General features: G+C 36.5%; 1 long non-coding RNA gene across 1 annotated transcript; it reads right to left on the bottom strand.

Annotated features, from left to right (window-relative positions):
* Nucleotides 1-40437: 40437 nt before the first annotated feature.
* On the bottom strand, nucleotides 40438-129243 carry LOC139082201 (uncharacterized). Its single transcript, XR_011537954.1, has 4 exons — nucleotides 128972-129243; nucleotides 95895-95962; nucleotides 95700-95753; nucleotides 40438-45499 (listed from the first exon to the last, which is right to left on the bottom strand). It is a non-coding gene; the product is annotated as an uncharacterized lncRNA (long non-coding RNA).
* Nucleotides 129244-144179: the final 14936 nt, after the last annotated feature.

Here is a 144179-nt window from a genome sequence, read left to right as displayed (position 1 = left end):
CTCTCTTTTCAGTTCTCTCATATTTTGCTTCCTGTGCTTTGAAGCTCTGTTATGAGATGCATACATATTTAGGTTTGTCCTGATCTCTTGGTGAAAAAAACGTTTTCTTTGATCGTTATGAAATATACTTCCTTATTTATGATAATATTTCTTGTTCTGAAATCAACTTTGATATTAATATAGCCACTCTAGCTTTTTCTTTATTTCATATTTGTATGGTACAGCTTTTTCATCCTTTTATTTTAAACTTGTTATGTTCAAAGTGGATTAAAGTAGGTGTTTTTGTAGACATGATATGGTTTGGTCTTACTGTTTTATCAAATCTGATTCTTTCTGCCTTTTAAGTTGACCATTTATGCTTAATATCCTTACCAATTGATTTTAAATCTCTCATCTTGCTACTTATTTTTTTTCTTCTTTGTTCTTTCTCTTTTTTGATTCCTTTTTTGATTCCTTTTTTGACTCCTTTTTGATTTCTTTTTTTGACTCCTTCTCCTATTTGTCCCTTCTCGTCTTTGTTTCCAAAAGAAGGAAAATAAGAGACTATTTTCCTTCCTTCTTGTGAATTAACAGAATATTTATGTATTTATTTATTTATTTGCTGAGGAAGATTCACACTGAGCTAATATATGATGCCTAACATCCGCTGCCTATCTTCCTCTTTTTGGGGGGGGGGGGGGGGCCTTGAGGAAGATTAGCCCTGTGCTAACATCTGGGTCAATCTTCCTCTATTTTGTATGTGGGACAGGCTCATCCTCATAATCCAGGATAATCTCCTCATCTCAAATTCCTTAACTTAGTTACATCTAAAGAGACCCTACTTAGTCATATAAGGCAACATTCAGAGGTTCGAGAGATTAGGATATGGAATTCTTTTGGAGGACTCATTTTTCAGCCTAGCACAATTGTTTTGCTTTTAAGTTTTGTTTTGTTTGTTTGTTTTTGCCAACATTTCATCTTGCCTGCTGTCACCATTAAGTACAGAATAAAATATATTGTCCCTCTGAACAGACATAATGCTCAGTAGATAAATCTCTGGATATTTGCAAAAAACAATGTAACAGCTGAAAATATTAATATTTTCCCAATAGACTAGTTTAGGGGAGGAAGACATTTCCTCTTCCCAAATGTGGGTTCGTCTGGCCGGAGAACGAATTAAATTCACAGGAGACAGAATAGCAAGAGAAAATTAAACAAAGCTTTATGAGGAACCATGGCCCGGGGCCTTTCTTCCCGAAGGAAGAAAGGACATCGCAGAAGTGGGGTGCACAGAGTGGTTATATACTCCCAAACAGGGTGTTTCATATGTGATGAAATGTCCCTCCCACAATAGTCACAAGATTGCCCTGTCAGCACAGTGCTTGATGGACACAGCAGGTAGTGGTCTGCAATCTCAGTGGGCGTAGCAGGAGGCAAGTCTATTGTCTGGAGCTGGGCGGTCACAGGTGAGCGCAGCAATCAGTTCCCAGCCTAAGGAAACATGCTTAATCCTTAAAGAAATGTCAACGTTGGGAGGGGGAGGGAAGTCAGTTACAGGAGGTTACCAGGCAAGCACAATAAAATGCAGATTTAAGTCCTTGCCTTTGGTATTGATTAAGAGTTTCTAGAGAGAAGGTCTTCTCCTTTCTTCTTCCTGGTACAGAGAGGGAGGCACCTTTTACAGATAGAGATTTACCTTACAAATGTAAATGTGTCCTAACAAAGGGCAAGTTCCATTCCTCAGAGCCTCCTTCCCTGTCCCAGTTTATCAAAAGCAATCAGCCTCAAATAATCCTGATGCCAAAAAGACATATCTTGGGGTGGCCAATTTCAGGTCCCTACACTAGAAAGAAACAAAATTCAAATCTCTTTAGGATCAATTTCCCAGTTTTCTAAATTTCAAGTTTGCTGTTTCCTATCTTCGGCTTTCCACATTGTGTGAGGAGGAGCCGAGGCGATAAAGGAAGCTTTTCAATTTAATAACAATGACAATAAGAAAATTCAGAGTTTCTTCTTAAATATAGAAGAGACTATATGAAAGGTAAAAACCCTTGAGTAACAAGACTGTATGTAAAAACCCATGCTGACTTCATAAGTGTTCAGTAAAATGAGAGCCTAGTACAATGTAAACATTTAAAAAACACATGCTGAAGAGAAAAAGGAATGCATCAATGAATGAATGCATGAACAACCAAAGGGAGATATTGCTTTGCATAAAGTAAGAATATCATCTGCCATTCACAGACACATGTGAGTAATTATATAACAAACATCTCTCTAACACTGTGATTCTAGAATGTGATTACAAAATTTTCATGAGAAATTCATGATTTACTTGCAAAATTTTCAAAGTATCTGCAAACAGCCTTCTGATTTACTTTTAAAAAGTGAGCATTCTTGGAGCGAATGAAAATTCTTCCTAAGTAACATTCAGTTTTCTTTCCACAACATTTTAGCCACATACAAAAGTAGGAGCATTCAGAATAAATTTAACAATGCTCACCAAATTTCTAGCATAGTCATTAACGAATTATGCTTTTTGACATTCACAGAGTCTAGGAATCAGGAAAGATGAGCCCAAATATGACAGAACTAGTCAATTCATCCCTATAACTACTGGGTGATGGCAACACCTCCTTGCACTTAGTATGGTTTGGAAATAAGACTATGTGGTGGATTCTAGTACCTTATCTTTAGGTCCCACATAGCCACATGACCTTGAACCCATTGCTTAGCTTTTTTAACAATCTATATCATGATGAAAATCGAAGCTTTATGTATCTCATAGCGTTGTTTCTAAAACAAGTGGACATTAATGCATAATCTGACTTTGAAGAACTAAGGCTTGATATTTCTATATCCTGGGAATATTGCATAGTACCTGAAAAAAATAGTAGAAATGCAATATATGTTAAATAGGGATATGCCTAAATGATGATACAAATATAAGGTGTGGTTTTCACACATTCCAAAGCAGATCGGGGAAAAAACAAAACAAAAATCATTCATTCTCTGAATTTCTTCCACTGTAGGCAGATATGGGAGCTAGGCTTCAAGAAAAACAAAACAAAACAAAACAAAACACTGATAGATCCAATGGGTTCCCTAGTGTGGAAGTCCATTCAGTGATAAGTAGAGAGAGCAGCAAGAAGCTTCAGCCTCTGATGAGGAAACGTAAATGAGAACTTGGGTGGACTAGATACAGAGACTACAGGGAAAAGGCAGGAGCCCACACTATGAACGGGAGCAAAAGCCAGAAACTAGATGAAAGCTAGTAGAAACAGTAACAGGTCCAAACAATCAAGGATGGACATTGAAGATTGATATAGAATTTAGAGGTTGGCTGTGGCTACTCCATAAGGGCTAGTAGGTATGGTATTCTTGTAATTCTGCTGGGCTGGACTGAAAAATATGGCATCAAGAGGGCTGATATTGTAGGTTAACAATAACCGTGAAAATCTGTTTAGCTAGATTAGCCTTTGAAAGATTAGAGTGATTAGGATTTTGGAGAGAATTTGAAGTACTGTATTCCTTTCAAAGCTCAGATAACTACAAGATAAAATGCTTGACAAGGTAATATTACAATAGAAGGTAATACTCTTCCTTAGAGAAGTGTCCTTTTTCTTTTTTTCCCCTATGCAATCTCCTTTACAACTTGAAATAGATCACCCCTCATAGAGACATTTTGAGTGGCAGATTTTGTGGTGCTATTGTAGATATGGAAAGAAAAAACTACTGCCAGTTCCAGTAATGTTTGGTTAGCACATAATGGCCATGCAGGTGAGCAGCGAGTGGGAGATCAATAGGACACCCTGTCATTGCAAAAACTAGGATAAAGGATAAATTTATTTTCTTCACTACATGGATTTCAAGTTCATTTCTCTGTAGGATGTGTTAAAAAAATTTCTGGTGCAATAACTTGCATTGTATGTACGTCCTGAAAGGGAGAAACTTACCAAGAAAATGAACAGTTTCCAAATTTAACAAATGACTGGTTGTGAATGGGCTGCATTTCTAAAGATGAAAATGTCAAAAATTTTAATACTCAATTACTGAAGTACCAGACCATTTTTCATAATTAAAAAAAATGCTTCATTCCCTGGAAGCATCAAAAACTCATAGAAATATATGTGAAGATATATATTTGTGTGCATATAAGTATTGTGTGTATGTGTGTGTGGATAAACATATTTTATTTAGTCTTCTGTGGTAGATGACCTCAACTATGCTGAAGCTTGTTTATTTTCTCTTATAGATTATTAAGGGAAGGAGAAAAACATTATTGTGATGCTAATTAATGTACTAGGAAGAGGAATTATTATAACATCTAAAAACTTCTATTAAGGTTATTTATATTTTTTACTTGTTAAAAACCATCAACCTTTTGAAAGCCATATGAAGGACTGCAAAAGTGACCAAGATATATTTGAGAATTTTCCAGGACTTATTGTCTTGGTAGAGTACTCAGGTATGCATGCAAAGCATTTGTATGAAACAAAACACAAGTTAGAGAATTTCACAGCTTATCCAGGGTACGGTCCTTGTAGAATGAGCAAAACGAAATGGTTCCCAACACAGAGATCAAATAGAACTGTGTCTTCAAAATTTGGAAAGATTTTTTTTCTGACATGATTCGATGGGAATTATATGATACCACTTATATAATGTTTACCCTGAAATAATCATGAGGACAAAATTAGGCACATCCAGACTGTGGGACATGCTACAAGAAAACTGCCCCAGAATGTTTAAAGTTCTCAATGTTGTGTAAAAACAAACAAAAAATGATGAAGATGGGGTGTTTTTGCTTAAAAGACAAACAAATAGAATGTGTGATCTTTGATTGGATCCTGGATTGGGGAGAAAATAATTTTGGACCATTCAGGGAAATTTGGATATAAATTGAATATTAAATAATGATATTAAATCAATTTTAAATTGGTGTATTACATTCTTAGTTTTGATTCTCCCAAGATGAAAGTCTGAGACAAAAACTTGTGTGTGGATAGTTTATTTTAAAAGGTGATCCCAGGAACAGAAATGGAGTGGAGAGAGTGAGAGAGGGCAGCAGACATCTCATATAAATGTGCAGCTTTAATGTAACTGTTAACTGTAGGAATCTGGGTAATCATTCCTCTAGGAATTCTCTGACAAGCTGCAGAGAGTGCACTCCAGAAATGTAACCAAAAGACAAGGGCCTGGGAGATTTATGCACTGCTTCAGGACTCCTATTGGTTGAGAGTAGCTTCCTATGGGTGTTATGTCATCTACATTTACAAGAACATTTGCTAAGGTAAGTTCTGAAGGACAAAGTGTTAAGGTATATGACAAGGTGCATGAGATGGTAGGCTTTCAGTGTAAATAAGAGTATCTACCATAGTAGTGACTGAAATAAAAACTGGATTGACAGATGTAATAATATTATTGTAGTAATGTAAGATAAGGCCCTGTTTTTATGAAATAAATATTGAATTATTTAAGGGTGATGTCAAAATGTCTGTCACTCAATATCAAATGGATCTTGGGTGTGTGTGCATATGTGAACGAGTGTGTGTGTGTGTGCATGTGTATAGAGAGAGGTAAGGGCAAAGAAAGTTAAAGGCAATGCAGTAAAGTCCTTTGCACCATTCTATCAACTTCAATGTAAGTTTAGAATTTTTGAAGATCAAAAATCGGGAAAAGATAGGATTTTAATAGATGAATTTCAAGTCGGAAAGGGTATTCTTTATTCAAGAAAACCTAAGAATAAAAGAGTGAAAACATGGGAACCTGAAACTAGAAAAGCATAAAGTTGGATGGATGGAGTGTTTGGAGTTATCAGCTGACATTACAAGAGAATTTCAAAGTGATTTTGTAATTGATAGTAACTACTGGGAGTTATAAAGAAGGACGAGAGAAATGTGTGTAGGGCCCAGGCCCATGGCAGAGTGGTTAAAGTTCCACGCACTCCACTTTGGCAGCCCGGGTTCACAGGTTCGGATACCAGGCATGGACCTACTCCACTCACTAGCCGCGCTGGCCATGAAATAAGCCGTGTCTTATTCCAACAGAGGAAGATTGGCACAGATGTTAGCTCAGGACTAGTCTTCCCTAAACAAACAGAGAGGGGGATTGGTAATGAAAGTTAGCTCAGGATGAATCTTCCTCAGCCAAAAAAACAAAAAAAGAAAAGTAAAGAAAAAGAAATGTGTGTATATGATATAGGATGCCCTCTCTCTCTCTCTTTCTCTCTCTCTCTCTGTGCTGGTGAAAGTCAAAGGTTCATTTGCAGTACTGAAACAATGTGGAGGTTACTGGAATATTGAAGAAGTGAAGACTTAAAGATTTGAACTTGGATAGTATTTAAAAAGACACTGAGATGAATGTTAATAAGGAAATATTATATATAGAGAATCAATGTCTTTTATCTAATTGGATTCCGAGATGGTAAAGGAAAAGGAATCCATGGTAACTAAACTTAGCAAAATTTTAATGTTTATGTCCTCTAATCTCAATTTGGTCGTCAAAAATTGATAAATAAAGGGATAAGGTATACCTCGGATAATAAGGAAAAGTTTTACAGCTTCAACAAACGTAGTAAAGAAGAGGAAAAGAGGGATTTCTCCTGAGAGAAGAAAGTCAATGAGGTGCTGAATTTTATATTGTTTTCAAGGTGATGCCCATTCCTTCTAATTTATTTTAAGATAGGGATTTTTATAAAGCCGTTTGAAAGGGGAACTCTGTGCTAGAATATGAACATGGTATTTAAACTGTATTTCAAATTGACCAAAGGTTTTGGTAGTAACTCAGTCAGGAACTTATTGGATAGCTGGTCTAATGACATGGCAGACTTCAGAGATGTAAGATGCAGACGTTTATTAATACAGAGCAGAGGCTTCTGGGTTGAAGGGGTTTCTCTATAAGCAGAAACTGATCAAAAATGGGAAGCAAGCCAAGTACAGAAGCAAAAGTACTCATGTGGTTAGGGAGAAGGGAGGACAAGTTGGATGGGGTTACGACTTGAGTGGTAGATGTGAATCACAATTGTGTACCTAGGTTTGTGGCAGTTGCTACATGTCATACACACATTAATCACAGCATACCCTCAGGGCTTCTTATCCAGTCAACACATCTGGGGGTTGGGGAGCAGAGATTATCAGGGAGGGCTTGAGGGAAAGGCAAGTGGGAAGGATTTTGTGGAGCTAAAGGCACTTGTGTCAATGTTAATCCAAAAAAAATGGAGCTTATTTAAAACTAAAATGGAGTGTCTCTGATGTTATAGATAGATGGTTTATTCTCGTTACACACAGGAGCAAGCTTTTTATTATCTTGTGGGCAAAATATAGGAGCAAAAGGAGTAAAAATAAGGGATATTAGTATGAACACACAAGGATCCAACAGGAAAGAGATTGTCTAGCACTGAGGAAGATGACAAATAGGACATTTTCTTCACCACATCCCTTAATCTATGTCATGGGCAGACTTCAGAAGGGTTTATGCCATCAAGCCTGTTCTCTACTGTAGAAAGTTTCACCTAGTTTGACAGCTTTGAAGGTTTGACAGCTTCCTCTATGGAGTAGTGGTTAAGCAAGTAGCTCTTGGAGTCACTACATTTGTGTTTGAATCCTCGATCATCCACTTACCAGTGTTGCGGTATTCGGTAAGTCATTTACCCTCTATAAATCTGCATTTACTAATCTGTAAAGTGGGAATAATAATAGTATCAAAGTAGAGGGCAAACAATTTTATTTATTCCAAAAAACAACCTATGAGGTAGGTATGGTTGTAAAGATAGTTTACATATGAGAAACTCAGATATGAAGAGGTAAGTTACGTTGTCAAAGTTATCAACTTGTAGTTAGCAGAGCTGGAATGAGAAACTAGGTTTGTCTTATTTCAAAATTCACTTTTTAAACTAATATATGGTATCATGTCCTTTTTTTAAAATACACGCTATGTCAATCAGTGGGGGATTACTTAGGAAAGGGAAAAAAGATTAAAAAGGAGTCAAGCATATCAAGGCAGACAGTACCCATTCAACAACTACATTGGGAAGAGAGTGCCTTGGACAGTACAGGGAAAACATAATAGTCCCATTTCAAGGCAATTTCAATGCAGAAGCAGCTGAACTGGGTTTTCTTAGCCAGATGAGAAAAGAACACATAACCCATCCTCCCCTGCCCCTAATTTCTTGTCCACCAAACCCCTTTTTGATTATTATTTTGCTTCTTACAATAAGCTTGCCAATGGAGAACAATATTGAGTTTTTTAGGTAATTGCATGTCAGCCTAGATAAAACCATAGGTATTCAGTTCCACATATTCATCTCCTCTGAGAGTTCTTGTAAGTGAGAAACACTAAATCCATCCACTCCAAGACACTGCTAGGATAATGTTTCAAAGCCAGAAAGACTTCAGGTCAGGCTCTGGAAGGCAGCAAAACCCACAATTTCACTTCCTTTTGGGAGATTTCTAGGCAACCACACATTAGCTAGATGTACCTGTCCTCATTTACTCTTACAGAAGTTATTATCCCATTTTGCAGCTGAATAAATTACAGCTACAATGAGTAATGGAACTGGCTCAGTGTAAGACAATTATTCAGTTGCAAGAACTGTGCTTTGAGCACACCTCTTTGGACCCCAAAGTCCACCTTATTTCTACTGTGTCATAAAAACACTTCTATGAAGATCCAGGTTCTCAAGGTAACTTCGGAGAGGGCATTTGCTGCTTTCTCTTTTTCACAACAGCAATAATAGCAGATGGAAAGGGCTTAGACGTGGTCTGATTATTTTCTCATAATTAGAGAATATTCATATAAAATATAAATTCTAGCTATGTTGTCACTTTAGGTTATCAGCTCTCTGACTTGGACATGGGAGGGGACCAATACCATTCACTCTATGATGCTGTGTCTACATTGATGCTGACTGATCCAATTTAATATGCAGCTGTTTGTTGAGTGATGATTGTAGTAAAAGGTCAGGACTCACAGCTTTCATGCTAAGTACACTCACCTTCTCACTTTTCTTTCTTTGTCTCTTCCTTCCTCACACATTCATCTCTCTTGAGTCTGCCTTCCTCTACCACCTCCATCAACGCAGTTGTCTCTTGGAACAATGGTTCCTTTAGGTTCTCCATGTTTTGGATTCTTCTAAGTATATTGACATGCTCTGGGTGCAAATATAACACAGTAATGTAGAAAAGTGAACTTATTTACCAGTGTTAGACACTTTATAACTTCTAGTTTACGATCATGAAATTATGAGATGTATGGATTTCCAGGTTTTTTAAAAATTAATTAAGACTAATTTTAGTGAAAGGACTGCTTCCTGTATTTCTTAAACACTAAATTGTTTAGTTTTAAAATAAAATTAAACTTGTGACAGGCCACTCCTAACCATATCAAGCAGTTGATTCCTTCTTGGGCAAGACAACAATTTAGGATATGCTAGAAATTACCTCCTTGTAATTTTTAGCCATTGAGCCTAATTTATGATTAGGAGTATCAGGGCAATAAGCCTAATTTTTCTACTAAGGAATAGCTTTGAGATACAACTTGTTTGTGTAGAAAATTGGGAAACTTTTACCTTTCTTCATATGATTGTTCTTGAACTCAATCAAACCTCATGTCTTATTAGATCAAGTTCCTGTTAATCCACATATCCCTCAACCTATCACTAACCTTTTGGCTTTACTCCTCTCTCTCTCCTCTCACTTGTCTCCTTTTCTTCCTTCCTTCCTTCCTTCCTTCCTTCCTGTCTTCCTTCTTTCCTTCCTTCCTTTCTTCCTTCCCCTCTCCCTCCCTCCCTTCCTCCCTGCCTCCATTCTCTTTTATTCTTTCCTTCCTCCTTCCTATCGTCCTTTTATTTCCAACCCCAATACAGGAATATATAATCCCTTAAAATGAATATCAGTTTGTTGGATTGGGGCCATAATTTCTGCTTGCCATAGTGTACATAGTTTCTACTTAAAGATCCTTGTATATGCTTTTTCTTTTGTGTTATAGTCATAGCCGCCTGCTCCAGCTTAGTGGCATCTGCTTACATTGTGTCTTATCCTAATGTCCGCATGAGGAAGGAACTAGTGCTGGGCTGCTAACAATATAGTCAGATTCAGAACCCAGGACTGGGTAAGGCAGGAGAATTTGTATACCCTAATTGTTCTCACCAGTATCACCTGGATGGCTTGTTAAACACCAGATTGCTGTGCCCCACTTCCTAGAATTCCTGATTTAACAGGTATGGGGTGGGGCCATAGAATTTCCTTCCTACAAGTTCCCAAGAGAGTTGACTCACTGACATAGCCAGAAGGCTACCAGTTCTGTATAAATAGTTACATTCTAGGAGGTGAACCCGGGGTCTAAAATCAAGATTCAAGATCAGTTGCCATATTTTATGAAAAATTAAAAGTCAGAAACAAGAGATGAATGCAAGAGGTCAGAGGTGTTGTAAACCCCGGAGAGCTCAGAGTGGGGGTGGAGTGGGGAGTGGGCCAGAGAAGTAAATCTTCAGGACTTTCATTAGAGCCTACTCTTACTTTTAGATGATTGATTAGAAATAACCTACTTTATTCCACAAAGAAATGTATTTAAGTCAGTTAACAAATATACAATATAGCCAGGCAGAAGAATCAACTAAATAAATCAACGACAGGAGCAACAGCAGAAGCCCAGAGCAGGTGAATAAACTTTCTCTCATTGATGCTGACTATGTGTGGCAGGGAGGGTCACCTGGAGTTACAAGCCCAGCATGGGCAAGGATATCTCTCCTGTTTTGCTCCTACCTATGGGTACACCAAAGACACACGTTGCGTCTCCTCCCTGTGGAGTCTGGCAATTGCTGGAAAGTAGGTATTCATGAGCTTCTCTGCATCACAGTGGCAGAGGCAAGTGAGAACTCACACAGAGTGTGTTAGCCTCACTTTTATAACTCCTGCAGAAAAACCATCACAGACTGTTCTGTTCTGTGACAGAAACTATTATCTTTGTGTCTCTTTCTCAGTGCCTGCAGCAGCAAGGGTTCTCTGGGCCACCTCTCTTTCTTAGATTTCTTGGAGTTGCTGCAAAATGAGAGAAAAAGGCTCAAATGCTGCTTGCAGGATAGTTTAAAGAAGGATTGCCTTCCAATTTATTTCCGTGGGTCTGACTTCCAGAAAGATTGTCAAACCTCTTCATGGCCATTTGCAGTAGCTTATTCAGTGTGAGAAGCCCCAGAGTGTCCTAAATTCTCAGGAAATTGGTGATACTACTCAGAAAGATAGAGAATGTGGAGGGGCAGTGATCTTGAAAGCAATACAAAATTCACAATGTTCAAAGTTTACATAAAACAATTCTCAAGTAACCTCCAAACAGTTCATGTTTCCTTCTGATAAAAATTGGAAATGGAAGAAAAGCCTGGAGAGGAATTCACGGTGGCAGTAGAGATGAAAAACCTACCAAAATCAACGCTGCATGTTGGCATTCCAGTTATGCCTGGGGTGGGAGCAACTATTACAGGAAAATTTGATACCTGTATGGCTCTGGTGAATTTTAATGTTCACGATCTGATATACTGGACTTGTCTCTGCTCAGGAATGACATTTTCCTCTTTATTGTCAATCTCTCTTCATATACAAATAACAGCATCTCTTGGGTACAAATGAGATAGATAAACAGATAGGTTTGATCTTGCGAGGATGCCATTTTACAGGAAGGGTGAGATGCAAAATTTCTAGCCATGAAATCTCACCCTTTGTTCTACATCTTTGCATGGCATATGCGACCTAAATCATGCTTTGTTCTCAAGTCTTCCTACAGCTGTTTCACGTATAGATGTGAATATTAGAGTAACCACTTTTTTTCCTCTAAATTTACCCTGTAAAACTGGAAGATAAAGTCACTAGTCTAGGCATATGTTGAGGAATCATTAGTAATTCTAAAACACTGTGTTATCTTAGGAAAAAAGAAATTTCAACAGGATGGTAAAATATTTTAAGATGCTTTAAATTGAGAGTCAGCTGTCATACTTAATCTTGACGTAACATGATTATTAAAAACTTACTTGTTGATTTCCAACCCAAAGAATGTCATTACATAAAATTACTAACACCACCAAAACCAACAGCAAAAAAAACCAAAAAAACAAAAACCATACAATACAATCTTAGTAACAGCTTCAGGATTCCTATTTAATATTTTTCTTCTGAAGAAATTGCACCAAGAACCTGCTATAAAATCTTCAACAGCCTTCTATCTTCTTTGTGACAATGAGTTTGCTTTGCAGAGATTCTTCTGAACACTTTAGATAGGATTCAGTGAGTTCTGAGAAAAGGGTTTTGCTCCCATCTAGTAAGAATCTGTGAGGTAACATTTGCATACATTCCAACTAAGGCTTGCATTTCTTTGGTATGCATACTTGAAATTAATGAGCTTCTGAAGAAAGAAAGCACTCTGTCATCACAAAGATTTCAATGCCTGGTGAGTTTTTTGTCACCTAATGAAATGTTCTGTCTCTCAGCAATTGTATGGCTCAGTAAGTGTTGAGCATGAAGTTCTCTGCAGAAGAGATGTGATAAATACTCTTCAGCGGCTTTCACTCTTTGTAGGCTGGATTAGAATGTTGGCAAAGTGTGATACCCCTCGATGCTGAGAATATGAGTTGATCACCTGGTAATATCAAACACAATATTCTGAAAACTCTGGAAAACACCAGGGCAACAGAAATTCGAGTTTTACAACTAGAAAAGAAAAAACAAAGGGAAAAGAACCATTTGATAAGAATATAATAGGCACTAGGTACTGGCTGTACTTTGCATGTGTGGTTACAATCATTAAAGTTGGCTTCATTAGAATTTCAGGGCCTGTTTTGAATTCCAAACTTAAATGAATGAGGAGTGCAGTCAGTGTGATGAGGATTTTAGGCTGGTTAATTTTAAAACTGCAAATGAGAAGCAGGCTCCGAGGAGTGGAATTTGCTTGCCCTTTCTTGGGAAACATTTACATTTCTAAGGGAAACCTCTATCTGTAAGATGCCTCCTCTCTGTGCCAGGAAGAAGGAGGATGGCCTTATCTCTGGAAACTCTTAAGGGGGAAGGCAAGGACTTAAGTTGTTTACTGTCTGGCAACCTCATGTAACTGATCCCCCCCCCCCCAAATCCTCCTTTGTCTTTAGCTGAAGATAATATTTAAGCGGTGACATCAGCCATTTACTCAATCCGGTTTGATTCTTATTTAAAAGCTGTGGGACCAATGGCCAGACCCTACTGGCACTGGTACCATTTTAATGTTTTTTGTCTTATAAAGAGATAACTCACATACCTATGCCTTAAATTTAGCTCTACCATCAACTCATTTTTGCAGCAGAAGCTCTGACTGCCCATGGGTCCTGTCCCCATGCTATTCCACACTATTCTCGATATAAAAGAGCACTACTGCCAGATCTTAAGAGTCCAAGAAATCTTTCTTTGGACTCCTCGGCTCACTGACCCCGCATCAAGTGAGGCTCTGAAGTTAGTGTTATAGCCACACATCCAGCATGTTTTTAACTAGTAATTATTAATGTTTTCAAATAATTCATCCTTTCCCTTATTGATGTACATTAAGTATTTCTGCGAATTGGTTCATTTATTGATACTGGAACTTGATGAGTTATCCAGGATCTATGATATAGAGATTTTTCCCCCTCTCTTTAGTTAAGAATGGGCTGAATGCTTTAGGAAGGTGAGCTCCATCACCAATGCTTTGAGGACAACTAGGTGCCCTACAATTTAATTCAGTTCTGGCACTAACTACCATAATTAGCACTGACCCCAAGGTTAAGGGACTCAGCTTCACAACACTGCTCCCACTTTACTCACCAGTCTCAAGACTCAGGTGACACCCCAAGCCACCTGCAATGTTGCCCAGCTGGGCTACAAATTTAAGGGGCTCCTACAACCCCCCTCCAGGTTTGATAATTTATTATGATGACTCACAGAACTCAGGAAACTGCTATAATTAGGATTGCCCATAAAGAATACAAATGAATCACTAGATGAAGAGATATATAGAGTGGCAAGACCTGGAAGGGTCCTGCCCTCATGAGTGAGGGTGTGCCACCATGTCTTTTGCTGTACTTCAGCGTGTTCACAGCAACCAGGAAGCTCTCTGAGCCTCATTGCTCAGAGTTTTCATTACATAGACATGCTTGATTAAATCATTGGACTCCTGGTTGAACTCGATCTCCAATACCTCACCCTGAAAGTTCTAACTCTGATTATTTGCTTGTTTGTTCTGTCAACCAGCCCTCACCCTAAGCTATCTAGAGATGCTGGCAGCAGTCACCTCATTAATATAACAAAGACACTCCTTTTCCTCAGGAAATTCCAAAGGTTTTTGAAGCTCTGTGCCTGGGAACCTGACAAAGACCAAATATATATGGTAGATATGTTTATACCACAGAGGGTAAATAAATACTGTAGTAAGAATTCTTTTTTTTCTTATTCAGAAAGCCTATTTTTAAGAATCAAGTTTAGAGATGTCTATTCATATTTCTATGAAATCAAAAAGGAAAATTTGATCTATCAATTGATCTAGCTATCATCCCTCTCTCTCCCTCTCTCTCTCTCTTTGTCTCTCTCTCTATTCCCTTAGCAAATCCAGTCTTTCCTTTTTAGGAATTTATAACTTTAAATGGCCATAACTAGGGTAAAGGCTACCAGCACCACTATTAGACATTATTTTACAGATGAGGAGACAGGCTTACGAAGGTTAACTGTCTTTTCTAAACTTCTACAACTGGAGACTACATGGAAATTTAGGCTCTGAAACCACAAAGCACACAGTCTTTCTGATAATCATGCAGACTTTCAACAGTTAGCCAGGATTTATTCATTCATGAATGGTTTCAGTTTCTGGTAGACCAGCTGAGAGGAGAACAAAAGTTAACAGGTATTAGAATGATGGGTCCTCTTCAGAACTGCGTGTGATCCAACCTCAAAGAAATGCAAAAGGCCACGGACATTAACTAAGGGAAATAGGACATCTCCACTTAAATTATTTTTTTGATCAATAAATATCAAGTTGAAACAAACTTAACGCCTATCTCAAATTACATGTTTCATGTTTAAAACGGTCTGTAATCATTATATATTGTTGGCGTCTACTATGCGTTTTTATTTGTTTCCGAAGTATTTGTTGAAAAGGAGTAAATATGTAATCAGGAATTCGTGGGAGAAAATTGTATTTTTGTAAACATACATTATCTGGAGAAAGTTCTTAATATATTATTTCCCTGTTATTTAAATCCATACTTTTAAAATCCATATTGGAGTTCTATTAACCTGCAAATTAACATAATAATTAACTCATTACCTTAATGGTAATATAATTATCTGTTAGTTGTGATTATATTTTAATTTTTCCAAAGTCAAAGCATAATGGTTTTATCTATGCTCCCCACATGTAATTTTCTCTCTGTGCCCTTTTCTCCTGCAGGTTATAAGTAGGATATGGAGAATCCTTATGACAAGTTATCTAATCCTTACCACATCTGGGACAGTCATTTTCCCAGAGCTAGAGCATCTCTAAGGGAAAAAAAAGTGCAAGAAGATTTGAAAAAAGAAGGCCCAAAAGAGTTCTATATCTGATTCTCTCTCTTTCCCGACCCGGGATGGAACTGCACTTTCTTTGGGGAGGTCTCTGCTTCCTGGATAATGCTGTCCTGCATTCAATGAGCAGCATCTTGAAGAAGATGTGATGGGTTAATGAGTTACTTTCAGCATTCTGGATGCATCTTTTACCTGCTTTTCTGGTGTCTTCAGCATGCTTATTTGATGGGTTAGGAAATCCAGCGCTGGCTTTTGGACAAGAAAGAAAAAAAATAATGTCCAAGGTTGGTTCAGCAGAGTTTAACATAAGCAGAAGCATTACATAGATATTATGAGACAAGGCCAAATAGTCAGCAAAGGGTCAGCTATGGGGACATTTGTAAGGGAGGAAGACATTTCCTCGACACACTCTGGATCCTTCTGGCTGGAGAACAAATTAAAAAAACTCACCACTCTTGCTTCCACTAGACCCTGAGGGCAGGGAGATCTGGGAGACTGATGTGGTAAGAACTCTTACCTCTTGCCGGCTCTCCTCAGGGCTCCAGGATTTCTCAGCTACAGCAGTCCAGGAGTGAGCTGTGTCCAGCCAGTGAAATTTTATCCAAGTTGCCAAACTGTAAGGGAGGAAGATATTTCCTCTACCCACTCTGGGTCCTTCTGGCTGGAAAATGAATTAAATTCAAGAATTAAATGAGACAGAATAACAGGAGAAAATTAAACAAAGCTTTATAACATGTATACATGGGAGAGGCTCAGGCAACCTGAGCAACTCGCCAATGTGGCTGAAGCCACCACCTTAACTATCATCTTCAACTAAAGACAAAGGAGGATGTTGGGGGTGGGGTAAGTCAGTTATGGGAGGTTACCAGACAAGTACAGTAAACAAGAGTAAGATTATTATGCAGATTTAAGACCTTGCCTTCCACATTGATTAAAAGTTTCTAGAGATAAGGTCATCTCCCTTCCTTTCTGGTACAGAGAGGGAGACACCCTTACACTTGGAGGTTTCCTTTACAAATGTAAATAGCTCTTAACAAAGGGTAAGTAAATTCTACTTTTCGGAGTTTCTTTCATGTCTGCAGTTTTTTAAAAGTAACCAGCCCCAAATAATCCTCGTGCCAAAGAGACATATCTTGAGGTGGCCAATTCCAGTCCCCTACACATTCATAGTACCTATTTATCAAGTTGTTTAAATGCTAGGTGCTAAGGGATCTATTTGATTATCCCTCTGATCTCACAATAACTCTCTAAGGTATGACTATTATCTCAATATTACAAATGAGGCTTGGAAATGTGATATAATTTTCCCAAAATCATAGAGCTAGGTGGTGATAGACATCTAGGCAAGAATTCAGGTTTTTAGTCTTCTGTCTATATATCAGTGTCTACGTCCCATCAACTTCACAATGAGAACTCAGGTCCATCTAACTTCAAAGTCCACATTTTAAAAAAAATTCCAAAATCACCTTCCTTGCCTATCTCTTCCTCCAATGCACACATACCACAAGGTATTACTTAAAAGATCAATAATCACAGAGGAACCATTTTTCTCTTTAGTCAAGAGGAGGACAGTGCCATTAGAAAAATAGTTTTATTATTTGACAATTGAGTCATAAATACGTAGCTGGTCTGAGGGGCATGAGGCCTGTGAGGAACAACTAACCTAATTCCTTTATTTTATATTTCACAGACCTAGAGGCAAATTTCTACAGTGTTTGATCCTCAGCAGTAAATTCATGGATTTTTCAGCTTTGCCTTGATTGAAGCGTTGGTTGTAAAAGTAAGAGGATATTAACTAGTCCAGTTGGTTAAATACCAGTGAGTGTACTTACTTTCTATCTGGCCAGTGAAACAGGCTACATTGTTGAGAATCTAAGGCGGTTCACCTGAAGTTGAGATGATTCTTGGAGCAAACTAGCAGAGACGTGTTTACAGGATAAATCAAGAATGCCTTGATTTGTCTGAGCTCCCTCTTCTCCCAGATCCAACTTGGCTCCAGATTAATGTTTTGGTGAGAAACACTGCATGCAAATACAGCTACTTTGTCTGTTGCTCATATCTTCTTCGTTTAAGCTCTCACTCTCACTTTCTTACAAGAGGAAACTCAAATTCAAGAAGCAAATAGAAAGCATATTTTTAACCACTTTGAGCTGCAAAAGCAAACAAGGTCTCTGTTGGACATAGCTAGTGACTTCTTCCAGGAATTAAATGGTGACATTCCTACTAACACCAGTGCCTGTGACCCCTGTCATCAGCAGTTGTGACAACATTGATGGGTCTCAGCTGCAGTAGTGCCTTCAAACTGCATTGGAGGCAGAGCTTCTGTGTTTGGCATCGACAGTGACAAAAAAATGTCATTGCAAGTAATCACAACACAAATTAGAAACTAGTTAGGCAAAAGGAACATTCTGTGCACAGAGATAGAAAATGTAGAACTGAGACTTACACTTAGTGTATTTGATTTTAAACCTCATGCCATGTTAACTGGGAACTCTAGAAAAGTTACCAAATTACTCCCTCAGTTTTCTCAGCTCTGCATTGTCAAATGCATGGGATTTGAAATGTCAGCCTGTGTGCTGTGTGTTTTATATGCTAGTGCTCTAAACATAGTAACTGGCATTTTTAATATTAGAATAATATGTCTTATAGTCTCAGGATACACTAGAAAAAGGTTAAAATTCCCCCCAGCATGGAGGGAACCACAAAATACCAATCTGTGAATATAGTTGAGTGGACATTATTTAATCCAACTTAAATAAATTCAGACTCAGCTTTATAAAAATTGGTCTCTTTCTGCTGGAATAGGGGTTTAATCCTCTGGGCGTCCCCTAGATAGCACATCTTAAATGCATTTCCTTTCTGTTTAATCAGGTCTGTGTCCTGGGTCCTCTTATGTGAGTGAATATTTCCGGTGACTCAAACAAGATATCTCAGCGTCAGTTAGGAACAATTATGGCCTAATAGCAGTTAAGTGCAGATTTTTTAATGAAGTGAAATTGTTTCTCCTGTGCATTAACTGCCAAGTGCAATGGCTGTTGGCTAACCTCAAGTTAATGAAGCAGTTCCACATTATCACCTATGTGCTAACAAAACAAGCATGTCAGGGAAAAACAGAAAGATTGTGAAATAGTGTAGAATGCCATTGATGACTTAGGTTGAATGGATGCCTTCCTTGAAATTTAGTTCCACATAAAGTAGGTCCTAATGCTCACATGGCCCAATAGTTTGTAAAGATAAGTTTGAGATGGGAATTTGTATTAGAAAGTGCTTTTGGAAGCTTATCTTCCCCAAAACACAAGTTGACAGGACTTTTAGATCATTTATTACAGCATCATTTGGAAGAAAAAATAAGACATTGAGAAGCAGTTAAGTCAGCACAAGAGAAAATTTCTACAGTTGCCCTTGAATAAAAACATAGAGTGTTGTGCCAACTCTTCAAAGAATGGCTATATTCAGTATTTATCAGTGACCTCTGGGTATGTCCATGAGCTAACAGAGATTTCCTTCAGAACCCGCTTCACACTGCAAAGTCTAAATGATGTCAGAGAAGCAATACAGATATATCATAAAAGGCTATCATCCTATCAGGTGAAATTACCTCTTCAGGAGAGAAAAAGTACTTGAATGCAACAATTCATCTCTGAGCTCTCTCCCGTTCTATATTAAGCAATATGAGATCAAACATATAAAATGTCTACTTTTTAGCGGATTGACTGTGCATGCATGTGTATGTGTGTGCGTAAACAGAAGTTTCAGAATTTATCAAGTCTAAATTTAAGACCAAAATCAAATATCCCCTCTTCTGGGTAGCCTTTTATAACCCTACTCCCCTAAGCAGAGCACTAAAACACCTTCCTTTCTATGATGCACAAGCCAGATCTCCTGTCTGGAATTTAGAATTATTTTCCCAGCTTCTAGGAGTGCTAAGTGAAGATACCTGTCAGCTGTCAGCACTCACTGGGGGATTGACTTAATTTAAAAAGATTTCCTTGCCCAAATTCATGCCTCCTTTCAAAGGCAGGCCGCATAGAATGATTGATGAATATGGGGGTATAAAAACTGCCCCCTTTACCCCAACTCTGAAAGAACATTACACCTCTAGGGTTCCTTATGGGTTTGGTCTGCATTGCAGCTCAGTGAAGTCTGTGTCTGCTCCTTATCTTCCACAGATGCAAATCCTCAAAACACTCCCTTAGTAAATACTATGAGTACTAACCTCTATTTCGTAGGCTGCCTCTGGGGGAGCTCAATCTGCAACACTTTTTTTGTGCTCCCACAGAATTTTTATGTGTACTTGTGTTTCTATTACACGATCCACCACACTTTTATAATGGTTTATATTTTCTTATATGTTAGCTCATTTAATTTTCCTGATGGCCCTATGAGGTATGCATTATTCTCTTCATATGCCAAATGAAGCTTAGAAGAGGTTAACAGCTTATGCACTGGCAGAATTAAAACATAAGTAATATTATTCTCTGCACAATTAAATCACTCATTCCCGCAATATTTGACCTTATGCATGTCCATTTCTCCCATTAGGAAAAAGACCAGACCTTCTCCACACTTGTATATCCACTGCTGAGCCCAATGCCTGGGCCCAAAACTCCTTGTGACTTTTAAGAACTTGGGAAAATTAACAACTTTTTTTTTTTTTAAGATTTTATTTTTTCCTTTTTATCCCCAAAGTCCGCCGGTACATAGTTGTGTATTCTTCGTTGTGGGTTCTTCTAGTTGTGGCATGTGGGACGCTGCCTTGGCGTGGTCTGATGAGCAGTGCCATGTCCGTGCCCAGGATTCGAACTAACGAAACACTGGGCCTTCTGCAGCAGAGCACGCAAACTTAACCACTCGGCCATGGGGCCAGCCCCAATTAACAACTTTTTTAATCTGTAGTTTCTTCATCCTTAAAATGGATAAATAGGATAGGCATTAGGCTAAACCAAGATAAATTATCTAAAAGGTACAGCATTCACTTGGATTTTGGTCCCTAAGTTCTCAATTAGGCTAGCTAATATTATGGGAAGAACAAGGTAAGTGTAGTGTTAGGATTGACAATGTGAGTATTGGAGTCAGGCAAGTCAGGTTTCTAGTATAAAACTCTGAGACTTACTTCATCCCTGACTTTGGGTAGCTTTTATGATGTCTTTGAAACAAAAATTGATTAGTCATAAAGATTTTTGATTCTTGTAACAATCCTGTGAGATCATCCGTATAAAAATATTAGAAGGATGTCTGAAACATTACTAGCGCTCAATCAACAGAAGCTACCCTATGTAGACATACGCACACACACAGACACACGTGTTTGTATCAAATAAATGTGCTAGGACAAAAGAGGGGTCGGAGTGTGAAAGGATGGAAAGGGCAGCTCATTGGTTGGGGTGTGGAAGAGATACAAAGGGCAGCTAAAATGCGATAGTTGGTTTTGACAACTTATTAAATTCAGTTGAAAATCCTAACATTAGAAATAAGGAAACTAAGTTCCAAGAAGATTAAATAACTCCCTCAAGGTCACACATTGGTAATTGATGGACAGGTGTTCAAACCTCCTGGTCTGCTGACTACAGAGATTGAGGAGAGGAAGAAGGATAGAAAATATAGAGAAGTAAAAGGAGATAAATGAGGGAAGAAATAATATGATTACCTATAAAATATATATGCCTGAAAATATATCAAATGAATCCCTAAACTTTTGCACAAAAGAGAATCTTTAATCTTTAGCTGATCACAAGCTTCAGAGTCTTCTTCCCATTAATTCTTTACCTCTCTTCACTGAAAATGTCTATCAGTCTGGAGAATATGCTTCTTCCTGGATCTCAAGATACAAGTGTTGTGGTCTCCATTGATTGATTGAAGACACCAGAATCCAATTTGCAGGAGAGTTCTTACTTTCTTATTAAGCACGCATCACCATTAAATGCTCACTGTCAAGAATTCTCATCAGGCTTTTAGAGCTTTTCTGCACTGCCTGTGAGGTACTCACAATATTGGATGTTACCAATAAAGGCACTTTCCTGTCTACAGGCGCAGTTATGGCCAACAGTAGGAATGCACTTTCTGGCATAATTAAGATAATCATCTATGAGGTCAATTCTAGGTAATGTGAAGGTCATTCCCACTGCAGGTTATTCTCAATGAGATGGAAACCTCTACCACCTCCATCCTTTAAGAAAAAAGAAAAAAAAACTGATGAAAAATTCTGTATCAAATCTAAAGTATCTTTTACTGATGCAGACTTGCCAGAGATGATACAAGTTAGTCATTCAATAAAGAAATTTAGTTTGTAATTACTGCTAATCTCTCTGTAGTATTTCCCATCCTTATATTCTTATTCTGCACATAGCCTATAAGGCATGCTTACCTGTTCAAGATAATGACTAGGATGACAACTGGAATTTGGATTGTACTTACATTAATCTGAAAGCGGATTTGTTCCAATACTTTTACCACCAAAATTTCTTGGTGATCAAGACAAAGTATTGGTGCAAATATAGTTTACGTTCTAGTGAAGGTGAGTATAAATAGATTAAAAATAAATATATAAAATAAGGAAACCTTGCCCAAAGTGAATGATAGCAAATATTTTATTTTAATAGTAATATAATTGTAACTAATATGAACTAATTATAAGAAATATCATATCTGTGACAATTACAATGAATTATTATTAGAAATGTCGTGACACAGGAAACCAGGTCTCCTTGGGAGTATAGAAAAGGAAGCAAAGTGATTGTGACATTTAACCTAAGCTTTTAATCATGAGTTTTCCAAAGAAACAAACGTTTATTGCAGAGAGAGGAACAACAATTTTAAAGCCACCGAGTCCAGAAAAGATGGAGTGTGGTAGAATCACAACTAGTTCAATAAGAGCTGTCCTTGTAGTCACATCTTCACAAAGACTCCTGACTCCTTAGCCCCTCTCTCCTTCCACCATGCTCATCTGGTAAATATCCCCACCTAGGATAAACATAACTGCACTAAGCAGGTGAGCTTTGCTGCAAGCAAAGCACAAAATTGTGCTAAATAATCTTATTTTAAATTTTTGATCACAAATACCTAATGAACACAATATTGTCAAGTAACCCAGCGATACATTCCTATATTTTTGTCTTTCCACCCTTCACAACCACTTCTTCATACCTCCTTATCTCTTCTCAAAGCTCCCATACCAGTCTTATCATATCACTCAGTTAATAACTTAAATAATAATCTACTGAGAAAATAAAAGCAAACAGAAATTTCCTCCTATTGGCATCCTATAAATAACTAAAATGCCTTCACCCGGACCTGCGCTCGTGCCCTCTCCTTCTGTTTCTTTGAATGGAAGATCGTTATCAAAAGTTTTATCAAAAGCTAACACCTCCAATATGATCGGAATAGCTAGTGTCCACTAGAATGGACCCTAACTTATAGTCAAATTTGTATTAATATTGCATTCTTGTTTTTAAAGCAGATCCTACAAAGGTCTTAAACCTCAAGATCCACAAAGCCAGGCTCCACATGCTATGTGACCCATATGCTTCTGACTTTGATTGAAACAAGATTGCACTCTGGCCCAGACTGGCTCAGTCAGATACTCTCTCAAGGAGACCTGGGATAGAGACACTGATGGAATTAGCAAATGTTGGACACTGTAGTTTCTTAACCAAAATTTAATTTTTAGAACATTTTACATTTACAGAAAAGAATGAAAAGTAGTAGAAAGAGTTCCTGTAGCCCCTCCACCCTGTCTTCCCTATTATTAACATTTTATATTAATGTGGTATATTTGCTACAACTAATGAACCAATATTGCTACATTAGTATTAACTGAAATCCATACTTTTCAAATTTCCTTTGTTTTGACTTAATGTTTCTTTTCTGTCCCAGGATGCCATCCAGCACAGCATATTCTATTTAGTTACCATGTGTCTTTAGGCTTCTCTTGACAGTGACAGTTTCTCAAATTTTCATTGTTTATGATAATCTTGACACTTTTGAGGAGTACTGGTCAAGTATTTTGTAGAATGTTCCTCTGTTGGGATTTATCTGACCTCTTTATCATGATTAAACTGGAGTTATGTTTTTTTTAGGTGGGGAAGACCACAGAAATACATTCCTATTTTCATTGCATCATGTGAGTGGTACACACCCTCGATGTGACTTTTCACTACTGACATTGAACTTGACCATGTAGCTGAGATAGCGTTTATCAGATTTCTCCACTGAAAACACTCTCTCTTGCTCCCTTCCATACTGCACTCTTTGGACAAAGGTCACTACCTGCAGCTTACACCTATGGAGTGAGAGGTATGCTCCACCTCCTTAAGAATAATTGCATACATTATTTGCAATTTTTCTGCATGGGAGATTTGTCTGTTCTCTCCCATTTATTTATCTTTTTAATCATTTGTTTGTATCAGTATGGACTCATGTACTTAGTTTATACTTTGGGTTATAATCTACTACTTTATTTTCCCGTTCAAAAGGTTCCTGCTTTGACCACTTGGAGCTCTTTCACTTGACCCTTGTGTCCTTTGACATGGCTCTATCATTGTAGTTTTTTGTTTTTGTTTTTGCTTCTGAGCACTTCCTTACTTTCTGGTACCACGAGATGCTTCATCTCATATATTTCATGCCCCAGTCCTAGACTCAGTCATTTCTTCAAGGATCTCCAGCTCCTCTTCTTGAAGTATGGTGTTAGAAACCAAGATCTTGGCCCTAGGTGTGCCCATTGCTACTGGGGTGTTGTTGCTTCTAGGCCATGTCAGCTGAGAGAGATAGCAGATATTAACTAGTATATACAAATATCTATAAATATTTCTTATGTTTCCATCTGTTTCTATACTAAACTAAAAATGAGTTCATACTGATATCCCCATCTCTAATCCATACCGCACAGATCGTTGCAGTCTCCTTCCTTTGACAGCGAGAAATGAGGCTCCTACTATCTGCCACACATTTATTTAATTATTTCATTCCATAGACATGTACAGCAGTATCAGAATTATTAACCCTATCCTTATGGGAAAATATTTCACTAACTAGGTACAATGCTTAAGTACAGTTTCTTTTACTTTATTTTTACAGATTTCACACATTTCCAAAATTACTTAGGTCAGCACCTTTTTCTTCTACTCCATTCATTGAGGTTGTTTTATACATTTGAAATACAGTTAGATTGTTTTGTCACATTCTGCACTCCATCTTGGATTTCCTCCAATCCTCTAATTTTTAAAAATTTGCATGCATTAAGATTTACTCTTTGTATTGTAAATTTCAATAAGTTTTGATAGATGCCTAATATCATATATCTACAAATTCAGTATAATAAGAATAATTTAACTACCCTAAAAAATACACAGTGCTTCTCTTTTTCATCCCTTCTCTCTGTCCTACTAAATCCCTAGCAACCACTAATGTTTTACTCTTTTTTTTTGGTTTTGCCTTTTCCAGAATGTCACACAGTAGGAATTACATAGTATGTAGACTTTTCACACTGTCTTTTTTCACTTAGCCATAAGCATTTTAGAATCATCCATGTCTTTTATGGCTTGCTAGCTTACCTTTTTATCACTGAGTAATATTTCACTGTATGAATGTACCACAGGTGTTTTTTTTTATCCATTTCACCTATTAAAAAATATCTTGATTGCTTCCAACTTTTAGCAATAATGAACAAAGCTGCTATAAATATTTGTGTGCAGGTTTTTGTGGGAACATAAGCTTTTAATTCAGTTTGATAAATACCTAGGAGAGTGGTTCTTGGATTGTACGGTAAAACTATGTTTGGCTTTGTAAGAAATTGTCGACTGTATCCCAGCAGCAATGAATGAGAGCTTCTACTCCTCTGTGTCCTCACCAGCAGTTGGTGCAGTCATTTTTTATAAATTTTAAACATTTAATTGGTGTGTAATATTATCTAGTTGTTGTTTTGATTTGCAATTCCATAATGAAAAACCACATTGAACATCTTTTCACATGTATAAGCCATTTGTATATCATCTTTGGTGAGATGTCTGTTCAGATCATTTTTTGAATGGGTTATGTGTTTTCTCATTGTTGAGGTTTAAGAGTTCTTTGAATATTTTGGATACAAGTTCCTTATCAGATATACACTTCCCATATATGTTTATGTAGTGTGTGGCTTGTTTTTTCATTGTCTTAAAAATGCCTTTTATGAAGCAAGATTTTTAATAAAGTCCAACGTATATTTTTTCCTTCATGGATTATGCTTTTGGTGTTGCATTCAAAAACTCATCACCAAACTTGAAGTCATCTAGATTTTCTACTATGTTATCTTCTAGAAGTTTCATGCTTTTGTGTTTTACATTTAAGTCTATGATCCATTTTAAGTTAATTTTTGTGGAAAGTATAGTGTCTGTGTCTAGGTTAATTTTTTTTGCATTTGGACATCCAAATATTTCAATGCAAGTTGTTGAAAACATTATCTTTTTTACACTGAATTGTCTTTGCTTTTCTCTCAAAAACCAATTGCCTATACTTATGTGGGTTTATTTCTAATTTCTCTATTCTGTTCCATTGATCTATATGTCTACTATTTTACCAAAATCTTGAAAGTGAGCTGTGTGAGTCCACCAACTTTGCTCTTCTTCAGTATTGTGTGACTATTTTAGGTTTTTTTGCCTTTCTATATAAACTTTAGAATCACTTTATCAATATCTACAAGTTAGCTTCCTAGGATTTTTATTAAGATTGCACTGAATCTACAGATGAAGTTGGGAAGAATTGACACCTTAACATTACCTGGTCTTCTAATTCTAGAATACAGAATATCTCTTCCCTTTTTTCCATCTTATTTTATTTATTTCTTCAGAATTTTTAGTTTTCTAAATATTGTTCTTGTTTATATTTTCTTAGATTTATACCTAAATATTTCCATTTGAGGTGCTTTTTAAAATGGTAAAATAATTTTTATTTTAAATTTCCCATTCTAATCATTCATTTCTGGTATTCAGAAAAGCACTTGACTCATATTTATTTTATGTTTTGTGATCTTACCACTGTAACTTACTAGTTCAAGCATCTTTTTTTCATTCTTTTTGTAGATACGTTGGGATTTCTATGTAGATAATAATGCCATTTACAAAAGGGAGAGTTTTATTTCTTCTTTCTCGGTTTATATATCTTTTATTTCCTTTTCTCTTCTTAAGGCCCTAGCTAGGACTTGCTTGCCTCCTTTCCAATATTAGGCAAAATATATCCAGTTTATTATCATTGAATATTATGTTAGTTGTAGGCTTTCTTTTTTTCAGATGTTAAGTTGAGCAATTTCCCCCTCTTCTTAGTTTACTGAGAGATTTTTTTCTTTTTTTATCATTAATGGGTGCTGGATTTTATCAAATGTGTTCTCCATCTCAAGTGATATGATCATATGATTTTATCCCATACTTGTTAATGTGGCAGATTACATTAATTGATCTTTGAATGCCGAACCAGCCTTATATAGCTTGAATAAGTCCTATTTAATTGTGTTGTACTATTCATTTTATAAATAGTTGGACTTGATTTCATCATATTGAGGAGTTTTGCATCTATATTCATGAGTGACATTGGTCTATTTTCCTTTCTTGTAATGTCTTTATCTAGTTTTGATGTCAGGATAATTCTGACCTCATAGAATGAATTAAGTCTTCCCTCTGCTTCTATTTTCTGGAGATCATGGAGATTTGGCATCATTTCTTCCTTAAATATTTGGTAGAAGTCACTAATACAATCATCTTGGCCTGATGCTTTCTTTTTTGGAAGATTATTAATTATTGATGGGCAGTGGAATTTTAAATCTCTGAGAGTTAGACCAGAGCCAGCAACATATTACCAAGAAGCATTCTATAAGTTGTTATAGAGTAGAGAAAAGGACAAATCCCACATTGGAAGATGTTCTTCAAATAAGAGACTAGATCAGATATACAGAAAGAAGCAATAGCAATATATCATAAAAAGATATAAAGGAGGAAGGAAAGATAAAGACCAATGGAGAAAGTATAGCTACCTTATAACTTCACAATTCCTGTAAAATGGGATGATAAATTAAAGAAGTGGATGAACAATTGAGATGTAAACTCTTCTCTGCCACTATTAACCTGAATCTGTCTCCATTCCTTTCTCTGTAAAAATCAGGGTAAAAATAACCATTTCTTAGACTTTTTTATGAAAAATGAACACAATGTGTGATATATATACATATGTATATAGATATACACACATGAACACATATGTATACATATGTATTATTTATGTATATTATATATTTTATATACATATATATACAGCTGGACATAGCACTGAATATACTACAAATAAAAATATTCCATGTTTTAGAACTAAGTAAATGATGTCTTTTCTTGAGAAGACTTTTATTATATCCATTCTGAAGGCAGTGCATATAGCTTCCTAGACTATATTTCACATATTCTTAGCACATTTTGACCATATAATCCTGTCTTTGAAAAACTTTAGGTATAATAAGACCAATATTTCTAGGCAATTGTGTAAGTCCTCTTAAAGCTCCCCTGCATGGTTTTGTAAAAAGCTAATTTTGTATTCTTCCACAAACGGCAATCTGGATTACATATAATGCTTTCTAAACATATAGTTTGTCAGGGAATTTCTAATACATAATGGTATAGTTCATCAAAATCTATAGCTTAAAAACTCCTACTTGTTTTGTTTTTATATACTACATTTGGAATAATTTATTAGTTTCTCTATTTTTAGATTTACTTTAAATGAGATAATGAAGGGATGGTCTGTTAATCATGTCTCCCTCTCCGTATTAATCTCTAGTTACATTCTCTTTATATATTAACTCTGATTTGTGAATACCTTAAAAAAGAATTTGCAAAGAACTATCAATAGTGAATTTAATCGATTTTAAGAATTTTATGAAATGTTTAGTTTAGTTTGTTTAGAACTACTTTCCCACATTAGGCAGTGGTTTCTTACTTATATATTTTCATGTATGATTAGATTCCCTAGGTGATTAAGCAGTTTTCTATCAATGGGATGTATCTATTCATTCAGAAATAACTATGGTCCTATTACTAGTCATTGGGAGAAGTTTGGGGTAGAGCTTAGTAGTTTCTCCGCAGGTTGAAAACAGGATTCTTGGAGAAGGTTCACTTATTTATGTATCTCACTATTCAACAGACATATTTATGCAAACTAAAGCTTATTATAATAGATGCTCAAAATGCAGACATAGGCGATGCCCTCATTGAGCTTGTAGACTACCTGGGGGAAACACACATAAATAGACAGTGATGCAACAATATCAAATAAAATGGAAAAAAAATGTTAACAGTGAAGTTCAGTCAGAACCAGGGTAAATTAACCTAGCCAGATTAGGGGGAATTAATTATGGAAGTCTTCCTAGAAGACTTAACATTTGAATTCAATCGTGAAGGATGAGAGGTAGAATATGAAGAAGGAAAGACATGAATGGGAAAGAATTGATTATGACAGAAGCAAAAACTGCAGTTTGCTTAGTTGCAGAGTGAGATGTGTGAAGCATGAGATGTTCAAGACATGGATCTGTGGGGCAGCCAAAAGGAGAACAGTTAAGACTTGATGCATCATTTAGGAAAGGAGCACCAGTCAAGAGTTTTCAGGATTTGGTTGGTTTGGTCAGATTTTGTCTATGAACTTTCAGGGTTGGGGAAAACCATGAGAGAAGGATCTTTTAGGAGAACGTTAGAGAATGGAATAAACTTCCCCAACTTGATGACCAGACAGAGGCTGCTCAAACCTTTAAGGCTAGTTCTTTTCATTCTAAGATCTTCGCAACTGGGCAAATCCAGGTAATCTGGACCTGAAGTTCCTGGATGAAAAGAGTTGCATTAGAAAATATTATGTTAAGCCTGCAGTGCTTTCTCAGATTATTTTAGGACCTAGGACACGTTAAGTGATTCTCATTTCATCTATACAATGGCACCGCAATTTGGAATACATTCATATGCCTCCAAAGACTGCAGCCCAATGAGAGGAATTGAAAGTGTAAGAGATTCAACCTGCTCTTTTGTTTGGAATTGACTTGTCAGATGACTTGACTATTTTTCCTTCGACATAATTGGCTTGATTGTTTTAATCTTGTAGGAAACTTTACAAAAGAAAATATCCTGGAATTAGATCAATACAAAAAAGTGGCAGCAGTGATTTATTCAGAGAACAAAGCAAAGCACACTTAAATGTATATTTACTTCTTTCATTATAAGGTTTTCTTTAATTTTCAGCTACACACACACGGTTAAGGTAAGTTTATCACCTTGTTGAAGCCTTTCCTGAACCTTCATAGTGAGACTTCCACTGAAAATATTTGATTTTCCTGATTTTCTTCAGCAACATTTAGAATCTCTCTCTCCTTGTCCTTCTCTCTCTATTATTTCTGTGTTTATTGTCTGAACTCCCGCTAGACTATAACTAGAATATAAGCTGAACTACCCTAGAATATAAGGGCAGAAATTTGTGTTCAGTAATCTAGCCCCATTGTCTAGAATTATATCTGCCACATTGCAGTGCTCAATAAGTATTTATTGAATGAATTGAAAAATGAATGGATTGTTTTTATTCATGGATGTTTTATTTATATAGTCTATATGTATTTATTAATTGCCTACCCTGGAATAGGCATAAAGGTAGATATAAAATACTAGGTTAAAGAAATAATAATTAAAGTTATTGAGCACCTACTAAGTGCCAGGTGTTGTGCAAGCTGTGTTACTCATTCTTTTGTCATAACATCCCTATGGGGTTTGTCTATCATGACCCCAATTTTCATATGAAGATTCTGAGGAAGATGAGGGTTAAGAAACTTGCTTAGAATCATACAATTATCATAATGAGCAGAGGGAGTTTTCAAACTCAGGTTCTGTTCTGGGAACATATCCTTTACACTCTCCTAAAGGGATTTCGAAAAAAGGTGAGACAAACACGTATCCAATCACATTGAAATATGATAAATAAATAAAAGAAATGTATTTCAAAGATCTATGGAATCATAGACAATGAATTGTGGGTTATCTGTACTTTTTACAAGTTGGTGCCTTTATGGTTTTTCTACAGATCTAGACTCAGCTTATTTGAAGGGAACTTTCTGGAGATTTATAAATCCACATATTTGAAGACAAGTTGTTATCTGCTGGACACTGGAAATGCTGCTAAGAGAGAGCCAAACTTGCCATGTTACACGGGGAGAGTTTAGATAATGTGGTGTATAGATGATAGATCCAAAAGCAACAGTAAAGTCATGGATTCCAAATTCAATACTGTCCCATTTCATTGTAGGGGATCAGCATTTGCTACCTCAAAAAGTATCTCTTTGGCTTGATTAATTTTAAGAACAAAAGACTCAGGGAAAAACTTTGACCTTTCCCCAAACTACCTAAAAGAATTTAAGATAGAAGGCCTATTCCAGGAAGGAGCTTTCACCATAGAAAAATATAATAGGTAGACAGGGAAGAACCTAGCAAGGCCCATTTTTTAAAAAAGCCTTCCCTGTGTCTCATTGTCTTTGCAAGGCATGACAAACAGATATTTACCAAACATTTGCTTTTCCAACTCTGTGTAAATTGCTTTTCTCCCCTTTGAAGTCCCAAACCACTACCCTCAACATCCTCTTTTGTCTTTAGCTGAAGATGGGATTTAAGGTGGTGGCTTCAGCCATTTTAACAAGTTACTCAATTTTCCTGGATTTCTGCCATGTATACATGTTACTAAATTTGTTTGATTTTCTCCTGTTATTCTGTCTCATATCAATTTAATTTCTAAACCAGTCAGAAGAACCTAGAGGGTAGAGGCATATGCCTTCCTCCCCTACATCATCCATCCTGAATAATTGTTCACATTTGTTTCTGAATAACACCAATCACCAGGCATCTAAGTTCCACTGGTATTAGGCTTCTTTCCAATCCTACCCCTTACATTGATGACCATGGAAGTAGACTCTGGAATATCAGTTTAGACTTGCCTATATCCCTCCCCAACACCCCGTTGCCTATTTTCTGCACAGACAATACCGTGAAGAGTAGAAGGGTATTATCAAAATTTATTAACAAGGAAATATTTTATCATGCTGTTCTTTATATTCTAAAAATTGAGGAAAGTGGTATTAAAGAATGGCTAATCTCTCCTTATGCATCTAAGGATAGTTAATAATGTCAAATCACCAATTATAAGGGAATGCATTTGAGAACCCACATTTAATTGCATTCTTGTAAGTCACTTGAAATAAATACAAATAACAAATGGGTTTAGTCGCCACTTTTATACCAAACAAATTCCATTACTTATACCTACTAAAAGATTAATTATCAACTGAGAGCTACATGAATGATATTTATTTTAGTAATATGTCTGTATTACAAGCTTATCAAATTCTCCTTTACTCACTAATTTATTTGCATAAACTTCAGATTATCGTCAAAGAAAAAATATTCAGACTTCCAAGCATCTAAAAAACTATATGAATAAAAGGCTCTTTTTTTCGGTTTTTTCTCCTGAGTCGAGGTGAAGTAAAATGCAAATTTATTGAGCAAAATTAGCTCCTGGCACAGTTAGCATTGTCTGATTAGTAGTGTGAATGTGATTAATTTATAAATTGAAAATGTTATTATGTACTACTTCTCCAAAATTCTCTTTTTCAATGGCCATTCATCTTCATTTGACTATGGGACCACGTTATATTTATAATTTAAATATATGTATTGCATGTAAATTGAGAGTGCAGTTGTTCCAAGAGGACCAAGCTCTGCCTAAGGAAAATAGTGGTATTTGTTGCTGTTCAAAGATCAGGAAAGGTTGTTTGCAGCTGTCAATCTGAAATGTTTTTATATGAACCATAGTTGCAGGATTTTTTTTTTCACTTCTTGTTCCACCAATTTCACCTTTTGATATTCTTCTAAGCTACCCTAGCCATATCTTGGATTTACAGCACAGACTGAATTTCTTTTGTCATCCAGAAAACCATATGTGAATAAATTAAGAATTTGGTTCAACAAAATATTCCAGGAAATATATAATGTGGGAACACAGCCTGACTTAGAGCATGTCACTTTGAAAAGAATATAGCGGAAAAATGTTCAACTGTTTCCACTAAGCAGTTGAGTGATCTTTCTTTTTTCCTTCCTTTTCTGAGTATATATTTATGTCTGGACAGTTCTACTTGTTGAGTACTCTACTGAAGAGAAAATGCATTTGATCAAGACTATGCTGTATATGTACACAGATACCTGATGATATAGCTGGTCAATAGACACAGCCCATAGGAACACTTTTCTTAGGAGCATACGTGTTTCAGCTAAAGCAAGCGGATCCTGACCATCATTCAAAATTGGTTCTATGTGCACAGGTGTAGAGATTGACCTCCCATTAGTCAGAAATTTTACCTTGTCTTTGATTTAATGATTTAAACAGACATACACACACACGTACTCATACTCACACACATACAAACACACCACACACTCACGCATGCACACACATATCTTGCCCAATAAGACGCAGTGGACACAGTGAATGTTAACAGGTTTATACTTAGATGTGAGAATTATCCCATTTCATACACAAAGTTTCCCATTTACTCACCACCATACTGTTTTTTCTATTAAGATTGGCTAATTAATATACACGTTATCAAGGATTTAATTCTTAGTCACATTTGTTATTTATTGTTGCCTTTTGAGGCATTTCTCTTGGATAATACATTTATCTAATTGGCCCCTGGTTATATAACATTTTCTTCATACAGTTAAATATAAAATGATATAATGACATATAAACCCACCATCCAAGATTATCAAGTCTCAATATTATGCCTAGCCTAGTTTTTAAAGTATCTTTTTCAGGAGTCATTTTTATAGTCCTCTGGGCCATCTATCAACATCGATTAAATATGAGTTGATGATGAGATCTTGTCACTACTCTTTCATGAAAGATATGTCTACACCAATATGCAGAAGCATGAGTGAAACTCATTTGGTTTAGCACCATCCTATAATTACCAAATGCAGAGGGACAGACCATTGTTTTTCAAAGGTTATACATTCAAGGAAAGACTGATTTTTCATGAAACCAAACAAAATTTTGTTTAAAAAATGTTGCTAGTTTTCTAATTTTCCCATGCATGTTGCCAACATACAAGTTTTATGGCTCGATTTAAATGCTAAAAGCCTTTCTAATAAAAAGGACTCAGAGATACTTGAATATATATTAATTTAAAAATCTGAATTCAATCAATAGTTATTCTAGGCATCATCTTCTTAGGATTGCATTAATCCTTTATTTTAATCCACATCCAAATATCTACTATGCTAGTTACTTTGTAAAATAATTGGATTATAGTGTACTTTCTTAGCCCTGTAAAATAATATAATTGTCATAATGCCTATAGTTTCTCTGTGAAATCAAAGGTTTAATTTGCTTCTGTTGTTTCTTAATTTCTGCTTGACTTTTTAAGGTGCTGATAGTCAATGGAGAAAAGGCAGGCAACATGTTAAAATGTCGTCAAAGCAGCATTCTATTTTAAAACAAAGATATATATTCTAATTCCAATGACAACGATAAAGCACTCCAGGGTGTGCTTTAATGGGCCATTAGTTTTCTTCTTGCGTGGTTGAAATTCTTTGGCCTATAGCCTTCTGCTCCCATGAGTCTCTAGGCCTCTATTAGACCCATTAAAAACTCCCTAGAATGCGGTTTTTGTCTAACGTGATTATTATAAAAATGTCCAAGTTACACATTTATTCCTCCATTTGCAATGGCACTGGCATTTCACTTGCCTAAATGTTGACATGAGGGTCTTCAGAAAATATAGTGCAGATGATCAATTAGAAGGCAAAAAAGAGATTTTTCAGGGCTGTGTCAATGGAGGCAAAGGGAAGGAAGAGAAATGTCTGAATAATCTAAGTGACAGTAATTTTCACACATGCCAAATGCATGGTGGTTTAAACCATGCTGGCAAATCTCCACAAATCACAGCTTCATACATCATCCCCAGCTTAGTTTTTCAAATTATCTTCAACCACTTTTTCTTTGTGGTGGACAGACTCTTTTTTTTGTGCTTTACTCCTTCAATACAGAAATTTTATTTCATAACCCTAGTAAGAAAACAGATCCCTGTAATGAGAGAAAATTGACTAGTCTCAACATGTACAATCCATAGCCAATCTATAAATCAAAATTGGGGTGAGTTTAATGTGAGTCAACCCTGAGGACCATTTAGCCAGGGAGAATCCTTTTACAAAGGAAGGGAGCACACCAAGAAAATGGGGTGTTCAATTGATTATATACCATCAAAGAGCATGCATCACATATGATAGCAATGTCCTTTTTACAATGGTCATGAGATTGCTTTGCTGGCACATCAATTCGGTGAACACAGCAGGTTGATGGTCACAAGGTGGGTGGTCACAAGGTGAGTGCAGCAGGTCAACAATTAATCCTGACTTTAGGGACAGATGCTTGTCCTTAAAGAAACGCTGATGTCAAGGAAGTTACATCCCTATCTTTAAGAGCATCATTCTTGTCTTTGAGACACAGTAAATACTTAAAGCAGATATACAATGCATGCTCAAGAGGCCACGTCAGACCATTTTGTAAAAACAAGGTCAGTCTGAATTAGTTTTAACCCAAATGGCTTCCTCATATACTCCAGTATATTCTATTGCTTGTTATTTATTTATCACTGATCCCAGCATCAAAGACAGAAGAGCCCAGGAGTGGTATGTTGTATTTATTTTCCAGCAAACTTGCTTTAGAAGAAGCATCCTTCCATATTAAAAATAGTTGTGGTGGGGATATCATTATGGTCCCTTTTCCCCTTTCAACAACAGAGTTCAACCCATCATACTCTATGAGCTAATCAAGGTAACTGATCTACTTGCACACAACGATCAGTGTTAAGGTGATCCAAAATAGGACAGACACCCTTCCCTGCATTTGATACCTGGGACCTTGGGGAAATAAGTGATGTCTCTTCTTTTGCATTATAAACTGTGAAATATAGCCTTAGGGTTTTAAGGGGCCACTGTTCCTGCCTTTGTTCTATGGGTTGTCTTCAGTGGGGACATTGTTCTCAACATCCTTCTGTGTTAGATTAGATAGATAGATATAGATAGATAGATAGGTAGATAGGTGATAGATAGATAGATTGATAGATATCAATCTGAGAGGGAGAAGGAGAGAGAGAGGGAAGGAGAGGAAGACAAGCGGGGAGGGAGAGACACCTGATAAGTTTTTCAACCACTGGGCTCAGCTACACCTGAAGACAGACCTGCCTTAGGACACCTCAGTTGAAGGAACTGGTAAATTCCTTTTTTTGCTTAAATGAAGTAATTTTGTTTCTCCTGCTTTAATTGAACAAATAGTGACTATTGTATTAGATCGAGATCCACATCCACCCTAGAATCCTCTACTTTTTACTCTGGATACTCCAGAGAAACAGAAAAAATACACACACAGACACACACACACACATTTAGTCTTGTGCCACATAATGACGTTTTCATCAACGACACACCACATATACAATGGTGGTCCCACAAGATTAGTACCATATAGCCTAGGTGTATAGTAGGCTATACCATCTAAGTTTGTGTAAGTACACTCCATGATTGCACAATGACAAAATTGCCTAACAACACACTTCCCAGAATGGATCCTCATCATTAAGTGAAGCTTGACTGCATATATAAACATATATATACCATAAAGAATTGGCTCATGCGATAATTATGGAAGTTGAAAAGTCCAAGGTCTGTAACCAACAAGCTGGAGACTCAGTTGAGGCCAAGTTGTAGCTCTAACCTGAATCTGAAGGCCTGCAAACCAGGGGAGCCAGTGGTGTAAGGTCCAGTACAAGTCTTAGTTCGAGTCCAAAGGCAGGAGAAGACAAATATCCTAGCTCAGAGAGTCAGGCAAAGAGAAAGAACTCTTTCTTACTCAGTCTTTCATTCTATTCTGTCCTTGAAAGGAGGTAGTCCATCCACAGTGGAAAGGGCAATCTGCCTCACTGAGTATACCAATTCAAACCTTAATCTCATCTAGAAACTCCCTCACAGATACACCCAGAAGTAATGTTTAACTAATATTTAGCCAAATATCTTGGCACCCATGGCCCAGTCAAGTTGATATGTAAATTTGAACATCACAATTAACATGTGACCTTTTATCTTGGCTCACGGCTCTCCCATGAGATATAACACCCATATTTGTGACCATTATTCTGAACTCTCTACGAGGTTAATCACTTATCACTGTTTCTTTAAGATCAGTTTCTAGAGATTTATCTTGGTCTTTTGTTTGAAACATATTCCCTTTTACATTTTCTTTGACTCTGTGTTGGTTTCTGCACATTGGATAAAATAGCCACCTCTCCTAGTCTTGACAGAATGATCTCCTGTAGGAGATGAACCTCATCAATCAGCCCAGCCCAAGCTCCTGGTCGTCTCTGAAACCTTTGTTTTTGTCCAAGCCACCTTCTTTGTTCTTAGTGGCTCACAGCGGTTGAAGGTGTGCCAAGACCCATCAGTGTACCAGCCAGGAAGATCATAATTCAGCACCTACTTTGGAAGATGGATCATCAGGCAGCAGCTGCGAAAGTGTGAGTTAAGCCTTCTCCAGGGAGAAAATGAAAGATGGACATTTTTGCCTGCTCCCTCTGTGCTGGGCCTGGGTGTGCAGCCATGATGAGGTGCTCCTGCAGCCGTTAGGAACTGCTTGGTTTGATACAGTCCTGAGGGACTCATGAATGTAAGCTCCCTTGGCTGTCAGACCCAGGTCCTATCTCTCAGGCAGCAGCCACAATGATTGGGGCACCAGATGCGTGCATAAGCTCCTTCCAGGGAGAGACTGGCAACTTGGATCAGGCCAGAGGGTGAAGGCAGGGCAGGAGTCTGTGGCTTTCCAGGTCTCCTTAGAGGATCGTAACCAGCCCCCAGACGTGTGATAAATTAGAAGGCTCACCCTCAGGCAGCAGCTTTTAAAGTATGCAGTGTACCCCCTTCAGGGAAAGCATATGTGATGGCAATTTTGCCTGCTCACTCTTTGGTGATCCCAGGGGGTAGAGCAGTGATGAATGCTCACGTGCCTGTTAACAACTGCTTCTTTGTTTTCTTGTGGGTCTTGTGGATGCAAGCCTTGTTGGCTTTCAGGGCTAGGTGTTTTGGGTTCTCATCCCTCGCCAGGAGTCTTAAAGCTGTGGCATGGGACCAGCCAGGGGCATAGTGGTTAAGTTCTTGCTCAGCTTTAAAAGCCCGGGGTTTGTGGGTGGATCCTGGGTGCGAACATAAGCACTGCTCATTAAGCCATGCTGTGGCAGAGTCCCACATACAAAATAGAGCAGAGGAAAACTGGCACAGATGTTAGCCCAAGGCCAATCTTCCTCAACCAAAAAATAAAAATTGTGGCATCAAATATGAGATCCAAACCCTTCACTCCTTGGGGAGCAGCTGGGAGTTCAGAGTTCATCCCTGACTGTACGGCTCTGTTGTGGGTATATTTTCAGTCACCTATTGTGTAGGAGTTGTTCAGCCAGTTTCTGGGTTTCTTTCAGAGATAATTATTCCATGTTTAGCTGTACATTCAAAGTGTCTGTGCAAGGAGAGGAGTTCAGGAGCCTCCTATTCACCATCTTGACTGACCTCCACTCTTGTAAGCTCATTAAAAGTGTATTTCCCAAGACTGACCACCAAATTCTCATTTACTTACTTATCATTTTAATTATGGTAAAAACACATGGAATAAAATTTACCATCTTAACCATTTTGAAGTATACAGTTCAACTGTGTTAACTATATTCATGTTGTTGTGCAACAGATCTCAAGAAATTTTTTATCTTGTAAAACTGGAACTCTGTACTCATTGAACAACAATTCCCCATTTCCCCCTCCCCCCAGGCCCTGGCAACCACAATTCTACTTTTTTTTTTTTACTACAAGTTTGACTATTTTAAATACCTCATCTAAGTTGACCAACTTATTTTATTTAGCATAATGTCCTCAGTGCTCGTCCATTGACAGGATTTTCTCCTTTCATTTTAAGGATGAAAAATAGTCTTTATCAATTCATCCATGGATAGATATTTGGGTTGTTTCACCTCTTGGCTACTGGGATAATGTTGTAATGAACATGGATGTGTAAAAATCTCTTTGAAATCATACTTTCAATTCTTTTGGATATATATCCAGAATTGAGATTGCTTTATCATACAGTAATAGTATTTTTATTTTTTTCAGAAAACACCATGCTGTTTTTCATAATGGTGGCACTGTTCTAAATTCCCACCAACAGGAGACAGTGTTCTAATTTCTCTGCATCCTTGCCAAGATTTGCTATTTTTTGTTCTGTTCATAGTGGTCATTCTACTGAGTGTGAGGTGATATTTTATTGTAGTTTTGACTTGCATTTCTCTTATGATTAGTTATGTTGAGCATCTTTTCATATGCATGATTGTAATTTGTGTATCTTCTTGGGTGGATTCTATATTCAAGTCCTTTGCCCATTTTTTAATTGGGTTACTTGTTTTTTGTTGTTGAGTTGCAGAAGTTCTTTGTATATTCTGGATATTGACCCCTTCTTTGGCATTTGAGTCACAAAATTTTCTCCCATTCTGTTGGTTGCCTTTTTATTCTGTTGATTGTTTCCTTTCACATGCAGAAGTTTTAAAGTTTGATATAGTCCTATTTGACTATTTTTGCTTTTTGTTGCCTGTGCTTTGGGTGTCATATCTAAGAAATCATTACCAAATCCAATCTTCCAAAGCTATTCTTCTGTTTTCTTTTAGGAGTTTTAAAGTTTTAGATCTTACATTTAGGTCTTTAATCCATTTTGAGTTGATTTGTATGTATGGTGTAAGGTAGGGGGTCCAATTTCATTGTTTTTAATGTGGATATTCAGTTTTTCCAGCCCCATTTATGGGAGACTGTCTATTCCTCAATGTGTAGTTTTGGAACCCTTGTTGAAAATCATTTGGCCATATCCACAAGAGTTTCCTTCTGCATTCTCTATTCTCTTCCAAGAGAACAGAGTTTGTCAATTTTAATGATCTTTTCAAAACTCAACTCAAGGTTTGTTGGTTTTTCTTTGTTATTGATGTCATAAGTTACATCTCTTTATATTATGAATCCATTAACGTAGATTTATAGTTTTTATGCTTTTTTCTTTTCAGTTCTATACCATAATAAAAAGCAATTTATGTACCACCATTATAATATTACAGGATTCTATATTTGTCTATGTATTTTTCTCTACCAGAGAGCTTTTTATTTTTGTGTTGTTTTGTGTTACTGTCTAGCATACTTTTGTTTCAACTTAAAGAGCTCTCTTTATCATTTCTTGTAGGACTGGTCTATTGGTGAAGGACTCCCTTTGCTTTTGTTTATCTAGAAAAATCTTAACCTCTTATCATTTTTGAAGGACAGCTTTGTCAGATATAATATTTTTGCTTGGCAAGTTTTATTTTTAGTTTTTAGCTCTTTGAATACATCCTGCTACTTCTTTATAGTATACAAGGGTTCTGCTGAGAAATCCATTGATTTCTTGCTCTTAATCCCTTGCATGTGATAAATCACTTTTTTCTACCTCTTTCAAGATTCTCCTTGTGACTTTTGACTGTTTTATTATAATGTGTCTCAGTGTCAGTTTCTTTGGGGTTTTCCTAGTTGGAGTTTGCTGAGGTTCTTAAAAGTGTTTATCGACTTCCTTCTCAGCTTTGTGACATTTTTGGCCACTTTTCTTCAAATAGGCTCTCTACACTTTTCTCTCTTTTCTCCTCCTGAGACTCCTGTAATGCATATATTGGTCTGCTTGTTGGTATCTTATAAATTCTTTTGACTCTCTTCAGTTCTCTTCGTTCTTAATTCTTTTCCCTCATCTACCTCAATAATTTCAAATGACCTCTCTTTAAGTTTGCTAATTCTTTCTTCTGCTTGATCAAGTCTGATTTGAACACTGCTAGTGAATTTTTCAATTCGGGTATTGTATTCTTCAGCTCCAAAATTTCTTTTTGGTTTTTAAATATAGCTTCTATACTCCTATTGATATTCACATTTGTTCATACATAGTTTTTCTAATTTCATTTTGTTATCTGTGTTTTCTTTTAGTTCATTCATCTTTAAAACAGTCATTTTGAATTCATTGTCAGGTAATTCATAGATTTCTGCATCTTTTTCTGTTGGTTTCTGAAGGCTTATTTGATCCTTTAATTGGGCCATATTTCCCTGTTTCTTTGTATGCCTTGTTATTATTTATTGACACTTGGGTAGTTGAAAAATAGCCACCTCTTCCAGTCTTTACTGGCTTTGTACTAGGGAAGACCTTCACCAATCAGTTTATCTAGAGACTCTGGGGGCCTTTTGAAAGCTTTTCTAGAATATGTCTTCTCTGAGCTTATGTGTGTAATGTTCTGGTTAATTTCTTCTGCCATGTCTTTTTCAGGAGTCCATAATCTTTTGCTCCTCCTGGTATCTTTCTGCAGTTATGAGTTCTCACTGGTTCTTCAATAATCCACCATGCTTACTTGTGTTCTTATCAGCTCCCAGGCATTCAAACTACGCCATTTACCATCAGTGTTCTAAATCACGTAATATAGAAAACAGTCTTCAAAATGCCAGAATTGTATGCACTTTCTACTCTTCTCTTTCGCTCCTAAGGAAGTGAGTTGGGAGTTTTCTTGTGATCATGCTACACTGTATTGGCTAGAGGGAAGAGTGATAGCGAGTTGATGCAATGAACTTTTTACCTGCTTTGAAGCAGTTATTCTTGGCTTTGCATTTGCTTTGGGTGCCGCAACTCCTTAACCGGTTTCTAGAGTTCTCACAAAGGTAATTTGGTCCATTTTATTTTTTAAGTTGGTGTCTCCATGGAGGAAAAAGGGTTTAGGGCTTCCTATTTCATTATCTTAGTGACATCACTTCTGACCACCAGATTTTGATTCAGTCCATTGGTTTGGCACCAGCATCCTAGATGATGTTTATGCAGGAGGTATTTAGAGCGCATATTTGGAAATACTATTCTATACCAACATTTCTCAGAATGGATGGCATGTTAGAATCCTTGATGATGCACTGATGCATAGAACCCACTCCCAAACATCCTGATTTAAATAGTCTGGGATGGAGTTCAATGTCAGGAGTTTAAAATACTCCCCAGGTGATTATAATGTGCAGCCAGTGTTCAGAACCATTGTTCTCATGCTACATATAGATTAATTGATTAACTATGAGAGTCCCTTAGGGCAACTCATCTCTCCAACGAGTTAACTATTAACTTAGATATAGTTTAAGCATCAATGAAAACTCCGTTTAGTATCACAGTCTTCTTTAGCTCAGATCTCAATCCCTATGTTATTAACTAAGGTTAAAACATTTAAAGATAACATGTGTATTTGAAAAGGGCTATAAATCTAATTATACTAATAAAAGAAGCTGTGACTCCAACCCATTAAAAGGTGAACCAATTCAGTCTAAATTGTTGAATAGAAACAACCGATATTTCTTTCTGGATGAGTCTAGGGAAATGACAGGCAATTTCAACTTTTGGCACACACACTTAGGTTTATTAGATAACGTAATTAAGATAGAGAGTGTAGAGAGAAATGTTCTTTCTTTGGTGACTTTTCAGAGGATTTCCAAGTGATGTTTGAATGTAACTCTAGCTCTCACACTCTTAGCAAATCCAGAGTTTCTGTGAAGTTTTTATAAATCCTTCCAACTGAGACTTCTACCAAACTAATAGAGAAGGTGATATAGGTATTAATTTGGACATATTCTCTAACTTAGAAAAATTCAACAGTATTGAAAGGAAAGTAAAAGTAGGAAATTATTCATACCAGAATGTACTCTAAACAAACAAACAGTCTCTAGCTTTTCCTCTCTTACTATTATGATGAATAAATTATCCTGAATTGTCTGTCTCCCTAATTGATAATGGGAGAGTGGAAGAGAGAACAGGAGAACTTCCAAGATTTCCAAGCATAAGCTCTTTGAGGTGTTTTATGTTACTAGAAGTATCTAGAGCGCTGGGATAATCTGGCATGTAGAATATATTCAATAAACATTTCCCAAAGTAATGAACTATATATGGATATAGATATATTTGTAGAGCTGTTTACAAAAATCAACCAGGACACTTCCCTTTAATTCCAAACTCCTCTTAATCCATGCGTGGTCTTTAAAATTCCAGTTCTCCTCCTATACCTCACCCTCCCAACCACAACCAAACTTCATAACTTCAGATTACATCCTCTGGATCCATTTTTTCCAGGAAGTTTTTTGGGAAAAACATAGCATAAACTATATATGGTGCTGCTTTGAATTTAATAAGAATAAGTAGTCTTCTTTTTCTATTTAATTTTAAGATTAAATGAAAGGTTATATAAAGTTTTGTTGGTGCTAATATCTTAAAAACATTATTATTCAAGCATGTATTTCTGTACCTTTAATATAATGTTTCTTTCCTTGGAATTCATCCAAGATCATATAACAGCCTTAACCAATTCCTTAGTAAATCGTAAAAGACCTAATCTTGTTCTGTGCTTCGTTGTGTAACACCATTACCCTCACAATTTTTCTAGAATTTCTTCCAGGTTATTCAACTGAAAACGTTGTTTTATGACTGGTTTGGAAATTGTTTCTGCTCCCTGTCTCCTTCAAGGATTTTTTGAAAAACCAGATGAGGGATGAGATAGAGACTCTGAGCACTAAATTATTTTGAACACTTTTTATTTCTTCATTCTTCCAAATGTTGTCTTGCTTTTTCACTTCTACTTCTTTCTAACTAGGCTACAGTTTCTTTTTCACAAAAGCCCAGGACCCAGGCTGAGAGGTCTGGAATTATTCCAATATAAGTACACCCTGACTTCTGCAAAACAAAAAAGGAAACAAACCCAAACTCAACCCAAACCCAAGACAAACTGAAAACCTAAAACCGAGCAACCTTGCACTTCCTCTATCTCTCTGATGCTCTATCAATATTCCTTCTTTGATGATCAGGTTATCGTAATATGGGTATACCTCAGAGAAATTGCAGGTTCGGTTCCAGACCACTGCAATAAAGTGGCTATCACAATAAAGTGAGTCACACAAGTTTTTTGGTTTTCTAGTATATATAAAAGTTATATTTACTGCTGTAGTCTATTAAGTGTGTAATAGCATTATTTCTTAAAAAAAAAAAGGGGAGGGGACAATGTATATACCTTAACTGAAACACACTAATCATCATCTGAGCCTTCAGCCAGTTGTAATCTTTTTGCTGGTGGAGGGTGGTGCCTCTATGTTGATGGCTGCTCATTTATCAGTCTGGTGGTTGCTGAAGGTTGGGGTGGCTGTGGCAATTCCTTAAAATAATGATGACGTTTACTTCATCAATTGACTCTTCCTTTCACAAACGATTTTTCTGTAGCGTGTGATGTTCTTTGATAGCTTTTTACCCATAATAGAACTTCTTTCAAAAATGGAGTCAATCCTCTGAAATCCTGCCACTGCTTTAACAACTAAGTTCAAGCAATATTCTAAATGCTCTGTTGTCATTTCCACACTCTTCACAGCATCTTCACCAAGAGTAGATTCCCTCTCAAGAAACCACTTTCTTTGTTCATCCATAAGAAACAACTCCTTATCCATTAAAGTTTTATCTTGAGATTGCAGCAATTCAGTTGCATCTTCAGGCTCCCCTTCTGATTCTAGTTCTCTTGCTATTTCCACCACATCTGCAGTTCCTTCTTCTACTGAGGTCTTGAACTCCTCTAAGTCATCCATGAGGGCTGGAATCAACTTCTTCTAAGCTCCTTTTAACATCAATAATTTGACCTCTTCCCATGAATTACGAATGTTCCTGATGGCATCTAGAATAGTGAATCCTTTCCAGAAGGTTTTCAGTTTACTTTGCCCAGATCCATCAGAGGAATCACTATCTCTGGCATCTACAGCCTCATGAAATATATTTCTTAAAGAATGACTTCAAAGTCAAAATTACTTATTGATACTTGGGCTGCAGAATGGATGCTGTGTTAGCAGACATGAAAACAACATTAATCTCATTGCACATCTCCATCGGAGCTCTTGGGTGACCGGGTACATTGTCAATGAGCAATTATATTTTGAAAGGAAGCTTTTTTTTTTCTGAGCTGTAGGTCTCTATGGTGGGCTTAAATTTTTTAAGTAAGCCACGTAAAAAGATGCTGTCATCCAGGCTTTGTTGTTTCATTTATAGAGCACAGAGTAGATTTAGCATCATTCTTAATGGCCCCAGGATTTTCAAAATGGTAAATGAGCATTGGCTTCAGCTTATTGTAACCAGCTGCATTAGTGTCCTAACAAGAGAGTCAGCCTGTCCTTTGAAGCTTTGACGCCAGACATTGACTTCTCCTCTCTAGCTATGAAAGTCCTAGATGGCATCTTCTTCAAATATAAATCTATTGTTTAATGTAGCCCCCTACATTAATTATCACAGCTAAACCTTCTAGATAACTTGCTGCAGCTTCTATATCAGCACTTGCTGCTTCACCTTTATGTTATGGAGACAGCTTCTTTCCTTAAACCTCAATAACCAACCTCTACTAGCTTCAAAATTTTCTTCTCCAGCTTCCTCACCTCTCTCATCCTTCATAGAATTGAGGAGTTGGGCCTTTCTCTGGATTAGGCTTTGGCTTAAGGGAATGTTGCGGCTGCTTAGATCTTCTATCCAGACCACTTTCTTCATATCAGTGATAAGGCTGTTTTCCTATCATTCATGTGTTCACTGGAGTAGCACTTTTAACTTCCTTCAAGAACTTTTCCTTTGCATTCACAACTTGGCTAAGTGTTTGGCACAAGGGGCCTAGATTTTGGCCTATCTTGGCTTTGGACAGGCCTCCCTTACTAAGCTTTTGATTTCAAGTGAGAGATGTGAGACTCTTCCTTTGACTTGAGCACTTAGAGGCCATTGTAGGCTTATTAATTGGCATAATTTCAATATTGTTGTGTCTCAGGGAATCAGGAAGCCTGAAGAGAGGGAGAGAGACGGGGAACAGCTGGTCAGCGGAGCACTCAGAATACACAACATTTATCGATTAAGTTTACTGTCTTTTATGGGCATGGTTTGTGGTGCCCCAAAGCAATTAGAATAGTAACATCAAAGACCACTGATCACAGATCACTATAACCAATATAATAATAATGAAAATTTTGAAATATTGCGAGAATTATCAATATGCCACACAGAGACACAAAGTGTGCAAACATTGTTGGAAAATTGGTGCTGATGGACTTGCTTGACACTGTTTCCACAAAACTTCAATCTGGAAAAATCACAATATCTGTGAAGCACAATAAAGTGAAGCTCAATAAAATGGGATATGCCTGTATAATTTTTAAGTTTATGGACAGTTATTTTTCAGGATTAAAAACAGTATAAATTGCAACAGATTATACAGCTCCCTGCCTATTATTGAAACTTCAATTTATATCAAACTGACAATTGAAAGAAAGCAGTCTTTTATGTAAGCCTACAGAAACTCATATCAAATGACCTTTCTGAATAATTGATGAGGACTTTTTGTCTTTGTTGCAACTTTTAAGGTGTGCACACCACTCTGTAGCTGGATAACTCCAATGGACTCTTGAAAGCCTAATTTGCGACTATTCTTGTCAGCTTTTCTGTAAGTGGTGACATTTTTTAAGCAACTCCGCTAGAGCCAGAATAGATGAGGTAGTATTAGGACGTATGCTGTCTGTTTCACTTACTTTCAAATTAAGCCCATTGGTTGAACAATGTTGCTGCATAACTAATGACGAAAGTCAATATATGTTGTTCAATTTTCCTTTTCCCACAGTTTAGAAGAACACTAACCAAAGGCAAATGATGATTAAAGGTCACAATTTCCTTAATCCTTCATATTTGGAGATTGTGTGCATTTACAAGCCATTAGTGACAAAATTCTAAAGAATGAATATAGTTGTTAGTACACTCTATGACCTGTATTTATCATACTATATACAACAAAGCAGGAAATAGCAAAAGCTGTTATTTATGGTCACCTAAACTAATCTGAAAACTGTGCCCGCCAACACTAGCTAGTCATATGCTATTAACTTATTGTGTTCATGATATTTATGATAAAAATATAAAAATGAAGCAGAAAATAATAGGAATCACCCATAGTTATATCAGCCTGCCTTAATCGTAGCCCAGGGAGATCCTTCAGTAATTAATAGATATAAATGTAGCAGTAGATAATGGTAATCTGTGACTATGCCATTCCTTCCATAAACATATACATTATTAAATACGTTTTCACAAAATAAGGGTCATAATATAGCCATAGTTTTACATTCTTAGCTTATTTTGTGAAATATTTCAAACATACAAATATTCCATTTCTAACTACATTGAATCTTAACATAATGCTATATTTACTGTAGTTCCATTGATTTAGAAAAAATGAGATATTTGGGACACAGTTGAAGCCCCCTGGGAAAAAACCCTCTGATTCTATTACCCTCTACCAAGGTAATCACAAACATGAATTTAATGTTTATCATTCCCATGCATGTTTTAATATTTAATACATATTTACATATCTCTAAACATAATATAGTCTTGTGTTGGAGGATTTCAAGTTTAAATAAATTAAACCATATTTCATATGGCACTCTGCAACTTCCTTCTCCTCCCAACATTAAGTGTGGAAATTTATCTTTGCTGATAGATATAGCTCTAATTCAGTGGTTCTCAGAATTCAGTGGCTATTAGAATCACCGGGGAACTTGGAAAAAATACAAAGACCTAACTCTTATCCTACCTCAATAAGCCTGGATCTCTGTTCTCTTTATTATAGGTCCTCTATAGGTGAATTTGATATACACCAAAGTATGAGAACCATTATTCTAGTTTATTTTATTGCATTATGTTACAGTATATTGCATTTCATTGTATAAATATACCATGATTTATTCATTATTTTTTTGCTGAACAGTTGTTGTTACTACTATTTTTGTGGCATGCTAAGCACTGAAGTGTTGCCCTTCAGAGTTGTTATACCAACTCACAGTCCCTCTACTCAATAGCCCTACTACTGAGACCAACTAGTTCTGATTTGTCTGGAACTTCCCCAGTTTTAACACAGAAAATCCTGTTTTCCATCCAGGCAGAGTGGTATAGTTGATCACCCTCATGACAGTGGATATCTTTATAAACCCAAAAACTTTAATATTGCCACACTTTTTTAAAAGAATATTTTTTGGCCATACAGAAGGGTGTATAAGGAATGATAACTAGTATTTGTTTTCATTTACATTTTATTGGTTACAAGTGTGACATTACTTTTTTATATCAGTCTCTCAGATTTCCTCCTGTATAAATTACCTTTGTCCATTTTTCTAATAGATGTCTACTCTCCCATATAGATTTTTATGGGTTTTTATAGATTTTCAGCATTAAATAGTCATCAGTCACATGTGTTACAAGTGTGTTATGCCAGATTACAGATGACTTTTACTTGTCATTTATTTTCCACAAATTTCATTTTTGACATAATCAAAATTTTCAGTTATTTATTCTTTTTAGTGGCTAATCTAAGAATCCATTCTGTACACTAAGTAATGACTTATTTTACAGATATTTTTCTAACAGTTTAAAATTTTACTTTTGCATTAGATCTTTAGTCTACCTAGAATTATGTGTGAGGTTAAGAGCTAATTTTACTTATCTCCATACATATAAATAATAAATTATTCCAATACTATATATTAAATGGTCTGTCTTTTAACCATTTATTTATAGTATTGTTTATGTCCTCAGTCTAGTTTTTATATATCCTTTGCTTAGTTTATTGTTTCTGTGTTTAGTTCAGTTAGTCTATGTTTTGACCTCTATTTCCTCCCACTCAAACTAATTTCTCTTGATTATTGTGGTTTTAAATTAGGCATAATATGTGGTAGAAGAAATAATTTCACATTATTCTTTTTCATTAGTCTTCCTGCTGTTCGTGACCTTTTGTTCTTTCATTTAAATTTCATGGCACATTCATTCAGTTGCATTAAAATGTGATTTTGATTGAGATCACACGGACTGTATAGGATAATTTAGAAAGAATTGCTGTCTTAACGATTGTGTGTTTGCATCCATGAGCGCGGTATGTCTCTCCACTCATTCAATTCTTCTTTTACTCCTTCATTACTTTTTATTTCTCCTAGAAGCTTTACAAACATTTTTATATGCTGTTGCCTTATGAGTGAAAGTTTTTTCCTCTTGTATTTTCTAATTTCGTAATACTGATGTCTACAAACACTATTTTTTCATGCATGTTATATTTTTATTATAAAGCAAAATGTCTGAACGTATGTAGACAATCATGCATTCTAAAACTTGAAAGAGTTTTTAATCTCTTCTTTCCAATTCACATAGCTACGATTTCTTTTACTTATCTTATTATATTGCCCAGTACATTCAATAAATGTTAAATAAAAATACTAATGGAAACCAAACTTGCTGTATTTTTGAATTATTGAGACTGCTTCTAAAGTTTCTCCATTAAGTAGCAGATGGGCTAATGCATGCCTTTGATGGTTTAAGAAAGCTCCTTTCTACTTCATGTTTTCAGATTGTAAAAATGTTTGTTCTTTGTAAATTGTGAGTATAGCATTTTGAAGACTTTTGAACACTTGCATTGAAGTGATCACATCTACCTTTTACCTGCTGTGGGCAGCTTCTAAAACAGCCCCCAATGATTCTCACCTCCTGGTATCCTTGCACTTGTATAAGCTCTCCCTTTGCATCTGGGCTAGACCTAGTGATTGACTTCTACCAAATAGAATATGGCAAAAGTTATGAACTGGCTAGTACTTCCAGCACAATGATCAATCAAATGTATGAGAGTTGACATTCTTCCAATGTTCTCAATCTTAATAATATTCCAGGGATAAAAGGATGGTTCAACAACTGCAAATCAGCCAAAGGGGTACACCACATTAACAAAATGAAGGACAAAAATCATATGATCATGTCAATAGATGCAGAAAAAGCATTTGACAATATTCAACATCCATTTATGATAAAAATTCTCAACAGTCAATATTGTTAAAATGTCCATACTACCCAAAGCAATCTACAGATTCAATGCAACACTCGTCAAAATTCCAATGGTATTTTCTATGGAAATAGAACAAATAATTGTAAAATTTGCATGGAACCACTAAAGATCATGAAGGGCCAAAGCAATCTTGAGAAAGAGGAACAAAGCTGGAGGCATCACACTCCCTGATTTCAAACTTCATTACAAAGCTATAGTAATGAAAACAGTACGCTATTGGCATAACAACGGACACATAGATCAACAGAACAGAACAGAAAGCCCAGAAACAAACGCACACATATTTGGGCAATTAATTTATGACAAAGGAGCTAAGAATAAACAACGGGGAAAGGACAGTCTCTTCAATAAATGCTGTTGGGAAAACTGGACAGCCACATGCAAAAGAATGAAATTGGACAACTGTCTTATATCACGCAAAAATTAACTCAAAATGGATTAAAGACTTGAACATGAAAGACCTGAAAGCACAAAACTTGTAAGAGAAAACATAGGTGGTAAGCTCCTTGACACAGGTCTTGGCTATGATTTTTTGAATATGACACCAATAGTAAAAGCAACAGAAGCAAAAATAAAGAAATGGTATTATGTCAAACTAAAAAGCTTCTGCACAGCAAAGGAAACCATCAACCAATCAATAAATGAAAAGGCAACTTATCAAATGGGAGAAAATATTTGCAAATCATATATCTGTAAGGGGCTAATATCCAAAATATACAAAGAACTCACGCAACTCATCAAAAAAACAACCCAATTTAAAAATGTCAGAATGTCTGAATAGATATTTTTCCAAAGAGGACATACAGATGGCCAAAAGGGACATTAAAAGATGCTTAGCATCATTAATCATCAGAGAATGCAAATCAGAACTACACTGAGATGTCATCTCACACCTGTTAGATTGGCTGTTATCAAAAAGACAAGAAATAACAAGTATTGGTGAGGATATGGAGAAAAGGGAACCCTGTGCACTGTTGCTGGGAATGTAAATAGATGCGGTCACTATGGAAAACAGTATGGAAGTTTCTCAAAAAGTTAAAAATAGAACTACCATTTGATCCAGCAATTCCACTTCTGGATACTTATCCAAAGAAAATGAAAACACTAATTTGAAAAGATATATGCACCCCTATGTGCATTGAAGCATTATTTACAATCGTCACTCTATGGAAACAACCTAAGTGTCCATCCATGGATGAGTGGATAAAGAAATTGTAGTATATATACAATGAAATATTATTTAGCCATAAAAAAGATTGAAATCTTGCCGTTTGTGACAACATGATGGAACATGTGGGCATTATGCTAAGTGAAATAAGTCAGAGAAAGACAAATGCTATATGATCTCTCTTATACATGAACTAAACAAACAAAAAAAACCAAACAGAAAACCTAAAAAAAAAAAAATCCCAAAAAAGCACAGATAGATAAGAGAACAGATTGGTGGTTACCAGAGGCAGGAGGTGAGGGTGGAAATGGAAGAAATGAATGAAGGGCATCAAAAGGTAAAAGAAAAAGAAAAAAAAGAAAACATTTAGTCTTTCACCATTGAGTATGGTAACAGATGTGTTTATTGTAGACACCCTTTATAAATATTAAGGGAATTTCATTCTAGTCCTTTTGCTGAGAGTTTTTTCTTTTAAAATCGTCATTGAGTTTAACCAAATGCATTTCCTTCATATGTTGAGATGATATGGTTTGTCTCATATATTCTGTTAACATCATGTATTACTTTTGTTGATTTTTTTTAAATGTTAAACTGACCTGCATTCCTGCAAAAAATCCTACTTGATCATGATATGTTAAACTTTTTTTAATTGATTTTATAAATTTTATTACAGATATTGGGACATATGCTCACGAGGGAGATTGGTTTGTATTTGCTTTCCTGGTAAGCACCTGTCCTGTTTATGCGAGTATAATGTGGGTATCATAAAATGACCTGGGAAGTATTTCTATTTCTATGTTCTGAAGGAGTTTTGTGGCATGGTATCATTTACTACTTAAATGTATGGTATAATTCTCTATTAAAGACATCTGGGCTTCTTGCCTTTGTTTTTATCACAGTTATATATTGACTATAAGTAAGAGTTGATTAAATTTCTTTGCTCATCATTTCCGGCTTTCTCATTTCTTCAATTTGAGTTTACTTTTACTCATATTAAAATATATCCTTCATGGTTTTTTTTTTCCTTTTGAATTTCTGTGGGTAGAAAACCTTCTTTGTGTGTATACGCCTGAAAATATCTTTATTTTGCACTCTCTCACGAAGCCAGCTCCTGATCCTGAAGCTGTGTTGATAAATTCCATGAACATATGGGTTCCTTTATTTTGGCTTTATCTCTGGAGTCAGGAAACTCCCATCTCAGAGCATGACTTGAAGCAAATTGAGCAATTTTCTTTCTCCTTTACCCTGTAGGACCTAACCTAGCCAGTACTGCATGGCTGTTGACACAGGGAACAGAAAGAATACAGTTTTTTTTTTTTTCCTTGTTTATTTTCATTGTCTGGTAAAAACAGGATATGTTTTACTTGAATTTAAGTGCAGTTGTATCATTATCATTTTGGTTTCCTCGTTTCAAATGTCATGCAGGATTGCTAAGTGTTTGGATCAGAGAGGGTCATACAAACAGAGGTATGCACTGTGTTTACCATTTTGACCCAAAAGAGGGTTATACAATCTAACACCGCATTGCAAAAATTCTTTATCCATATGTCACTTCCACTAGTTGTATCTAGGTGTCACTACTAACTAGGTTGTGTCTTTTATTATAAGCCTATCCACAATTACTACTGGCATTTTTATATGCCAGGTACAAGATACTTCTTGAGTGCTTACTATACACTAACCACTCTTCTGAGTATTTTACATGGATTAACTCATTTAATTCTAACAAGGACCATATGAAATAACTACTATTATTACTCCTGTGTAAAAGCTGAAAAACTGAAGTACACAGAGATCAGGTAATTTTTCCAAGGGCAAGAAGGAGATAGGTTGCCTAGCTAGTGTTCAAACCTAAGTTGTCTGACTATGTCGTTTAGATGTTTGATGAATGAGGAACCGACAGATGAATGCTCCTGTTGACGTCTGTCCATCCTGGGCCATCTCTCCATCATGCCTCACTCTGTCCTGCTCCACTACTGTTCTGGGTTCTAGTGTTATTTATTTCATTTTTATTTTATTTTATTTTATTTTTTATCTTTTTCTCCCCAAAGCCCCCGGTACATAGTTGCATATTCTTCATTGTGGGTCCTTCTAGTTGTGGCATGTGGGACTCTGCCTCAGCGTGGTTCAGTGAGCAATGCCATGTCCGCGCCCAGGATTCGAACCAGCAAAATACTGGGCCGCCTGCAGCAGAGCTCGTGAACTTAACCATTCAGCCACGAGCCAGCCCCCATTTATCCTTAACACCTAGCACTGAACTTAGAACTCTCTCAGCTCACTGTAAATGGTTGTCATGGTTCAATCAGACGTGAGTGGGAGTCTTTTCTGAGAACTCACTCTACGGATTGGTTAAATAGAGACAATGCCTTTCACTATTTTCTCAAGAGGCCTATTCATACTTACGAAACGTTCTGTTAAAAATATATTTTAAAAAGACTGGCCTCTGGGGATTCTGTAAGGAGACGGTTGTTTTCTCTCAGCATTTTATGAAGTATTAGGGAAAGATACTTTTGGAGGACAAATGATTGAAAAACTTTCCTTTATATCAGAGAGTCTTCTTTTTTTCAACAAATGTGCAAGAAAATGAAGCATGTTGCTCTTTCTCCCCAGAGAGTTTGGCCAGTTCTCAGCATGAGTGACACAGAATTTTATACCTAAGACCCTCAGATAGGAAAAAAAAATCCAACATGGGCAGATTTGATAAAACCTTTGTCTTAAAATACAGTACCATTCTGGTTATTTAAAATAAATAAATAACATTTCATGCTCTCCACTGTCATCTAGAATGTGAAGACAAGTTCAAAATGAGCATCCCCCAGTTGGAAATAAAGTCTCTGGGAAATAACTGAGGGACAGCAAGGAAAATCTGTGGCAAGGGGATTTAGGATACACATCTGTGGGAAGCTCTGTCAACATCTATTAAAAACATTTTTTTTTATGGAAGGAAAAGATGCTTATTAGAACAGAGCAATTAGTGGCCACTTTTCCAGTTTCCCCGCTGAGAACGCAGCCTTGTCAATTGCCTTATTACTGAAGAAATACTCAGTCCCGATGGTCAGCACTTGTCTCCTTGGTCGCTTTTGTCTGCAAATTGATATGTTGTTCCCCTTAAATGATCCAGCCTTGGGAACACCTTAGGTTCTGAACTCTGATGCTGGCTGATCAGCCTGGGAACACACTATGAAAGAATCGCTGCTCCGAGAGGACTGTCCCCTTTATGAGTGAAGCTGCACGGGGGAGGCAAATTGTGTAAAAAAAGCTGGATATTTGGATGGTGAGCATAAAGTCACCATGCTGTCAGGCAGGCTGTGGGTGTGAATTAAAATTATGCTTCTCATTTTGACTGGTTCCAGCCTAGCCCAGGAAATTGAATAGTTCCATTCACTCAAGTATGTTCTGAAAGAGACTGGGACTCAAATCAGTTGGATGTTTGCCTGTCTCTAAGGAAGTAGAAGTGTTGATAAGAAGATCTATGCAGAATCAAATACATTTCTCTGCTCTGTAATTCTGGCAGACAATGGAACTACATGCAGAATCCTGTATACTGAACCCAGTGGGAAATCTTGCCTCTTCCATCACTAGAAAGGCTTGTATTCTCCATGATCAGCTAGTCCCCAATTAGATCAAGTTGCAACCTATAAAGAGGTTTACCCCTGAAGTATTTTAATAAATGGTAATTCTAAAGCCCCTAACATGACTTACAACATAATCGATAAAAATTGATAAGCTACCAAACGGAAAAAAAAGATCATAATTTATGAACCTTTGCCAATCAGACACAGTAAATGAATAACTAACATTCACAGAGCCTTTAGAGATGTTATATATTGAAATACTTACCCATCCCAAAAATCAAAAACTGGTTAGTGCAAAGATTTCACCTATGATATTTCGATAATCTTGGTAGCATGAACTTAATCAAAATGAATATATGGAAACTTTTTCTCATAAGATAACATCCTCCTGTAGATATGCTTCTCTACCCTACCTCCTTCATTTTTCTGTCATAAAGCTGATGCTAAAGTGGAACATGGTGTTCTGATGCATATGCATTACAGTTGGTATATTAAAATGGCAAAATTACCAATCTGGAGTATGTAGAATGAACATTATGATTCTCGTAACACTTCAGATACTGACACATGTCCATAAAAACCAGATCTAAGATGGGGTAGATGCAATCAGGGTCTGCTGCATCTCTGTTTTCTTGGCTGGCACTAAGTTAGGCAGGAGAAAAAAGAAGGAAAAAAGAGAGAGGGGCAAAGAAAGAAAGCTTATCATGATTAAAGAGCTAAGAACATAGGAGGCATTGAAAGGATGCACAGCAAATAAATGTAGTGCTTTACTCATGGAACGGTATTTCAAATAATCACTATTCACTAGATCCTCTTAACAGCAGTGTGACATACCTCCTGACAGGTGGCACTGCTGACATGTTACAGTATTTGTAAGGATACTGATGTTCACAGTAAGAGTAGTAGGGCCAAATCACATAGTAAGTGGTAGTTCCAGAAGGATAACCCAAGACATCTGAATCCTAGTTCAAGGATAACCATGTGATGTGTCACAAAACACACAGTTCATGAGGATCAAATTTATAATTTATAGGAAATTTATAATTAAAGAAAACAAACCCAATAATACGAGATTATTGGAGCAGTTCATTAATGTCGCTTTGTCTCTTACAATTGGAATGCATACCTCAAGAGAGGAGAGAGTTTTTTCTACTTTGCTTAACATAGGTAATGACTAGCATCAAGAAGTCACATGGTAAATAGTTTTTAACGAACATTTGAATGAGAAGCTTTAATGCTTTCTCTTCAGCAGATGTATTCAAGCAGCGATGACTACTTGGTGCATAGTATGGCATAACATTAAGATTTTAGAATAAAGAATGGAGAATTTGATAACCATATGGTCCTCCTAATTCATCTTGACCTTGGGTATAATCTTACAGTCTCTGGGCCTCAGTTTCCACTAAGTAAAATGGGAACAACAACAACAAAATATTTGACATGATTTCTGAAATGTCTTTAAGATAAAATGGAATTTTATTTGTAAAATTATCTTTACTATTTTCCCTATTTTAAAGTCCTTTAACTAAGGTTAAGCTTGTATTTGTATAAAGAATTATAAACATTTCATGTTCCAACCATGAGTGATGATGTGTTCAGAGATTTGCTCTAAACCAAAGTTCAACTTCTGAATCATATTGTATCCTCCGTTTTCCAAAGTACTGCAGAATTGGAAATGTATTCCCAAACAGACCAGGCAGTGAGTTTTTTAGAATTATTCAGTGTCTCATTCATTCTTACATCACCAGCACCTGAGATCCTTAGACTATGGCTCACTAAATTGTATTGATAATTATAGTGGTGGTGATGATACATTATCATACACACACACACGAACATGCACACACATATGAACACTCTCATGCTTTAGAAATGTTACTCTATGTTCTCTAACGTTGAATGATTCAGATTCTATTTATATGACAGCATCAAAACATTAACATTAGAATTCCTGAACATGCGGCCTCCATATTTTAATTATTCATAACTTAATGCAAACGAACATCTTGGATAATTTTTATTTTGCTTTATTTTGTCAAGTTTCTCCTATTTAGCTTGCGGCTCAGAACTAGCTTTAGGCACAAGTTGTTTTATTGTAAAGTGTTTTTTATTTTACCATTTGAAAGGAATATTTTACTTTCCTTTTATTTGGGAGGAAAATGTACATTTTCATGATGAGAAAAACGTGTCTGAAGCTTCTCGGATAATTTACTCATGGTCGAGAATAAGCAGGAGTGATTAGAGCTTCAAGTCAGAAAACTTCAGATAGCCAGAAGCTATCAAAATGTGCAGATTTAATGAACGGCTTCTCACTCATTGCTGTATAGCAATCACCAATGCTACAGTCTCTAGTTTTTTCCAAAGTATATATAATTGGGTAAATCATCTAAAACTCCACAAGCAGACAATTATTCAACTACATTGATGCAGAATCACTGGGTCCAACACTTCATTAGAATATACCATAATCCCTTGTTCTTGTCTTAACCTTCTCTGTGAAAAATCTTATTCATCCAAAACTGACACAGTGTCCTGTTGCTTATGCAAATAGTGGCAGTGAAGGAGATGGAGTTTCAAGCCACGCTTCTATCTTCAGTCCCATGTGTAGAGCTCTTATCCAAATCTTTAAATAGAGCCTATGAGTTCTAATAATTATTCAACTAACATATATAAGCTCCCTTTGTGCTCCTTTTGGAAAATGTGCTTATCTTTTTCTCTTGCAGAAAAGAGAGAAAGACATTGACGGATTGAATGGCACTGTAACACCAGAGGCATAGCTGGAGAAGGGAGCAGGAGGGCACTTTGGTGCAAGGGAGATGATAAGAAAAGTATAAAGCTGCCAGGAGAAGGATGTTGCAGCCACCCCTCTCCTCCTCTCTGTTTTTGTAGCCCGACTGTCCTTTCTCTTGACCCTGTCTTTGCATTATATTGGAAAGAGTGCAACTTTGGGTCATCCTCACCTGGCCTCAGATGCCAAATCTGTCAATGACTAGAGTACATTCTTTTTTTTTTTTTTTTTTAAAGATTTTATTTTTTCCTTTTTCTCCCCAAAGCCCCCCAGTACATAGTTGTGTATTCTTCGTTGTGGGTTCCTCTAGTTGTGGCATGTGGGATGCTGCCTCAGCGTGGTCTGACGAGCAGTGCCATGTCCGCGCCCAGGATTCGAACCAACGAAACACTGGGCTGCCTGCAGCAGAGCGCGCGAACTTAACCACTTGGCCACGGGGCCAGCCCCGACTAGAGTACATTCTTGACCATATTATTTAGTATCTCTGATCCCATGAAAGAGGAAAATAATGTGCCCTGAAAGTCTAGGACAACTAGTACAATGTCAGGCAGGTAGGTGCAACCACATAGATCATCTAATCTGATGAAGGGTATGCCCCCCTGAAAAGCAATGAATATTTTTTAAAACGCCTTCTGTTTCTAAGGGGATATGATTTGAGAGGCATGATAGAAGAAGATTTCATGGAAATTTGATTATTGCATATGGCCTGGGATAGTATCTTCCAGAAAAGAATATTTCTTTGATGCTGAATCATGATTTCAATTTGCTTTCTCCCAACATGCCAGCATGTGATTCAAAGTCAATTAAAGCTTTATAACAGTAATTAAAAATTGCTGCTTTACACATTTGCTCAGTGTCCATGTGACCTCAGAAGCAAATTAGAGGACTGAGTGATAAACTAGTTCTCCACTTGCTGAATAATAGCAATAAGACTAACGATGATTAGACATTTTAATGAGTGCATATTATATGGCCTATATTAACTGATGTATATTAAGTATTTCATTTAATCCTTACAACATACCTGTGACCTCATTGCTATTTTTATCCTCACTTTACAAAAAGGGGAACTGAAGCTTACAGACATTAAATAACTTGGCCAAGAGTACACAGTTATTAAATGACTGAGCAGAGAGTCAAACTCCAGCGCTCTAAATCTATCTTAACCAACCTCTGTCCCAGGTGGTCCACCAGCTACTTACCTCTCTCAGAAGGCCAGCTCTCTGTCTGATCATGCTCTTCGTTCCACTGAGCAAAACTGTTGCCATAAAGCAAATCAGTGTCTTTCAGAAAGCAGTAAAAGAGCTTTCAACTTGCTTCTAGCTATACCTAACATTCTCACTAGCTGTTGTAGAGCAACGATTCTAAGCCTTGGCCGCAGAGTGGAATTACGCAGGAAGATTTAATACTGGTGATTGGGCCCCACTCTCAGGGCTTGACTTAATTGGTCTTGCCTGGGCTTGAGAAGTTTTAAAATCTACTCAGGTAATTCTAATGTTAAACAGTGTCTGGGATCTACTAGTCTACAGGTCTGAGTCTCACGCATTCTCCTTTCCGACTCTGCAGCCAACTGGAATGCTACCAGCCAGGTCTTGGATTGGAGGTACATGGCATTTGAGTTGAACAAGAAATCTGGGTTTGGAAAGGATGAGGTGATGATGATGATAATGATGGCCAGTTACCATTTATTGAAAGTTGCTTAATGCTAATCATTTACGTATATTAGTAATTAGGTTGCATCGCCCTTTTTCTCTATTCAGAATCAAAGGCACAGGAATTGAAATTATTTGACCTAAATCCAAGCCAGATGTGCCACTTATTGTGGGTGAGTTGAAACTTCTGCTTTTAATTGCATGATTAAGGCACGAAGAAGGAAAGGGTGGGTAGGTTTGGAGGCTGATGATAATTGTGGCATGACTGAGGGACAATTTTATGCAGAGGCTTACTATACCTGTAGCCCGATGTGTTGGTGGCTGGCAGAGTGAAGTGGAATGGGAGGAATGGATTTTAGTTTCAGTTAACTCTCCTTTGAAGCAAAGCCGGTAACCAGCAAAGGAATCTGCTCCTGGGTGCTATAAGCCAAAAGTGTCGGAGCTGGCAGGAGTATTCCCAGGAGAAGAGCCAAGATATTAGCCACAGGACGGAGAGCAGAATGGGGAAGGACAGGTGATGGAGGAACGCTAGACAAGCTGAGAGTGAATTTTGACAAAATAGAACTTGTAGATAGCTGAAGGCCAAAGAGAAGAATTTATTTTAAAAATAAAAATGTGGCAGGACAGTCAATGAGCAGCCAAGCAATGAATAAGTTCAGGCAGTGTTTTTGAACATCCTCTGGTGTTTATGAATGTTTCTCTGTACTTGGATTTGCTCCTATATTAAAACCAAACAACAAGAGCAAAACACTAAAAGATAAGGAGAGAGAGAAAGTAGAGGCTTTGAAATTTAAGGAAGTGAAGGAGTCATTCATGAATTCCAGGATATGACAATGATATTTGAGGGAAAACACAAATCTAGTGTGAAGCCTTTGGTCTCCAGAATATTAAGAGCAGTCATTCCTGGAGAAGTAACAGTGGAATTGCAGCGAAGACAAAGTACGTTAGTGGGCTTCCAGAGGCGACTATTTCATCCCAGGTCACCAAATGATCACCTCTAGATGAGACTTTTAAAGAAAGATATTAAAGGTAGAAAATTTGAAAAATAATAGTCGTTATGAAAAAGGTTACTTTGTAAGTCCATATATTGCTCTTTTCAAACTATTTTTATATCTATTATTTAATTACAAACTTTCAACATACTCTGAAGTAGATTGCACAGATGTCCATTTTATAGATGAAAAAAAGCAAGTCAATAAACACAAGTGCCAACATACACTAGTGATTGACATGAGCATTGCTGGCCTTTTATAATGACTGTCTTTGGCAGTGTTTTGCCTTCCAACACAGAATTGTCTACATGATCCCTAGGAACATGAGACGGCATCCACAGCAGATGAATTCATTGCAGGCCCGGTACTACTGGTGCTTATCCAAAGGGCTTTTCCAGGTCCCTGCACATTTCTCAGTGTATTTTAGTGTGAAGTCTCTCAGAGTTAGAATGTAAAATATGAAGCCAGAAGCTAATGCATTTTTTTTGATAGATAAAAGTCAGTGTATAATGCCCACATTTAACATTTCTAAGGCCTCATATTTATAAGCAAATCTTGCAGAAAAATTGTTAGAGAAAAGACAGGATGGAGTAACAAATAAATGATCTGAGCAAAGTGCAAGTATATTAGTACTGATAGATTGACCTTAATCCAACCCTCATTACTTCTATTATCCCTTTGTGATTTTTGTTCCTGGCATGTGGGCTTTCTGGCTTGGGCTTACAGTATTACACCCTGTGTATTGGCAGAGTGCCAATTATGCCTCCACAAATTCTGTTGCTGTAAGTGAAGGAAAACCTGACATTAAGATTGTTGCGGAGAATTACAAAGCCTACCTAGGCCATCTCTACTTCTTTCTTTCTCCACTTCTTTCACCGGACTCAGCAGAAGAAATGGTGACCACACTCTTAATGAGTTTAGTCCAAATGGGTTCATATTCTGTTCAGATTTCCCCATTGTCTTCATGAAATTCTTACTCTCTGCCATCAAGAAATGGGAGTACAGGGCCCAGCCTGGTGGCACAGCAGTTAAGTGTACACGTTCCGCTTTGGTGGCCCGGGATTGGCCAGTTCGGATCCCGGGTGCAGACATGGCACAGCTTGGCAAACCATGCTGTGGTAGGCGTCCCATATACAAAGTAGAGGAAGATGGGCATGGATGTGAGCTCAGGGCCAGTCTTCCTCAGAAAAAAGAGGAGGATTGGCAGATGTTAGCTCAGGGCTAATCTTCCTCAAAAAAACACGAAAAAACAAAGGAATGGGAGTACAAAATGGCAGTAAAGACCTCTTTCAGATTTTGCATGATATCTCTTCAAAAATACAGAATTGACTACTAAATTTATTTCTATGCTTAATAGTGAAAATGCAGTTAGTAGATATAAAAGGTACACTAATGATTTCATGAATGAAGAGGATTTCATCTTTGAATTTGCAATAAATCATGAAAATTTACTAATAACCAAGAGAAGATATTCCACTGAAGCACTTGATCAAAGGACACCTTTAAAAGCACAATGAATGCTATTTATTACCAGTACAAGGTCATTAAATGTCATAGAAATTTATGTGCTTATAGTGCCCTGGAGGAAACAGTGACAAACTCTTCTCTGGGTTACAAACTAGGCACTAGAAAAGTTTAGTGACTTGCCCAAGGTAGCATAGCTAGTAAGAGGCATTTCGATAGCTGGAACCCATGTCTCCTGATTCACATTCTAGCGTAGAGGCACTCTCTGCGTGTTACATTATCAGATAATTACCATAACTCAGGGAGCCAGCGATTATTATTATCTCCACTTTGCAGATAGAAATGCACGGCTCAAAAATTTAAGTAAATTGTTCAAAGTGATAGGGATGGGAAACAGGGTCCTTTTTCACTCTAAATTACATCTGCTTATGCAAGACATATTTATGGAGTGTCTCCTGTCTTCTCTGAAAGATAGGAAATGAAAAATGAAGCTGTTCTCTGAAGATGCCCCATAATACCCCAACTGGATTTAATTCAGAAACACACAAACAGGCATGTATAAAATATTACCTTAATTTTTTTATTCTTGACAGATCAATTCCTTAAAGAGACATTAATTTAAATCTATTCACCCGGCAATTCCCTCAGTTCTATGTTTTGCTGGACTAGCATTCAAATATTTATTACTAACACACTGGCAAGCTGCTTCATTCTCTGCGCCTCAGTTTCCTCACCAGTAAAAAAGGCTGTTGGGTTAGGTGAGTGGCCTTCTAACTGTGACATACAGAGATTTGGCATTCCCAGAAGGTACTTCAGGAGCCAATGAGAGGTAAAAGAGTGGCCCAATAGTTTGAGATCTTGGTCCACCTTTATAGTTTTGAGCACGTTATCTGCTTTATGTAGTGAAGTTCAATGTCATATGTTATTTATATCATTTGCTTTTACAAAAACAGCTTGAAAGCCACATAAATTTATTCTTATGATCATCTTGGTCATATGTGACTTTTCAGTATCGTCCTTCAAGCCCTGCATTCTATCTGCCATACCAAATATTTGTAATCCTTTGAACTGGAAACACATTTCCTGAGCCATCCCTGTGCTCTTAGGGACCCACTACTTTTTATTTCTCTATAGGAAACTACTTCCTTTGTTAGGACAACATTAGCTTTTTTTTCAGCTTTATTGAGGTATACTTGACAAATAAAAATTGTATATATTTAAGGTATACAACTTGACGTTTTGATATATGTCTACATTGTGAAAAGATCATCAAAATCAAGATAATTAACATATCCATCACCTCACATAGGTACAATTTTCTTCCTTTTTTCTTTTTCTTTTCTTTGTGGTGAGAGTACTTAAGATGTATTGTCTTAGCAAATGTCAAGTATACAATGTAGTATTGTTAACTATCCTCCCCATATTGTACATTAGATCTCCAGAGCTTATTCATCTTGCATAACTGAAACTTTGTACCCTTTGATCAACATCTCTCTATTTCGCTACTACCTTGCCTCCAGCTAACCACCATTCTCTGCTTCAACGAGTCTGCCTATTTCAGATATCATATGAAGCTCTGTTTGAGCATACCCACAATCCACCTTGGATTACAGAATATTAGTGGAAAGAAAATTTATTTGGAATCAGCTTAGACCTGACATTGAATAATGATTCTACACTTTACTTGTTGAGAACATCTATACAAGTCACCTAAACTCTCAGAGCTGAAGTTTCCTCATTTGTAAGAACAGGAAAGTACAAATAGTTGCATATGTCATCATAGGAATTAAATAATGTATTTTAAAAACTCAGTGTAATGCCTGACTCATAGGGGATCAACAGGATCTTTTAACACTGTTTTTCTCAAAGGCAAACCATATGCTAATTATCAAAGAAAATATTCCTTGATAGGAAAGGCAAAATATGTCCAATAAAATATGAATGATTATTTGTTGGTGGATGCTTCACTCATTAAATTAGAAAAGCACACAGAGGGACAAACTATTGGGAGACACTTTTCCATGGGTCTCTTGTGTTTCTTAACATCTTGAGTTGCTGTGAGAATTATCATTAGCTGCCCTTTTGTTCTAGACTATCTTTTCAAGGATTTTTTATATCAAACATCCTATGAAGATACAGACAGCATCTACCTCCAGGGCAAAGGACAGATTTCTTTACTATCTAGTATAACAAAGATAATGTTTCCTTTCAGAGCAAAGCTTGGGCAGATTTCCTTACAGCTCATTATAAAAGATTTGCATTCCCTAAGCTTGAGGTTCTTTAGCTGTGATGCAAATCTACTCCATACACAGCTCCACTTAGGCCCCTTTTTGTTGCCTCCATGGGACTCAGATGGCAAGGAGAACTGCAAACTTGACACTCATGCTGATTGCTGTGCCATGAGTAATAAAGTCCTTTGTCTCTGATCCAGGGGTCTCATGTCTTCTGCAAGCACCCATAAATCTACGACAGGTTAAATTTTTAGCTGTGAAATAAGGTAAAATCTCAGATCATTCACTGTTCTTGGGATGCCCTGATATGATTATGTTATTAAAAGTGAGTTTGAGAAAACAACCTAAATATCCATCAACTGATGAATGGATAAACGAAAGGTGATATGTTCACACAATGGAATATTATTCAGCTCCAAAAAGAAATGAAGCAATGTAATATACTGCAACGTGGATGAACCTTGAAAGCATCATGTTAGGAGAAAGAAAACAGACACATATTTTATGACTCCATTTATATTAAATGTTCAGAATAAGCAAATTTATAGAGACAAAAGTAGATTAGTGGTTGTGAGTTCATTAGATGAGATGGGGTTATTGGGACCAATGGATAATAGGTGCTAGGTTTCTTTTAGGGCTCAAGGAAATGTCCTGGAATTAGACAGTCGTGGTGGTTGTACAACAAAGTGAATATATTCACTGAATAGTACACATTAAAATAGTGAATTTTATATTATGCAATCTTTATCTCAATAATAAAAATGTTTTAAAAAGGAGAGAAGAGGCAGAGAAAGGCTTTTGCATTGCTGAAAGAGCATAGATTGGGGTTTGCAGACATAGGTTTGAATCCCAGCTCTCTCTCTTACCTTTAGCACCAACTGTGTCACCTCTCTGCCTCATTCTCCATATTTTACGTGTTCAACATAACACCCACTCACAGGCCTATTGTGGAGATTAAATGACGTGGGAGAACGCCTTAATGGCTGACCCAGGGTTGATAGGCATTGATTGGTAACTACAAATATGACAATGATAATAATTTCTTCAGAAAAGAAGTAAATTCATGAAAAGAAAAAAATTACGCTACTCCTCTAAAATGTGCCACTGTATCCTTACAAATACTTAGCTGTGGCTACAATGAGTCTGCTATGGTTATTGTAGAAATATTTCTCCTACCAGCTTTTAAATAAATACATTAAAATATTATTATTGTTTATACTTCCACAAGTAATTGGAAGTGCCTTCCTCATACACAGTTCTGTAGTAAGAATAATACACTGTCAACAGAATTTACAGGCAAATAACTTTTTAGTGTGCTTTAGTGAGGAGATGTTGGATAATTAAATCATACTGAGAATACATTTCTAATAGCTTCTCTTGCTCTGGACCATGCTCATTTTAAGAAGTGGTATATCATTGTGTAATCAGGATGGCAATATCAGAAAGCCTTGTTTTTTAAAAACACTTTTCATTGTTTCCCTTGTAGGGGAGGAAGACATTTCCTCTACCTAATGTGGGTTCGTCTGGCCAGAGAACGAATTAAATTCACATGAGACAGAATAACAGGAGAAAATTAAACAAAGCTTTATAACATGTTTACGTGGGAGAGGTCAGGAAAGCTGAGCAACTCGCCAAAATGGACTGAAATCACCACTTAAATATCTAAAGACAAAGGAGGATTTTGGGGGTGGAGGGGGAGTCAATCATGGGAGATTACCACACAAGTACAGTAAACAAAATGCAGATTTAAGTCCTTGCCTTTGGCATTGATTAAGAGTTTCTAGAGAGAAGGTCATCCCCTTTCGTCTTCCTGGTACAGAGAGGGAGGCACTTTTACAGATAGAGATTTCCTTTACAATGTAAATGTCACCTAACAAAGGGCAAGCAAGTTTTACTTTTCAGTTGCTTTCCTGTCTACAAAGAAACCAGCCTCAAATAATCATGCCAAAGAGGCATATCTTGAGGTGGCCAAATCCAGGTCCCCACACCATAAAATGATGAAATTTTTTCACTGATAAGACTAAGATACACTGGTGAAATTTATTTCATGAAGGTTGAGTGTTAGTGGAAAGAAACAACAATAAAAAGTAGAGCGGTAAGTCTTAGATGATGGGGCATTTATTTTTTTCTGGAATATTGGCCCTGTGTTAACATCTGTTGCCAATCTTCCTCTTTTTATTCTTTCTTCCCCCAAAGCCCCAGTACATAGTTGTATATCACAGTTGTAGGTCATTCTAGTTCTTCTATGTGGGATGCCACCACAGCATGGCTTGATGAGCAATATGTAGGTCCACACCCAGGATCCAAACCGGCAAACCTTGGGCTGCCAAAGCGGAGCATGCAAACTTAACCACTTGGCCACAGGGCTGGCCCCAATGGGCATTTTAATAAAGAATACCTAAAGACATTAAGATGTTGACAATGCATATGCTCTCCTACTTATATGAAGTTAAGCCAATCTCACCCATCTTCATTCTAAAGGAAGCACATTTTTACAGAGTTGTGGAAATCCTAAATGGGCTTCAGCCAATCAATGCTTTAAAATATTTAGACGTTATTTGAGAGTATCACAAATGGTAGTTATTTGTCATGGCATTTGGAATGGGCGCATCAGAATCCACTCTTCTTTTTCTTCATGACACCAGAGAGAAGAGCAAGGCAAGGGTGAGGGAGAAAAAGAGATAAAAACATGCCTCATTAGCAAAGGCTGCCATAAGGGCATCAGCGGACTTTAAAAGGTGAAGAGGTGAAGAAAGATCAGCATGTAAAAGAGAAGTAGTGAGACAAAATCAAAAATTGTAAATGATGGAGAATACATTTCTATTTTTCTCTCTGGCTGCTCTCATTCAAATCCCATTTTTCAAGATCTCCCTTTCTATTCATCTTCTGTCCTTTACCTATTCAGTTTTCTCTCCTCTCAATGCCTCCCACATTACCAGCTGTTGTCCTTGTTTCTCTATGTATCATGTTTCACCATACAGTCTCTTCTTTCAGTTACGCAGTTATTGCCTCAAGCCGATTTCCCAAATTGGATCCAGGGGCCCAGTTTCTTATCCTCTCACTTGGGACTGTCCAGGCAGGGGCCCAAGCTGGAGGAAGTCAGGAGTGAGGGCGTGGGCAGAGACTCTATACCTGCTTCATCTCAATGCTTCTTGGATGCAGGCAGCCCTTGGGGCTGTGGGAAAGGTCCTTGGAGAGAGTTGTGCCGTGCCAGTTATAAATGATGTCTATGCCTTGGCATTTCAGTGCCTCATACAATGAATGCAGACCCTGACACAGGTCCAAATACACTGAGTTGAATGAACACAATGTAAAAGGAAGAAGCAGCTGCTTGGAGAAAGGCATCATGGCCTTGATGCGTGTCTCCAACTGTGTGTAAACACTTATTTCCTTAGATGATGTTCCAAAGTTCTATTACCCAGTATACACTATAAAAGTCTGAAAGGCAAAAATATTTTTTAAGTCCTTCAAGGTACTATTGTAACACTTTAGTAGATTTATATTTATCTTTAATAATTATTTTCTATATTGCAAGTAGAAATGATTTTGTAATTACAGTAGAGTACTAGTTTGCTAGTAGAGTACTAGTTTCCATAATAAAATGCCACAGACTTCGTGGCTTAAATAGCAAAATTTTACTTTCTCCCAGTTCTGGAGGCTACAAGTCCAGGATAAAGGTGTCAGCAGAGTTGGCTCCTGCTGAGGGCCACAAGGGAGGGATCTGTCCCAGGCCTTTCTCCTTAGCTTGTAGAAAACTGTGTTCTCCTTGTGTCTTCACATTGCTTCCCTCTGTACCTGTCTGTGTCCAGATTTCCTTTTCTTATAAAGACAAGAGTCATTGGATTAGGGCCACCATACTGATCACACTAGGTCGCATTCTAAGGGACTATGGATTAGGACTACAACATATAAATTTGATGGGGGGCACAATTCAGTCTATAACAGGGAGTGATATGAAATTTCATTTTAAATACATTAAAATAAAATTTTACTTTGAAATTAGTAAGTAAGGATTCAGTATATGTAAAGCATACTTATTCTTGTCTGTCAGAAAAGCACTAAAGAAGAATTAGCTCCTCCCTCTAATATTTCAAAAATCCCATCAGCAATGCAGTGGAACACAAGGAATGAAAGTTTTTGAGACGTGCTAATCTAGTGAAATAATATATTTAAAGTCAATTCAGTGCCTAAAACACTGCCTGGCACACAGTAGGCAATCAATAAATATTCATAGAATGAATAAAAAGATCTCTTGGGGTGGGGTGGGAAGGAAATAGTGAAGAGAAAGGTAAAAGTAGGAAAAAGTGTTCTAGAACAATCAGATAGAAAAAGTCAACTTCAGTCAAAGTCCCTCAAGTCAAGTTGTGGAGGAGACATATCATGTGTTCATAACATATGAATCCCCTTCACTAGGCTAGATGTTAGCAAAAAAGAGAGAAAAACATTAAAAAATTAAAAAGATGCATTTCCTGTCCTTGAAAACTTTCCAGTCTAAGGGAGGAGTAATAGGCTCTGATAGAAGTCAATGCAGGGCTACTTCGAGGGGACGTGCATGGAGTTCACTCTCTAAAATTAAGATTTTTATCCCATTAAACTGCAAGACCCCCATCTCCTAGAAACAGATCCATTTTATGTTATTATGTCCATTTTAACTGTTTGATTGATGGTGAGTGACACCAATGGGTATTTGTTCCCGGGGTCCCAGCGTTGCTTTATCTGCTTTGGTGAATACCTCCTCATCATGCCTCTGTTTCTTACTCTTCTTCCTGATATAATAGAGATGCCACCTCACAACTGCCTTTTTGCCCAGCCTCTCTGAGCCTGAACTCAAAAGTACATATTTCTTATTGTTTCTGTGTAACTAATGCTTAACTAATATTCTCTTTCATATACGTGATATAATATATAATGTTATCCTGCAGTATCATACAATATCATATATTATCATACAATATCATACATTATCAATCACAGGTAAGTTTAGGAAAAGTGTTTCTCATCCTTTTATGAGTATCTATATATTTGTAACAAATTTTTAATCTCTCATTTTCTATTTCCAAATAATATAAACAATCAACCATTTAATGAAGGAGAGAGTTTAATAACGCAGTGGGTGAATAAACACATTCTAAAGACAATGGTTCACAGACCTCACTTTCCTAGTCGTTTATGTGCAAACAATGGAATTTAATAGCTAAAGAGACAGGTCAGTTGAGTTTCCAGCATAAAATAGAAGTTAAAGAAAACTATGCAATTACAAGAAAAATGGTGAAGCAAATTAGATGTGCTATATTTTTAGGGTTTTCTGACCCAAATTACATGGCATTCTGTTAAACTACTTGTATTTTCCATGACATTGAACAGGAGCTCTTGTATTTTTCTGGTGAAAGTGTAGATTATGATCAATCTTTGGGATGGTATCTATGTAATATATATATGAGTCATTTAAAAATTGATGTATTTTACTTCATTGATCCCAGTTCCCATATATATGTCATCTATAAAGAAAGGATATGTGCTGGGGCGTATATACATAAAAATGTATGTTTCAGTTTTTGTATATCATACCAAAAATGATAATAACCTAAAAAGCCTAAAATAAATGAATAGTAAATAAATTCTGATGTTTACGTTAAATGGGAGATTATATAACATAAAAACTTAAATACTGTGCTTATGTCACCCAAGATAGAGGTCATAAAAGGTCAATAGAGTTTACTAAACAAAAACACAATTAACCATAATCAAAATTAAATAAAAATGATAGATCAAGAGCAACATTTATAGCATATGTGACTTTAAAGATTGCATCCATATTTATAAAAAATATATCTCGCTCAACATTTGAAAATCAATAAAATTTACCATGTGAATAGACTAAAGAAAAAAATTGGCAGAATTTAACATCCATTCATGATAAACAGAATAAAACTCTCAGTAATGTAGGGATAAAAAGAAACTCAACCCGATAAAGAGCACCTACAAAAAATCTATAACTAATATTATATTTAATGATAAAAGACTGAATGCTCTTCCCCTATGATTGAGAACAAGGCAAAGACATGTGATTTCATCACCCCTATCCATCATAGTACAGGATGAGCTAGCCAATACAATGATGCAAAAAATAAATAAATAAAAGACATCAAGAGTGGAAAAGTAGGAATAAAACTAACCGTCTGTACTCACAGACAAAATAATCATCTATTTAGAAAATTGCACGCAACCTACAGAAAAGCTACTAGAACTACTAAGTGAGTTTAACAAGGTTATAGGATAGAAGAAAAATATGCAAAAATCAATGTATTTTTATATATTAGCAATGGACAATTGAAATTTAAGTTATAAAGATGGCGCCCTTAACAATAGCAACAAACACATGAAAATAGTCTGACTTATGAGTAAGGAAATGCTACAATGATGTGTTATTACTAACTGATTAGAATAGATAACCAGCAACCACAACGACAACAAAGATAAACCTGAAAATGCCAAGTGCTGGTGAGGATGCCAAGCAACTTGAACTCTCATACACTGCTGGTGGGAACTCAAAATGGTACAGTCACTTTGGAAAACCATTTGGTAATTTCTTTTAAAGTTAAGATACACTTATATGACTGAGCAATTCTCTTCCTAATTGTTTCACCAAGTGAAATGAAAACATATGTTCAAATAAAAACCTGCATGTGAATGTTTCTACAGCTTTGTTCATAATTACTAGAAACTAGAAAAAAAAACAAATATCTGTCAACTGGTGAAAATATAAAAATAAAATCTGTAGACCATCAATACTACTGCATGATCATTCAGTCAATCAATAGGCAAAGAATTACTGATGCACATGATAATGTGAAGGAGTTTCAAGTGAATTACATTAAGGGAAAGAAGGCGACGCTAAAGACAGACTCCACTGTAAGACTCCATTTGTATGACCTTCTTGTAAGGGCAAAACTATATGAACAACAAACAAATTCGGGGTTGCGGTGTTAGGGATGGCAGGAGAGGTTGATTACAAGGGAGCATGAGGGATTTTTTTTGAAATGATGAAACTCTTCTTTATCTTGATTGCGGTAGTGTTTACAGAACTGTGTAAGTTTGTTAAAATTCACAGAACTTTAAACTAAATAGAGTGAATTTCACTGTGTGTAAATTATACCTCAAATAACCTGATGTGAAACAATTAAAGAACAAAAAGTATCTGGCAAATTAGAAAAAAAAACAGGAATAGTCCACATGTCAAAGGACGTAAACAGGCATTTCATAAAAGAACAAATTAAAAGATCAAATAAAAGTTGTTAAGCTTCATTAGTAACTAGATAAACTCAAAAATTAAAATGATACTCTAAATCAGCATGCCATGATATCTGGTTTATGTTATGGAAAATATATATTTTTATACTTCTATAATGATCATGAAATTTGTTAAAATGCTTAAATAGACAATACAGCAATATGCATCATAATTCTAAATTATTTAGATGTTTAAACATAGCAGATTCACTGAAGGAAAAAGAAGCTATAAATCTTAAAAAATGTATTGATAAACATATTCATTCAAATAAGAAAGACATTGAAACTCCAAAATTGGGGAACAGGCAAAATTAATTGAATGTGTTATAAAATGGAATAAAATATAGATGTCAAAATGAGAGTATACATATATAGTTTTGTTGATGTGGAAAGACTTTCCAGGACACATTGCAAGTAAAATTTCAGAAAACAAAATAAAACATGCAACATGATCATTTTTAAGGCATATATATAATTATACATAATCATTTATCCTTTTTTATACCACTATATCATCCCATATAATTCCAAGATATGTCATGAAAAGATGTCAAATGGTACACACTGTGTTGCTTTCTTAATTTTGACTTGCAATGTATTTCTGAACAATTTTTTGTATTATTGTTTTCCAAATACAGGATATAAAATTGGATCTCAAAATGTAATCCTAACTATCTAAATTAAGTAAATAAAATGTGCTGAAAAGGAAACTACAAGGAAGTTCCCAGTTACTTACTTCTGGGTGATAGGATAAAGAAAATATTGGTTATATATTTCATTGTTGACATGTAATATGTGAACACACACACACACTCCAACATGATCTATAGGAGAGGAAAAAATAACATGCCGATTAGATCTTTACCAACGTTTTGTTTTTGTATATATGTTGAACATGTTTACTGCAGGTTATTGGATTCCAGAACTAACTTCTTATAATTCTATTTAATAGCTTGTCATTTCAGACATACTACAGCTCATCCTCATTATTTGCAAATTCCATATTTACAAATTTGCCCACCCACTATTCACAGCACATTTATGGTCATTCACAGACATGCACAGAGCAGTGAATAGGTGTCAGCCAACTCAAAGTTTTCACAGACACACACGGAGCAGTGAAAACTTTGAGGTGGCTGACACATATTCCCAGCTGAGGCTGAATAAGGAAATGCTCTGCCTTTTTGTTTCAGCACTCACATTGCAAACAAGGGTCTTTTCATATTCTGTTTAGTGCCACGTTTTCTTGCACTTTTGCACCTTTTGTTGATTTTGCTATTTAAAATGGCCCCTAATTGTGGTGCTGAAGCACTGTCTAGTGTTCCTAAGTGCAGGAAAGCTGTGATGTACATTCTGGAGAAAGTATTGTAGTACATAAGCTTCATTTTGCCATGAGTTATAATGTTGCTGGCTGTGAGTCAATGTTAATGAATCAGCAATGTATATTAAATAAGTTGTCTTTAAACACAAACACTCATAAAATAAAGTTATTTATTGATTGGTTTACGAAATCATTGTTACTAGAGGCTCCCAGGAACCTAACTCCTATTTCCCCTAGGAACAATGGTTAATTTCTAATTCAGTGTTCACAGAGACTCTGTAGAACATAGGGAAAATAACATGAGTGTACTAACTTGTACTTCAAAGCCTCAGTTTCTCCACCCGAAGATAATAAAAATTTGCCTGTAAGAACTAGATGAGCTAATATAATGGAAGCATGGGTTTAATTGATAAATTATACTTCCGATGATGAAGAAGAAAGCGCTGCTGTTCAGTTGTGGTCGTAGTGGTCTCGTTAGTAACAGAGGATTACATTAAATCATATGAGGGAAGTGGGAGGAGGGGGAGAAGCCACAACTACTGTTTGTGGTTGCTTTGGTTTTTTTAGCAAGATTAGCCCTGAGCTAACATCTGCCACCAATCCTCCTCTTTTTGCTGAGGAAAACTGGCCCTGAGTTAACATCCATGCCCATCTTCCTCTACTTTAAATGTGGGACACCTGCCACAGCATGGCATGACAAGTGGTGCATAGATCCGCATCCAGGATCTGAACCAGTGAACGTCCGGCTGCTGAAGTAGAACATGCAAACTTAACCTCTGCGCCACCGGGCCAGCCCCACAAATACCGTTCTTTTGAACGGGGAGGGAGAGAGCAAAAGGGAATCCTGTGTGACCTGATTAGCTCATTAGTTTCTAGTTCAATGGTTGAGAAAATGACTAATTTGTTTGTTTGTTTGTTTTTAGTGTTGTAGCTGTAAAAAAAATATCTGGGCAGGGGCCCACTCTTTGGCTCAGCACTTACATTCGCACGTCCCGCTTCAGTGGCCCCAGGTTTGCTGGTTAGGATCCCAGGTGCAGACCTAGCACCGCTTGTCAAGCCATGCTGTGGCAGGCGTCCCACATTTAAAGTAGAGGAAGATGGGCGCGGATGTTAGCTCAGGGCCAGTCTTCCTCAGCAAACAGAGGAGGATTGGTGGCAGATGTTAGCTCAGGGCTAAATTTCCTCAAAAAAAAAACCCAAAAAACTGGGTGGTGCATTTATACAATTTTAAGTATATGCTTATGGTACATGAGGTTTCTCAGTCTGGTCTTAAATAGATGGCATTATGCTGCTATGGCAGAGTGGGGATAGTAGTTTGACTCTTAAGAAAAAAAGTTAGTACTATAAAACACAGAGGACCTTTAAAATATCATAGTCTTACAGAACCAGTTAATTTTGAGGAAAACTCTATCTCATGATCTGTAATAGGTTCTATAATTTATTCTACCAAATCAGAATCTAGACGTCTGAATATTTTTAGAAGCTCTCCAAGTTCTTTTTAAGGAACAAAGTTTGAAAATCATGGAAAAGATAAAGACAGAATGTGTAATTCAGTTATTTTAATGTGAGAATTGTGAGATGACAAGGTTTCAACATGTTTTGAATGAATGAATTGTTGTGATAGAGGTAGTTCAAAGTGGTCCTGGATTGCCTAGAAAAAAATGGCTATATGGTTCAGAATCAAAGAAACGAAAGGAATAGTGAGGAGGAAGAGAAATTACCAACCTGAGTTGACACTTGATGGATGAGTACCCGTTAGCTTGATGGAGAAATGTCAAGAGACCTTCAGGGAGACGGAACAGCTTTTGCAGAGGTATAGAAAGAAAAAGACAACTTGTCATATTGGTAGCAATGAAGCATTGACCAACTGGAACTTGGGGTTGGAATTGGGGATTTTTAAAAGATGACCCTAGAGAGAAATAGAGAGGCATTTTAATGGAGCTATGGGTTTGAGAATTCAACAAAAAATGAATTAAGGAATTTTCTCAATTCACTCAACACATGGGTACTGAGTACTTAGCATGTGTTCAACACTGTGATAAATCATGGCACAAAGGCAAGATATCACCCCATCCTCATGAAAAGACACTGTTGTTAAAGGAAATAAAATACAGATATTTATAATGCTATGAATGAAACAAAGAGAGTTAGTGATAGAAAATGTAAAGATTCACCCACCGGATCAAGAGTAAAATCCAGCCCAAAGGCCTATGAAATGACAAGGTCAAGGGTTGATATGTTCTAGGCCTAGAATGGAGGACACTAAGTATAGAGCAAGGAGGAGGGGCACCCAACGATGTCCAAGAGATGGGAGGAAATAGACCATGCAAGTCTTTGTTGTTCTAGGTTATATCCTGGTTAAATCTCTTTATGCAGCACAATAGAATAAAAGCACTTTATAAAATCAGAAAAGCAAGTGTATTAGCAAAAGCACCCTAGGGAATCATTTGTTCCTTTTCTACATGGTTTCCGGGTTGTTGGGAAAGATACTCTTGAGAGATGTCAAATTGTAGTCTTCCATATGGGAGAAAGCTTCATCAAAATAAATGGCTGTTTTGTTGCAAGAGACCCATCCCCATTTCTCTCTTCATATTTCTGACGTGCAATATGTAATGTGTCTTGCAGGGATACTAAGCTAAATACACATTTTTCACTGAATACAAGAATAAACTGATGCTTCTAGCGAGTGCTATGTTATTGGGATGAGGGAGAATTGTTTCATCATTTTTTTAAGGTTGATCTGACAGAGGCAGTTATTGCTGTCCCTAGACTTCTGATTTTTTTCCCCCTCTTTTCACCTGTATACATTAGCTTTTTGAGCAGGTTCTTTCTCTCTGTATTTGAAATGAGAAGCTCTTAAGATGATACCTTTGTAACCCAAGTGAATAATGTTGTAGAATAATCAGGATTTGATGGTTACATGAAATTTTAAGGGAAAAAGATGACTAAATCTAGAGAGAAAAATTTTGTTTTCTTTTCAGTAACAGGTATTCTAGCCAAAAAATATAAGTGGAAATTTTTGCAGGAGACACTCCATCTGTGCCCCTTGAGATCCTTGAAAAAGATCCTATTCTTGACTCCAGCCCCTCCTAGCCACAGTCCACAGGCAGTCCTGCAGGCCCAAGGATCCAGCAAGAGACACTCCTGTTTACATCTCAAGATATCCTGAAATGTCCCTGTACTCAGCTCTATACCCCTCCAGTTGCAGTCAGGGAGCAGTCTAGGTGGACCAGCGTCTTAGCAAGAGACATGCCCATCCATGTCTCTACAGCCAGGTCTGCGGAACTTAGTCTTGGCTGTGTACCCTGAAACAGCTCTGGAACTCGGTTCCAGCCCCTCTTAGACATGGTCCAGAACCATTCATGCCCACCCAGGACCCCATCCAGTGACCTGACAGCAATCCTCCAAGGGACCTGGAGGGAGCCACATTCATCTGTGCATCTGATAAATAGACCTGCTGTCTGAGGACCCAATTGTATACCCTGAAGTGGACCCTTGTCCCAGGCCGCACTTTGAATGAACTCTAAGACAAGTCATTTGAAAATAGCCAGTGAGAAGGACAAAAAGATAAAAGAATGAAGAAGAGTAAAAAAAGTCTGCATGAATATAGGACAATATCAAGTGAGCTAATATTCGCATCATGGGAGTCTCAGAAGGAAGAGAAAGAAAGGGGCAGAAAGCTAATTTAAAGAAATAAATAATAGCTAAAAACTTCCCAAATCATGGGAGAGAGATGATATCCAGCTACAGGAATCTCAAAAGACCCCAAGCAAGTTCAACCCAAACAAAATTACTCTGAGACACATTATAATCAAAATGTTAAAGTCAAAGACAAAGAGAGAATTTTGAAAGCAGCAAGAGAAAAATGCCTCATCATATACAGAAATCTTGCAGGCCAGAAGTAAGTGAAATGAAAAAAAGAGAGCAATACAATAACAGTAGGGAACTTCAGTACCCCATTTTCAACATTAGAGGAAGTATCCAGACAGAAAATCAATAAGGAAACAGTGGACCTGAACAACACTATTGACCAAAACGACCTAACAGACATAAAGAACATTCTATCCAACAGCACCAGAATACACATTCTTCTGAAGTGCATCTGGAACATTCTCCAGAATAGATCATATGTTTGACCACAAAGCAAGCCTAATAAACTTAAGGAGATGAAAATCCTATCAAGTATTTATCCCAATCACAATGCTATAAAACTAGAAATCAGTAACTGGAACAGTACTGAAAAATGCATGAATATGTGGACATTAAGTGACATAATCCTAAACAACCAACGGTCAAAGAAGAAATCAAAAGGGAAATCAGAAAGTATATTGAGACAAAGTAAAATGAAAATACAACAGACTAAAACTCATGGGATGCAGCAAAAAGGACTTGTAAGAGGGAAGTTTATAGAAGTAAATGCCAACATTAAGAAAAAAGAGAGATATAAAATAAGCAACCTAACTTTACACCTCATTGAACTAGAAAAAGAAGAACAAACTAAGCCCAAAGTTAGCAGAAGGAAGGAAATAATAAAGATTAGAACAGAAATAAATGATATAGATACTCGAAACACAATAGAAAAACATAAAACTGAGTTTTTTGAACAGAGAAATAAAATTGGCAAACCTTTAACTACAAAAGAAAAACCAAAATTAAAGCTGTAGGCATCATATTCCTTGATTTTAAATTATATTACCAAGCTATAGTGTTGAAAACAATATGGTAACAGCATAAAAAAAGACAAACTGACCAATGGAACAGAATTGAGAGCCCAAAATCATCCTATGCATATATGGTCAGCTAACCTGTAGGTGACTTTCACGTCAGCTGTTATGTACAAAAGAGCATCTACATTCACATTGCTGTGAGAGGTACTTTGGGTGATACGAGCATGAATTGTTTTCTACCCTCTCTTCCTCCCTCCTTCCCTCCCTCCCTCCCTTCCTCTCCTTTCTTCCTCCCTCTTCCTCCTCCTTCCCTTCCATCCTTCCTCACTTCTTTCTTTATCTTTCTTTTTTCTTTCTTCCTTTCTTCTTTTTCCTTTCCTTTTTTCCTTCTTTCCTTCCTCCTTTCCTCCTTCCTTCCTTCCTTCCTTTCTTTCTTTCAATAGGGGAAGAGACATGTGGTGGATAAAATCAAGACTGAAAGGGGCCAGCCCCATCGCATAGTGGTTAACTTTAACATTCTCTGTTTCAGAGGCCTGGATTTGCCGATTTGGATCCCAGGCATAGACCTACGCCACTCATCAGCCGTGCTGTAGTGGTGACGCACATATAAAATAAACGAAATCAGCTCAGGGCTGATCTTCCTCAAGCAAAAATGGAAGATTGGCAACAGATGTTAACTCAGGGCAAATCTTCCTTAGGTGAAAAAAATTAAGAATGAATAAAGACTCAGAATAACTTTACTTTTACACACACATACATGCATATATATATATATAAATATTTTTATATAATAAAGGAGATACAAACTATGAACAAGAGCTAGGAGCTTTCTAGAAGGGGGATCAGGCTATCTAATTTGGAAAACTTTGTCCTCAGGGAAAGTTTTGTTAATGATGCCACCTGAGATGAGCCTTTAGGGAAAATGAAGAAAAAGCTTTCCAGGTAGCAGGGAGCGTATGAGTATGGTATAGTGGTCAACATCACAGGCTTTGAAGTTATAGGACTACTACAAGACCCAGTTCCGCGACTATATTAGAAATTTTATATCTCTATTTTTTCAACTGAAAATTTAAGTAAAATTTTAAAAATTATAAGTATACATTGCCATAACCATAAGTCATGAGGATTCTATTATCTGATTCATACGTATTTGCCTTGAAAGCTCAGCTTAAATATCATTCACTCAAACAAATCTTTGACTTAGCAAAGCTTGGTTAGTGTATTCTGTTTTGTGTTCTCTATAAGTATCTCAATTGTGAAATTTCAAATGCTAGCAATTATATATTTATTACCTGTTCTTCTAATTAGACAGTGAAGCTCTATCAAAGAAGGTTCATGCCTGTCTTCATAAAAGACGCCAGCCCCAGTAGAGTGCCTGGCACTTGAATCACTTGTTGCTGACTGGCTATTGTCAGAGACCTATGGTAGGCATGTCATATTTTCAGAAGGGAAAAATCACTCCCTTTCAGGTGATGCTGGCCTGAAGTCCAGGATAAATCAGTCTGAAATATGAATCTATATCTGACTTTTTCAGTGAAAGAGGAATAAAGCATCATCTTATGGAAATTTCCATGTGACACCAAACAGTAGCAAAAGAAATTCAAGTGAGGGATTATTCAGGACCTGGAAAAAGATCCTCAACTACTTTCTCAAACAGCCTCAGAGGGTTAAAAATAACAAATTAATGTGCAAGACTATTGGACGAAAAACTTGTGTCCCCATAAAGATAAAGACATTGCAAATCACACTGTCTATAAACTGGATTGCAATCTATGAGGAACCTGTCTAACACGCCTCAAACTAGTAAGACAAAAAAACAAAGAAGAAATGTGATGTGTATCTTTTTCAGGTACGCCTTATGAGGTATGGCAGGGAGGCAGTCATATCTGTCTAAATATATCAGAGACTGGAGCTTGGTGACATTTTTCTGTTGGAAGCAATTCATTATTAGTTCCCTGCAATAGGAAAGCAGTGCACAATTGGCATTAGAAATGTTTTAAGGACTTGAGCAATTGATTTATGGTGAGATATTACAGCAATTAAATATGTGCTATGAAAAGAATATAAGGTATATAACTGTCTAATATTTGAGGCTTTTGAATATTAAGAAATAAAAGGAATTTTTGAGAAGATAAAAAGGATGTAATGAAGAGTAATGAAGTGAAATTGAGATTATAGGTGCTTTTGCCAGGGAACATATTCCAGAAGCTGTCTTTCTGGGTGAATTAGTTTCCTCTGGCTGCAGTAACAATGTACAACAAATTGGGTGGCTTAAAATGAAAGAAATTTATTATCTCACAGTTCTGGAGTGTAGAAGTCCAAAATCAAGGTGTCAGGAGGGCCACACACTCTAGGGCGAGGTTCTAGAATCTATCCCATGCCTTTCTCTTAGCTTCTGGTGTGGCCAACAATCCTTGGCTTCCCTTGGCTTGCCGGTGCACAATTCCAATCTTTGCATCTATCTTGACATGACAGACTCTCTGTCTGTGTCTTCACGTCATCTTCTTATAAGGAAGTTGGTCATATTGGATTCAGGGCCCACCCTACTCTAATATGACCTCATTTTAACTAATTACATCTGCGACGACCCTATTTCCAAATAAGTTCACATTCTGAGGTACTGGAAGTTAGAACTTCAACATATCTTTTGGGAGGATGCAAGTCAACCCGTAGCGTTGAGTACTGATGGTAAGAGGAAAGGAATTGATATTTATTGCGTACCTTCGTAGGAGCAGGTCAACCTGCCCCATACAATCCTTACAAAAAGTCCTGTGAGAATGTACTTATGGGAAAACTATAGCTTGTCATAACTAAGCCAAAGTCAGCCACTTTAAGAAGTGGAGGAATTGGAGTTCAAACCTTGACCCTTTTCTTGGCATTTTCTCATGCTATCTCTGACAGAGTGGCTTTCTTAAATCCCATGGTACACTGTGCATTTTTCCATTTAGGTTTCCTATTTTATTGATACAAATTAATAAGAAAATAGTTTTCATTTTTATTAGCCATTTAAAAACATATCTGAGAAGTAGTAATGCAGAAGTATGTTTTTACTATTTTCTTTGGAAATGGCTTGAAGGTCTTTTTACAAAGTTTGCTGGGGCTCAAGAGACCCATGTTGTGTGGGTGCTCACCTTAGCCTTGGTGTGAGCCCACAGCCAGAGTGAGAAGTACAGTGTCCACTTTCATGCTTCTCTAAACAGATGAATGTTGAATCTCTCGTAGGCATTGCTATCTCAAGCTACATTATTTTATCTATTCATTCATGTATTTGTTACATACACATTGAGTTATGTCTAGTACACTCCTAGGCATTGGTGGTAAAATCTCAGGAAAGTTACCAGCCCTTTGGAGTGTACGTTCTAGCTAGAGAGTCAAACAATAAATCATAATCAAGCAAATAAGCATAATTACTCAATGATGCCATGATACTAGGAAGAAAAAGTTGAGGTGATGTAATAAGAATGATAGAGCACTGCTATGAATAGAGTGGCCAAGGAAGCTCACTCTAAAGAAGTGACATTTAAGCTGACATCAGAATGATCAACAAGGAGTCAGCCACCAAGGGGAAATGTTTTCCAGGAAAAAGACAAACCAAATGCAAAAACTTGAAGCTCTCTATGTGCAAAAAGAGTTGTAAGATGAGTCAAAGATGACACTCCCTGTGATTCTTTAGGATATTTGTTTCTCTATTTGTATTTTAGACACTTGACCCTGGTGGAAGTAAAAGGAGAGACTCAATGAAACCAATCTTAATAAAAAGGGAGATTGCCGCAGTGATATTGCAATAGCAATACGAGCCTGGACTAGGACTTGTGGAATATAAACCTGGAGAAGGATGAAGTGTTTGAGCTGGGAGAAGTGAACCATCACAGCAGGAAAACTGGACTGGGAGACACTCAGGGTCTGAAGAGGAATCATGGTTATTGTGATTAATGTGTAGTTGGACCCGATTTACAGAAGACTGCCAATGCCAGATTAACGTTGCTTCCATTTTGAGACCCATTCCCTGGGTAAGTTTATCAGGCAAGAATTATGGGGAATTAGCCTAGGGCATGGGGAAAACAGAAGTGAGAAATCTAAAAGACCTCTCTAGTGATGGCTTAACTGACCAAGGAAAATCGGGACATGTCATGGTGGATGGCAGAGGTCAAATTTTTTACCTTTCCTCTCACTGATGATAATTATATGTCATAACGCATATTGTAATTGTGGAAGTGCCAAGACAGATGACCTAATAGATATTTTCAATTTGTAATTTCTTTGCTGCAAAATTAAAGTATTAATCAAACTAAAAGCCTGCTAGGCTGGTTAAAGGTTGACTCTGCACTGAATGGCCAGAGGTAACAGGGCTGCCTCTCTCTTCTATTTATTGATGTCCTCGCACAGGTCCTCAAAGAGGGTCTGTGAGACCTCTGTCAGCTCAGACAACCCATTTTCTATTCCCCTTCTTGTAGTGGGAGTGGGTTTTCACAGGGATGTTACGTTTACATGTAGTACAGTGAGAATCTGTATAAGAGGACAGTTGAAGGTAAGGGTTTTTGATGGAAACCATACTGTAGAGAGAGAGAAACAAAATAGTTATTGCCTCCCCAGAATTCAAAACTACCATATCTGGCAAACGTGTGGCTCAGTTTTTAAACATTTTGAAATGTAAAGAAAACAATATTGATTCTTGAAAGTGCCTGATGTAATAACTAGCCAAATTACTGCAAAATATCACAGTTGTCTATACATCTGTTCCTCATTTTGTATTTATTTTATTATTCTATACTGGAACATGGTACACCATTGCCATGTATGCAAAAATGGGATTTTTAAATACTTTTCAGTATTTTTAGCAAGTGTTTTCTGAATTAATATAGAAGTTGGTTTATTACAATACTTAGAATTTATCATGTGGTTTGTCACATTCAACAAGTTGAGACTGATATATTAGATCAATTGATTTTCTAAGTCCAGGAATAATTATGCAGTCAGGAAATAAGAAGTCAAATTAAAAGGAAAAAGGAAATCTGTTTATTCACAAAATCATCATTTCTTATTTATATGTGATTGGAGGTTACTAGCAAGGCTAAAAAGCTATCCAAGTAAAAATATTCCTTAAAATAACGAATTCCATCTCCAGAGCACTTTTGCATTATATTCTAGAGAATGTCTCAAGCACTTTATGTACAGGATCTCATTAAAATCTTGTTTTACTAATGAAGAAACTGAGGTTCAGAGATTAACAATTATTAGTTGTATTCTTATTAACAGCAACAAGTTTTGTTGCAATTAGTATATTATTGTTATAGATATTCTCAAAAGATGGTAGCTATCAATACTTTCCTTCCCTTTGTGTATGTTTGCTTCTCATTTCAAGATATAGAGTCTAATTCTCTTCTGTTTGAATATGGACTGGCTTGAATAACTTGCTTACCCAATAAAATTCAGCAAACATGATATTTTGGGAATTCCAAGGCTACATCTTTAAAATATTGTGCTTTCTGTCTGTGTCAACCTTGGGATATTCCCTCCTGGAACCCAGCTGCCATGCTGTAAGAAGTCTAAGCCACATAGGGAGGCCAGGCACGGACAGTCTGGTTGACAGCATGAGCTGACGTCCTAGCTAAGTGCTGCCATAGACTACCCAGCATGCAACGGAAGATGCCTCTGGGTGTGCAGCTGAATCAAGCCTTTAGATTTCCATCCAGAGATGCCATCCAGCTTCAATTGCAAGAGAAACCCAAATAGGTGTTCCCAGCTGAAAGCAAGGATGCTCAGAACTGTTAGAAATAACAATAAATTGTTTTATTAAGCCACTAAGTATTAGGATTGTTTATTATGAGCAATAGACAACCAAAACTATAAATAGAATTTATTGTGGCATAGGGCTAAAACAGTGATATGAAATATCTGATTTAATTCTTGTAATAGGGCTACAAATTACATACTATTATTGGCTTCATTAGACAGGTGAAAAAAAAAAGAGGCTCACAAAAATTAGTGCTTATCTAAAAGCCACATGGATAGTAAGTGAATCAAATCCCCACAATCTGACTCTAGGCAATGCTCTTGGCTGCCATGAAAAATAATCTCACTTACGTTATAGAGTTGAGATTCCCTCTACTTCCACCTATATTTTTCATCTGTTTAACCTAGTTCCAACGTGAATAACTATTATCCATTGTGGAGGAAATGTTCCAATTGCTCTTTTTTACTGAGTGGTCTGTGCCTATGATGAGGTTTTCCAGTGTGATGGAAGTGGTACCCAGGCAACAATGGAGACTGCATGGCTGAAAATTCAATGGGAAGCTGATCTCAATGGGAGAGACAATGGAGTAAGTCTTGTTTGGCTGAAATGAGAAGTGTCAAGATAAGACAGAACGAAAAAAAGAAGAAGAAAGATTGTCAGCTATAGACTTAGAAATCTTAAGGCCCAGGCACGAGAACATGAAACTGCAAAGTGAGTCAGTCACTGGGGGGGTGGATCTTGGTCAGCCTGCTGAAAATAAGACATTTGTTTTGTCCCAGACATGATGGGAAGCTGCATTTGAATGGTCAGGAAAGATAATATCAACCCTTTCCAGATTTTAGGAGAGTTTCATGCTCTCCTGCTCCAAGACACCCTCCTCCTCAATTTGAATCAACTCAGCTGACGCTCCTTAAGGTATTTGCCATCAGCTGCCATGCTTCTCCTGTATGTGCACATGCAATATAAAATCAAATCCTTTTTTGCACAAGGATGATCACTTTCCTTTGAGCCAGAAGGAACTTTGTGTTTCTGAATTTCTTGTAATCTCCCAGGATCAGCTTAGATAAACTTTTACTTCCTCCTGGTACATTTCATTCAGAATTCCCTATGGCCCTGTCAGACGGTTCCATAAACAGATTTCTAAGCACATCATCCACTAAAAGGCTCAGCAAGAACCCCCCACCTCCCCAAACTCACTATACCATGATAAGAGGAGAAAACATAATAAAACAAACAATGAACTGGCAAAAGCTAATTTGTTAAAGAACATAAAAAAGAAGAGGGGATGAAACTGGCCGCAGATTTCTTTCTCATCTTTGCCTTGGAGAAGATACATGTATACTTTGTATTTCATTCATTGGGTTAGGAGCATAATAGTTTATTGCTCAGTGCTCACAGTCATGAATACCAGTAATCAGTTCTCTTCAATCAACATTAATCTCTTTATCACTTCTGCATCTATTAATAAAGCTCTGCACAGAGTTATTCATCCCAAACCTACCTCCACCCTTGACCCCCAGAAAATGTCTATGGATGTTGCCAAGAAAAATATTTTAAGCCAAAGTCAGGGGTATTTGTGAATTCCCTGTGTGAGAAAAAATCTGCTTTTGTATAGTTTTTCTCTCCAAATGCTAAGAGCACAGTAAAAAACAGATCTCCCTTAGGAGGTATAAATTATGCCTATCCATAAGCAAACAAAAGGGGCACTGAGAAATGGCGGGTTCTCCACAGCCTCCAGAAACTTCTCATAGTTTTCCTTGCAGATAAATACAACTAACCTTTTTCATTGTGTTTTGGAATTTCTAATATAATTGTTTCCAAAACTGAATTCTCAAATTGTGGATTTATGAAATACAGTTTCTTGGATAAATGTGGTCCCTACTGTGAAGGCCTGTGAAGGGTTACTTTCTATTTCTTTTCATTAACGAGTGAAATGTTCGCAGTACTCTAGACTTTGTGCTAATGCAGATTCTTCAATAATAAAGATCCTGACAAAAAACGTGTTTTCTATTTCACTCCAGTGTTCAGCCCATAGTGACTATTGACAAATACCAACGGCTGAGCCGTCAGTGTGAACCCAGTATGTTCAAATTGGGATAGACAACAACCTCCCTTTAGGAAGGTTAAAATTCTATTATTTGTTTTGCATTCTTAAAACATGTGTATTCTTTCTTTATGGATTCATAAATGCCTCTGTCTGCCAGTACATATCTATGGTTATCTCTTTCCTCAACTCCTTAGTAAAGATACACAATTAATGTTTTCTTTGCTTCACAGTTATGAAGAAGCAGATGACCATCGTGAGTAAGTGGACATCTTTCTTTACAGAAGTAGCACTCTCTACCCAGGTATCTCTTTCATCAAAAAGTAGTAGAAACCAGAGTTAAAGAGTTACATTTATATACTATGTTATTATGCAAGTCAAATGAGGGGTTGGGGAAAGAGAGAGAGAGGAAGAGAGAGAGGATTAGTTCATTATTTCATGTACAATATTATATTTGAAATCACTTCCCATGCAAATCTGGATTTTCATTTTTCATAACCTAGAATCCATCTGGAAACAGAGCACTCATCTTCGTATAGAAGGAAAGAAGCCTTCTTATAGGTGGTTGTTGGATGAAATAATGTAGAAAAATGGTGAGACCCGTACCAGCAACCACACAATGACATTAGTATTCCAATATATTATCATAGTGTAGGTCAAATGCTGTTTAAACCTATGCCTTTCTAGCAAGGTCGCATTCTATCCAAACATCTGCAGACCCTGTCTGATGGATCCTTGGTTCTCAGAAACGCATAATATTTCAAAATTTCTTAACATGGCGGTAGCAAAGTCAGCCCTTTCCGGTATATGCTACTGAATTGAACCTAAAATGGTCTCCCAGATTAGTGTATATTTTGTGCCCTTTTGTTGCTGTTGCTTTGCCAATAACAGTTTTAGATATACAGAATCTTTTCAACACGTTAGATTTAAATGGACAAGAAAATCATTAGTGTAACTTTGTGGCAAAGGTCAGGAAGTGAATGAGAGAAGAAAAGAAAATAAGACATTTGACTACAAGTCACCAGTCTCTGTCAAACCAAGGCTCTATTAGAAAAGTAATTTGATTGTGATCCTGCATCTAAGATCCCCAAGTTTTTTCTACCATGTATGTTTCCAGTGTTGTTGTCCCTATTCTTACGTCTTTATATACTCTATAAAAATTTACAAGTCTATAATATGCTTCTGCCAGAAAGGTGACCCAGTTTTCAATAGATTTGTAAAGGGATCTTTTGCAAATAAGGCTAAGGATCCTGGCAAGAGGACACATGTCAGAATCCCTTGTAGGAAGGCTGTTTAGGTAGTGAAATGTGTGACCTACTCTGTCAGTCTTCATAGATTGATACCCGACTCGTGATGTCCATCAATCACGATCTCAGGCAAGCTACTTCACTGTTTTCCGACCTCCCACTCCTTATCCAAGGTGAGGTGACCCAGAATACCTACTTTTTAGAGTTATTTTGAAGAATAAATATGTTAAAATAGACAAAGCTGTTTGAGCCTTGGCTGGCATGTAGAAAGTGGCATGTCGATGTTAGCTCTCATTATTTTAACAAACATCATCTTTTTATCTAGGGTACCCTTCGAAGAACTCTGAATGTCTTTTTTATATCATTTCCAATCTCTTCTAAGAGAGAGGGAAAATTCAGCTTCCCCTTTCAAGAATTTGGAGGATGCACAAGTAACTAGTACAAAAATGTTCAAAAAATCTGTTTAGGAGGCTAAGTGACAGTTACAGAAATTAGGGGCATTTTGTTGCCAAAGACCTTAGCATGTCAAACAAGCTCTGATTTGAATTTTCAATTTCTTTCATAGTTATGTGCCTAAACTAGTTATTTACCTGAATGAGCTTCATTTTTCCCCATGAGAAGCAATGTTCTTATCATAGTAGCTACATGAAGTCACTGACAGTGGGTTGTCAATAAATATTTATTATTCAAAAATAATTGTTGAGCTTTTATTATGCAGCAAATGCTGATAGGTGCCATGCATGCAACCTTGAACAGGGCCTTCATGGTCCTTCTGCTGAGGAGCTTTTCTCCTAAATCCCTGTCTGTGTTAGTTTTCTATGCCTGCTATAGCAAATTATTAAAAACTTCGTGGCTTAAAACAAAACACATTTTCAATTTTATAGTTCTGAATATCAGAATGCCAACATGCGTCTCACTGAGTTAAAATCAAGGTATTAGCCAGACTACATTCCTCCTGGAGGCTCTAGGAGAGAATCTGTTTCCTTGCCTTGTCCATCTCCTAGACACCACCCCATTTCTGTCTCATGACTCCTTTTCTCCATCTTCAAAGCCAGCAACTTTGCACCTCTTTGACCATTCTTCTGTTATCACATCTCCCTCTGACCACAGCCTTTAAGGATTCTTGTGATTACCTTTGGCTCACCCGGACCATCCAAGATAATCTCCCCATCTTAAGGTCCTAAACCTTAATGGCGTCTGCAAAGTCCCTTTGGACATGTAAGGCTATATATTCATATGTTCCCGAGATCAGAGTGTGGACATCTTTGGGAGAAGTTTTGAGGAGGAAGACATTTCCTCTACCCACTCTAGGTCCTTCTGGCTGGGCTATGAATTAAATTGACATGAGACAGAATAACAGGAGAAAATCAAACAAAGTTTTATAACATGTATACATGGGAGAGACTCAGGAAAACTGAACAAATCACCAAAATGGCAGAGATTCTCTTCTTAAATACCATCTTCAGCTACAGACAAAGGAGTATGTTGGGGGTGGGGGAAGTCAGATATGGCAGATGACCAGAAAAGTACAGTAAGCAAGAGTAAGGTTATTGTTACAGATTTAAGTCCTTGCCTTCCACTTTGATAAGAGTTTCTAGAGATAAGGTCACCCCCCCACCTTCTTCCTGGTACAGAGAGGGACACACATTTTCAGATGGAGATTTCCCTTACAAATGTAAATGTCTCTTACAAAAGGTCACTTTTACTTTTCAGAGTTTTTCTCATGTATGCAGTTTTTAAAAGTAACCAGCCCAAAAGAATCCTCATGCCAAAGAGACATATTTTGGGGTGGCCAATTCTAATCCCCCACAAAGGTCATTATTCTGCTCCCCATATATCATTGCTCAAATTTAAAAATTTCAGTAAGTTCGTTTTGTCCTGAATTGAGGAGGCCAGGAAGGTACTTACTGTTTGGTCACCAATACGTAAGGCACCTTCATTAAGTCTGCTTAAATGCTTTATAGAGATGTCAGCCAGGCCAGGGCAAGGTATATTTTTTGTTCCAGTTTCTCCTAACCCCCACTGTGAAAAAATTATCTCCACTGTTGACGTGCTTAATTACCCACGTTAAAGGGCATTAGGCAATGATACTCTGTAATGCTTGCCATGAGGAGGGCCATCCTTTATCATTAGCAAACTGCTTAGTGGTGAGCTCACAATTGTACATCTTACCTAGCAGATATTAGTAGCCCACTTATCAGTTTTTCTAATGAGATGAGTCATGAGGTAGGGATGGCAATGGGAGGAGGGAGCTGTGTTAATGTTCCAAGGGGACTAATTAGAGTCAGGTGAGATGTGGAGCAAGCAACCCAGGTGATTTCAGTCAGAACCCACGTGAAAAGCTCTAATTAACAGCAGTGATAGATTTTGCGTTAAGACCGCTGGAGAATACATGATGCTCAATTTCACTTTCCTGACCTGTGGCCAGATGATGTCAAGTCTCAATGCATTATTTTTTAAATGAAGGTAGAAAAATGCCCCCTTTTTTGTGGTGCATTAAACATAACGCCATGTAAAAACCAAGAACATTAAAAGGATATACTAAGCAGAGTGGGAGGTCAATGCCAAGAAGGTAGTTAATTTCAAGGTATTAATTTCATTGCAATAGATAACTCCCAGTGAGCCTAACAAAGAAGGTGTTAGGGCCAGAGGACTCTGGGAGACAGAGGAAGATGGGGACATTGCTCATCTATTCTAACATCTGTGACTCTCAATACACAACCCAATTCAGGAATAATTTAGCTGAGGTGCCATCCTAAAACCACACAAGCTTTAAATTTATCACTTCAGCAAAGTTATTGTTCCTTCAAAAAAAGGTATACAGGGTATTTTAGCTGCAGGGTGCATAAGTAGAGAAAGTGTTTCCAGCAGCGATTCTCTGCCTTTCTACAAAATTAACTGCACAAGAACCGACCATGTAACTGTATGACATTTAGTTTTTCTAATCTGTTTAATGCCATGGTTTGCACATGATGTATTCTGATGTGCTTTTGTGTTTCAGATACTAAAAAAGCACATTAGAAGTGCAGTAGGGATTCTTTTACAGACAATATAACTTGTTACAAATTGCATTTTCAGAAAAATTATACCGAAAAATCCAATCTTATCTTATGATTTTCTCCGTCAAAGTTACATTTTACCTCCTCCATGTCTTCTGTCTCTTGTGTCTAAGCATCTTCTCTTTGGATCTTCCTGACTCATTCTCCTTTTCTCTGTGCCCTGTGCTAAATGAATTCAAATCTATTTTTAAGGTAAAACCGACAGCACTTGGCGATGCAGTCAGCATTTATGTGATGTTAAAGCTTGCGCGGATGCTGGGCAAGAACTTTTGAACACAATTTTGACTCAAGTATAGATTTCAATTCTGTAATCTCTTTTGGTTCCCAGTAAAAGTAGATTCTGTCCTTTAGCTCTCTGTACTCAGCATGAGTTTATAAAATGTCAAATTAGTAATAAAGTAGTTCATGTCCATTCTTCCGTATTTTCAACAGGCTTATTTATGAAATTATGACAAATTGAAATTCAACCTCCCAGAAAGCTTTATCATCCAAGCTGAAAGTCCCAATGATATGTATATATGTGTTGTGTGCTCTCCGTATACACACTTTACATTTTACAATATATACACACACGTAGAGAAATGTGGAGTACCTATACTTGTTTTTGTCCACTGGTTCTACTCCCTTCTGGAAATCATACCTAGATGAAGAGTCTTATATTTTAAGGGAGGTATAAGTTTTTGGATTTTAATAATCCCCGTTTCCCTTTTAATTCTGAGGAATTTCTCTTGTTAACTTTTATTTATTTATTCTTACTTTTTTACCCTGTCTTCTCATTCTCTTCTCCTACTTACAAGAGATAGGGGTAATGTTCAGCTACCATTGTCAATAATTTGGAGGGTATACAAATAAATAATACAGATTAAAGACCTATGTAAGTGGCTATTTCACAGTTTAAAATTCAAGGAAATTCAAGGACGTTAGCACAAGATACTAGTCTTTTTTTTTTCTGTAAACGAAAGCCTGTACATCACTGAAGCAGAGATACTTTGAATAGTTAGATATCTTTGGGGCCATTTTTCTTATCAAAGCCCTGCTTTCAGCTGGAATGATCTTAGGCTGGTATTGAGCTAGGCCCTCCCATCTGCGGTCTCAGGAAACTCTCAGGGCAGGCCCACATCTAGGTCTAGAGTGCAGACTCTCGTCAGCAGATCTATACAAAAATTTAGTTCATTTCTTAAAGTCATGAATTAAATAAATCACTTGAACAGCCATGCCTGATGAATTTCGTAACTTGAAAGAGTGCATCTGCCACATCAGTTCCGAGGAGGAGGATAGGAAGGGATGAATTGCATTGGGAGGACCAGGGGCTCCATCTTCTTCTTCTTCTTTTTCTTTTTGGTGAGGAGATTGGCCCTGGGGTAACATCTGTTGCCAATCTTCCTCTTTGTTTTTACTCCCCAAAGCCCCAGTACACAGTTTTATATCCTAGTTGCAGGTCATTCTAGTTCCTCTGTGTGGGATGCCACTACACCATGGCTTGATGAGCTGTGTCTAGGTCCATGCTCGTGATCTGAACCAGCAAACCTTGGGCTGCTGAAGCGGAGTGCACAAACTTAACCACTTGGCCACAGGGCCAGGCCCCTCTATCTTCTTTCAAGATTAAGAGAAATTAGGGTAACTCTCCAATTTCTGCTGGTGTTTAAATGTTTTTAGCCCTGTGTATGAATTGGAGAATGTACATTTTTAAAATATAAATGACAGTACACAAATGAAATACAAAAATTACCCAAGACCAACAGAAACTTTAAGAAATTTAAATGGTATAAAAGGACCCCAATAACAGAGCCGTCCTCGTAGTATAATCATTAAGAATTCAAGATCATTTCTTAGAAAATCACGAGCATTCCACATTTTATATCTGTGAAAATATTGGAAAGGACTGGTTTATGTCTTGACAAAGCTTTTCTCCATAACCAAACTCTACTCAGGCTCCTCCAAGCTCTTTTTCAACTAGGCCTGGACTTTTGGACTTCCGTGTTCATCTCTGCATCACCCACTTTTAGCACAAGTCATGCTAAGTCAGTTTAGCCAGAATCTCCCATCTTCGATATCGGATCATCTTTCATAACTGCTTGGATTCCTTATCCTCCACAATCCCCCGGGGGAGGTCTGGTCTCCCTGGCCTGCCTTCAGCAAGAATCTTGTTAGGTTAGCTTAGCCGGAATCCCCCGTTACCCATGATGTTTCTGTTAGGAATTTTCCATCTGCTGACTCCCACTCTTGCTCCTTGCCTATAAACTCTCACTTGTCCATGGTGTATTCACAGATGAGCCTACTCGCTCTCTACCATGGCAAGACAGCATTGCAGTGGTCCCTACTACTACCTACCACAGTGATCCTCCTTGTATCCTCCTTGTACAAATGTCATGAATAATGTTTTCCATAACAGTCTGCAGATGCCCAACCACATTTACCATGCTTGTCATAGTACCTGAGGACATGTGTGTAGACATGCCACATTCAGGTATACAGTGATGATTTTTGAACTTACAAAGTCTTCAGGTTCTCTGGATCAAGTTTCTTTCCAAGAGATTGGACTGATTGGAAATTAGCCAGAGAAAAGGATAATTAGAAACTATTATTGAAGTAAGAAGGATATATCAGTAAATAGATGTAATACAAACTTCCTCTGGAAGTGGATTTGGGGAAGAATCACCTCCTGTGCTTAGTTTTAGAGTAAAAATGGTTGACATGAGTATCCATTTATAGATTTCTGCAAGAGGAAGAAATGCTAGAACAAATTGTCTGAGGGTTCCGTGATGCCAGGGATGGTGTCTGTCTTGCTCACACTCCAACATCAAGAACTACACCAGTGCTTGTTTCATCAGACATAGTCTTTAGCAATAGCTTAGAGATACTACTGGAATTGTAAATATTCCAAAAAGCAAAGAAGAACCCTATACCTTATAATACAGACTGACTTTTTGTTTTTGTATGGATTTTGAGAGAGCTGATACATCCAAAGCTCTGCTTCTAGAAAGTGAAATTTCCCCACTCGGTGTTTAGAGGTGATGTGCATACTTATAACCATCACCATAAAAAGGGTTCTGTAGGTTATGAATTAATTTCAAATGTGATATTCAATTAGCCATATGGCAAGAACACTTCAGATTCATCATCAATGCCCATTGCTTTACTGTCAAACATTTTCATTAAGGTTAAGATTCAATAATTGACAGGGATACAATTTTTAATTGAAGATCAGTGTATAAGTCCTGGGGATGTAAATGCCAGAGGAATTGAATCACCTTTGATGACTTCCTCTAGCCAGATACTAAAGCTTTAGAATAATAACATTCTTCCTTTGTACTTCCAGTACAAATCTTGCAATGCTAATTTTCTTTGTGGTATTTCTTTTAAAGGCAAGAAAATATTGCTTGGTGATCAAAGTTCCCTAGTTCCCAGGTGTTGGGGTCAGTGAGAAGGGTCCCCTGCTTGGATAAATTATTTCCCAAAGTTGAAAACATTTTCAAGGAAAAGGCCTCATTTGCAACTTGTCATTTGGGGACAAAGCACTAATCACATAAGAGGTTTCTTTGAAAGAGAATGTAAACGCAGTAGAAAGTTCTTTTGGGAAGGCTTTGAAATTGTTAAGGTATTTGGAAACTGATGAATTAAACTTCCTTCTAGCCTAAACATCTTACTTACCACCCCTCCCTAGGAACAGGTTTCCATAGCATTAATTTCAGAGAGGAATAATTATTTCCTAACAACAACACAAAGAATTGTGATTCAGAATAATCAGTATTAGTGGAAAAAATGACCTCATGGGTCATTTCTTTCTCTGATGTGCTAGTAGCTGTGTTACTCAGGGAAGCCAACCCCTCTGAAATTTTGCTTCATTATAGATAATATTGATCATACATATTTCATAAGATTATTATGAATATGAAATGAAAGAATGTGTGGTGTAGTACGTAATTGCATAGGCTAAAGTGTGAGGCCACCTGGGTTTGATTCTTGTGTTTCTCCAAAGAGTAGTCCTTTGACTTGAGCAAGCTTATCATTGGCTATGGCATTTAGTCCTCCCCTCTGTAAAATGGCTATGATATGGTCACTTTTTGCATAGCGATGTTACGAAGATAACATCAGAAAATATATAAATAAACAGGACCTGGTCAGAATCAATAAAAGTTAGCTCATTTTACCATCTCATGCATTCTCTGTCCTCAATAAATTTTCATTATCATCTTCTTTACTCACATTTAATACTTCTAATTCAAAATAAATAGTATGCACTCAGGGTCAGAAACACTGCTTTGCTACTTTACTTCCAGACTTGCCAAGGGCATTTTAATTTGTAATTTTACTTGGTGTATTTGTCACATATTTTCTCATTTAAGGAGAAGTGGTTTATGCCTCTGGCTTCCCAGTGGGCATTTTCCTAGCCACTGTGCTGATTTCTTTTGAAGTGGCTAGGGCTGAGAACGTTGATAACAGAGAAGACAGCTAGTAGCTTTGTTTTGACAGTGAAGCTTTCTGCCTACCATGTCTACAAGGACAGACAGCTTTGCAAATGCACAATTAGTTGAATGGAAAGTGATCATTTGAGTCTAAGCAAGGTCAACAGAATATGGAAATGTCCACCAAATTGTGTTTGTTTTACTTTTTTCCTCCATCTACTTAGATCAGCTGTTGGAAACTATAAAGTACTCATATGACAAGTGGCATTTTACATTTCCATTTATCATATTGGCTGATATAGGGGAAGAAGAAATTTTCATGGAACTTTCTAGGTTCTTCTGGCTGGTCTAAGAATTAAATTGGCATGAGACTGAATAACATGGAGAAAATCAAAAAAGTTTAATAACATATATACATGGGAGAAAACCAGGAAAACTGAGTAAGTCACCAAAATGTCTGAAGCCAGAACCTTAAATACCATCTTCAGCTTTGAGACTGCAAAGGGGAGGAGGGCAATTCACATGGAGATGGAAAAGCAAAAGTTTGGTAAACAAATGTTTGCCATGCCTTGCAGAGACAATGGGACATGGAGAGGACCTTTGATCAAATGGGCCTTGCTAGGTTCCTCCCTGTCTACCTCGCCTAGTTCATACTATACTATAGTTCTCTATGGTGATAGCTCCTTCCTGGAACAGGCCTTCTATCTGAAATTTTTTTAGGCAGTTAGTGGAAAGTCATAGTTTCTTCCTGAGCCTTTGTTCTTAAAAGTAATCAAGCCAAAGGGACACATTTTGGGATGGCAAATTCTGCAGCCCTACACTCACAAATCATAGAGTATTTTCCTTAGATAGAGCATTTGATGCATAGGAAACAATCAATGTGATATATTTAAAAATATTGACTCAGCAAACTAGAGACTTGGTAATGTCAAAGTTTGTGTGACACCAAAGGCAACTCCTTTTTATCATTACATTATTCTGACTTTCTGATTGGAATAGGCAATTTAAGACAGTGGCCTTGCTTAACATCCTGAATTTGCCACTTTGGGGTAACATGAGCTCACTATGGTTCAATTTCCTCTTCTCTAAGATGGAAGAAATAATGGCACTTACCTTGGAGAATTTTGATAAGGACTGAGGTAATGTACAGTGACAGTAAGATGGCAGGAATTCATCTACCTCCATTAACAGAGGAAGCTGAGACATGTTGAATTTCAATATGTTATCCAGGGCACACACAAAAATGGAGCAGCATATTTGAAACCTTAAACTCAAATTGCTGATACCTATCCTTGAGTTGTTTACCATCTCATCTTCCTCCTCTCATTCCTAGAGACACTATCAAGATTATATCCTTTAAATAACAAAAGGAAAGGATGGAAGGAAGAAAGAAAGGAAGAGGGGATAAAAACCTGCAGATATTTAAGTAACTCTGATAATTTTCAGACTCCATATGGCTCAGGCTATTAACAAATTCATATTTAAAGAAATCAAATATGGGACTTCACATGTCCCATTGATTGAATTGATTGATAATCAATTGATTGGCAATCAATAGCAATATGAATTGTGATTTTTTTTTTTCTTTTTCCTTGAAAAGAAGTACGCAAGTTTTATATATATAGCCCTTGGAAGATCTCTAGACATTTTCTTTAGTCATTGTGTCCATTCTCCAAAACTTGCACACATACACAGCAGCTGATGAAAATTGTTGCCACTCTTTTAAACATATTTGTGTCACCACTACAACACACTTCCCCTTTCACACCCCACCTCCTTGGAGAGCCATACCCTGACTATAAATGATAGGCTGGTGAGGTTCATGATGTTTGAACTTACTTGGAGGGAAGTGTGCAGAATCTCCTGTAAAGCAAACTTTTTTATTGGTTTGTTTTTCTCACAAGGATGTCATTTATCAAACGAACGTTCCACTCCACTTCATTGTTCTTACTTCCAAGAGCAGCAGGAATAAGGATATAACCAAAGCCTTTGTGCACATCAAGGCTCCAGGCCAAAGTTAGTGATGGGATGGTTTTAAAATGTCCCCATCTTCCCCACAAACCCTAATCAGTTTTACATCCAGGTCAAATTGGATTGTTCTCTCTTCCTATACGCCCTACATTCACATTTATCTCTGTGCTCCACTCTTCATTTTTCCTCCACTTAGACTATTTCCTCTTGACAGCCCACAGAAAACCCAGTTTATCTGACAGAGCCTTTATTAATTCCACAATATAAACTCTTTCTTTGATCTCACCAGCATGGGACAATGTCTTAGATGAGGAAGGGGAGAAGGGAGAGAAGAAAGAGACAGAGAGAGCGAGAGTGAGGGAGGGAGGGAGAGAGTAAGGGAGGAGAACTTAAGGACAGAAGAAAAGAAAATATTTGCAAGATATTCTGGAATTAGAAACTTTGCTTGGAAATGCAGAGCAAGTCAACAGAGTCAGCATTTAAATCTTAGTTCTGCTACTTACTTGCTATGTGACCTTGAGTAAGTTTTGTATTACCCTGGACATTAGTTTCCACATCTGTAGAAATAAAAAAAAAAAACAGAATAAGAATATGCTATAATATAAACCTTTTACCACAATGGTGTTTATAGGTTTAGTGATCAATAAACTGCAGTTATTTTTATTGTTACTATTAATAATAAATAAAGGTAAAAATACCTTTTGCAGTGCTTGGAATTCTCCCTGTATGCTATGCTCTGTCTTGTACTTTCAGCACAGAAATACTTCTTAGCTCATGTGGAAATTGAAAAAAAAAGGAAAGAAACAAGTTTAATCATGTAATAAGAGAACCACAGGAACATTAGTGCTTACACACGTGCACTTTAAAAATATTCAGTAAATATTCCAGCTTCTCTAGGTGCTTCAGTTTTACTTCTGGGAATAAATTGTTGTGCACCTAAGTCTCTAACTGAATACTGAACGTGCACATGGTGCAAAGTTCAATCAATAAACATAAAATGAATAAACCAATAATGATTCAATAATTGTTGCATTATTATTTATGATTATCTTAGTGCCACATACATGTCAAAGCGCTGCAGAAGACAGTGATGATCATTTTTACCATGTGTCTTTTTAGAATTCCCTAGCTGCATTCAGAATTTAAGGGAGGAACTCTTTTTTTATGTGTGTGTGTGTGCACGTGCACACCATTGCATGTACACGCGTTCTTTCAATAATACTGTTTTTATAGTGATAGATTAAAAAAAGGCAAAGTGATAATTCCCACATTAAGGAGCTCAGAGAAAAGAAGAGGTAAGAAAAGTTAAACAAATGATACTTTTTAAGATCTGTTCTTATGAAAACATAAATTATAAAGTATCACAAACAGTACCAAACACTTTCTGGACCATCATTTGTGATGAAGATGTAGGTAATTATAATAACAACCATAAGAGGGATGTATAGTATTTATTGATTAGTTACTATGTGCCAGATACTGTGGAATTTTATGTTTTTAGTGAACTATATTACATCTGGGAAAAAGTGCTGCTATCCTCATACACAAGACTTTGTAAGGACATCCATTTTCATTTCTCTTTGGTAAATATGGGTTATATTGTGAATATATGCTCATATAAGTTTTTTAAAGAAATTTCCAAAGACTTTTAAAAAGTGATTTTACCATTTTGTATTTCTACCAATATTAATGAGAGCTCTTGTCAATATTTTTGTTAATATTTGGCACCATCAGCCCTTTTAATTTTAGTCCTTCTAATAGGTATGTAGTGGCATACTAGTGTGGTTTTAATTTGTATTTCTCTGATGCCTAATGATGTTGGACATCGTTTTTTGCCCTTACTGTGCAATAATTTATCTTCACTTGTGGAATGTCTGTATGGAAGGAAACTTACTTTTTTCCTCTACCCTTTTAAGTTCTTGGCTGGGGCCCCTGTAACACGTGACAGTTGAACAAAAGCAAAGGAAAGCATACAAATTTATTTTATATTCGTTTTACATGACACAGGAGACTTCCTAAGGAAATGAAGACCCAAAGAAGCAGTTAAACCTGAGTGTTTTAATGCTCAGTTCAATCAAAGGTGGAGAGGCATGGAAAAATGTGATGGGATGAAAAGGATATGAACTAAGTGTAGTCAACTGCGGAAAACAGCAAGGCCTACTGAGATTGCTCTAGGTGCGTTGGGAATAAGGAGATTCCTTCCCTCTAGGTATATGGAGGGTTTTATGAAGTGCTTCAGATGAAGGTCAGAAACTCTTCCCTGCACATATTGTTTCTCAAATTCCTTCAGCTTAAAATATTCACTATGACAAGATGCCGTATTTTGGCATAGCATATCCTAAACCCCATCATATTTATTTGAACCATTTGCCTATTTTTCAAAGTGGAGTTTTGGTCTACTATGGATAAAAGTCTTTTGTCAGAAATGTTTTACAAATGTGTTCTCTCATTTTGTGACTTGCCCTTTAATTTTTTCAGTGGTGTTTTTGAAGAGAAACATTTTTGATTTTGATTAATTTCAAACTGTACTTTTTAAAATGTGTCCTGTCTACAAAGCAATTGTCTGGTCTATGTTCACAAAGATTTTCTTCTAGAAGATTTATAATTTTAACTTTTATATTTAGGGCAATAATCAAGTTTTAGTTAATTGTTATGTATGATGTGAGGTAAAAGCCAAGATTTTTATTTTTTATTCCATATACATATCCAATTCTTCCATCTAGAATTTGTTGAAAAATCTTTCTTTAGAGAATTACCCTGAAAATTTTGTTGAAAACAAATTGTGTACACAGATAGACACACTGACACACAGACACACACATATTCTGTTACACAGATCCTTGTGTTTGACCTTATGCTGTCTTGTTTATTGTAACTTTATAACAAGATAGGAACTCTTAAATTCAGGAGATGTAATTCCTTCAGTTTTGCTCTCTTTTTAATATTCTTTGGATAATCCATATCAGTTATTCAGTTTATCCAAAATAAAGCCTCTCAGAATTATGCTTAAGATTCTGTTGACTTTACAGACAAATTTAGAACTGATAACTCAACAATATGGACTCCTTCAATTCGTTAATGTTATATCATTTGAAATAGCTAAATCCATTTAATGTTATTATTTTTTGGTGAGGAAGATTGGCCCTCAGCTAACATCTGTTGCCAATCTTCCTCCTTTTTTTTTCTCCTCAAAGCCCCAGTACATAGTTGTATGTCCCAGTTGTAAATCATTCTAGTACTCCTAAGTGGGATGCTGCCAGAGCATGGCTTGATGAGCAGTGAGTAGGTGCACGCCCAGGATCTGAACCAGTGAACCCCAGGCTGCCAAAGTGGAGTGTGCAAACTTAACCAGTTGGCCATGGGGCTGGCCTCTAAACCCACTTATTATTTCTAGTAGTTCTCATGTAGAGTCCTTAGGATTTTCTGTATAAACAGTCATGTCATCTACAAATAAAACTAGTTTCCTTTCCAATCTTTGTGATGTTTATTTCTTTTTCTTAACTTATTGGAAGGGCTTGGAATTCTGGGAAATTATTCAATAGACATGATGGCAGTAAACATTTTTGTCTTTTTTCTAATATTATTGGAAAAATTTAATGTAAAACCATTAATTTTGATGTTAGCTATAAGGTTTTTCTATGCATCCCTTTATCCAATGGAATAAGTTTCTTCTGTAACTAACTTTTTGAAGGTTTGTATTGTCAATGGATATTGGGTATTGATATGTATCAAATACTTTTTCTGCATCTGCTGTCATGATTCTCTGGTTATTCTTCTGCTAATATGGTGAATTATCATAACTGATTTTTCAAATATTATTCCAATTGTGTTTTTCTGGGACAAACTATTTGATCACAATATGCTATCATCTTAATGTATTGTTGGATTTAGTTTGCTAGTATTTTCTTAAGATTTTTGCACATGTGTTCTTGAAGATTGTCAGTTTGTAATTCTCTTTTATAAAAATGTTTTTGTCAAGCTTTGGCTATTAGTGTTATGTTTGCTTTATCAAATGAATTTGGAAGTTCCTTCTCCTCTATATTCTGAATGTTTATGTGTAAGATTGGGGTTATTTGTTCCTTGAATGCTGGATGGAATTCACCATCTGTCTTAAAAAAATCTAGGGCTGGCATTTTCTTGGTAACATTTTTTTAATAGCAAATTGAATTTCTTCACTACACATAAGGCTATCCAGATTTTCTGTTTCATCTTGTATCAATTTTGTATGTTGAGTTTCTAAAGGAATTTGTCCATTTCATCTAAGTTGTCAAACTTGTTGACATAAATTTGTTCAAAATATTGTCTGATTATCATGTTAACGTTTGAGTAATCTGGAAGGATAATTCCATCATTCTTGACAGGGCTAGGGGTATACTAATTTGGTTGACTTTTTCGAAGTATCAGCATGTGGTTCAGGAGACAAAGGGAGGCTTAGGCAGAGTTTAGCCACAGAACTTGGAGCGCTATTCCCTATCTTCTCCTCTCCTTTCTGGAATTCCCCCCTCACTCCCAAAGATAATACTTTTTCTAGCAGGGATTCAGCTGCCCTGCAGCACAGTGGGACAGTGGCCCTCACTTAATCCAAACCTGCAGTGACAGACTACTCTGCCTGTGTTGGACTCTTCTTTCAACTTTTGTTTCACTCAAAAATCTGCATACCTTTGTTCACTCTGCAGAGCCTGAGGGGCTTTCCTTCTTTTTTTTTCAATTCTGTCCAGAGTTACAGTTGTTATCTGTAGGAAGTTTTTTCCTCTGGGAACTCATTCTGCGATATAGGGAGTGAAGCTCCCAAGGGAGGTTTTTGAGATATGTGACCAAGTGAGGGCTTGAGTTAGTGTTTATTGAGCACCTATTATGCACGGATCTAGGATTTTTACAGTTATGCTGTGCAATTAGTGCAATGTTGCTGCTTTCAGCATGCTTGTTTTATTAATTAAGAAGATGAAGATCAGTGCTATGGAATAATACCCTAAGTTTGAGTGCCTGGCACTGTCACAGGATCATCAGACTATAAATACTATACACTCTTCAGTAGATCATGTGGCTTTTTTTAGTCAGTAACCCCAAGAATGGAGGTTCTTAGCAGGAGAGCTGAACCATATGTAAATAAAAGTAATAGTCAAAGTTTCTGAACTCCATACTATCAGTATAGTTAGTATTCCATATTATTTTGCAAAAATAAAATAACACCTCTATCTACAGACATTGAAGAAGGATTTCTGGCTTTTCCCTCCACACTAACAATGCTGGATATAGTATATCTCTATTCAATATATATCATGATCTTTAATTGATTATTTGCCAAATGGCTGATTGATTCAATGAAACAATTGTAATGTAGAAAAAAATAATTTTTAAAATCCATCCAAAATTATTTATTTAGCATTTACTCTGCGTCATGTACTATTGTAATTTCTGGGATTAAAAGGCAGAGAAGAAAACAGGCACAGTCATCATTTTTGTACAGTTTACTGTTTAATTAGTAGAACAGATACTTAAAAAATTTAAAGCATAAAAATACAAACAGAATTGCAAAGTACATTGCATTTCCTGAAAGAGCTATACAGAGTATTCTCAGATTATGTAAAGGTGAGTAATCTTGCTGGAAAGGGGAATCAAAAAAATACATATTGCCTCTTCAACAAGTCGACTCTATCAAGAAATTCAATGATGGCTTTGTACCCTCTTTCTCGTCATTTCCTATCTGGAGTTCATATCTGTCAACCTCTATAATAAATACGTGACTGAACACGTACTGTTTATTGATACAAGGAATGTTCTGATTCATAGAATTCTCCTTTCTGTCATTCTCTTCAAGAAGAAGCAATGTTGACAAAGGTGGGGCATCTTGGGACAGGTGGGAGCCTGAGAGGCTTTGAAAATTTTATGTGCTCAATAAAAAGTGGGTCCATTTAGCTCATCAAAAGATGGAATAGCATTGATGCGCGCATTTATCAGAGAAGGAACGTGGAAATTACATAATATATTGGTATATATGCTTCTTTTCTTCACAGATCATCAGATTACAGATTCTGTACACTTTCACAACAGGCCATAACATGCACATTGCTATTCAGAGATCATCACCATCATCACCGACGTCAATCTGTCTGATAGTAAAAGAATTTGTTTCTAGAACATACAATAAATATTTTGAGGTTTGGTTGATTGATAACTTGTTATTGCAGAATTCATCTAGAGAAATGACAAATTTTGTCAGCACGTTGGATCTTGAGAGAAGGTTGTTCCTTCTGTAGCAGGTTTGGATCCAAGTTCATAAACTCATATTTTTTTTGTTGTTGTTTCTCTGTGAGTTAAATCAACTTTATTTCACTTGTAAAAACAACTACGGTGGCAAAAACTTAATCTCAGTCTATTTGGGGCATTTGTTTTTGTTTTTGGCTGGAAGCTGGTTGTCTGAGTCTCATTTCTGAAGGACTGGACATAGCTTAAATTTAGGGTTGGGAAGGCAGGTGGCCCTTATTCTCCAGTTTGCGCACATAGATCCTCATTCAGATATACCAGAATTTACGATTCCGAATCTTTCAGTTCTGAATGCTTCTTCACTACATAAGTTTACCACTTGGAGGCGCTAGAATACTGTATTGAATCTGTGCCCTGCTGGGACACAAGCATTTCCACCTGGGTAACTTTGTTCCAATTTGCCTAGCCCAGCTGAGCAAGCTGTCCCTCTCTGATGTCTTACTGTATTTCAAGACTCTGCTCTGGGAGCAGGAAAGAGGACTTTTTTTTTGCATCTCCTTGCAGGACTTATTGATGACTCTACTCTCATCTGTTTCTCCAAACTGCCTTGATGGACAAATAGTGTTTTCCACAATCTAGGCCAGGGGTGGGATGGGGGATGGGGAGAAGAGATTTGCTCATTATCTGTTTGTTGGTCCATTTATTTGTTTTCTTCCAATCATTTTTTCTATGCCGTGATGTTCGTAGTTTTCTGAGAGCTGTGGCTTTAAAATTAAAAATCCAGAAACTTATTTTTTTCCTCTCTTTCCTGCCTTATTTTCTTACTACATTTTAACTTAAGACAGTGAGTAGAGAGAACAAAATGCTCAAAGGAGGGTAAAGAAAGAAAAGGGAAATTCTTATACCAGAAGCAAAGAGAATGGACACAGGTTACTTTTAAATTATAACTGTCTTGCCATATTTGAGAGATATTTGAATCACATATTGGACCAGGCATAGCCTAGAGGGACATTCAGCCACAATTCCTAAAAGAGTTAATTATAGTTATTGGTCTCTTTCACTACATTTTAAGAGTGTACATTTTTGGTTGCAGCCATTTGGAGAAAGTCACGGAAGTAAATTAATGTGCATGTGCTAACATGGATAAAATATAAGAAATCAAAAACATTCAATGGGACGTGGCTTAATTGTGTGAACATATGAGATGAAAAGTGAAAAATATAGCATTCAGTTCATCCACGTTCTAGACCATCTTTGCCATTAACAAAGGTGTGTGACCACGCATAACTCATTCTATCTTCCTTATCCTCATATTTTGCATGTATAAAAATGATGGCTTTGGGGGGCCAGCCCCATGGCTTAGTGGCTAAGCTTGGTGAGCTCCGCTTTGGCAGGCTGGGTTCATTGGTTCGGATTCCGGGTGTGGACCTACACCACTCGTCAGCCATGCTGTGACAGTGACGACATGTAAAGTAGAGGAAGACTGTCACAGATGTTTGCTCAGGGCTATTCTTCCTCAGTGTAAAAGAAAAGAAAAGAAAAGAAAATGATGGCTTTGTAAAATTGTACTTGATAAAGCTTTATTAACTCTACACTTTACGAAAACCTCCAAGGTCCTTGCCAACACTTAAGAAGTCTTTCAATTCCATGATCCAAAATGAGGACTGGAGGCAATCATCAAGACACATTAAGCATACATCATTTTTACTGTAGAAAAAGCTTATTTACAGGCTAAACTATCAGACTGACTGAAGGCTATAATTACTTGCTCAATTCTATAATTTCATCTCATATTGCCGGTGATATTTTTTCCAATATCACTCTTTCATTTTGAGTTTCCAGAAGGGAGAGACATGGTTACCTTTGTATGTAGCACACCAAAACACAATGTTGTATGTGGAAGTACTGAAAGAATGTTGTTTGATGCAAATTTTAGATAATGATAACTTTAATTTTAGTCTCCAGCATGAATTGCTCCTTTTCTCCTTCCTGCACCTGAGAGCAATAAACCAGAGGAAATTCCTCACCTATAGGCTTTTGGTTATAGGATTAACAAGGGAAATGATAGGGAGAGATGACCAGATGACCAAAATGTTTCCTCCTTTGCACAAGATAGATTTGCTTCTGCCGCTCCTCTAAGTCGTTTATGAACCTCCCCCTCTATCCTTATCCTGTAAGGAATACATTGATAACGAGGTTGGTCAGAAACAATTGGAATTTGGCCACAGTTAATAATGAGAAATTCTTCTTTCATCCTTTCATGAAGTTCTGCTTTTTTTTTCTTCCATTTGGTAAGCAATCATCTTAAGTCCTAGATCAACAGAGCACACTGACCAAATACTCTTTTCCGGAGTTCTAAATGACTGTGTATTTGAGATCAGGCTTATTCTGGGGTGAGCCAGTCTCTCCTCCTCCAGCTGTTCCTGTTTTGTATTCTCCTCCACCTTTATCTGAGCATATTACTCTCAATTATTTAGACTTAGGGGAGAAAAAAGGTTCTAATTAGGCCTTGTCTCTAATCAGGGTTTCTACGCAGCCTTTTCATTTGGGATCTGAACCAGAATGTTAGCCACTTAGACATCTATGGCTAAAATGAAGCTTTGATTTCCCTTCTGCTCCCGTTTGTTTCATGTTGTCCTTTTATATGGGAAAGAACTGAATTTCATGACTGGATTTGGGCATTCTAATTCTTGCGATGATAACATCATGATAGCAAAAAGAACTCATAAGCCATGACATTGTGAAGTTGCTGAAGTAATTTTAAAGCCATTCCTGTCTAGGTTCAACTCTTTCTTCTGACATTGTGTATGTGCACGCACATACACACATAAACACACATATGTTGCCTTTTTATAACCCACTAAGAGACCATCACTGTTTTAGTCACAGGTGGTACAGAGGTAAATCAAGCAGGAAAAACCTGAATTTATGGAGGTTATATTTTACTGAGAGATAAATATGTATTTGAAAATTAATTCCTTGGTGGTAATAAATTCTGGGAAGAAAATAAAGCACTGACTGCCTACATTAATTTAAATAAGTTATTTGACTTCTTTGAGCCTCAGTTTTCTCATTTATTAAAAAATAACAATTGAAAATGACATTCGGGTTGCCTGTTTTATAAGACAATATTGGGATAAACCTAGCTGCTAGATGTAAAAGGTTATTTGATAACTATAATGTAAAGTTCTGTTGGGGGAGAGAAAAAGTACCTTATGCTTTTTTTCCTTCACATAAATCCTGTAATTGTCCAGGAATGTCAGATTGCTTGTTTTTAACCATCTGGTCCATTTCTCCCAATATGGGCTCCCCTTTGTCTCCCCTTTGAATAGGTAGCTTGTGACAAATCTCAACAAATGTTCACACAGATTTTTAATAATTTTAGCAATTTATTTGGAAAATCTTTGTGTCGCAAGCCCAGACCTCAGGACTCCAAATTGGCAAGGCTGGAACAACGGAAAGGAAGAGCTGAAAATAGACACAGGATGGGCATATTGGTCAGAATGAAGCCCCAAGTCCAGGCTGTTGGACCAAGTTTAAACACGTGGCATGTTCTGGCAGATGCTTAGGTATTTAAAGGTCCAAGAGGCTTTGTGTTTTTTGGTCCTATATCAAGAGAGGTGTTTGGAAATCTCAAAGTTGATGATACTTTAAGTGCCTGCATTTCTTAAATGTGAAGTTCTTTTAAAACTTCTTGCATACTAAAAATTTAGAATTACTCTCAAGCAAATTTTCCCATAGGTTTCCACAGAGGTGGCTATGGATATTAACTAGTCTTGTTTCTCTAAAAGAACATTTGATCTAAGAATCTAAATGAAGCTCCTCAAGTTTTCTGATGAGACTGTCAATGTATTGTGTACTTGGACACACCTTTTGAGAAATTTCTTTCTCAGATCACGAGAACGCAAAGCAATGTAGAATCCTCCTGAAGTTATCTGTTTTTACTGTTATTAGTAATAATAACTACAAATATTAAGAGCCTCATATGTATCAAGAATTACACTTATCACTGTATGCATATAAGTTGTGAGCCCCAAGACACATCTTCAAGGTAAATTTTGTAACTTACAACTTAAAAATATTAAGTTAAACAAGACATGGATTTACTTTTCTCACACATCACTAAAAACACAGAGGTAGGCTTTCCAAACCTGACATTGTGGATCCTAAGTGTCACTGGGAGCTGTCCTAACTCTAGTATCCCTAAGACGTGAAACTTGTTCTCATGTTGAATAAGACTGCTAGAACACCAATCATCAGATTAATGTTTACGGCAGGAAAGAGGAGGAAGAGGGAAGGGCAAAAGAGCCCTACCAAGTGAGTTCCTTTTAAAGAGATTTTGTGAAATCCTACGTAATAACCTCCTATTACCTCTCATTGGCCATGTCAAGCGCTAGCAAGGCTCAACACTGAGATGATGTTATCTGGGCATATTACCACCCATAGCAACAAAAGGGTTCTTTTATTATTGAGTCAAAGAAGAAAGGACTTTAGCAGTCTCAGTTGTGGCACAATTATCCCCATTTTCCCCATAAAGAACTTTATATGTCATGTGTTAATTTAGTTATTTTTCTCACCATGAACATAGCATGTGTTTTCATATATCCAGAAATTTGATCTCACCATTTCTTCATACATTGCAGGAGTGTCCATGTCCTCATGCTCTATGTTGATGGTTCTTACTCATCCTTTAAGATGTCCTCAGATAGTCATTGTGTTAATTGTACACTAATTCTCCATGCCTTAATGAATTAATCATGCCTCAGTTATCACCAAATCATTTGAAACTATGTGCTAGTGCTTATCCTAGGTTTTATAACACTGGGTAGATATTTTTTCTCCTTCATCATAGTGAAGGTACTTAAATTCCAAGTGTTGTCTTATACATTGTTAGTATCATATCTCTTTCTCCATTTTAGTTTTGAATAATATTTATTTTCCTATTGCCATCTATCGTCAAACCAACATATATGGTAGGCAGATAAATCTAGTTTTCTAGACAGTAATGTATGATGCCAAGAAAATAAGAATATTGCCCAATGAGTAAATCTTCACGATTCTAATTATAAAGTGTTTTCAATGGTTTCCAATACCTAATCCACTTCTAAGAAGTAAATATTTGACTACAGTCAGTATAATTCCTAGGTAATAAGCACATGAGTTATGCTTACTTGTCTTTACTTTTAAAACATTATGTATCACACATCTGTAATATCTAAGAGTTCTGCTAGGTTCTAAGAAAACAGAGTTTATAATTTTATTTTCTTTGTTTGGATCTCCTGTATCAGGATTGGCAATCCTGATGGCCAGTTTAGCTGCTTTTCCCAGAAAGATTTTATTGGTCGTGGAGAAAATGGTGTGCCAATTTTGTATGGTAAGAAATGTTTCACATCAACCACATTCTTTGTTATTTATTGTTGATCCTAGCAACTGCTAGGAGTTGCTAGACGCATATTCTTTGTCATTGTGTTGCTTTCAAAATCAACATTGAAATTTAAAATCTGGCCCTTGATTTTTTTTTTTTGCCCCTGCATGTTATTATCAATGACTAATTTTGACATATGGCTTTTACTAATGTAAGATGTACTTTCTGTACTTTATATGATCTTAGATTTCAAAAGAAGCTTAAATCTAGCCATGTTTTCAGATGAGAGATCACTGCCACCTCCAAAGGTAGTACAAAGGAAGATAAACAAAGATTTTGAATGAATAAATGGATTAACTTGTTTATCACCATAATTATATGATGCAATATTTTAATATTATTTTCAAAAATTACATTCCACAGCAGCCTCATTGAGGTAAGCTTAGGATGCTCCCAAAGAGTCAACTGAAGATAATGAAGGTAATTCCCATAGATCTAGAGATTGTCCCATTTTGGGGCAATCAGCCTTCTGTGTTTTTTTTGGCCCTGTGTACAACTCAAGGATGTTTAAGACATAATGCCAATAAACAAATATGTATGAATTTTTGCTAGATACATATGAGAATCAATAACTATGAAAGCAGCATGCTTCTAATAGCATCTTGATAATATGCCCAAGGCATCTTTCCTAAAATTATTATGCTTCTTAAAAAAGTTGCTGTGCATACACTATGTTAGTACAGTCAGCAAGAGTCTGGTCTCCTTATAGCATTTAAGCGCTGAAGAGCCCCAGCAGTTAATGTAAACAAGAAAACCCAAGCAAGGGAAATTGCATGTAATTCTTGATTATAATATGTCCTAGGAGAAGATATTAACCGAGACCTGTCAAACTAGGATCTATTTACCACCAGTGCTGTTTGCAATTTTTTGCTTGATCTTCAGTTTATAAACTTAATTCCAAGACTTTGTATTTTCTTGGATACTTGAATAACTAATTTTCCTTGGCCAGACTACTACATTATTTGGCTCACTCACAAAAAAGAGTAAAAAAAAATAATAATTTCCCCTTGTAATGTCTGTTCTATTTGCAAACTAGTCTATGAGTATAGTTGCGTGGTTTTATTTTTTGGCTTTTTTTACTGAAAACTTATCTTTTTGCTGCCCGTAGAGACTGACCATGATTTGCTGCTATGTCTGTCATGGTAATGAGATTTTGAGATTTGCTCGAAACCACTTTACAATTGGAAAACTTCTTCTTTCCTAATTTCTCAAATGCTTCTTTTTGCCCTCTTTCATCCTTGGGTTTCTTTCATCTGTAAAATAGAGTTAATGATTCTATATTCCTTATGGGATATTGTACAGAATAGACATGATATTGCCTGTTAAGTGCTTAGAGCTATGTTGGTTACATCATGACCAGCTCTCCAGTAACATTAGTTTCTATCATTATGTATGTAGGCATATTTGTGTCTCTGGATGTGTTTGTATAAATGGACTTGTGTGTGTATGAGCAGGGATCCACAAGGGCAAGCTAAATAGTAATACAGATTTGGAGAAAACCTGGCTTCCCTTGGATAGCTCTGTATTTAGTTACATGATTTCATTCCTCATTTTAATAATTAATCACATTATCTATAAGCGAGTAAAATAGATCTTATTGGATTTTTTCTACATTAGCTAATAAATAATACAGTATGACATAAATTAGCTATAAATGGGAAAGGATAGAAGGAATGCCTTCCTTCAGCCATTAATTTCTTGGGGAAAGCTGAAGCATATTGTAAGGCAGAAATAAGCATAGTCACATATGACATTAATATGTGTTTCAAAACTCTAGATATTTCATCAAGTTCATTTTTCTCAGGTACATCTTATTTTAAAAATTTGATGGAAAAATATATTATTACCATTTATTCTTGTTAAAGAATCACCTTCATATTTTTCCAGGTTGATTCATATTTGATGTTTCATTTCATGTTATCATAGTTGAGTTTTTGAAAAAGAATTACACTAAAGGAAAATCAGAAAAGAATGAATTCTAGATCCAGTTCTCTCATTAACCATGAATACCTGGGTGATGACTCGAATGGTCAAATTGCATTGCATTCTACAGTGTGGCCAATGCAGAGAGCTTGCTGTGCTACATGTTAAAAAAAAAAAAAAAACATAGTGATATTCTGTCACTCCGTTTAGAATCCCATGGTCCTTCCCACCTGCCAGGTGACATTTACATACCTCTGCTATTTGCCTTCATTATTCCCTGTGCCTGAAATGTTGCATTTTCTCGTTTTTTTTTCTGACATTTTCTATGCTTTCTTCAGATTTCAGCTCAAGCCTCATTTCCTTGGCAGTTGTCGCGGCTGTTGCTGACTTACTTGACCATGTAAATCTATTCCAAAGCACACACCCAGCTGATTTTTTATATTTTCTCTCTATATTTTTATTAGTTTTTTTCTCTAATAAAGTATAAGCTCCATGAAGTCAAAGACTGTCTGTTTTTGCTCACCATTGGACCCCCAGAGTCACATAAGAAGAGGGCAGTAAAGAAAATTGAATAGATGGGTACTTTCATGGATCTTTTAGTTTCATGGTATTTTTTAGGTAACCAACCTGTTATTTGTGCTATTACTAAAACAATTAAAGAAGGGAAGCAAATATATTCATCAGAGTGCAAAGACCGGTCACCAGAAAAAGCCATCACACAGACACTGCTGTCGAAATGGGCGTGGTTTCTGAAGAGGCAGTCTAAAAGGCCAACAAGGATTCAAAACTTAAAGACTTGATAATAGCATGTAGAGTGAGCTCATACTGGTTCATAAAAGTCAATTGTTAAATTTGTAAGTTTTTGTGAAGTGATTGTTAAACCAATGTTAGCTTGCAATTGGTTATGTAGAGAGTATTTACACCACAGAAACTGGCAAATGCTATAAAGCAAGCCATCTTTCCAATCTCCCAGAGACTTGTTGGTTAACATTCCCTAGTGCACAGCTTCCTGTCACAAGAAACAGGAAGTAGCCACCTGAGCGAAGACTGCAGAGTCATGGGATTGGGAGAGATCCAGAGAGCTATCTGGGTTTAAAAATAAAATAAAATAAAAAGATGTATTTGCCAGAAGATACTACCAGACATAGCAGGATGATGTTCGTTGATTATTATTTCCTCTTTCTTTCTAGTAGTACGTTCTACTTTCCAGGAGAAAGATTTGTAACGGCCTCTAATATCACCATCATCATCATCATCATCACCATCATCATTGATAATCATCATAACAGATACAGATTTAAGGACAATTATGACCGTCATTTGAGAGATCAATAGTCTGAAACACAGGGGGATTAAATCACTTTCCCAGGGTCAGGAAGCTAGGAGATGGCACAATTTGAAATTGTACCTAAGAATTCTGCCTTCAAAAATAATCACATTATGGGGTCGGCCCTATGGCACAGTGGTTGAGTCTTGCATACTCTGCTTTGGCAGCCCTGTTTGTGGGTTCGGATCATGGGTGCAAACCAACACCACTCGTCAAGCCATGCTGTGGCAGTGAACCACATAGAAAGTAGAGGAAGATTGGCATGGACATTAATTCACGGCTAATCTTCCTCAAGCAGAAAAAGAGGAGGATTGGCAATAGATGTTAGCTCAGAGAAAATCTTCCTCACCAAAAAAAAGAGGAAAAAATCACACTATCAAGGTAAATAGACTTCTGTTGGTCCGATTAGCCCATGCTCAACTTTGAGGCTTTGCTTCTATAGCCAGAGTTAAAGTATTTATTTTTCCTTTATATTTGGTATATATTTTTCAAAGGCATTTGACTGTATTTTCTCTCCTCTCTCCCCCCCAAGCTATCCATACCTGAACTCATCACATTTTACTTTAGGTCATTTGGACTTTACCAGCCCTCAATATGAAGAAAGCTCCTTCTTGATATGAATAAACTACATTGTATCTTCTGGAAGTTTTAGTATTGTCAAAAAAGTAAAGCAGGGATACTACCCCAAGTAAGACTACTTAATACTTTAGTTATTTATTTTTATTTTTATTTTTATCTTTTCAGTGTGGAAGATTGGCCCTGAGCTTACATCTGTTGCCTATCTTCCCCTTATTTTTTTTTTTCTTTTTTCTCTTCTCCCTAAAGTCCCAGCATGTAGTTGTATATCCTCATTGTAGGTCATTCTAGTTCTTCTATGTGGGGTGCCACCACAGCATGGCTTGATGAGTGATGTGTAGGTCTGTGCTCAGGTTCTGAACCAGCAAACTCCAGGCTGCCAAAGTGGAGTGTGTGAACTTAACCACTTGGCGACCGGGCTGGCCCCAATACCTCAGTTATTTAAAAATATTTTTCGCTTAGGTGGAAAAGTGTTTTGTTTTGTTTTTTTAAAAAAAAAAAAAAAAAAAGCATGCCTAAATAAAACCCTTAAGCAAATAAAAGAAATAATGATAGCATCCATCAAGAAGTACACTGGAAACAAGCTATCATTACTTTTCCTGTCACTCCTCATGCCAGAGGTTTCTTAAAATTTGGATTGCAGTCCTAAGGAAACACACCAAATACTATCATCACAAATCAAATAAGTGGAAAGATCAATTCATTTACTGAAGAAAATTGTATAAACAAGTAATCTTAATAGCATTTTTCCTGCAACTCACTATCAATGTATTATGAGCTGAAATGAAAATGGATTACAGAGTCTCCAAAATTAAAAATGGATCTGTATACATATTTCCCAAGACAGGCTCCTGTCAGGGAGTATCTAATCGTTCCTCACCCATCTTTTATTGCTATTGATGCAAGAGAACGTTATTGCCAAACAGCAAATCAATATTATCATAATCTCCTAAAATTTTAATCTCTGACTATTGGCATTTGGAAACACATCTTTGGCCACCCGGTTACATAATTGCTTTTTCTTTTTCAGTCTATTCAGCCCCTGGAAGATTCATGATACATTTCAGGAAAAGATTTCATAAATATAACAGTTCCCTGAAAACCAATGCCATTTCATCTTAATATACAAAATAGGCCAAAAATTGAAATATTCTAGTATCCATTTTAAGTATCTCCACGTTTACCTGAATTCAGATCATCAATGCCACCGGTAACATTTGTTTTAACATATGCATTATATCTCTGGAGGTATATTTGCCAACACACCGTTATATGTCTATAAGTTTGTGAAGCAGATTTTTAAACCTATCCTGTTTATCTTATAAATACAAATTTGTATCTCTTGTGACAGGAGAAAGTATCATTTGAAAACACTTTAAGGATCAACAAAGGATGGTTACTGATATAAATGCAATATTTTCTGCAAAGAAGGCATAAGTCCATAAGTATATCATTTCAAAATACCTTTTCAAAGTCTATAAATTAGAATTCTTTAATCACAATCCTCTATACTGAATTGCTCTCATTAGAAGGCCAGAAATATAAATTTGTTATCCCATATATAGTACAATGGTACCTCTGTATATATAGTACAATGGTACCTCTGTATATAAGTATTAAAGGTATGTATAAGTACATACATACGTATAGGTATGTATAAATGTATAAACGCACTCCTATATATGTGTAAAGTATATATGTAACTATATACGTACACATATACATGTACACACACATAAGCTTTGTGTCTATAATATGAGAGAGACTCAAGAGAGTCAAGAAAAAAAGAATCAGAGAAAAAGTCTTAAAAGTAATAATAACAGGCATATATTGACCACCTTTCACATGCCGGGCACAGTGCTAATCATTTTCCAGGTGCTAGCTTCTTTAATATGTTCTAGAACCTTTGAAGTGTGTGTTTTTCCAAGTTGAGGGAGAGAGTTGCATCAGCTTCCCAGATGTCCATTTCATAGATTATCACCTTGAGAATGAAATTAGGTAACATACATAAAGAACTAGTCGTAATTCCTGTAAGCTACCAGATGAACCAAATATTAGCCTCTCACTCCTCTATGGTATTTGCAATTATAAAATGAATTTCTTGCAAATTATTCGAACGGTTAAATGAGATTTTGAATTGCATCTCATGTAAATAATTTTCTGCTTTCCGTTTGTTTATGACTGAAACTAGGTTAACTTGCTATAACATATGTTTCATTCCCTTTCACTTTGCATAAATATATTTTTATCTATTTCCCTCACTGATGTTCATTATAAAACCAAAGCTGCTATTTTTTTTTTTTTTTTGATGAGGAAGATTTACTGTGAGCTAGCATTTGTTGGCAGTCTTCCTCTTTTTGCTTGAGGAAGATCGTCCCTGAGCTAATATCTGTGCCAATCTTCCGCTATTTTGTACGTGGGACACTGCCACAGCATGATTTGATGAGCAGTGTGTAGGTCCGTGCCTGGGATCCGAACCCACAAACTCCAGGCTGCTGAAGCTGAGTGCACGAACTTAACCTCTATGCCACCGGGCTGGCCCCCAGAGCTGCATTTTCATGCTTGCCACAGGTATGTGTGTATATTGGGGCGGGGGAGGAGGGGTGGTGGTGGTGGTTGGACATTCCCTTTAAGTTGAAAACTTCTGTGAAAAGATACAATTAATATTATTTATTAGCAGAATTATATTTGCTCGGTTTTCAGAAGTGACATTACCAAAGAGTTAAAACTTTATTTTGGCAGTGGCAGTTCTCCTAAACCAGGTAAAAAAATGTTTTAAGGCCAATTTACACGCTATTCTTCCACACAGATAATACGTCATCTGCAATGACATTACTTTCTTATTATGACGGCTTCTTTTATTTGCTAAAATTCCAGAAACAATATGCTCATCATGTACTCTATTATTTGCTTGCCATTTTGCACCACTGGCCAGCTTTCACACGAGTGAAAGAGTCATTTGGGAAAACGAAAAATTAGACTGTCTTTCCTTGATTAGTTTTGTCAGCTACCAAATTTGTGAAATTTTTTCCCTCAAAATGTATATTATTTTCCATTAATTTGGTTTTGATTGTTGTTATTTTAAACACAACAGAAAAGATTGCTTTCAACAAAATGAAAGATTGCTCAACGTGTTTGCTTTGAAATACATAATTTTTAAAATCAGCTATTTAACTTTTATTAGCAGTAGTCTTCATTTGGATTTATTTTATTTTATTTTGTTTAAAATTTTCCAACAGACGCCATGCATCCTGCTGGTCAGTGACCCAGACAAAGTTTAATCTATGATGACAAGTAAGCTGATAGATACTGGATAGCTCTCTTTTTTTCTAGTCCCAAACAGTAGAGTGCCAAATCACACAATCATAACAAGACTCTAAGATTGGTAGCTGGATAGGAAGGATGAGTTGAAAGAAATTAAGTTTTTCCGGTTTTATGAGGAGTGGGCTCCTGAAATGGCCACCCTGGGCAGCCAGAAACTGCCCTCTGGAATCCAATTTGATCATAAATGCTTTGCTGCTAATAGAATTGAAAACAAACAAATATTTTCTCTTGGTAGTTTTTCATCTTATTTCATGAACTGGAAATGAATGGACAAACCAGGGAAAACGTTATTGATGCAATTCTACCGTCCAATTGTTTGAGAGGGTTCAAGATTTGTGGTCCTCAACTCAGCAGCAAAGGTCATTATCAGAGAACTTGTTAGAAATATAAATTATCAGGCCCCACTGTAGACCTAATGAATCAAAATTTCTGGAGGTTAGGGCCCTGGAATCTTTGTTTTAACTAAATCTCCAGGTGAATTCTCGTGCACGCTTAAGTTGGAAAAGCATCGCTGTGAAGCACTAGTTCTCAAACTGTTGTTGTTTGGCTAGTAGCATCAGTCTCCCCCAAGAATTTGTTAGAAATGCCAATTGCCAAACTCCACCCCCTATATGACAAATCAGAAACTCTGATGTGCGCCCTGTAATCTGTCTTTTAACAAGTCCTCCAAGTAATTCTGGTACGTGTTAAAGTTTGAGAACCACTGGGTAGGTGGACTCTTTTACATTCTTTAGTGTATAGCAGAATCACGAGGGAAGCTGGTTTAAACTGTAAATATCTGGGGCTTTACCCAGAAATTATGAAGTATTACTTTTCAGGGTGTGGCCAGGGAATCCACATTTTAATGAGTTTTTCAAGTGATTCTCATAGAGGTTGTCCTTGCACCACAATTGGTGACGTATTGATGTATATCTGTGGATAAGACTGAGACCGTGCTGTCAATCTTACAGAGCAAACTAAAATTCTCTAGGAGCAAAGGAAAAGTTTAGGTACATAGGCAGTGTTTATTTTTAAAAAGTTTTCAGGTGTCTGAATTAGATTAATTACCCACATTCTTCTCATTTTCCCAGATTCAATCCTTCCAGCCCAGAAGAGATAACCCCCTGCTAGTACATTAGTATTCTGGATGCTGGAAATAATGCTGTAGATATAGTTTTTAACCTCGTTCATGACACCAGGAATACAATCATGGCATTATTAGTATACTAGTTCCAGTGCCTCCAGGAGAAAATACAATTTCTGCCTCATCAAGTTTTATTGACAAAACACAGATGTAGTTATATTATTCATATGACTTTCTGAATTTGTTTTTTGTCTTTTCCAAGTTTTTTAAACATAATCTTTATGTTCCTATGGGATAAATAATCATTTGAGATACATTTAAATGAGCCAAGATTCAATTTTTAAAATTTATTTTCAGCATGTGTTGGAAAAATAGAAAATAATAACAACAACAAAATATTCTGTAGTTCTCTCTGAGACTTGCTAGAAGACTCGTTTGCCTTTCTCCACAGTGGCAGAAGGCGCATCATTCACAGTATGTCATTGACCCATCCCATGGTACCCATATAGGTAAGGCTTTTAAAGTACGAACCTTAGAAGATGAGTTCAATGTCAACCTTAGGAGTTCTGTTCATATCAACAGAACAGGAGTGTCTGCCATTAATTAAATAATGCTGAGCCACTAAAAATTTAACAAAACAGTATAGACACAGGTTGATTGTTAAAATACCAGAAATGAGTTCAATGCAGATATATACTTTATTTTCTTCAATGAGCACTTCTGTATAGAAACTGAGTTTTTTTGAAGAGGATTGACTTTGTAAACCTAAATTCAAAGAATATATTTAATATGAAAACTGATATACACCATATTAATTAACTGCATATTCATTAGCTATATGATGTTTTCAAGTTCATGGATACATTTCTTTGCATTGGTTCTCAAACTCTGTGTTGATCACAGTTATAGACAAGGAAAACTACATATCAGAAATATTAAAGCTGAAGCTCATATACTGAGTGATTAGCTTGTGTTAATTAATTAGTAATGGGATGTCTTTTTGTGGCAGGCATCTTGCTTGGTCACGGCAACACATGATCATAGAATTTCTATCCATAATTAGTTCATACACGAGCTTCATTATTAACCTCTAAGATCCCCTTCATCTGTTTTTTTAGATCCAATGTAATTCTCTGGTAGCAATCTATACACCCTTTTCATGCCTGTATAATATTCAAGAGGCCAATTTGGTTTGTTTTTTTTTTGAGGAAGATTAGCCCTGAGCTAACTGCTGCCAATCCTCCTCTTTTTGCTGAGGAAGACTGGCCCTGAGCTAACATCATGCCCGTCTTCCTCTCCTTTTTTTTTTATATGTGGGACACCTACCACAACCTGGCTTGCCAAGCAGCACCATGTCCACACCCAGGATCCGAACCAGCGAACCCCGGGCTGCCGAAGCGAATGTGCACACTTAACTGCTGCACCATCGGGCCAGCCCCTGCGGCCAGATTTTTGACAGCATCTAAATTCATTTTCTATGGAAACCTTTAAAGTCATATACTGCTTTAAGCTAGTAGTTTCCTTAGAGATCATCCAATCAATATCTGTTACTTAACATGAATAATCATTGTAAAGAATTCAAAAGAAATCAAGTCATTCATCTAAGTAGCTAACCATTGTCCACATTGTCCAAAATAGGACAAATCAGTCACACTTATTTCCAATCCTATCTATTTTAAATCTTTTTTTAAATAAAACTTTTACAGATATCTTTTTCTCAAATCACTTCACCATGAATCATGTCATCATATTTTTCCTATTGTGAGATATTTACTAAATTTACTTTGCTCTAAATCTTCTATAGGAACTAAAAGATTCATATTTGCAAGGAATTGTTATCAATATCAACCGTATTAGATATTTCAAAAGAGAAGTAGGTGTTCCAGTGAGGCCCAAATAGTTCAGCTGGGTGTTCATTGCATCCTAGACGTTATGTCAATGCTGTCCCATTGAAACTTTCTGGATGTCAACTGGAATTAATACATTTGACTTAGGTTAACCACAAGGAAATATGGATTTGGATATTTTGAACATTTATGCCACCTTAATTTATTTATATCTTGACATTCATTTACTTGCACAATCGAATGATAAATATTGATTAAGTACCTACTATGTGTCAGGTACTGATCCATCCTCTAAGAATATAGCAAGGAATACAGTCCACTACAAAAATATCACCCTGTTGTTGAGATGGTAGCGGAGCAAAGTCAAAAGCAGAGAGTCAATTAGGTGGCAAAAACAATAACCTATTCAGATAGAACATCATTTTTCAAGAGTATTGTTTTTAATTTACATTTTCTGGATGACTAATAATGGGCATTTTTTCAAATATTTCCATGTACAGAGAATATAACTCTTGGTTTTCCCAGGATAGTCCTGGCTTATACCTGTAATTTCGTGTGGCTTGGTATTTGCCCCAGATTTTCTAAAGAAGTAATATTATTTATAATTGAATTACACTAAACTTGGAAGGATTCAGAGACCTATATTTTGTACTTCCATTTTCTCCCATGTTACTGTTTAGTAGTGTATGAGATACATGTCTCAGAAACAGAGTTCTCTCAATTTAGTTAAATTGAAAGTCAACCAGTGACGAGCCAGTTCTCTTTTCCTGTATCTTTCCAGTTGCAGCTTAATCAACATCTCCCTTTCAAGAACATCACGGATAAAATGTGCTTGGGAAATAAAGGCTCCATATCATTGCCATAAAACTTATATATAACCATGAACATACTGACCATAGTGGGTTGGTGACTGTATTATCTGTTGCAAACCATATAAAATTGCCTTGTGTGGGAGTCAAAGTGGTTGATTACAACAGTTTTGTAAATTTTAAATCAAAAATATTTGTTTACACATCAATAAATCATTTTGAAAATGTTTTAAAATGAACTTCCTTGAAATTAATGACCTGGAAAATAAAATATATTTCTAATGAAAATATTAGTTACTGAATTTTCATTTCACAGGAAACATGACAAACATGTAAGATTCACAAAATTTTTGTCAACATTTACTTTTCAATGTTGAGGCTATGATGATATCATTGCCTACATGAAAACTGTAAAACCAAAATCTACTCAAAAGCTGCAGCATCTACTTTAAAAGTTAGTACTTATTTTAGAAGTCTGAGTGCAAAAAAATGACAATTTAACACATGTAGTGGCAGAAGGTGTGTATGTTCCCCTGCAAATCATGACTTTTTATTTAGATCAAATGACTATTTTTTAAAATCAATTTTGCTTTTTTCCAATTTCAAATTTTGTTGTATATGTACATAATTAACACGTCCCTTTTAAACACATGATGTATAGCATATATTTTGGAAAACAGGTGAGAAGTCCTGACAAATGTCTATCTTTAATTCTGAAACAATAGCTGTTAATGGCTCCATTAACCGGATTCATTGGAAACATTTTGGAAACATTTAAATGATGCTGCTTGGGCAGGACTTCCAGAACGATGGAGTGAGGTCCTCGATGCATTGGCCACCCAACAAAAGTAGTGAAATACTAGCAAAACTATCAAAATCTACCCTTTGAGAACTCTGGAAATGAACGAAAGGTGTGGAATAAACTGAATTTATTCAAGAAAAACTGGTTAATTCTAAGAATTGATAACAAATTCCTCAACAAATAGAAGAATCAACAAAGAGATATAAGTAATAATAATAATAATAATAGAACCAAATAGAAATCGTGGGTTTGAAAAGTGCAGAGATGGAAAGGAAAAAAATTCACCAGAGGGTGTCAACAACAGATTGGACCTGGCAGAAGAAACTATCAGTGAACTTGAAAATAAGTAAATAAATAACGCTGGTCTTATTAGTGATGCCACATGCTTCATTTAGAAAATCAATTAAGTTAATTATAATAAAGGTTCAATTTATTACCCAATTGAGGAATTGAAAATAAAATATTTGGAAGTACATTCTAACAAAGTAAATATACCTGACATTATCTTGAAGGTATTATAAATTTGCTAAAATGATTTGATATTAAGGATAATTTTTGTTAGTGAAAGTAAAAATAAAATTATAACTTTTGTGTCATATCATAGTAAAAACAATATTCCTACTAAATTAGGAAACTCTCAGAGAAGGAATGTACTTGGAATTGTTTTGATGCACAAATAACGCATAATTAAATTCAAACAAGCTGAACATTCTTCCTATTGAAATAGCAACTGAAGTTATCAAATTTTATAAATCCACAACACTTTGCCCTTCATTATTAAATGCCCATTCAAGGCTTTTGCTCGTTTTAATGAATTGTCTGTCCTGTTTATTGATTTGCATCTAAAATTTATATATTCTGGGCATTAGTCCATTAGCGTTTTTTTATGTCGCAAATATTTTTTCCACTCTGTGGCTTATTTTTTCAATATCTTAATGAGGATTTTAAATAAACATAAATCTCTGATTTTAATGCTGTATACCTTCTCAGTTTTTCTTTTCCTTTATAACTAGTACTTTCTGCATCTTGTTTGAGAAATCTTTGCCAACTCCAATCTACATTTGCCTGTGTTTTCTTTTAGAAGCTCTCTAGTTTTAACTTTCACATTTAGATCTGTAATCTACCTGGAGTTGTTTTTTTTATAAGGTGTAAACTAGCGAGTTTACAGTTCATAATTTTTTTTCTAAGCTGATCTCCGGTGGATTTAGCATCATTTATTGGAAATACTGCTCTGCCACATCGCCTTTGTCATAACTCAAGTTTCCATATGTCAGGCTCTGAGCTTGCATTTTCTATAGACTTTTTATGCATTTGCATGTCTATCTTTGTATCCAAACTATACTGACAATTATAATACTATAAATACTCCAAATACCACCCAGTCTATACACTGTTCTTAATATTCGGTATTTAATCCTCCGAATTTGCTCTATTTTTGGTCTTTACATTTCTATATAATTGTAGAATCACCGATCAAAAAAATCTGTTTATATTTGATGGAGATTGTAATTTTGAGACTACTGGAACTTTACAAGACCGAGAACTGCAAAGAAAGATGTTACTTAGTTTTTTTAAATTATGGTAAAATACACATAACACAAAATTTACCATTTTTACGTGTATGGTCTAGTGACATTAAGTGCATCCATGTTGTTGTGCAAACATCAGCACCATCCACCCATTCATTTAGCTTTTAAAAATATTTTCCTCCACAATGTCTTATTTTCTATGGAGAAGTCTTGCTTATTTTTGTCAGATATATGCTGAAGTTGTTGATGTTTTGAATACTATAGTAATTTTCAATTTTATTTTTAGTTTAATTTTTCATTTGTTTTTTATTGATTGACCTTTTTTCAATCAACCTTGTTAACTTCACTTATTAATTTTAATAATTTAAATGCAATTCTTTTGAATGTTTTTTGTATATAATCACGTTCATACCTGAAAATAATGTGTTTCATTATGTTATTTTTATTTTCTTAATTCTTTCAACTTTACTACCATTCAAAGAGATAAAAATGAAAAAAAAAGTGACAATACCACATGTCAGCATGAATGTGGAGCATCTGGAATACCTATACACTGATAGAATGTAAATAATATACACATATTGGAAAACTATTTGATAGTTTTTAATAAAGTGACACACGTGTACTCTATAACCATGCAATTACACTCCTAGCTATATTCTCAACAGAAAAACATATATATTATACCTAAAAGGAATATATAAGGATTTCATATATAGGAAAAAGGCATATATAACGTCGATCTATTAAAACCCCAAACCGGCAATAACTTAACTATCAGCAGTAGGATAAATAAATCTATTAAGGTATATTCATACAATTTTGTGAGTAAATGAACTTCAACAGTACACAATGAGGATGAATCTTAAAAATATAATGTTAAGCAAAATAAGCCATACAAACACATGCATATAGTGTGATTTCATTTATATTATGTTAGAAAAAAAAAAACCAGATGGAAATAGCCTATATTTTCTAGCTGTAATAGTAGTTACTCTTTGGAGGCTGTGACTATTAGAATGAACATTTAAATGAGGGAATTCTGTGGTTCTAGCAATGTTCTGTTTCCTGATTTGGTTGGTTACATGAATATATACGTTTTGTGAAAATATTTTGAGTGGTACACTTTTTATTCATGCTCCTGTCTGTATGTTTCATATATTTCAATAATATAATAGAAATGTAATAAGGAGAATAGGTACCAAATCAGTTGACTTTGTTTTATTTATACTACTAACAAGTAGACCCAACCGTATAGGCTAAACTTGGTAGCAACAGTAAGGACCACAAGTACAGTCTACATTGCAAGAACCTAGACAGCTTAGCCTTTAGGATAGTTACATGGGCAACCGGGCATGGGAGATGCCCTTTTCCCCAGTCACAGGATCTGTGGGGTTTGCTGCCAGAAGTTATGCCAATGAGTAGAGCAGATAGATGGAAAATTTCTGGAATTTCTTAAAGTAACTTGACAAGAGTCATCAAAAGAAGCGAGAAACTTGCAATGTACCAAAGCTCAGGTGAACCCTTTTATACTTACCACAAACTATCTTCCTTGAAAACTCAGCCCCTGGCTGCTGAAGCACCTTCCAAGATCCTTCTGAAATCTCCACTAAGAATGGGCAAAACTAGAATGCACTGGCCCTGCTCTTATGAGATTTACTTCCTTTGCAATTATTTTTCTCATTATAAAGGAGTCTTGTATGCTCTGTGACTGGGAGTTGCTTGAGCAGTTACGTTACCACCTATATTAAACCTAAGTACTGTTTGATGCACCTTCTTCTGTGTTCTTGGTCACCTTCCTTTTCTCTTTTTTTCTGAGGAAGATTGGCTCTGAGCTAACATCTCTTCCCAATCTTCCTCTTTTTGCTTGAGGAAGATTGTTGCTGAGCTAACACCTGTACCAATCTTCCTCTATTTTATGTGGGACACTGCCAAGGCATGGCTTGACAAGCAGATCCCAGGATCTGAACCTGCGAACCTGGGCCTCCGAAGCAGAGTGAGCAAACTTCACCACCATGCAACTGGCCAGCCCCGCCACCTTCCCTTTTGTGGGAAGCCTCTGCCTCCCACAAAAGCCACAGAAGCCTCTGCCTATTTTCTTCTTATTTTGTATCTCTCTCTTTCCCCTAAATCTCTGTCTCTTGTACAGAATTTCTCTTGTTTCTTTTTATCTAATTTAACTTCCTTTTCCCACTCTTTAACCATTGTGCGTTTTCTTCTCTCTACAGAAAATGGATCTTCCAAATTGCAACAGATTATTTTTAAATAAAACCTAAAATGTTTGCTAGTATAATTTTTAAAAGGAGAACAACAATATACCAATCTAAAGTTGGAGAGTTTGGGGAAGTAAACAAACATTTAAACAAATACTACAAATATTTGGTGTTAAATAAAGAGCTAAAGCAGGCCGATGATCTGAGGTTAAACCCCTAACCCAGAAGGAGACATTAAGAAAAGGTGTCTAAAATGATGACGCCTCTTTCAACCCAGCACCGATTCGCACCCTGTTGAAACAGATCTCCTCTCTCTCTTCTCTCCACCCCCTTTGGGGTGTAATTTGTAGTAACTCTCATGATTAGGAGTTGACATATTTGTTTGGGCATAGAGGAAGGAAGGCCACTAGCAATCATCTTTTTTACACTCATTAAAATCTTTGTTAGGAAATGATGTCAAAATTAGTGAAGTGAATTCATCTAAGTTAGACAGCTTAAAGTAGCAATTCCAAAACCAGACCTTACTTTCCTGGAAGTCAACAATCTTCCCATAACATTATCATCCATCTTCAGAGGAGGAAAAATTTATCTAGAGCAGTGCCTGGCACTGAAACAGTATTAAGCTATTCTAAATTATTACTATTGTTATCATTGCCATAATTTTTACTAGGAAAATCTGTTATAAGCATTTTACTTATATTGTCTCACAGACTATTGAGAGGTAGCCATTATTATGAACCCTATGTTGCAGATGAGGAAGCAGTGTTACAGATAGACTACACAACTTAACAAAATCAATAACACCATGCAAGCAGCTGAGTTGGAATTTGAACCCAAGCTGTATGGTAATGTTAAGTAAAATAAATTTGAATTTTATGTGCAAACATTATCCCAAGAATATAAAGCTGCACAGAACAAAGGAACAGAACAAATAACTTAAAAATATTAATAATTGAATTTGCATAGTAGGACTGAGTGTGTATTTTCAGTTATTCCTAGTTTTCTCTATTTTGACAATTGTATTTAAGAAGCCTATGCTAATTTTATTATGAAAACAAAACATGTATTTCTTTTTAAGTGGCGCATATAGCAAATGAAAATCTCATCTCCAACATGACCTAGGAAATAGAGTCCCAGTTATAGTCATCCTGGGGCTGTTTACTGTAGAAAACATGTTAAAATATGGGTCTGCCACATGCACATTATTGAAAGGAAAGCTGGTCAGTTTTTAGGGGAAAAAAAATTTATGGCAAGAAGGAAAAAATGTCAGAATCATTTATATATTTGTCTTGATCATAAGGGAAAAAGAGGGGAGCAAAGAAACAGGTAACAATGTTTTATAAACCCTGGAATCAGCAAATTATTCCCTCTACCAAATGGTGTCATTCACCTCCACCTCATTATAGACCTCGGATGCCTCCAGCTAGAAATATCCGTGATAATTCAGCACTGAAACTTCCAAAGGAGAACTAAATTGCAAACTTAAATTGAGTAAAATCTGCTAAGGACATCTGGTTTCTAAAAGCCGGGATTTTAATCAGAATATTCATGGGCAATGTCAGAGTCCAATGCAGGTACCTCTGCCAAGGAGGGCGTCACTGTGTACAGGAAGTGTACGGAAATCTGCACACGCAAGGCACACTTTTAGATGTTTCATTTGCATCACTGCTTTTTTCGTCTTCGGAATTAGAGTTTGCTTTATTGAATTTGAGTGCTGTACTTTTTCTGAGAGTAAATCTCCTGGGGTCAGTTTCCCTTGTTTTTTGCCTATTCTGCTTATTTCATTCCTTGATCATTTACTCAATAAATACGTATTGGGTATTTGTTGTGTATGAAGTAGAGAAAAAGAGAAACCAGTGGTTAATCACAAGAAACACTGTCAAACAGATAATTACAAGTGATTATAGTGGGGGTAGTGTTCTGATGAAATGGAGCACAGGATCTATAAGAACATACAGCAGACCATATAACCTAGACTTTGGACAGGCCTAGGAATATTCCTGAGGAGGGTGTCAAAGTCGCTGCCTTGAGATGTCACCTGAATTGAGCTTGTTGGAGGGGTAAGAGTCAGATAGGGCGAGATTGACCAGACAAAGGAAGCAGCATGTCTATTTCTAAACAATAGAGTTCCAAAGTGAAAAGGACAGGATTTCTAATGTTTGCTAAAGTGTTATAACCCATTGGAACACACTATTTTCCATCCCAGGAAAAGAAAAGCATCAGGGCAAGATTTACAATTGGAGATGTCAGTTTATCAGGCTGGAGCAGGTGTCAGGAGCAGCAAGAAATCAAGTCCAAAAGGAATAAAATCAGAAATAGAGAGACGAGTAAAATTGGTAAGTAATGGCCATGGCAAAAGGCCACCCGAGACTGTGCAACAAAACTCCGGCATGAGACCGAAATCTAGACCTTGTAGCAGAGGAAGGGTAGTAAAATACTCAAGAGCAATTAAAGATTCCTGCAGGGTAGGCACTGCTTCAGTATGGATATAAAAATAGCAATTGATTCCCAAAAACAAACAGTAATCTCTGGCACTGTAAAGTGCAAAATCTACAGATTCCAGTAAATAATCTTTAATATGGTGAAAGCAACCAAGACAACATATGATTTATCTTATACATGATCATGGCAAGGCTAACAGATCAAAGATCTTTTTAGAAATCTAGTTTGGGAAAAATAATCATGGGAGCTTTGTCAAATCATGTTCCATTTAGAGACAGTTTGAGCTCCCATCATTTGAATGATCACTATCTATAATAGAGAAGTTTGTCTATACTTTTCACCCTCTATATTCTCTAAAAGGTCTTTATGGAAAATTTATTTCAATGTGTTCAATATGAACCTAAACAGTCAGTGTTATTAAAAATGTTTATTTTTCATATTACAAAAGTAATATATGCTCATTGCAGAAAATTCAAAAAAGGCACACAAAAATTAATATCAATTATAATCCCATCAATTTAAAAATTATAATCACAGTTACCATTATAATATACGTCCTTTTAGTATTTTTCCTATACAATCAAAATCACATATACAGCATAACTGAAACTAAATAAAATATGTATCTTGCTTTTTTCACTTTAATATATCATAAAGGTTTTCTGAAGTCATTAACATAATATTCACAAACATAAATTTAAATGCATGCCTAATGCTTCACCTTGTGATCTCATTATAAATTACTTAACACATCTCAAAATATTGCATATGTATTTAAATGGGAGAAATAGATACAACCAAAATGCATTTACAAACGACATCTTAAAACACAAATCTGTGTATGCATCTCTGATATTTGTCTTAGGATCAATTCTTAGAATTATCGGGTTAAAGTATATAAATATGTTAAAGTGGAAAATAATCAGAATTTGGTTAAATAAACCACATGACCTACAGAATTTTCTGGTTATAACAAGCCGGAGAGATAAATTTTTCAAAAAGTTTGAAAGATAAAAGGAATGGCCTAAATAACCTTAATTAAATTAATTATTTGGAAAGAGATGATAGGAATTAATAAATTCCAGTTTTCTGTTTACCCTGAAATTTTCGTGGAGATCTGAAGCAGAAGTAATTTGAAATATCTCGCCTGTTTAATCATACATATTTTGATTTGCTATGTTTCAGATTCCTAAATTTCTTAAAATGGAACTAGAATATGACAGAGTTCACCTTCATGTATCCATTCCTTTTAGATCTTGTGAATTTTTGAAGGAATTGATGGATCTATCAGTGGCCAGGCCATTTGGGGCAGAGTTTTGTAGGCTTATATGAAAACTATAGGCTTATGTGCAAGATCAAAGTGCCCACATCATTAATGCTGAGTATTTTAGAAACACACACTTGGTTGATGAGTTTATTGTATAAGTGATAAGCTTTAATCATTAAGTAATATGGTTAAACGGTTAGAGCACATTTATACATTTAATAAATTCAGCGTATTGTCTTAAAATTTAGAGCTAAGAGAAAGCAGCAATTAATTGAGTTCCAGAAACCATATTTGAATTTTACATGCATTTTTTTTCATTGAGTCCTCACAACAATACCATGGAAATTTTTATCTTCTTATTTGTTTGTACATGAATATACTTGGGCTTAACGTATTATTGTTAGCAGAATATTTGTGAATAGGATATTTATGTTCAGTGAAGCAGACATTCATGGAATGGCCACAACGCACCAGACATTATGTTAAATGCTGTGGGTAAATAATGAGTCCATACAAGGCTCAAAGCCTTGTTTTGGAGACAGAAATACAAAGAGTTATTTTTAAGTGCAGACAGAAATGGCTCCACAGGAAGCCAAGAAATGCTTTCTGTGGAAGATGATGAAAGATTTAAATCTTTGTACATTAGTAGACTTTAGCCAGATGAAACTGACTTGAGTGGACGAAAGTCCTTGCTTAGGTGAAGCACTGTATGACTTCTGAGCAAGCTGTCCACTTATGTCTAAAAAGAGTGTATTTAGAACCCAATCTGTATTGAGCATTGTGCTAGATACTTCACATGCTGTGGTATATTTCTAACTCACAACGGCCCTGGTGGTAGAAATTATTTACCCCATTTTATAAATATAGAAATGGCATCTCAAAGAGATTCAGTAATTAACTTCACTTAGCTCTGCCTTTAATTGAAACTCACATTAGTCAATTCCTGATGCCTATGTACTTAACGCTGCAGGAAGCTGCCTGAACCACATAAAATATACGGCAATTGTATAGTTACTACCCGCTGTAGACTGAATGTTTGTTGCCCCTTAAAAAATTCATATGTTGAAACCTAGTCCCCAGTGTAACGGTATTTGGAAGTGGGGTCTGTGGGATATGATTAGGTTGTGAGGGTGGGGCTCTTTGAATGGAATTAGTACCCTTATAAAAGAGACGTCAAAGAGCTCCCTTGTCCCTTCCACCATGTGAGGACACAGGGAGAATATGGTCATCTATGAATCAAGAAGCAGGTCCTCACCAGACACCATATCTGTCGGCACATTGATCTTGTACTTTCTAGTCTTCAGAACTGTAGAAATAAATATGTGTTTTTTATAAGCCACACAGTTTTTGCTATGGCAGCCTGAGTTGACTAAGACACTAACTCGCTAAGAACCATTAGCAGGCTATTGGAGTAGTCTGTACAGGGTGCAAGCTGCAGGTTATTGAGCCTGTAGTCATCACAATGCCTGACCTATTGTTTGTGCCCACCAAGTAGTCAATGCAAGAATGAAAATTGATGGAGGTCCTGAAATAAAGTGCAAGTGCTTGTGTGTGTGTGTGTGTGTGTGTGAGGGAGACTTTTGGATGTGAGGGCTATGCCAGGGAAAGATTTCTTATAGGACTGTTACTTCACAGCTAGGTGGAATGGGATGGGGCAGAACTATCAGTCAGAATCTGTAAGGGACAGACTCATTGTTATCTTCTTCTAACTTACTTGGACTTTATTTTTTTCAAGACAGTAATGTTCCCTGATTAAATACCTTCTCTCCCCAGTGTAGCTGGGAATCATTTTTTTTTCCTTCTTCCCACCTTTAAAATGAACAGAAGGCCTGGAAGGATATCAATCAATCAGTAGACACTGGAAAGAAAGATATATGCTAGGGATATAGAACAAAATAGAAGGAATTTAGCCATCGTTAATATCATTGAATCACCATACAAGCCCTACACTTTTTACTCTAGGATTTATTGTGACATGCAATAAATCAATGCCTTACTTGTTTACATCATTGTAGTAGGGTTTTGTTTTCTTACTTGCTGCCCAATGGAATCCCAACTGATGTAGACTAAAATCAATGAAAGTAGAGGAGTCAGAAAAAGTAGAGTCAGAATTAATGGCAAGAGGAGTGAATGGGCTAAATTAGGCATTGAATAAATTATAAATGTGCCTCCAAAGGCTGTTTCAATAATGATCTTGGTCAAGTAGCTGTAAACCATATCAGAACAGGAGCAAGAAAGAGAACCATAATTCACGGGGACAAATATCTGTTTGAAGCTGAGAAACAGATGAAGAAACAAAACAAGGCTGAAGGAGAAGGCCAACCAAACTGACTAGTATTGAAGTAGCTTTAGGATGCAGGCACATGTGTAGTTTCAGGGAGGGTACAGCATCTAAAGGTTTTGAAGTAGGACATTGAAAATACCTCCCACCAAGATTAGATTCGATGCTGCAATTCTCCAAAGGGAGACTGGGGTAGTACTAGGAAGAATAAGTTAGATTCTGAAGGGCTAATAAAGCAGAAAATAGCCAAGCATTCCCCTGGCCCTGACTCTGTAAATTTGACCCCTTAATCGTTCATAAGCTCTCTTGTTTTAGATTGAAAAGTCTGAATTCTTGTCTGGGTTCCTCCAATGATACTGTGAGTGTCATGGGTCTGATAGAGGGGATGAAAAAGAAAGAATTAGTATTCTAGACTTATGACCGAGGAACTTGGCTCCTAGACTTAAATTCTGTTACAAGTAATCCCCATGCATCCATGCATGCTGACAGATATGGCACAACACTTTAATCGCCATTGGCTATGGGCCTAATAAAAGGGGGCAATAAAATCAAATTCTGCTGGGCTCCATTTTTACAGGCAATATCAAGCCCTGTGAACTTTAATGCCCACTGTCTATTTAGATAGTCATGGCTCAGAGCTGGTATTAAAAGTAGCTAGAAATGCTTGTTCTGAAGTGTTGAAATATATTGCAAATTACACTGGAGTATAGGCTTAGTCCAAACCAATCCCATATTGCACTGACCTTTGCAAAATCAGTTCTGTTTCCCTTGGCAGCTTCATTTCCACTCCTTCTCTTTGTCTTCTTCCCCTGAAGTTCCATCTTTATTTTATTTTGGTGTCAGGAAATGGTATGAGGTGGCTGCTAGGTTTTAGGTGTGTTTGTGTCAATGTGCACGATAGGTTTTGCTTCTGGGTGACCAAAACAAACCTATTTTTCATTCCGTTTCCTTTGCAGCCTCATTTTCATTCCAGTCCTCTGTATTCCTCAGACACCATCAAATACTTTTCCTTTGTAAAACAATGAATGCATTATTCTGGGCTGTGCTTTTTCTAGGGCTCAAAAGAGAGCTTGGCGTTTTCTTGTTTCCCGACACATTAAAGAGAAAATACTATATTCTAGACACCCAAACTTTTGTGTCAAGTAGCGTAAAAAAAACAACAGCAAAATTAATCATAGGAGGGAGATAAAAGCTACATCTGGCACACGTTCACAGGGGTGTTGTTTCCAAATTCTTAAGTGGAAAGGATGATTTCTGAGTGAAATGATAATGTGAAACAAAAACATCATCTGAAAGAAGATGGAGGATTTCTGAAGAGAATTGCATTCACTTAAACAGGGAAGTAGTTTTTGACCTTTAGAATTTAGCCAAAAGCTTGAATAACCTCACTTCTGAGTCTTTGTGTGCAGAGAAGGCACTAATCTCAGCTCTACTTTAATAAAATTTTATCAAATATTTTGTGTGGAGTTATACTGGAGCATCATTCAGACTGAAGACACCCAGCTGTGGCCTGTGGCATGGTCAAATACCAACTCAGCTTCAGATTTTTATGTGCAAATTCAAAAGAGATTATATTTTCCAACCAGCAGAGAATTATATGTTCACTAAAACTCAAACTTAACCCACTATTAATGGATGACCAAGTATAGTATTTGGCCACGTTCATACTTTCCTAGAGGGTCTTGCTCTATTTAGACTTTCAAATATGATTTTCTATCTACAGTTGTGGTTCTTATACTTTTGTGTGGTTATTAATCATCCTAGAAACTTGAAAATATATATTCCCAGAAGATATTTCATACTTTCTGAAGCAGAGTATTTTTGTGACAGTGCCAGAATCTGTATTTTTTACACAGCACTCAGAATGACTTTTTTGAAAAACTACTGATTGTTTAGATTATATTTGTATCACTAATCATAAAAACTATACTATCTCATGACTTCTTGTTTGTACATATTCCAATGACTTCACAATCTATACAGGTTTGCAGACTTGTATTTTTTCAATGATTTTTTAACCATCCAGTTGCTCCATTTCTTTTTTGACCTTATGTTTTTATCTTTTTAAAACTTTAACCGTTAAATGAAATCGTTGTTCTTGTGTGCCGAGGATTTTGATGGAGGAGAGTCCCTTTACTTGTGGCTGTCACCATGAGGATAACCTGGACACTCAAGGGTTAGTCCTGCTGATTGACACGCTAGGTAGCCAGGACTTTGTGTTTCATGCAATGTAAGGGCCTCTGGAATAATTGGTTGTCCTATCTCATCAGCATCAATGGAGAAAGGAGGGAAACATAACACCTATGCTGTGAGGTTTTTTTTCCTCCTGTCTGTTCTCCTCTTAATGATAAGGACACAGAGATAGTTACAGGAGGGAGACAATCGGGGGGGTTAAAAGAATATGACTAGAAAGGATGTCTCTCTGTAGGTGTTGTCATTCTATATGGCAAAATCAGATAGATTTGATCTCAAATCCCAATCTCAGTAGCCTTGAGCAAGTAGCTTTATCTCTTTGACACTAAATATTACTATTATTAAAACTGACACAGAGTATGTATTGATGCAGTATTTTACAGGGGATAAACGTATGGGAAAGGTCCAAATATGTTTGTGTTCACCAGAATGACTTTAGGATATTTTCACATTGACTAATTAATGTTAACATTGGACAGCACATTGGTTAGCAATTTTTTTCCTAAGTGTTAATGACTTTAACTTTGCTAGTTACGTTTGATTTTCAAATGATAACCTAACCTCATGTGTTGAACACTGGTAGCAATATATACTTCCAATTACAGGAGAAAGGTAGTTTGATAATTAAACTCTTCTTCGGTTTTCAGCTTAATTGGGTGGCCCAAAATAGTGTGAAGAAACATTTAGGGTGAACTCTCTTGCTACAGGCTGGCTGAGTTTCTCTGCCTCTTCTGTTATATCAATGAGATTAATTAAAAGATCTATATTTAATGATATTCTAGGTGCATAAGATAAATGAGAATTATTTACTTTCTCTACAACACTGCTCTTCACATAAATTCATCTTTGGCCATACACATAAATTTAGTTAAAGTCAACATTCTAAAGGATAACCTTTATCCTCTTTCACTTTGTGCCATGTTGTCAATTCCTAAGAAATATATAACCCTTAGTAAGAAAGAAAAAGCCAGAAGTTCATAGCTGAGAATCTGCATTGTGGAGCCTCAAACCCTGTCTACTTTAGACTCAGCTTGAGTATTATTATCTTTGGAAGGCTTCTCTGATGTTCTTTCCTTTCCGCCATCCCTGCCAAGCCACCAAGTAGAGTCAATACCTTCTATTTTTGAGTGCTCATGGAAATCTTCCCAAATACCTGTCAGATCATTTATCCTTGTAGTTGAACACCAAGTACTATAAAAGATGCTCTGGATCCAAAGGTGATTAAGAAAAAGACCACGCCCTCCATGAGCTCATCTAGTAGAGGAACTGATGATTAATTATACCACATGTAAGAGAGAGTCAGAGGGAATGAATGAATGAATAAATGAATAAATGAAGTAACTTGATGAAAGTTCTAAAATCAAATAATTCCCACTGCATTTGTCAATAATGGAAAGCTAGTATGAATTTTCTGCTTCCTACTTAACAAATAGAGTATTTAGCACTTCATAGGACATTATCTCACTTAGTCATATCAACAAATGCAAAATGAGAAAAATAATAGTTCATTCTTCAATCTTTGGGGAAAAATCGAGACTCAAAGAGGTAATCAGCTCCCAAGACATGAACTCAAATGCAATTTACCGTAGGGTCTATTTGGATTTGCACAATGGCAGTTTTTGTCGGGATACATAAGAAAATGGGAAAGAGTGTATATTAATATCATTTGTCGTCAGTATGGAAATGAGATATGTAGTCTTTAAGGAGTTCATTCCCTGTAGATTAATCTCATTGTTCTCCCTTTTAAAACAAACCACATGGCATAGGTTAAATAGAAAAGAGAAGAAATACATGGCAATGTACGTTTTTGCTATCTACACATTGTCCGTACAAAATGGTTTATCAATAAATCAACTGAAAAAATAGAAGAAAGATAAATCCCCCCAAATTACTTCTTTGTAGATTGTAACACATTATACACATAGGATGACCAGAAAACTACGTACTGTAACAAAGACATTTTTTTAAGTAGGAGTTATCAATTTGTATATAATAGATACCTCCTTTAATAACCTATTTTCTTACAATTTTCTAGATCTGAACAAATCAGCATCTATCCCTTGCTGTGTACGCTTCTTTGCAATGGAAATCATATAAGATTTAGAAAGCAGTTTATCTTTTGTTCTTAATGAGATCTCCTGTGTCAGTCAACATCATCTTGGGCCTGGCCACTGCATTTTTACAGTAGTCAGCATATCAAGATGCCCTCTTATTTTAAAATTCCATGTGGTTCAGGGAAAAAACAGAAAATTCTATTTTGAGGAATTTGAGAACCATTATTTGTCTACATGGCAGAAGTGAAAGAAGGAAGGATGAAATTGAATAAGGCAGTAAGAAAGAAAAACTGTAGAGAAGAAAAAATTAATGTTCGTTTCTTTTACAGATGACCAAAAGCCAAAATTCAGGTTTGGAATTGTATTTAGAATAGTGTAAGTTATCTATTGCTGTGTAATAAATCACCCCCAAACTCAGTAGCCTAAGGCGACAAATATTTATCTCATTTAGTTTCTGAAGTTCTAGAATCTTCTGGGAATGGTTTAGCTGGGTGGTCCTAGCTAAGGGTCTCTCATGAGGTTATCGTCAAAATGTCAGCTAGGGCTGTAATAGCAGCTTAAATTGACAGTCTCTGTTCTCACTTTACCTGGGTTCAAATAACAGATCAATATTTCACTAATTGTGTGAGCCTGACATATTTATTTTCTTAGGATCTTAGAAAATAATAGATGTTGTCACTTAGATTGGGAAATTAACTCAAAGAAATATTGCGAGTACTAAGTGAGATAATGCAATCAAAAGCAGATTATAAAAACAGATAGATCAACACCTGGAAAATAGCAAGCACTTAGCAAATATTAGCTTTTACTATTGATATAATGACATATTCAAGGGCAGATAGCAAAACAGTTATAGAAGTAAGGAATTTTCTATTCATTTCAACAAATGTATACAGGATATCTATCTCACAGTATGACAGCAGTGGTACTGGGCACTGTGGATAGAGTCATAAATGAGATATGTGTCCTCTTTTACTTTAATGTTCATCTTACCTGAAATATAAACTCCAGAAAAAGAGCAGCAGTGAGGGTTATTATAAAGAACAGAAGGACATCATGCTCTACAGATAAACACAAGAGAATCTAATCTAGTCTGGGGGCCTTTTTTAAAAAAAAAAGAAAAACCTCCCAGAAGAAGAAATGTTTAAATTGAATGTTAAATGATGCTAAGACAGATTGCTATGGGTGAAACCTGAAAGGCAATGACATCATGGGGTTCAAAGGTCCGGAAGAATATAATATGTCATGATAGAGCTGCTGAAAAAGTCTAGAAATTGTGGGGTTAGGGAAATACCCGGTGGTCAAGGAGAATGAACAGGAACTCCAAGTGAAAACAGGTGGCTGTGTGGATATGTGTGTGCACATGCATGGCTGTGGGAGTGTGTGTGTATGTATTAAAGGAGATTTCTGAATGCAGTCATACATTCACGATGACTAAGAATAAAGAATATAGCATAAATATGGAGAGAATGTCGTAGGAGACTTCACTGGAGAGACGGTCAGAGGCCGAATCACAGAGGGACAACATTGCCATGAGACAAAAATCTTTCCCTAGAAAACATCAAAACTTTTTCAAAATATCTAAAAACACAGCTTCGTCAGTGACAGTTACTATGCTTTGGCCAGGCAGGACCACAGGGATACACTATGTTCCTACCCTGTACTGGGTGTCATCATTGTCAACAGGAAGCAAGATCACCAACTGGAAGACAATGGGAAGCCCTTACTTCACTTTAGCATCCGGAAAAAACACTGGGCAGCCTGAGAAATAGATCAAGTCTTTCTTTTAAGACTTACCCCACATTTCCTATCTCCTATTTGGCCTTGCTTCCTATTAAAACACCCTGTTCCTTCTCATGCAGACGAACTCCTAAAATTACAGAAGCATAGCAGTGGCAGTTGGGAATATTATCTACAGAAAGCAGCTCACTTTATACACTGACAGTCCTAACCACTATTCTTAGTACCTCCTATCAAGTGAGAATATTAGCTGAATTAAATGCTCCCTCTTGGGAGAAATAAGCCAAAAAATATATATATACACACATATACATATATATGTGTGTATATGTATATATATATATATAAATACACATATATATAAAAATACACACATATACATATATATGCACATATATATATATACAAAAAGATGTATATAAATTTTGGATCCAGAAAACAATTATATATATATATATATATATATATATACATATATCCCCAAACTTACAATTGAAGAAATAGGACAACAAAGTTTAAGAATATCATCCGGAGTCATATAATTGCAAAGTGGTGCAACATAGTTCCATCGAGGTCATTATGGCTCTAAAGCTTGTTATCTTTTGCTATCCTCTGCTACTTCTTCTAGGCCAAACTCCTTGTCCTGAAAAATCAACATTACACTACCTATCTATTCTGCCACTGTCCTCCTAGGATTATATTTCCAGCTGTAAAGGACTGAGTAGAATAAAGGCTTTAAAAGAAGACTAATATATTAATATGCAATCCCTCTGGGAAATGGTTATATCTTTCTTTTGGGGTGGAATTTGTCTGACCTAACTCCATGAAGATGCATCTTTCTGGTATGTGTGACTGGAACACTGGATCCTTGTCATTGTGGACTTACTCACACTTTCTTCTGGGATTTATGGACTGGTCAAACCAAATCATCAAATCAAGTTTTCAGTAGTCATCAACTCTCCCAAGATTCTATCTAGTATAAATATCATACAGCAAATATTGCAGTTTAGATTTTTTCTTTTTTTTTTTTTGGTGTGTGTGTGAGGAAGATTGGCCCTGAGCTAGCATCTGTGCCAATCTTCCTCTATTTTATGTGAGATACTACCACAGCGTGTCTTGACGAGCAGTGCTAAGTCTGCGCCTAAGATCCAAACCCATGAAGCCTGGGCTGCCAAAGGGGGGCATGCAAACCTAACCACTACACCACTGGGCCAGCCTCATAAATACTGTGGTTTAGATGGTTGGATCTGAGCTTAATTTTTTAAAAAGCAAAACTTGAAGAGAAACAACTTTGACGCACAATGAGGATAAAATGATCCAAACAGGGTGAATGCCTAGAATATGTTTAATTTGTGCTATCTTATTGTATATCCTTCATATTCCAGATAATATGACCCATTGTTTTCTCCATTTAAAGATGTGGAAACTGAGACATAGATAATAGTTTAGTAGATGACACATCCAGAATTCATATCCACAGCATGACGTCTCCAAATTCCATGCGATTTCCCCAATCCAAAACATATAGACCATTCATTTAATAACGGTATCAGAATAAATAAAATTGCATTTTAAGGTCTTACATATATGAGATATTGTATTGTTTTACTTCATCATCACAGCAATGTTACTAGATACATAGAATTTTCATGTCAATTTCATAGATGAAGAAACATAGAATAGTTTCGCTGACTTGTTCAAATGCCCAAAGCCAGAAAATGGCACCAGGACATAAATTCCCTTATGCCTGCCTGCAAAGCCTTAGACTACAACTTTTCTGCTTCTCCAAATTGTGAACTGAACATCTGACACTCTTTCAAGATTAAGATACATATTCATAACTGCCTTATGATCTTGAAGTCTGAAGTGTCTTCTTTGCTAGTAATTCAGGTCTAGCCTCAGAACTGCCTGTGCATCCACCTATGTTTTACATGGAAGTGTGTATTTAGTCAACCTAGTAAGGGATTTAACTTTCTTTTATAGCGATCAGCTGAGCTTCCATTCTAATATAATTATTCTCAAGTTACATCCATCTGGACTCTGATACATAAGACCAATACTCCAGCAAAACCACCGCCACTGTTCAGGCTCACATGGCTTTGGTTGGCTGCTTAGACAAGAAGTGTAGCCTACTCACTTGCTCTGACGTGCATGGGCTCTGTCTCAAGGCTATCTTCAGGCCTCTACCTTTCTTTTCTTTCAGCTGAGAACCAGGCAGAAAAGCAAAATTTTTCAATGGCCAGAGCCCATTGCCTGCCAAGGACTATCCATTTTAGCAAAGTATTCTTTCTGGTAAGCCACTGGAGGTTTTCCAAATAATTAAGGATTGTCCTTGGATTGTGCTACATTTGCTAAACATGTTGCCAGACCACCAGAAGGTAGAGGGCAAGTTTAAGCTGAGAATAGTTATGGCTGGTTTTCAAGGCCAAATTGAGACTTTTGCTGGGAAAGATAGAACCACGCAGCAGTGTTTGACAGAAGTATGTGGTCCACACCGTGTGGTTATCAGGCAGATGGTGGACAGGGGAATGTTTCCAATACAAGGATGATAGCATATTTGTATTTAAATGCCCATATCTATGACGATGTCCGACTCACAGTAGGTCCTCAGTAGAAGATGACTGACCAAGCACTATACTTGGTAATCTAAAGGGAATACTGCATAGTCAGTTCCTAGGAGTAGGGCTCTAGTTATTTTCAATCCCTTGTTACCTATACCTTTTGAACATGGTGAATCACACCAAATGCTTATCCATACTAGAGGTAAATGGATGCTTCAAAAAGAAGAATGATCTTCTTTGATAACTGCCCTTGGGAGGCCTCTTGAATACTGTGACATTGTGCTGCATTGTGATTTGTCAAATAACCACAACGACTCGGGTTTTGTGCTCCAGAAAATATCCATCTATATTAGCTGATTAAATATATATAATAATAAATATATATATTTAAGTAAATAAATAATAAATATATATATATTTAAGTAAATATATATATTTAATGTCCAAAAGTACACATGTTCATGGATATATTAAAAGGAACCAAACATTCAGAGTTCCACTTCTTGGCAGGCATGATTCACACCAATAAACCAATCTCCCTCATGATTATTTGAGGCCATAGAATCCTCCTGAGAGTCCCTTTGTCATGAAAAGGCTTTGTTCACTTTCAAAATGTTTAAAGTCCTTGAAGCCAAGCGCTGATTTGAGGCAGCTGCCTATAGCCCAGGCTTTCCCATAATAGACAGCATGAAAGCTATCACTTTAGGTATGTTTCTTTCAATTTGGTTTCATCCATATATTCACTCATTTACTCATTATTTTAACACATACTATTGGGTATCTACCATATGCTGGATTCTCATCATTCTTCATTGATGAAAAGGCAAGGTCTAACAAGAAAGGAGCAGCCAAGATTGAAGAAAATTCTTTAATATCTTGAAAGCTATAGGCAGCATGGAATGTGTTGTTTGCCTCCATGGTCTTCACTGGAAGAAGAGGCAATGTGGTTTTATTGATGCATGTACTTGTGTGCATGGACCCCAAAATCATGTTATCTAGCCTTCTTACATTATAACTAAGTTTAGGACTCAGAACAAATATCCTCTACATCTCAGATCACGTTTAGTTCTTTTTTCACCTCCCTACATGTAAAACACCAGCTCTTCACCAGAGTAGACCTGCCTCTTAGTCTGTTAGTCCTATAAAGAATCACTTGCCTAGGTTGGCTCACAGAATAGGCATCATTTTAAGCAAAAGCCCCTGGTGAAATACGTATGTTTTACAACACTCATGACAGAATAGACAGTCATTTCCATCAACATCTGCCTAATCATGCATGCACCTGGATTGTTTTAAAAGAAAGTATTTTTGACCTTCCGTGGTAGCATACCCTGGCTGTGTGATATGCTGCACTGTGAGTGGATAATCAATGGTGTCAAACTGCAAAGGAGCCAAGAACACACAATGGAGAAAGGAAAATCTCTTCAATAAATGATATTGGGGAAACTGGACTGCCACATGCAAAAGAATGAAAGTAGACCATTATCTTGTACCATGCACAAAAATTAACTCAAAATGGATCAGAGATTTGAATGTAAGACCTGAAACCATAAAAGTCCTAGAAGAAAATATAGACAGTACACTCTTTGACATTGATCTCAGCAACATCTTTTCATGTTGTCTACTCAGGCAAGGAAAATAAAAGAAAAAGTTAACAAATGGGGCTACATCAAACTAAAAAACTTCTGCAAAGCAAAGGAAATCATGAACAAACCAGAAAGACAACCCACCAACTGGGAGAAAATATTTGTGAATCATTTATCAGACAAAGGGTTGATCTCAAAAATATATAAAGAACTCATACAACTCAACAACAGCCAAAAACCAAACAACCTAATCAAAAAATGGGCAGAGGCAATGAACATTTTTCCAAGGAGGATATACAGATGGCCAACAGATGCATGAAACGATGTCAACATCACTAATTACTAGGGAAATGCAAATCAAAACTACAATGAAATATCACCTTATACTGGTCAGAATGGCTATAATTACCAAGACAAAAAACAACAAATGTTGGAGAAGATGTGGAGAAAAGGGATAGCTCATACACTGCTGGTGGGAATGCAAACTGGAACCGCTGCCATGGAAAAATATATGGAGATTTCTCAAAAATTAAAAATAGAAATACCATTTTATCCAGCTATCCCACTACTTGGTATTTATCTAAAGAACTTGAAATCAATGATCAAAAGAGATTTATGCACCCCTATGTTCATTGCAGCATTATTCACAATAGCCAAGATGTGGAAGGAACCCAAGTGTCCTTCTGTAGATGAATGGATAAAGATGTGTTTTATATATATATATATATATATATATATATACAATGGAATACTACTCAGCCAAAAAAAGACAAAATTGTCCCATTTGCAACAATATGGATGGACCTTGAAGATATGATATTAAGTGAAGCAGGCCAGAGAGAGAAAGACAAATACTGCATGATTTCACTCATATGTGGAAGATAATATATACAAGGATAAAGAGAACAGATTAGTGGTTACTAAGAGGAAGGAGTTTGGATGGTGGGAGAAAGGGATAAAGGGACATATTTGTATGGCAGTGCATAAAAATTAGACTACTGGGGTTAAGCATGATGAAGTGTATTCAGGAATTGATAAACAGTAGCGTACAACTGCAATTACACAATGTTATAAAGCATTATAATCCCAAAAAAGAAAAGAAAAAATGGTGTCACACTGGTCTGTTCCACACTTAAAAGCAGGGTAGTACAGATTATCCTTGAGGCAGACATGCCCTTTAAGAAATCAGTGTTGATTATGAAAATTTAATTGATTTCAGGGGAAAAGTAACTTGCTTTAGTGACACTCCAGTTCAACTGGAGAGACAAATTTGTGAAAGGAATGATATAAGAAGAAGAAGAAATGAAATAAACAATGCTTATTAAAAGAACAGGATCACAATTCTGCCCTTCAGGTTCTCAGATATTGTTTTCACAAATATTGATAGGTGATTTCCCACAAGCCTCTCTAGATTTACAAATATTTCTCAATCTATATTAAAAAATGCATTACAATTGCTCCTTGATGTATTTTTTATAATTTAGGGAAATGTTTCTGAATGATAAATTCTTGGTGTAACTATGATGACTAAAGTGTATGTGTGATATTTAATATTTACGGTTTATATAATGGTAAATGTATATATTTTCTCCTCTTTAGGTAAGCCCATTTTTTAATTTTATGAAAATATACATACAGAAAAGTACACATATTATAAGTGCATAACACCATAAATTTTAACTAACTAAACACACTCATGCAATCGGCATTAAGATCAAGAATAAATATTACCTGCACCCCAGAATCTGCCCCTCTTGTGCTTGCTTCCCATCTCTAAACCCTCCAAAAGGCTACCACCATCCTAACTTCTGTATATTCTATAAAAATAGAATCATACAATATATAATCTTGTTTTAGTACGTAATTGTTTGTTTCCAGCTTCACTAAACGTTATGTTTTTGAGATTCATCTATATTTCTCTGTCTGGTTGTATATTGTTGATTGTCACTGCCATAGTGTTTATCATGACATTTGATACAGCCCTAAGTCAATTATTTTAAAATCTTATTCAAAATAATGTGGCAAATTCATTTATTTCCTGTAAATTATAACCCATACGTTAGAAACTAAAATGATCATGGTACTCTTAAAGAGTTAATATACCTAAATTTTAGAAAGACAGTTAACCTAGCATCAGGTAAGCACCTTCTGCTAAAATACAGCTTTATGTATGTGTGTTAATTTCCCTACTTCCCTTGCAGAATTATTAGGTAAAAACAAACAAACAAAACTTATCATGATCATGAAACACCTTGACAATCAAAACATGTTTCACTCTTATTTTCAGATAAGTGAATGAAATGAAGGGGAGTATAAGTTGTTTGTGCAAGGGCATCATTCGGTGAAAATAGGGCAAAAATCCAAGTCTATTTTTCCTAGAAACATTCATCACTTGCTCTCATATTTCACATGGAAGCTGTGTGATAGAATAGATTAAATTCAATGAGTTTAAATTAAATTCACTGAAGGCAAACACATTTCCTTCTCTCTATCCCTCATTCATTCTAGCACAGTGGTAGGCACACCATTGACCTCACTCACTGTGAGTGACTAAACTGAATCCAGGCATTTTTGGTTGATAAGTATGGTAGGATGAATACTGTGACCTAATCCCCAAGGCTGTGAAAATGCTGTGTTACACGGCATGGGGAAACGAAGATTGCAGACGGAATTAAGGTTGCTAATCAGCTGACCTTGAAATGGGAAGATTATCCCAGTGGAGTTACAATGGCCCTGATAAATGGAAGAAAGAGGTAGAAGAGGAGGTCAGAATCAGAGAGAGATTTGAAGATGCTTTACATGCTTCTGGCTTTGAAGATGGAGAAAGGGAAGAAAATGGATATTTCCCCAGGGCCACTAGAAGGAACACATCCCTACTGACACCTTAATTTTAGCCCAGTGTGACCCATTTTAGATTTTTGACTTCCATAGCCATGAGACAATAAATTTGTGTTACTAATTTTACGGTAATTTGTTACAAGAATAGGAAGCTAATACAAAAGTTGTGAGTGATGGATTAACAAAATTTTTTCCTGCAGCCAGCAGAAAATAAGTGGAGGGAGTGAACAATGGATAAATCTTGTCCTTTCTTTCTCAGAATCTGATGACTATTTTACCTTCTTCCACAAAACAAGTAGCAGATGATTCTTTAGCAAATTCTTTGCTTTAATTCCTAAGTAAGATGGCATTTTGTAAATGAATGCAAATCTACTTCTGTCTCAGCTGGGAAAATGCACACATTGCTTCAAAGTCAAATGTGGACATGGGCAAATAAAGGTCCTTGTTTCTTTGTCTTTGTCCCAAATAAGCATTTTTTGTTATACTTACTAAAGATATAAGCTCAAACTGATGCGGAATGGGAGAGGTACCTCTCTGACTCTGGGACCTCCAGGTGCCTGCTAATATACGATTTCCCTTCAAAACCGCTTCAGAATATATCCCAGAGAGTGTGTTAAATATAGTTTCTCTACTTAAGTTTAATTATAACTGTTTTCTCGTGTTCCCATAAGAAACATTTCAGAATGTGAAAGTCTGGTGCATATGGAAATAGGAAATTCATAGGGGCTTCTGGGTACCTTGCTTCACAGTAATATAAGGAGCTTGTTTCATTTTGAATGCCGAAATTGTTCCAACAAATCTGGAGTTTTGTCACTGACTGAGAAATTAGAGTGAAATACTCAGAGCAGGGAATGACATTGAAATATATAGGTGGAAGTAACCAAAGAGAAAAGGTGGCACTACTCATTATTCTTAAATTATAATAAACTGAAAAGCCTTAGACTTTTAAAACCCATCTACAAAAATGACGTGGAATTTTGGGACCGCTCCTCTCAAGGGCTGGTTGAGATTTGCAAAATGACTTAGTACCATTTTGTAATTCTGGTAGCCAAAGGAATGGAGACTTGTGGCAGAGCCTGGTTACTAAAACCAGGAAGAGAAGCAAGCAAAGGGCTCATTAGTGTTCCTGTGCACACGGGTCATCACATTCTCCTTAACTTATCATCGTCACTCATTAACAGCATCACGCGCTATTGTGTTCCTCTTCCATCCACTTCAACCTTTGCAAGTGACGTTCTAAGTAGTTGGCATGCCAGACGCCAAATGAATGTCACACGAAGGGAAGTGTTATGGGGAGGGATATAAAATCCCTCGTAGAAATAACAAATTCTCAATTTTGAAAATGACATGAGAGTCAGTTTCCTTTTTCCTACCTGCAAGGGAAAAACTGTCTCTCTAAAAATTTAAGAAAGTTAATCAAGCAAAATGAGTATTAGTAGGTGAGTCCCTACTATGTGTCAGTTTTGATGCTTGGTGAATTTACGCTTAATCTTTTTATACAACTCTCTGAGTTAGGATTATTACTCATTTTCCCGATGAGGATACAGGTACAGAAGAGTTTACCTGCTTGCTCAGCGACTGCACTAGTAAATTTTAGAGTTTGACAGGGAACCAAAGAATACTCAATGCCAAAGCATGAACTGCTCCTCAGGTTGTCATACTGAATTGAATCTGTCCTATGACCTTATTACACAACCTATAACTTCCATCCACTTTTGTTTTTTCCAGTTTTTGGTGATTTCCTGAATAATCTTTTCCATGTATTTATATATCATGTATCTATTTAAGTACATGTTGAATCTCATATAGCAGCAAGAACAACGCCCACCATAAAGTATTTGGTAGCATTAACTGGCCAGAACAAAAAGAATCTCATTTATAAATATGACCTCTTTGATGCCTTAAGCTATAGCTACACGACTATACTTACAGGATTTACTGGCTCTATTCAGTCTATGCCCAAACATGAAGAGCACTGGGCCTGGAATTGCACAGGTTGGGTTAGATTCGTCTTTCTGTCACTTACCAGTAGGGTGATCGAGAGCAAGATTCATAACCCCTCTATGCCTCAGTTCCTTCCTACACAAAATAGAGTTAATAATAGTACTTGTCTAATAAGATTGTTGTGAAGAATAAATTAGTAAACATGCGCAATGTGCATAGTAGGATGCCTGGCACATGAGAAATACCCGGTTAAGCTAGAGGAAACATAAACACCATGAAATGAACACACCTTTTCTTTTTCTTTTGACATAATTTAAAACTTACAGAATGATTGCCAGAATATACATTTTTTTTTCCTGAACAACCTAATTGCAAGCAGAAATCCACTACCCTCAATCCTGCAATTTCTGCCTCTCACAAACAAGGATTCCCTAACACACGTAATCACATCACAAATGCCAAGTCAGCACATTAATATTCATCTAGTACTACCATCCAATCCACTTCTCATTCAAGTCGCACCAATTATCTCACCAAGTTCCTTGTGACAAAAGGATCCAATGTAGCATCACACGTTACACCTAGTTTTCATGTCTTCCCAGTCTCCTTCAATCTGGAATAGTTCCAAAAGAAGACATTATAAGTTTAGCGCCACACACGTAGTGAATCTAACTTAATATTCTATGCTCTACTTCCTGCTTTTTTTTTTCCTTTGAAAAATAGCAAATCCCAGGGGGGCTTCATGTTCCTCAGTGGGGTAGAGCAGATCATGCTGCAGGGAAGTGTAGGCATGGGCCTGAGTGTAGCCTCAAGGAGACCCCACATTTCCTAGATGCAGGATGAACAGGCAAGTATTTTTCTGGTGAGACCAAGAATGACTCAAATGCTACCCTGATCATTGGAGACTTAAGTCTGATGACTTTAATCAAGTTATCTGCGTATAATTCTCAAAAGCCCTTGAAAAATAAACATTTCTTTGATTAATGCTGCGTAGTACCCTTTAATCCCTACACAGGTTTGCCTGAGATTCCAAAA

The sequence above is a fragment of the Equus przewalskii genome, chromosome 3 (genome assembly GCF_037783145.1).
Source record: "Equus przewalskii isolate Varuska chromosome 3, EquPr2, whole genome shotgun sequence".
Taxonomy (NCBI): domain Eukaryota; kingdom Metazoa; phylum Chordata; class Mammalia; order Perissodactyla; family Equidae; genus Equus; species Equus przewalskii.
Note: the sequence above shows the minus strand (reverse complement) of the source record. Positions and strands in the feature narration are given on the sequence as shown.